At 42.7% G+C, this 136,335-nt stretch overlaps 2 protein-coding genes across 3 annotated transcripts; one reads left to right on the top strand and one right to left on the bottom strand.

Moving 5' to 3' along the window:
- Window positions 1–16,019: 16,019 nt before the first annotated feature.
- On the bottom strand, window positions 16,020–94,484 carry cln3 (CLN3 lysosomal/endosomal transmembrane protein, battenin). Of its 2 annotated transcripts, XM_080043490.1 has the most exons (16): window positions 94,260–94,484; window positions 94,110–94,146; window positions 93,452–93,548; window positions 93,241–93,324; window positions 91,010–91,089; window positions 90,306–90,391; window positions 88,891–88,963; window positions 86,312–86,455; window positions 85,853–85,992; window positions 65,103–65,155; window positions 64,941–65,009; window positions 48,609–48,664; window positions 48,425–48,518; window positions 34,673–34,813; window positions 34,095–34,248; window positions 16,020–16,153 (listed from the first exon to the last, which is right to left on the bottom strand). In XM_080043490.1, the coding sequence occupies exons 1-15, from the start codon at window positions 94,321–94,323 to the stop codon at window positions 34,132–34,134; spliced, it is 1,335 nt and encodes a 444-aa protein (XP_079899616.1). In that variant the 5' UTR covers window positions 94,324–94,484; the 3' UTR covers window positions 16,020–16,153; window positions 34,095–34,131. The 2 variants fall into 2 exon arrangements, with proteins under 2 accessions (XP_079899616.1, XP_079899615.1); XM_080043489.1 differs by lacking the exon at window positions 16,020–16,153 and having other exon boundaries at window positions 31,829–34,248.
- A 21,362-nt stretch (window positions 94,485–115,846) lies between these two features.
- Window positions 115,847–118,947, top strand: LOC307262460 (tryptase-2-like). The gene is made up of 5 exons (XM_080043346.1): window positions 115,847–115,899; window positions 116,268–116,445; window positions 117,286–117,557; window positions 117,986–118,119; window positions 118,625–118,947. The coding sequence occupies exons 1-5, from the start codon at window positions 115,848–115,850 to the stop codon at window positions 118,802–118,804; spliced, it is 816 nt and encodes a 271-aa protein (XP_079899472.1). The 5' UTR covers window position 115,847; the 3' UTR covers window positions 118,805–118,947.
- The last annotated feature ends 17,388 nt before the right edge of the window (window positions 118,948–136,335 follow it).

Below are 136,335 nucleotides of genomic sequence, written 5' to 3'. Positions count from 1 at the left end.
GTCTTAGTCTAGTCTAGTCTACTAAATATAAGCAGATTTTAGTTGACTAAATATACAGCGGACTTCGTCGACTAAGTGTTTTTCTTCATTGAATGGTATTAAGGTTTGAATATGCAATACAGACACAGATTTAATGGTTGTAATACAAAACATGTATTCTATTTCATTAGTAATAATCTCACATAAAATCAGACCCGAAACGTCCAGTGAATCCAGGAACGTCACTGAAGATGTGTCCAGACTAGGCATCAGTAGATGTATGTACACAGCGAATACCCTGAGAGATCAGTGACAGCCAGGAAAGACTGGATGACAACCATGAAGAGGGTGGTGACTACTGGAGAGTCAGTGACAGCCCGGAGAGACGGCAACCGGGGCAGAACGGGTCAGCAACCCAATCTGCATCCTCTGAGAGGAGGAACCCAACCAAGCTACGATGAACTTAATGGAAAAATACCCCCAGGGGTGCCCGAGAGGGGGGGAGGATGAGCACCCCAGTCGGACGGACACAACGGTTACAGACCCAGGCAACGGACAATCGACTTTGAGTAAGACGTGTACATGCGGCAAAGTCTGCAAGAACATCCATGGCTTGAAGATCCACCGAGCGAGGATGAAGTGCCCGTTGGGAGCAGAAACAACACAACGCACAGGTGTTACACCTGGTGAGACGCAGGAGGTGCCAGGCCCGGAGTCACCCCACAGTGCCCAGAACCTCCATGTGTTGCAAACTAATCCCTCGAGCATCAAGCCTGAAAGGAGGCGGATCAAATGGCCTGCAGCTAGCATGACCTCTCTCTGGAAGCAATTCAACGACGATGTCGACCAAATTCTGGAGGCAACGGTGAAGGGACACGCCGACGGGAAGCTACAAGCTATGACAGCAGTCATTGTCAGCTTCGCAGCAGAAAGGTTTGGCGAGGAGGAGAAGAAAAGCTCTGGAACAACTTACGCAAAGAATCAAAGAGCTGTAAGGATCCACAACATCAGGCAGGAGATGAAAACGCTGAAGTCCCAGTACAAGGCGGCAGGACAAGAGGAACGCACTGGCCTGGCCCAGCTAATGTGCATCCTTCGGAATAAGATCAGAGTTCTCCGCCGTGCAGAGTGGCACCGGAGGCGGCGACGCGAGAGGGCATGCAAGCGTGCTGCTTTCATCGCTAACCCCTTCAAGTTCACGAAGGATTTGCTGGGGCAGAAGCGGAGTGGCAATCTGGTCTCCTCGCAGGAAATCATAGACCAACAACTGAAGCAGACGTACAGCGACCCCGCAAGAGAGCAGGAGCTGGGAGAGTCCAACATCCTCATAGACCCCCCTGAACCTGAAGAGCAGTTCGACATGTCGGAGCTGCAGCTAAAGGAAGTCAGGGAGGTTGTCCGCAGAGCAAGGGCGAGCTCTGCTCCAGGACCGAGTGGCACTTCATACAAAGTGTACAAGAACTGTCCCAAACTCCTGCTGCGTCTGTGGACAATCCTGAGAGTCTTCTGGAGAAGGGGAAGGATCCCTGAACAATGGAGAGTGGCCGAAGGGGTATGGATACCGAAGGAGGAAAACTCCACTCAGCTAGACCAGTTCCGCATCATCTCCCTGCTGTGTGTTGAGGCAAAGGTTTTCTTCAGTGCTGTTTCCAAGCGGCTGTGTACCTACCTGGCAAAGAACTCCTACATCGATACATCTGTCCAGAAAGGTGGCATTTCAGGAATTTCAGGATGTATGGAACATACCGGTGTGGTCACACAGCTTATTCGGGAGGCCAGAGAGAACAAGGGTAACCTATCAGTGCTGTGGCTTGACCTGGCAAATGCATTCGGCTCCATTCCACACAAGCTCGTCCAGCTCACTCTGATGAAACATCATGTACCCAGCAGATGCAGAGATCTCATCGCTGATTATTACAGCAATTTCAGGATGAGGGTCTCTTCAGGAGCAATAACATCCAGTTGGCACAAGGTGGAGATCGGCATCATCACAGGGTGTACTATCTCTGTGACACTGTTCTCGCTAGCCATGAACATGCTCACAAAATCTGCTGAGCCGGAGTGCAGAGGGCCCCGCACGAACTCCGGACAACGGCAACCACCCATCAGGGCATTCATGGATGACCTCACAGTCACGACAGAATCAGTCCCAGGATGCCGTTGGATTCTGAAGGGACTTGAAAAGCTGGTGGCGTGGGCCCGGATGCGTTTTAAACCCGCCAAATCAAGATCTATGGTGCTGAGGAAAGGGAAGGTGGAAGACAAGTTCCGGTTCACCATCTCAGGCACAGCCATTCCATCGATCTCAGAGAAGCCGGTCAAGAGCTTAGGGAAGGTTTTCGACTGCTCTCTGAGAGACACAAAATCCATCCAGTCAACATGCACGGAGTTGGATGGCTGGCTGAAATCCGTGGACAAGTCGGGCCTACCGGGGAAGTTTAAAGCCTGGGTTTACCAGCACGGCATTCTTCCCAGGATCCTGTGGCCCCTCCTGGTCTACTCCATCCCCATCTCGACAGTTGAGACCTTAGAGAGGAAAGTCAGCAGCCACCTCCGGAGATGGCTAGGACTGCCAAAGTGCCTGAGCAGCATCGCTCTCTACGGTAACAGCAACAAACTGCAACTGCCCTTCAAATCCTTGGAGGAGGAATTTAAGGTCACCAGAGCCAGAGAAGTGGTTCAATACAGGGACTCAAGAGATCCGAAGGTGGCTAAGGCAGGGATCCAAGTGAGGACTGGCAGGAAATGGAGGGCTGAGGAAGCGGTGGAAGAGGCAGATGCAAGGCTCCGGCACAGGTGTCTGGTTGGAGTGGTCACACGAGGCCGAGCTGGGCTAGGATCGTTTCCATCTCCCCAGCTGAACGCCAAGGGGAAGGAGGGGCGACGTCTTGTCCAGGACGAGGTGAGGGCAGCAGTGGAGGATGCGAGAACCTGCAAGGCTGTGGGAATGAAGCAACAGGGTGCTTGGACAAGATGGGAGAATGCAGTGGAGAGGAAAGTGACCTGGGCAGAGCTTTGGAAAGCAGAGCCTCAACGCATCAAATTCCTCATCCAGGCAGTTTATGATGTGCTCCCAAGCCCGTTAAATCTGCACACATGGGGCATAGCAGAGACACCGGCATGCCCACTGTGCTCCAAGCGAGGAACCCTGGAACACATCCTCAGTGGCTGCACAAGGGCACTTGGAGATGGTCGGTACAGGTGGAGGCATGATCAAGTCCTTAAGACTATCGCGGAAGCCATTACCGCAGGACTGGCATGGGCTAAACAGTTCCGCCCCTCCAATAAAACCATCGCCTTTGTCAGAGCTGGGGACAAGCCTTCCACGGCCAGTAGAACATCATCTGCAGGCATCCTGACGTCTGCAAGAGACTGGCAGTTGTTGGTGGATCTTGAAAAACAGCTGAAGTTCCCCAGCCATACTGCAGTTACCACCCTGCGACCTGACATTGTCCTCGTGTCTGTGTCCACCAAACAAGCAGTGCTACTGGAGCTGACAGTCCCGTGGGAAGATCGCTTGGAAGAAGCCTTTGAGAGGAAGCTCTCCAAGTATGCAGGACTGGTCAGCGACTGCCAGCTGGCTGGTTGGAGAGCAAGGTGTTTCCCTGTGGAGGTTGGTTGCAGAGGATTTGCAGCCCGTTCCTTGGCCAGAGCCTACAGTAGTTTAGGCATCAATGGAGAGAGGAGAAGGAGAGCCATCCGCAGTACCACTGAAGCGGCAGAAAGAGCCTCAAGGTGGCTGTGGCTCAAAAGAGGAGATCCATGGAGTCATGGTAGCTAGCTAGCCGTCTGGACACAAGCCGGGACTTGATCAACCCCGGCTGGGTCACCTGGAGGAGGGCGTCTGATAGTTGAAAGACCCGAAACGTCCAGTGAATCCAGGAACGTCACTGAAGATGTGTCCAGACTAGGCATCAGTAGATGTATGTACACAGTGTACCTGACTGGATAGGGGGGAGGGGGGGCTTTAAGAGCCTGTGCCCGGGGGTCCATTATCTCATGATCTGTCTATGAACCAATTGGATTCCACAATCTTTTTTCTTTTTGCGGGGAGCATGCACAAGCATTATTTATAAAAAAATAAAAAATAAAGAAAATATTTTAAAAAAGTGGGGGGCCCCACACTAGGTCTTGAAACGGGCCCCGAGATCGTTAAGGCCGCCCCTGGGCAGCAGCAGCACGCAGTTGAGGTGCTGATAAATTTGAGCAACTGCGCCTTCCTTTAAGCAACACTGCTGCCGCTGTGTGTGTTCGGACTTCTTTTGCATCAAAGCCTTTTAGATAATACAATTAGAGGTTTTAATTGTACGCTGTCCATGCGTCGGAGTTGATTGTAACGTAAAAACAGAAACTAACGGACGGAGGCGGTGTAGACATAGACATTATAAAGGATAGACGCCGCATTGGACGTTGAGCGCGAGAAATGCGGGCGCCATCTTGGACCGGTCACACGTTCCACTCGGGGTAGTCTGTTTGGCAGGTGGAATGAACTGTCAGCGCATGTAATTAATCATATCTCATTAAATACCAAACTGATTTTCACGCGGTTTTCTTTGCTGCAAAGATCATACATGTAGCTAAGATACAGGGCACAAGTTTTGACGTGTTTTAATATTCATAGTGGGCTTAACAGTCATAGAAGATTCTGATATGATATAAGTAACCAGACGTCCGAGTCACACACTTCGTCCGGGAGGAGATTGAAACGGAGGATGTGTTTCTGCTTGGGGAACATATTGAGGAGACACAGTTTGGCATCGACAACCACCATTCCGACTTGTTGTCATTGGTTGTGTCTGTCTTTCACAAATTAAGGCTGCACCACATTGCCAAACTCGCCTCGCTTGAATTTCTCTTCGGAGTAAAATGCGATTGTAAGGATGGTTAACTTTATTTTATGCATTTGAGTATTATTGTTTGCTGTTGTTGTTTGATTTTCCCTTAATTTAATACTTTTGATTGCTGTGGTTTTGTATTGAATGTGTTTTTAAATGTACCGTGCTGCAAGGCACGCATTGATTTCCTGTCTGTGTCTGAGGAACCAACTCGAGACTAGACTGAACTTGGTATTCCCCCCCTAGTATAGCACATTGGACAACCAAGAAGACTTTGATTTTAAATAATCCCGTCCTCTTTTAAGAGGCAATTGCCTAACAAGCTTGTGTTTTAAATTAGAGAAATAAAACATATTTTTACATGAACACTCATGTTGTCCTTCTCTTTTAATGAGATATTATATACACTGGTTTTTATTTATAGGCTATTTAATGCCTTCATGGGAAACATCCACCCTTCATATGTACCATGCTCGACTACTCCTCCTAAATTGCCCCGAGCTAACTCCAGTTTAGGAATAACTGCCTTTTCATGTAGTGCCCCTAATTCATGGAATGCTCTGCAGAGCAATTTAAAAATGACTGCTCTTCCTACTCTTGGTTTATTTGAATCTATGATTTCTGAATTTTACACATCTGACTGTAACTGTTTTAGCTGAATTCATTGTTCATTTAGTATTTTATTTTTGCTCTTGTTTTGTATTTTGTATAGGCCTACTTTATTTAAATTAATATATTTTATCCTATTTTATTTCTGTTCTCTGTTTATGTTATCCCTGTGATTGTCTTTATTGTGTATGCTCGTCACTGTAAATGAATAAATATATTTATATATAGCCTAATCATATATTGTTAACTTATTAAAATAGCTGACTTTACTGCCCCTATCTGTTTCTGCTTCCCTTTTCGGGGGATGTTCCTCGTTTTGATCTCGGACGTCTGGTTACTTATATCATATCAGAATCTTCTATGACTGTTAAGCCCACTATGAATATTAAAACACGTCGAAACTTGTGCCCTGTATCTTAGCTACATGTATGATCTTTGCAGCAAAGAAAACCGCGTGAAAATCAGTTTGGTATTTAATGAGATATGATTAATTACATGCGCTGACAGTTCATTGCACCTGCCAAACAGACTACACTGAGTGGAACGTGTGACCGGTTCAAGATGGCGGCCGCATTTCTCGTCAGCGCCAATAGGCAGTAGCGGCCAACGCGGCGTCTATCCTTTATAATGTCTATGGGTGTAGGTACCAGATCGACTCGGGCTGCAAGATCGACTCGGGGTCCTGCGCCTACCGATGACGTATCGACTCTTGACGTTGTCACCATAGATACCGCTACGCTACGGCAACGCAATGTGGACATACACAACTCGTATATACAGTGTGAACCCAGTACAGTTGTATATACTATCGGTGTGAAACTTAAACAACATTTAAAAGCTTGATAGCATTAAAACAACATTTAAAAAGATCGCGATAGCTTAGCGAGTAAGCTAACTATAGATAGTTTATATACTATCTGTGTGAAACTCAAACAACATGTAAAAGATCGCGCTAGCTGATAGCTTAGCCAGTAGGCTCAATAGATAGATCGATTTATTTCTCGTTCTGCAAGGTTTAAAATGAGTTGTTACGTTAGGCTTATAGTAGTCATCTCTCATTAATCATTATGTAAGGTTAAATTAAATTTTATTTTATACGAATTTATAGTTTAGCAAGGTTTATCCCCCGGTTTTAACCCTGTTTGAGTGCTAAATTAAATATGTATTTAATAATACTTTATACATTAAATGAGTATTTTAGTTTAATGTACTCTAGCATGTATTTTAAGAAATAATATTTTATTAAAAGAACAACTATCCCTTGGCTTCACTGTTATTTTACATCACACTGAAAAACAATTGTTACGGTTGGGTCTGGAGGACACAGGCGCAGAGACAGTGTAAGTAAAAGAAGATTTATTTCAGGAGAAAACCAGCAGGGTGTTAGGACCGTGATCCGGGGAGGGAAACTGGCTGGCATGGGGGTCCAGGGAGAGAGCAACGGGGCAAGTCCAGGGGGCTGAGTGGAAGCAGGCTAGAGCGGGCAGGCAGGAGGGGTCCGAGGAGTAGTGCTGGAGAGCTAGGGCTGGAGCTGGTGGCTGGAGTCAGGCCGGGAGAACTGTGGCAGAGAAACAAGGGTTAACCAGGAAAACGTGCAACAGAGCATGGCTGAAAACAGGTGAGCGAGAGAGTGAACTGACTGTGTGAGAACAGAAGCTACAATCTGGCAGTGTCTGGAAGGTAGGCCCGGGTATAAGTAGAGCAGTTGATGAGGATTGAAGGCAGCTGTGAATGTTGTTGATTGACTCCAGCACACCTGGCTCCACCCCTGCAATTAGCTCAGCACACAGAAAACAGGTGAAAAGGGAAAACACATATAAGGCCAAGGAGCCCAATCGGGATCATGACAGTACCCCCCCCCTCAATGAGAGCCTCCAGGCGAGCCACCGGGCTTCCCTGGGTTGTCCCGGTGGAACTCCTTAATAAGGGAGGGATCGAGGATGAGCTGGCGAGATATCCAGCTCCTCTCCTCAGGACCATAACCCTCCCAGTCCACCAAGTACTGAAAGCCCCGACCACGGCGGCGAATATCCAGGATCCGCCGGACTGTGTAGGCGGGGTGATCATCAATCATGCGGGGAGGTGGAGGGGGTGTAGCTGGAGGGCACAGAGGGCTGGTGGAGACAGGCTTAAGCTGGGAAACGTGGAATGTGGGGTGAATCTTCATAGATAATGGCAGTTTTAATTTGACAGCGGATGGGTTGATAACAGTTTCGATTTCAAAAGGACCAATGTAACGTGGGGACAGCTTCTTAGACTCAGTGTTGAGTGGGATGTTTTTAGAAGAGAGCCAAACCTTCTGACCTGGTGTGAACTGTGGTGCTGGAACCCGGTGTCTGTCTGCCATGCGCCGATTGCGCTCGGTGGAACGGAGCAGGGCGAGCGTCCCTCCAGACCTTACGACAGCGTCGAAGGTGGGCCCGGACAGATGGCACCGCGATGTCGCCCTCCTGTGCTGGGAACAGAGGGGGTTGATATCCAAGGGAACATTCGAATGGGGACATACCAGTAGCTGCACTTGTCAGGGAGTTGTGGGCGTATTCAACCCATGGCAGGTGAGTGCTCCAGGAAGACTGGTTCCGAGTAGTGACACAGCGCAGCGCAGCTTCGAGGTCCTGATTGGCCCGCTCCGTCTGCCCGTTAGTCTGAGGGTGGTAGCCTGAGGAGAGACTGACAGAGGATCCTAACTCACGACAGAAAGCTCTCCATACCTGGGACACGAATTGTGGACCCCGATCGGAGACCACGTCAGCTGGGATCCCGTGGAGGCGGACCACATGCTGAACCAGGAGATCAGCAGTCTCAGACGCTGTAGGAAGCTTGGGCAGAGGCACAAAATGGACAGCCTTGGAAAATCTATCAACAATGGTGAGTATGGTAGAATTACCTTCGGACAGCGGGAGACCAGTGACGAAGTCGAGACCAATGTGACTCCAGGGACGCCCAGGCACCGGGAGGGGACGGAGCAACCCTGAGGAGGGTTGATGCGAGGACTTACTGCGTGCGCAGACAGTGCAGGCGAGCACGAAGGCACGGGTGTCAGCCTCGATGGTGGGCCACCAGAAGTGTCGCTTGGCCAGGGACAGGCTGCGGTTAACACCCGGGTGGCAGGAGAAACGTGAATTATGCACCCACTGGAGGACCTTGGAGCGGACAGCACTTGGCACGAACAGCCGACCCTGCGGCCCGGTTCCCGGATCCGGTTCCTCCCTCAGCGCCTCTCGGATCCGTGCTTCAATCTGCCACCTGACTGCCCCCACCACACAGCCAGGGGAGATGATGGTATCGGGACTGGAGAGACCGTGGTCAACGGCAAACTGTCGGGACAGGGCATCCGGCTTCCCATTCTTGGACCCTGGTCGAAAGGTGAGCTGGAAGTTAAATCGACCAAAGAATAATGCCCAGCGGGCTTGGCGGGAGTTAAGGCGCTTGGCGGACTGGATATAGGACAGGTTCTTGTGATCAGTCCAAACAATAAAAGGGATCTCCACCCCCTCCAACCAGTGCCTCCACTCCTCAAGCGCTAGCTTAACCGCTAGCAGTTCCCTGTTGCCGACGTCGTAGTTGTGCTCTGCGGGAGACAGGCGCCTGGAGAAGAAGGCACAGGGATGAAGCTTCTGGTCCTCCGGGGAGCGTTGAGAGAGGACCGCCCCTACCCCGGAGTCCGAAGCGTCGACCTCGACCACGAACTGTAGAGCCGGGTTGGGATGAATGAGAATGGGAGCTGAAGTGAACCGCCTCTTCAGTTCCACGAACGCCGCCTCAGCCTCAGGGTTCCAAGAGAAGGGGATAGCTGGGGAGGTAAGTCCAGTGAGGGGAGCCGCTACTCGACTATAATCCCTGACAAACCGTCGGTAGAAGTTGGCAAAGCCCAAAAAGCGCTGGAGCTGCTTTCGGGTCACGGGTTGAGGCCACTGTGCCACCGCCTGTACCTTCTCGGGGTCGGCCCTCACCTGCCCTCGCTCTATGATGTACCCCAGGAAGTCCACGGAGTCCACATGGAACTTGCACTTCTCTGCCTTGACATACAGCTTGTTTTCCAGGAGTCGCTGTAACACCTGCTTCACGTGTTGGACATGTTCCTCCTGTGAGCGAGAGAAAATCAGTATGTCGTCCAAGTACACAAACACAGTGCGACTTAAGAGGTCACGAAGCACATCATTAACCAAGGCTTGGAAGACAGCGGGGGCATTAGTGAGTCCAAAAGGCATTACCAAATATTCAAAATGTCCGAGGGGGGTCTTAAATGCAGTCTTCCATTCGTCTCCCTTCCGAATGCGGACAAGGTGATAAGCATTACGGAGATCAAGCTTGCTGAAAACTGTGGCACCGTGGAGGGATTCAAAAGCAGAGTTAATTAAAGGCAGAGGATACTTGTTCTTGATAGTGATATTGTTAAGACCCCTATAGTCTATGCAGGGACGCAGGGAACGATCCTTCTTGGCCACAAAGAAAAACCCAGCCCCGACAGGAGATGACGAAGGTCGGATAATACCTGAAGCAAGGGACTCCTTGATGTATGTCTCCATTGTCTCTCGTTCAGGCCGGGACAGGTTATACAGACGACTGGATGGTAAAGGAGCACCTGGAAGAAGATCAATAGCACAGTCATAGGGCCGGTGAGGGGGCATAGAGAGGGCACGTTGCTTAAAAACCTCTCCCATACTGTGATATGCGGCAGGAACTTCAGACAGGTCAGGGGGCTCAAGCTTTAAAGGCACAGTGGCTCCCTCTGCTGGGGAAAGGGCGGACCGCAGGCAAGACGAGAGGCAATAATCACTCCAACTTAGTACACGATTAGTCGCCCAGTTGATGTGGGGATTGTGTAACCTTAACCAAGGCTGACCCAAAACTAAGGGAGTGTGAGGGGAAGAGATAATGTGAAACTGTATTACCTCATGGTGGTTGCCTGACAGGACAAGGCGAAGAGGCTCTGTGCGATGGGTAACCCGTGCCAGCAGCTTCCCATTAAGTCCCTGGGCATTGAGGGGAGTAGCGAGCGGTCGAGTGGCAATACCTGCTCTAGCAACGAAGTCAGCATCCAGAAAGCTCTCGTCAGCTCCAGAGTCCACCAGAGCGAACAGTGAATGGGTTTGTTGGTTCCAGGAGAGCGTAGCCTGCAGTTGCATGCGAGTTTGGGGGAAAGGTTCCGAAGTGATCTTGCTCACCAGTATTCCCACCGTTACTGGGGAGCACTCCCTTTTGGCCGCTGGGGACAGGAGCTCAGGAAGTGACCGGGTTGAGCGCAGTAGATGCAGAGCCCTTCATTTATCCTCGCGCTCAGCATTGGAAAGTTTGGCTCGGCCCAGCTGCATGGGCTCCTCTGCCGAGGAGGAGGGAAGGACAAAGGAATCAGGGGACTGACTGGAGCAACGACCTGGGGAGTGTCTTACAGGAACTGAGGGAGAACGGGAGGAGAACGGGTCATGGGACCGCCCGGCTCTTTCCCTACGACGCTCTCTAAGGCGATTATCAAGTCTGATAGCTAGGGCCACTAACTCGTCCAAGCTAGCTGATTCGTCCCGAACTGCTAACTCATCCTTAACTGGATCGGCTAGTCCGTTGAGAAATGCCCCCTGCAGAGCCTCATCATTCCACCCCGTCTCTGCCGCTAGCGCTCTGAAGTCTACTGAATACTCAGCTACGCTGTGGGTACCTTGTCGAAGTGTGAGGAGTCGCTTGGTGGCATCCCTGCCGCGCACCGGGTGATCGAACACCTTCTTCATCTCAGCCAAAAATAAAGCAAAAGAAAAACAAACGGCTGACTGACCCTCCCATACTGCTGATGCCCAGGTTAATGCTTTACCCGTGAGTAAACTGATTATATAGGAGATCTTGGCTCTGTCTGTGACATAGGTAGATGGCTGTTGCTCAAACACTAAGGTGCACTGAATCAGAAAAGGCCTACATGCCCCAAAGTCACCTGAATAGCGCTGCGGCGCCGGGACACGGGGTTCACGGGCTTGGGGAAGCGGCGGAGCCGAGGCAGGACCTTGTTGAAGACGACCGGGGTCGGCAGGAGATGGGGGAGTGAGGTGTGCCGAGACAATGTTGAGTTGCTGCCCCATAGCAGTAACACAGGTGGAGAGCCCACTTAACGTGGAGAGAACATCTCGGAGAGCCTGCTCGTGTTTCCCTACGAGCGCTCCCTGCGCTGCCAATGCCTGGTGGAGGGAGTCCGTCTCTGCTGTGTCCATGTTTAGGGCCAGATTGTACTGTTACGGTTGGGTCTGGAGGACACAGGCGCAGAGACAGTGTAAGTAAAAGAAGATTTATTTCAGGAGAAAACCAGCAGGGTGTTAGGACCGTGATCCGGGGAGGGAAACTGGCTGGCATGGGGGTCCAGGGAGAGAGCAACGGGGCAAGTCCAGGGGGCTGAGTGGAAGCAGGCTAGAGCGGGCAGGCAGGAGGGGTCCGAGGAGTAGTGCTGGAGAGCTAGGGCTGGAGCTGGTGGCTGGAGTCAGGCCGGGAGAACTGTGGCAGAGAAACAAGGGTTAACCAGGAAAACGTGCAACAGAGCATGGCTGAAAACAGGTGAGCGAGAGAGTGAACTGACTGTGTGAGAACAGAAGCTACAATCTGGCAGTGTCTGGAAGGTAGGCCCGGGTATAAGTAGAGCAGTTGATGAGGATTGAAGGCAGCTGTGAATGTTGTTGATTGACTCCAGCACACCTGGCTCCACCCCTGCAATTAGCTCAGCACACAGAAAACAGGTGAAAAGGGAAAACACATATAAGGCCAAGGAGCCCAAACGGGATCATGACAGCAATGTGTATAATGAGTTTCACAATGATATTTATCAGTTAAAAAATTTAAAGGTGTGGCTCTGATGTACAATTTCCAGCCCCTGGAGCATTTGTAGTGTCTTGCATCACTGATAAATAGATTCATTCATTCAACCTTCATTAAATAAAATAAAAAAGTACATCAGATTTTGTTTAATCTGATTTGTATTTTTCTTATCCAACCACATATACCACCTTTTGTAGTGTCTTGCAGCACTGCCATCGACTGTCTAAACAGCAAACTAGCCTACTATTTACACTGAGTCTCTGCAGAACATTTCTCAATGGGAATAGTTCACTTAATGTGTGACACAGCAGGTGAATAGGGTACACTTATGGAATAATAGATATCATGAAGCTCTGCTAGTTGATTACATTAAAACAATACATTTTTGTACAACAACTTTTGTTTGAAACATCTAGATGTTGAATAAAGCCAGTGTTGAATCTTAATTTTCATTAATGATTTTTATTATTTATTTTCATGATTTGATGATCGAGATGGGGTCCAGGATGGGCTGCACGATGGGGTCCTGATAACAGACAGGAAACAAGTATTAAAAAGATGTTCACGTTCCAATCCCCATACATCCCTAACATATAGGCCAGTAGAAAAACATTGAGTTTGTCCCCATTATGAATATGCACCATTTTAAAGTAAAATATGTAAATATACTGTCCTGTTAGTGCTGCTATAACATTCAGCAAATAGTAACATTTCTTTTTTCAAAGTCTAAGGTTCTGGACTAATAGGCCAGGCAAAGTAACCAATTTTTGGGCCAAAAAACCGACAAATTGTAAAATAATTTTTTTCAGCTCAGATAATTTCTGAGGTCTCCACTTTTCCTAACCGACGTCATTGCGCGACGGCGAGTATTGCTGACGTGAGTCACTTGCGTGAAACTACACTATTTTCTGAAAATTGACTAGAACAAGCGCTCGTTTGATCCATGCGTTCTTTTCATATTGATTTTAATCAGGTTGTCGCCAACAGAGTGAGAATCACTCCCATATATCCCAATTCCAACCCGGTATCACGCCGAGGCGTCAGATAGAGACGCATGGACCGGCGTGTCTTTTACACGCCTTGCCTGACCAGGGCGTGTGAGTTACACGCGCACCTCCCGCCCGTCTAAATGAACGGAGGAACAGGGGCCGACATGTTCTCCCAGCATTTCAATACTATCCAACTGCAGCCCCGCAGACAAACACCCTGGCGTGACAGGCGATTAGGTTCAGGCATCACAGCTGGGTGGTTAGGGTTAGGGCAAGGGGACAGGGAGAGGTTAGAATATAGATAGAACATTGACGGAACACCGCGGCGGCCATCTTGACTACGGGAGGTGTGGACGGAACACCGCGGCGGCCATCTTGACTACGGGAGGTGCGCGTGTAACTCACACGCCCTGGTCAGGCAAGGCGTGTAAAAGACACGCCGGTCCATGCGTGTGTATCTCACGCCTCGGCGTGAGATCGGGTTGCCCAATTCACATGTGGAATAAAAAGAGGCTACACTTATGTTGATGTTGAAATGAACTGCCCCCAGTAACTTCATTAAATGTGAAGTTGGTATTTTATTTTCTTATGGTGTAAATTATGTGCTACGAAAATAACTATTATGATGTTGGTCTTTTATGAGTTCTTTATTATCTTAATGGGGGAGGGGAGGGGGGTATTTTGTTTTAGCCGAGTTAAATCTTCCTCTCTTCTCTTCTCCTCTCCTCTCTTCTGTTTTACCTCTCGTTCGTATTCGTGTAGAGTCGGTAAACTCCGGCGGTGGCCTGTTGCTTTAAATCTTGCCGCCGTATAGGATTATGGGATACCACTATCTCCTTTCCTTTCGCATAGGTTGGTCCGGAGTAACCTATGCTAAAGGAGGGTTAAAGGATGAATCGAGGCTCCTTTCCTATGCCTTTCCTAAGCATTTTGAGAATTCGGATCACCTATCCGCCGAGCACTTCCGGTTCATCTCGATAGGAAAGGAAATTTCCTATGCAAAAAAGACTATTCGGATTGGCCCGAGATGTAGAATCACAGCCTGAAATGGCATGGAGAAAGAGGAGATTGTCACACACCTTGGGACCAAGTAACTCCTTTGTCTACTTTATGCACCATATCCGTCTTATTTTTGTTGTTTTCTTTGGTTCTTGTGCCATAAACAGCTCGTGTGCATTCAGATCAGCATGATGCAACAAGAGTTCTATCAAGTCTGTGTCATCACCTACTGAGACTGTGTCTTTTGTTCTGGCAGAGGCAATTTGGACAATGAGCACATCTGCATCGTGCTTTGCATGGTTTGTGATATACCATTTTTATCTTACAAGTTTCTTTGAAAATTTATTTTAATATGCAAATTAGCTATACACTAATCAAATATAGGCTACCCAAAATATATCCGCATAGACTTCATTTTTTCCTTTAATGATCCAAGTGACTGCTGCAGATATTGCTGCAGTTGGTCGCATACACATTCAGTACTTTATGAGTCCTCCTATACGTGAACCTATTGTGCATCAGCCACTGGCTCTGTTGCCAGCAGATAACAAAACATCACAGCTGGATGTTTTCTGGAAGACATCCCTACTCCTTCACTCTCAAAGGCCATTATGGTCTGGTATGATGCAGATCCTGCATCTTCTAGATGAACACCCTGGGAGAGCTTCAGTGACATTCCTTCCAATGATTGATCTTGATCCCAGTGATGAATCCTATATACTCAACATTGAGGTTTGTGGCAACTCAAGCTCTGCAGTATGATGTGACCCCTGTTCTGATGTTCGACCAACCCCTTCTGGAAAGCCTTGACCATTATAATATAACTTCTAATACAAATGTCTTACTTTTCATTTAGTTTTAATGTGGTAGGAGTAAAGGTTCAAATGAAGCCTACGCGGACATATTTTGGGTAGCCTATATTTGATAAGTGTATAGCTCATTTGCATATTAAAATTCATTTTCAAAGAAACTTGTAAGACAAAAAATTGTGTATCACAAACCATGCAAAGCACGATGCAGATGTGCTCATTGTCCAAACTGCCATTGCCTCTGCCAGAACAAAAGACACAGTCTCAGTAGGTGATGACACAGACTTGTTAGTACTCTTGTTGCAAGTCTGATCTATGGCAAGTCTGATCTGTATGGGTTCACTTTGGTGGGCTTGAGGTAATGCTTAACCTCAGTATAAAACGCTTCCATTTCTGTGTAATAAACAAAGAGTTTTCGGAATTAAGGCCAGAATAAAATGAATTCCCTGGTATAAGGGATAGAGAATGGTTTTCTGAAGTGATCCAAAGCCCATTTCGTGATATCCTTTATAAAATCGTGTCATTTTTTAATGCAGGGCCACATGAGGTCATGGGCATTACATTTTAATTTTGGTACTCTTCCCCCCTCATGTGCAGATATTTCTCTGGATACCCTAAATCTTTTTATCATATCATAGATCGCAAAATCCTTAAATTATTTGCAGGAATTTTGTTTTTACTGTTGGAATTTGTTTTCCTCAGCGGTTCTTTCCAAAGTGGTGAGCCTCAACCCATTATTGATTGTGCAAACTGAATCTTTACGGGATGCCCCTTTATAACCATTCATGATAATGTCACCAGTTAACATGTTTATGTGAGTGATGTTCCAAACTGTTTTTTTTTAACATTCTACAGCTTCAAATCCTTTAATGCCCCTGTCCCAACTTTTTTTGAAATGTGTTGCTGGCATCAAATTTAGAATAAGCATATATTTACAAAACACAATGAAATAGATAGAGTAAAACATAAAATATATCACCTTTGTATTGTTTTCAACTTGGTTGAATGTGACACAAGATTACAAAATGATCACGTTCTGTTTTATAGGGGAGAGTGGGGTGAGGGAAGTTGTGCCACCCCTTGTTTCTAGAAAACCATAGAAGAAATTGGAAATGTGACCATTTAAGAAGAAGAACTCATCCTGTAAAGAAGGGAGAAACATGGCATAAGATAAAAGCACATTTAAGCTCAAAAAACTGTTTTTTGCCTTTCAAAGTAAAATTTCCATGATCAAGGTTTTTTGATTATTGTGTCTGAACAATTATAGACACGTTTGAAAACATTTGACACATGTTTTAGTGCTTTAGTATGCTACACTTTGAGTCTATATAGTTAGCACGATGTCAGCCCTAAACTGCTGCATCATGCTGATTATCCCAAATTTTGGGGTTGGGGTGATTTGTGCCAGAGGGCATGGGGTGAGTTATAAGTATGTAAGTAAGTAAAATGTATTTATAAAAGCACATTTTGCACTGTCCAAAGTGCTGAAAATAGTGCATTCAGTAGCAGTGCATTCAAAAAATTTAAGTAAAATAACAATAACAAAAATAAAAATAAAAGACATAAAGCCCAGACACCCACCTATAAACAAAGATAGTAGTGCAGAGGTAAGAAAGTTAATGCGGAAGAAAAACCAGGGTGTACAGATGGGTTTTGAGTAGTGCTGTCAAACGATTAAAATATTTAATAACGATTAATCGCATTAATGTCATAGTTAACTCGCGATTAATCGCGATTAATCGCATTTTTATTTATTCTAGCCTGAATGTCCCTTGATTTCTTTTTGTCCCATTATTGTTTCTCATTTTAATGCTCTTATCACACCCATTCTAATTATGATATTAAAGAAGAAATACACTGAATTACAATGATGTCTACACCATTGTAATTCAGTGTATTTCTTCTAAAATATCATAATTTGCAATTCAGTGCAAATAACAATAGGTTATAAGCCTATTAAAAGGCGAAAATTAAAGTGAAAATGAATGACTGGCGGCTGCCACCAACATTCATGGAGGTTTTGGTGTGCGCGCAGGGTTATAAGTAGGACTTTTGCAAATGACAGGCTTTCTTTACTGTTCTTTTCAGCGAGGTCCCAAAGTCAAACACGGAAGACTAGTGAAGGTCGCGTAGCTGAGCTAGGAAGTGCTAGGTTCCGGTTTCTGCTTCAAAATAAAAGTCAGAATTGACTTGACGTTTCGCCGTTTTGCCAGTTAAATTATTTTATTGTGAAATTACGCTGTAGGACATGTTCCGTTTGAATTGACAGTAACTTAATTGCGAGCCATATGTGTAGTTTGTGGTGTTTCAGTTGTTCTGACACTACTAGTTGATACAACAGCATGTGAAACAACGACCACAACATTTCCTAGGCCATGACGAGCGTTAATTGCGCGATAAAAAAATTGACGCCGTTAAAATGGGTTTGCGTTAACGCCGTTAATAACGCGATAAACTGACAGCACTAGTTTTGAGCCTTGATTTAAAGGCAGAAATGGAGGGGGAATCGCATATGCCAGGTGGCAGTTGGTTCTACAAGGGCGGAGCAGCTAGTGCAAAGTAAACTTCTGAGAGTTGTGCCATTGGCATGGCTGTATACTGTACACTAGTGGTCACCAAAATAAACTGATTGTCTACAGTAGCTCAGAAGAGACTGACATCTCCATTCCACTTAACGACACCACTGATGAGAGTTCAGATTGCCAGAAAGATGATGATGGTGACTTTGTCATTGGGAGCTTTGCAGGTAAAACCATTAGATCTGCTAGGCCTTGTTTAAGAAAATGGTCCTTCAATCTTTGTAAAATATTTACTTTAAATCAGGGGTGTCCAAACTACGGCCCGCGTGGCTGGCCCGCGGCCGATTTTAAAAATATAATGTAATATAGCCCTTTTAATTTTTAAATAATTTAAATGCACTCATTATATTACAGAGAAATATGTCCCATAAAACAAAAAGAGCACCAAGCCCATCCCAGAGGACCCTGCATAATATTTTATTTTAAATTAATATTATTATGGAAAATCCATGTGTCCTTCTCCAATAGCTTCTAATTCATCTGGCACAGTGTCTCCATTTTTTTTCAAACAAAATTCTTCAGCTTTAGCCTCTTAATTTCCCTCTCAAAGTGCACCAGATTCATGCATTTCACTTTAAAAACTTTAAAAAATCTCCCGGGGGGGCACACCCCCGGACCCCCCTTGGAGGGGCGGGATCTCGGCTGGCTACTATTTTCACCCAGCTGGACATTGGACACAAAAGCAGAAAACACTGGGTGTATCAATGGCATTTAACAAGAGGGGGAATGTATCTGTTTAATGTGCAAGTAAAGTGTTGCCGTGAAGAAGGATTACAATTTACGAAGACACTATGAAACTAAACATCAGAGCAGCTACATGTCCTGATAAATGTATTATTTTTGCAAAGTGGCCGGCCCTTCGTAGATTTTTCTGTATGTGGCCCTCAGTGAAAAAAGTTTGGACACCCCTGCTTTAAATAAACCTTAAATAAGTGATTGTCTAATGGATTTGTCTTGCATTACAGTTTTTTTTTTGTGATGGGTATACATTGATAAATACACTTATCACATAATGTTCATGTAACCCTTCCTTGCACCAACATTACATAGGCCATGCAGGCACATATACAACACACAATCAAAAAACAACAAAAGCAAGAAAAACAATCCTATACTAATAATAATGATAAGACGGAAAAAAAATATATAATAATAATAATAATAATAATAATAATAATAATAATAATAAAAATAGTAAAAAATAAAAAATAACAAAAAAAAATATATATATTTAGAAATCATAACATAATTTCCTTATCATTGTTGACAACCTACTATAGAAAATTCCTCTAAGCAACTGATTAATGGAATCCAAAATTTGTGAAAGATATGGCCGCGATCGCATTTTTCCAGGGTTAATTTCTCTAACGGTAAAAAAGTGGACATTTGTTCCAAAAACAACTTAAAAGTTGGTGGGGACTCATTTTTCCAAAAAAATAGAATAGGGGAAGGTGGGGTGATTTGTGCATTTTGGAAGTTGCAAAACCCCTTGTTTCTAGAAAACCGTGGAAGAAATTGGAAATGTGACCACATATTTAAGAAGAGCCATCCATTTGACTCATCCTGTAAAGAAGGGAGACACAAGGAATAAGATATAAGCACATTTAAGCTCAAAAAACTGTGTTTTGCCTTTCAAAGTAAAATTTCCATGATCAAGGTTTTTTGATTATTGTGTCTGAACAATTATAGACACGTTTGAAAACATTTGACACATGTTTTAGTGCTTTGGTATGCTACACTTTGAGTCTATATAGTTAGCACAATGTCAACCCTAAATTGCTGCATCATGCCTATTATCCAAAATTCTGGGGATGGGGTGATTTGTGCGCAAGGGCCTGGGTGAGTTATAAGTAAGTAAGTAAGTAAGTAAAATGTATTTATAAAAGCACATTTATGACAGTTTGCACTGTCCAAAGTGCTGTACATAGTGCATTCAGTAGGTAAACAATGAAGGTAAAATAACAATAACCAAAATAAAAGACGTAAAGCCCATACATCCACATAAACACAGATAGTAGTGCAGAGGTAAGTAAGTAGTGCAGAGGTTAATGGGGAGGAAACACCAGGGTGTACATATGGGTTTTGAGCCTTGATTTAAAGGCAGTAATGTAGGGGGAATCACATTTGTCAGGTGGCAGTTGGTTCCACAAGCACGGAGCAACTAGTGCAAAGTACATTTCTCAGAGTTGTGCCAGTGGCATGGCTGTATACGGTGGTCACCAAAAGAAAGTGATTGTCTACAGTAGCTCAGAAGAGAGTGACATCTCAATTCCACTTAACGACACCACTGATGAGAGTTCAGATGGCCAGAAAGATGATGATGGTGACTTTGTCATTGTGATACAATGACGCACAAATCACCCCACAAGACAACTTTTTTTCCGAAAGCTATATTTCTTAAACAGTTTATTCCAGATCCAAAGTTTTTATTGCCAGGGATGCACAACATCCTGAAATATATGTACATATTTGAGTTGGAGACTTAACTGTCAAGGCCTCACTTTAAAATCACTTTGAGTAAAAAGTTGCACAAATCACCCCACCTTCCCCTACATTTCTTTGCATAATATGTTATAAGTATCAGTATTCTGGATTTTTTTCTATCTAAGTGAAAGTCTAGGGACTCATTTAATAAATAAAAACAGGGGTTTAAATTAAATTCCAATTTCAAAACAGATTTCGTAAAATTATGAATACAATTCCAAAAGTAATTCAAAAAATGACATTCCCAAAACATGTGCAAAAAAGTTCCCTCTTCCTTTTTACATCTAGGACATTTTGATGAATTATCATTTGAGATTTTATGCATTTTTATTGGTGTGAGATAGAATTTATGAATGAACTTCCAATTAGCTTCTTAGATTTTGTTACTTGTATATGGGAAATGTATTCTTTCACAAATGTTTGACCAAATATTTCCATTTAAAACCAACCCTAGGTCCTTTTCCCAGATCTTTAATAAAGTTTGAAAACATGAATGACCCGTTATTGATAGGACACCATACACTTCACTAATTTTTCCTTGAATTGTAATTGAGGAAATTAATATATCCTCCATTTCCGATAATCCAAAACGGAACTTTTTTTCTTTGATTAGTGATCCAACAACATTCCGAATCTGTAAGTATTTAAAAAAATCTGTGTTCGGGATGCCATATTCACTTTTTAAGTCAATAAATGATTTTGGTTGTAAGTTTTTATGGAATAAATCTCTAAATTGTTTTATACCCAAACTTGTCCATTTACCTATATTAATTGGTTTTAAATGTTTTTTCAAATCAGGATTTTGATGGATAGGAGAATACATCGAAGTACAATTAGGGAAGCCAAGTGTCCTAATACAGTCCGTCCATGCTAAAAGCGTATTGTAGACAGTGAAACACTGATCCATGTTTTTTATCAAATTAAATTGTTTTATAAATATGAGGGAATCCAACGGCAAGGGATCCAAAAATTTGGCCTCCATCTGGACCCACAATGAGTCTTGTCTCCCCAGTGACCATGATATTAAATTACGTAATTGCGCTGACCAAAAGTAGTACTGGAGATTGGGGAGACCATGTTTTCTGGTTTCATGAGGTTTGTCAGACTTATTCTTGGTTTTTTATTGCACCAGATAAATTTAGAAATGTCTCTGTTTAAAGGTTTAAAAAATGCTGCAGATAAATAACATGGTAGCATTTGGAAAAGAAAGTTCAATCTTGGTAAAATATTCATTTTTATAACATTTATTCGTCCTAACAGGGATAATGGTAAAGTTGACCACTTCCACAAATCTGCTTTAATCTTATCAATGAGAGGAGTGTAGTTTTCTTTGAACAAGTCGTCTAATTTTGGAGTAATACTTATTCCAAGGTATTTAAAGCTACCAGGCGTCCATTGGAAAGGATATGATCTACACATGCTTTCTGTTGGAGTCATATGCAAGAGGCAAGCATTAGATTTGTTAAAATTGATTTTATATCCGGAATATTTTCCAAATTGTTTTATTGTACTATATAAATGTGCTGTTGAGTTTTCTGGGTCTGTTATATATACAATTATATCATCTGCATATAACGATATATTATGTTCGTTATCATCAATCTTTAATCCTTTAATGTTAATATTGTCTCGTACACATGATGCTAATGGTTCAACCACCAGTGCAAAAAGCAAGGGTGACAATAGGCATCCCTGTCTTGTCCCTCTGGTCAAAGAAAAGTACTCAGAGGAGGCACCATTAGTGATGACAGCTGCTTTAGGGTTTTTATAAATTGATTTGATCCATTCGATGAAATTATGGCCCACATTAAAACTATGAAGAGCAGTGAAAAGGAAATTCCATTCAACCCTGTCGAAAGCCTTCTCCGCATCTAAGGATAGAAGCAGAGAAGGCTCCCGGCAGGTGTCCAATTTATTTATTGTATTCAGCAGTCTCCTTATATTATCTGCAGCATATCTCCCTTTTATAAAACCTGATTGGTCCGGATTTATTAATTTAGGTAGATTAGATTCAAGTCTTTTTGCTAGTAGTTTTGTAATAATCTTATAATCATGGTCAAGAAGACTAATAGGTCTATATGAGGAGCAATTTAAGGGATCCTTGCCACTTTTATGTAACACACTTATATGTGCATAATTCATTGAATTGGGGAGTATTTTTTTAAGACAGAAGTGATTGATCATTGGCATAAAAATTGGCTGAAGATCAGTCCAAAATTCTTTATAAAATTCGGCTGAAAAACCATCTGGACCTGGGCTTTTATTTGTCGGCATTGAATTAACTGTAGCCCAGACTTCTGCTTCTGTGAATGGAGAGTTAAGGTGTTGTTGATCTAATTCAGATAATTTAGGTAAATTTATGCTTTTGAGATAATTTTCCAATTCTTCTTTGAATTCTTCTAAACATTACAGTTTATGAGATATATACCAATGGCACAATTTACCCCATGGTATTCTCTCTTGTGGCACAACTTACACCACACGTTGTGCCACAAGACAACTTTTTTTCGGAAAGCTATATTTCTTAAACAGTTTATTTCAGATCCAAAGTTATTGTTGCCGGGGAAGCACAACACCCTGAAATATACATATTTGAGTTGGAGACCTTACTGTCAAGGCCTCACTTTAAAGTCACTTTGAGTAAAAAGTGGCACATCTCACCCCACTCTCCCCTATACGTTTTACATAACGTCCCAACTTTTTCGGAATTGGGATTGTAGATAAAATAGGCTCATTTTAAGGAAATAAAAGAAAATAATAATTTTATTTTCATATTATTATAAACCAATTAAAACATACTTTTGACTATTAAAGTCTGTTCTTAAAATTTTTGGAAGGATTACACTGTTCCCCATTGAGAAATATGAAAAGTGCACTGCATTTGTATGCCTAGGTAGTATGATGTAGCTCAAACTCAAAGTACTTTGGTGATGATTAAATTCAATTTACACAAGTTGCTTTTTAACCCTGTAACGCCGTACGTATTATATTTGATGCATGATTTTTGAGACCTCTTCATCATCAGCGTGGTAATTTTTTTCCCTGAAAAACCTGATGTATACAATCAAATACATGCAATGCACGGATAATCCAGAGCCATTCATTCATGCACCAGAGAGCCTTCAATTCAGACATCCAAGATCACTGACTTCATGCAGTGATCCAAAAGTAAATTAATTAATATTTCATAACTTATTTTGTAGTAAAACCGTGTGGAAAATGTGTGTATCAAAATGGATACAGCAGGTATACAACACAAGGAATCTCCAACTTTGTGAATTTTTCATTTCATACATTATTATCAAGGAGGACCTGACCTGGGGCTTCAACACCACTGGGCTAGTGAAGAAGGCTCAGCAGAGACTATACTTCCTGAGAGTTCTCAGGAGGAGAATCCCAAAACTGCTGGTGTCCTTCTACCGCTGCTCAATAGAACATAATGACCTACTGTCAAAGTTGCCAAACTAACTGAAATCCTCTTCCAACATACTGGTTCCATTTGTTGGTTTTTTATTGCTGCGTGATAGCTTCATAATAGCGGATACATATCCTGTATTCCGTATGTATAATTTTGTCATACTCCATCAAAACTGGTATTTTCCAAGTATTAAATACTCAAAAAGGTTTTTAAAGGTAACTCGTAGTTGAATAGGTTGACAATTATGTGTTTAATATGTTGTTTGTTTTTTAAATAAAAAAACTGAGCAATAAATTACCGAAAATGCCGGATGTATCACAAATGATGAAAATGAAAACCCATATATGCAAATTGCTATTTAATTTTTTGTTATTTAGTTAGAAGGTCCAATAAGAACTCCAGTTTAATTTTTTTTAAATGTTCTGTCATTTATTTCATGGTTCAGGGTTTATAGGGTTAAAGTTTGACCATGGGAGCGTTTATCCAAAAAAAAAAACGCTCCATGCCCTGTGGTCTGTGTGCGTTGGAAGTGCAAAGCACTCTGTAGTAAGTGTGATAAAACATGAAAAAACCCATCAAAACAGACATTGGGAAGGATTTTCACCTGCTCCGCCATTGTAGGCGCATAAACATTATTTGCCGATTACATGCAGAGCGGGTGACTGAGAGACCTGTGTTATGAAGCGTGCACACTATATAAGTGATCACTGTATGAATATAGAGCCATTTAACACGTATATTTACATAAAATATATCGCTTACTTCACCTTTAACGCTGACAGACCTAGTATTTATGTGACTATGTAAGATGAATACCCTTATCACAATATGACGATGGTGAAGCAAAGTCAACTAGGAACATGGAACACTTTACTGTGAATATTTTATATAAATAAAAAATGGTGAGTAAAATGTTTTTATCTCGCAGTCAAATCTTGTCTAGTCTGGTCTTTAGTCAGTTCAGACTCAACAATGTAATTTTAAAGGTCACATATTATGCTAAATGCACTTTTTAAATGTGTTCCAACATATCCATGGGTCCACGGTGTGCCTAGAGACTGCCAAAATATCCCAAAAAATAACAATCTCTCCCTTTCTCACTCTCCCCCTTTCTGAAACCCCCACCCCTCCCCCCCAATATACTCTGTTCAGAATTCTCGCGGTTTATGACGTCATAAACTGCACAGCCACATCCCCATATTTTCTTTATATGTCCATGCTTCCCCCCCACATTAGCAGTAGTCTATGATAACCCCACCCCCCCATTTCTTATTGGTCCACGGCCCCGAGATCCTCTGGAAAAGTTTCTGAGCGACAGCCATGTTGCTTTCCCCGCTAAGCGACAAGATGCCCATAGTACAGCCTGAATGTTACATACACCAACACAGAATGCTTTTGCTCATACTCCACTAATTTATCTTAACCACAGCAGTCTATTAATGCCTCGTTTTTAATAACACAACGGATAGGAAGCTACCTGTGCTTTTTTTTAAACGGTGAAACTAAAATAATAGTTTTTATTGGTAGTTTTGCCTGACTGGTGTAGCTATTAGCTTTGGGACAAGCAACCAGCTTTTGCTCATAACACGCTGTTTATATTCCCCATAGTTTTTAACATGACAAAGGATGAGAAGATATTCCTGTAGAAATCACACTTTGAAGCTACTGTTTTCATTGGTTTAAATCGTCTGAGTCCAGGGCTGTACGCTTATTTTTTTAGGTGGTAGCACTGGTGCTAGCAAGCAAAAAAATTCAGTAGCACAAAAATAAATTTGGTAGCACACAAAGTATGATCGAAAACTTGCATAACCTTAACCCTTGCATTTCGCTCTAATTACCTTTGAGCATGTTATCTTGGTCTCATTTGAGATTCTCAATTAATATTATATCCTAGTGTGTGCAGTAATAATTATGGAAAAATTAATAGGGTTGCACTGATTGCAATTTAGACAAAAGAATCTAACCTGCCAATTGCAATTTTTTGCTGATTCAGAATTATAATTATTATAATGTCCTTCTGTTAATTAAAACCAAACTTTAAAACATATAGCCTATTAAATAAATAAGTATACATATTGGTACAATTTAGGATAAATTAAATAGGTTGTTGTGAATGTGTTGGGAGTAGCTTTTCAGTGGCTTATTTAAAACTTTGTTTAAATAGACTAGGCTACTGTTGACCAGTGTTAATTTTGGCAGCAAATTCTGATTTAGTCTTAGTCTTTTGAATATCACACCATTTAGTCTTAGTCCTATTTTAGTCATCTAAAATATTTTAGTCTTAGTCTAGTCTAGTCTAGTCTACTAAATATAAGCAGATTTTAGTTTGACTAAATCTACAGCGGACTTCGTCGACTAAGTGTTTTTCTTCATTGAATGGTATTAAGGTTTGAATATGCAATACAGACACAGATTTAATGGTTGTAATACAAAACATGTATTCTATTTCATTAGTAATAATCTCACATAAAATCAGTGTACCTGACTGGATAGGGAGGAGGGGGGGCTTTAAGAGCCTGTGCCCAGGGGTCCATTATCTCATGATCTGTCTATGAACCAACTGGATTCCACAATCTTTTTTCTTTTTGCGGGGAGCATGCACAAGCATTATTTATAAAATAAAGAAAATATTTTTAAAAAGTGGGGGGCCCCACACTAGGTCTTGAAACGGGCCCCGAGATCGTTAAGGCCGCCCCTGGGCAGCAGCAGCAGCACGCAGTTGAGGTGCTGATAAATTTGAGCAACTGCGCCTTCCTTTAAGCAACACTGCTGCCGCTGTGTGTGTTCGGACTTCTTTTGCATCAAAGCCTTTTAGATAATACAATTAGAGGTTTTAATTGAACGCTGTCCATGCGTCGGAGTTGATTGTAACTTAAAAACAGAAACTAACGGACGGAGGCGGCAGTTTCACATGGCTCTGTGTATTCAAACTCGAGACAGAGCCTACTACAAACAGATCGCGGAACTTAGCCGTTCCCCTAGACATCGTTAACGGGCAGGATATCCCTGACTATCATTTTTGTCCATCATACCGCAGAGTTTTTCAGCACAGCGGCTCACTCCACCCGCTCACACCTGCGCGGTCTCCCGTACCGACACAGGGTTGCATTCGCTGCTTTGCACTGATTGGATTTCTTCCCAACTTGTCCCACAAAAAGAGTAGTTCTGATTGGATCTCTTCTCCATTCGTCCCGCCCTAACAGTTTCGTCTAGTTCCTATTCGAAGACTATAGTGTCAGTTAAATTAGTCTCAGTCTTCGTCATCACATCTGCCTTTTTATTTAGTTTTCATTTAGTTTACGTCCGTGAAAAAGGTTCGTAGACGAATATTTTTCGTCATAGTCTTAGTCTACGAAATTAACACTGCTGTTGACTGCTCGCTGCAGCTGAAGGAGTTGCCTTTCAAGCTAGAAAAAAGCGCTAACTTCCTGTTCTTACCGGCTTCATTAATAAAAGTCAACTCACGTTTGGCTAGTAACAGGCTTTTAATGTGAAGGCGCACAGGAAATGTTCTGTTTGTACACGCGCTAACTTAACTGCGGTAATGTGCCGTCTCCTTCAGGTTATTACCGTTGGTGAAGTTTTTATACCTAGAATCGCTGCACGAGCACAGATCCCGAGCACATATCTTTCACCAGCCAAAGTGGAGGGTGGACTCAATAACTTACTTGCCTAAGTCTACATTTACCCCCATTTGGAGTGTTAATGTAGAGCCCTCTAAGCAGTGTTGTGCAGCACTCCTCTGTGTTTCAAAGACAGCCTCTCATTAGCAGCCTGTCGCACCAGTGCGAATGGATTTGTATTCATCATCGCACGTGATCAATTTCAGTAGCAAATGTGATCAAAGCTGTCGCACTGTACAGCGCTGGAGTCTTATTTTTAGCGTTAGCGCCTATGTAGCTTCGGTTGTAGCACCAAATTTAGCTCCTAATACACTAACTTAGCTTTCCCCTTGCAGTCTAATAATGCCTCGTTTTTAATAACACAACGGATAGGAAGCTACCTGTGCTTTTTTTTAAACGGTGAATTTAAAATAATAGTTTTTATTGGTAGTTTTGCCTGACTGGTGTATAGCTATTAGCTTTGGGACAAGCAACCAGCTTTTGCTCATAACACGCTGTTTATATTCCCCACAGCAGTCTGAAAATGACTCGTTTTTAACATGACAAAGGATGGGAAGATATTCCTGTAGAAATCACACTTTGAAGCTACTGTTTTCACTGGTTTAAATCGTCTGAGTCTTATTTTTAGCGTTAACGCCCATGTAGCTTCGGTTGTAGCACCAAGTTTTGCTCCTAATACACTAACTTAGCTTTCCCCTTGCAGTCTAATAATGACTCGTTTTTAACATGACAAAGGATGGGAAGATATTCATGTAGAAATCAAACTTTGAAGCTACTGTTTTCACTGGTTTTAATCATGTCAGGTCATGTCAAATTGTTAAAAGTATGGCTTAGCTCCGGGTAAACACTCCCTGCATTCCAATAGTAGTTGCACTTCCCCTTGTTCATTTACCCTCAGCCCTTGGCATGACGTAACAGCATACGTTGCACGGAGGGAACTTGGAGAGCGGAGGGAGACTGGGCGGGGGAGGAGCGGAGGATTTAAATGGAACCCACTTGCCCACTTGCCCTTGTAGTCGCAATGGACCGTCAGTTACATAGGTAAATCTGAATGCAAATAATACAGAATTATAACATTCTGCTAAGGTAGCCTATGTTGCAGAAAGCCATTTCCATAGCATAACAAACATTGAATTTCGACACGGGAACTCAGATTATCAAGATATTGTTACTTACACATGTAAATAGTTTGCTCCGACATATTTTCTTATTTATACTTTCAAACAAAAACATTTGTTTTAAATAGTCCTCTAATTGGCAGCCATCGGTGTTATAGCAGCAATGTGTAAACTGCAATACATTCACTGGATTGTTCGTATGGAAATAGGATAGCCTAATTGAGGCGTTTTGGAATATATTTATAGCCTATATATATATTTGTCCTGCGGGTGGCCGCGATGTCCCTAAAAGCATACAGTCTACCGGAAAATAAAAGGAGAAGAAGAAGAAGACGAACTGCAATGCACTGTGGGTGATATCCACCTCGGAGTGACCATCCATGTTGACTTGATCACTCAGCCCTCCGAGGGTCTATCTCACGAAGTTCACTTCAGTTTCCAGACTATTGGAACGACACTTAAGATGGCAGCGGGGATTCCCCCGAGGGCAAGTGCCTTGGGAAAGTGAACAAGGGCCTGTTGAACGGGTATTGGAACTTACCCACTGTGTTCGCAGTCGCGCAGTGTCTCTCTAGTATCGCGAGAGCACGGCAGAGATGGTGGGAGAGCCCCATGGACATATAAAGAAAGCCCGGCAGAGAGGTGGGAGGGGCCAGTCAGATCGCAGAAATATAGGTCATCCTGAGACCAGAGGACAATCAGGGTATAGAGGCTTGCTACAATAAATGATCTGAACGGGTTTTTCAGCAAACATCTAAAAAAATAAGTATTAGGGACTACTTAGACCATATAAAATTGACAGCAAGGTGCATAATATGTGAGCTTTAATAAATGTGTCTGATTATGGTATATGCTCTATACCTTACGTAACCTGACGATTTCCCGTCCTGCTTTGGCTGCTTCACATCAAAAGCTTTTTACTATTGATCTACAGTAAAGCTTCTTTTGTTACACAGCTACAGGAAATAAAGAGTGCACAACAACAATCTAACAGACTAATACTTTTATGACAGCATAGTCAGTTTTTCTCAGCAGGCAACAGACTTCTTCAATTTATAAACCCCCAAAATCACCATCATAAGGTTAACTCAACTTTTACTATCCTTCCTGTTGAAAAACACTTGTGTCATTGGAGCACAGCCTGACTCAGCATGTTTGTCCCAAAGAGCAACATTTGTTGATCAGTTGAATGTGGCAAAAAGGATGAGTTGCAGTGTTTCCCCCAGGAAATGTGTTAGTTAAGGTGATGTTCTGTTGTGGAGGGGAGGTGTTGTGCGATTATTGTGGACATTAGGCCTATTGTGATGCGATATGCTATAATTCATTAATGGTTATTATAGACTAGACATAAAAGAAGGTATAGCTGAGCCAGACTGGAATAATGCTTGTTTAAAGGCACAACAACAAACCACAAATACTCGATTTAAGCTACTTCAATACAGTATAAGTGGCTGATGAGAACATACATAACTCCTGTCAAGCTCCATCATATGTCTGCTAATATTCCAGATGTGTGTTCTAAATGTGTAGATGAGAAAGGAACTCTATTCCATTGTTTATGGGAATGTTCAAGGATCTAGGTTATAAAAGTTATAACATCTTTGTCAGAAATGTTTAAAATCAGTGTGCCTTTAGATCCCAAACTTTGTGTGCTTGGAGTCTACCCAAAATACTTTCACATGCGTAAAAAAAGGCTACTTGCTTGATTTCTTTTAAATACAGAGGTTATTGTTCGTTTTGGAACACGTATTTCCCAATTTAAAACATAAAAATAAAGCAGCATTGAAAATTCAGAAAATAAATCATGTAGGCCTACTTCACCAGCGGGAAAATGAAGGTGTATTGAACTCTGAGATCCTATGTAGTATAAATGTGCAACATTTTTAGAAATCGGTTCATCCTAGCCTGAGAAAAGGCAGAAAGAGTGTTTATGGTCTCACTCTCTAACCCTAAACAGTAGGGTAAAACACTCTGTCTTTTCTCAGGCTAGGATGAACCGATTTCTAAAATGTTTGCACATTTATACTACATAGGATCTCAGAGTTCAATCCACATTCATATTCCCACTGGTGAAGTAGGCCTTTAATAGAAGAAATAATAAATACAATGTGTTTTCCCCTTGAAAATAAATAAATGCATTTCTCCAAAGGTCAAAGAAAGTAAACGTGTGTCACTTCTGTAAACTTACTGAAACTTGCCTGGCCCATCACTCTCATGCATTCATCAGACTTTTCTCTGTGCTGTGTTGCCACGTGATGTGGAGTCTTAAACTTTCCTAGCTTTGCACATTTTCTTTCTGTTCAGTGGCCCTCATTTATCAAACTTGCGTGGAAACTGGTGCAGATTCTGGCGCAAATACCTCCCTACGCCAGGTATCGCGTGGGATTTATCAAACAGTCGTATCTCGCCAATCTCAGCGTACGCCAGGCCATTATTGATAAATGCGGCGGCTGAAAACAATCGTATCACACCCCTATATTTTCTCAGTTTAGAGGCCTCGCCCAGAGGTTTTACGACATGGATATGCGCATTACTAGCCTGGCATTCCCAGACCTGCCACTAGGCGCTGGCAAATTAAATTTGCTGCGCGTGTTGGTCTGGACACGCTCCGTTGAAGCTTTATCAAGAAAGCCAGAAATCTGGCGGGCGCGCCAGAGCCCCTTATATGGTACTCTGGGGAGGACGTAACCGGATGACGACAGTGACGTGCATGCGACGTCGAAGCCGTGTTAGTAAACATCAGAGATGGCCGCGGATATGTTGTGTGAGTTTGAGACTGCTTTGGCCTCGACCCTTAACGATTTGGAAGACGGTGCTCATATCTTTCATTAGCAAGTAAGTGGAATGTTCTATTTTGCCGACCGACAACGGCAAACGTTTAATTTAAGTTTAACAGCTGTTCGCTAAACGAAAGGGGCTTACGTCGCCTTGTGCATCGCTCTGATTGGTTGTAGTGCTATCCAACTGCGTGCAGTGGCATTTGAAATGCACGAGTAGGAGCCGCCCCTTGAGTTGGAAATTACTATTGATCGTCGCCAGACCCTCTATCGTTCAAGATATCAGGGTCTGGATTTCCAGGCTAGCGCATTACGGCACAGAAGAGGAACTTCTCTGAAGTAGAAATTGACAGAATAACAGCGAAAGTAGAAAAAAAAAGAGTTTAATTTCGGAGCATTACAAGCGGCATCAAAGAACGACAGAAGGCAGCAGTTAGGAAGGAAATAACTGCTGCGGTCAACAGCGTTGGTGTTGACAACAAACGATGTCCAGCTGAGGATTTTGCATTTTAGGTTTACATCAGTACTATCGCTCAAACGCTATAAAACAGCATACAATTATAGGTCGCCATTTCTTTACATAGATGAAGAAAAGTGGTCTCACTCAAAAATCGCCACTAAAAAAAGCGTGTTGCTGCTCTGAAATGCAACACCGACTGGAGGTGCGGGCATAATATAGCCGTAGAGGAGAAAAAGACGCACCAACTGTCTGATAATGGTCCCCATAAAATAAATACACGTCTGCAGAGATTTGAATGATTAGAATGTATTGGCCCTTTTACGTAGATAGTGTAGTAGCCGATTGTTTCCCCATGGCGACCAAGACAAGGGCGAGGCTGGACTCTTTAAATCAATGTTCCAAGTTTATTTCAGAGGTTCCAACAGACAATACAGAGGACTTGGTGATAGCATGAGCATGGGGGGCTGTCCCCCAAAGGCTAGCTGTATACGCCTGTGAGCCGTCTTATATCAAAAACTTGGCGTGCTGGTTCTCCTAAAATAGGCATATCACAGGTCCCAGCATCGGATGACGTTTATCTATTAAAAGGTTGTCTTCGTCTCTCACAGTGACCTCTTAAAATTTAAAGGCCTTTGCTCAGCAACTCTGGTATTAACCATTCAAATCTACCACATATTCCTCCATTTAGATGATACTTCATCTACAAAAAACAAGATGTAACCAAACATATTTGAATTGCCCAACAGAAACCTCCAACAAAACACAGAAACACTCTTTATGAGTAATGTAGAATACAATGCATAGATGTACACATTACTGCAGTAAACTACAAACAATGAAAACGCTCAAACACTGAACGATGAGAAAATGAGATTAGGGTGCGAGAGCCCTCTGCAGCTGGGTCTCAAGTTCAGACAATTCGAGACGTGATCAGCCCCCTCATGGGGGATGTAGTCCATCCAACTTTGGCACAGAGGATGGTCCTCCATTTCATACCTGGCAGACTCCGCCAGACGTGGAATTCCGTGGCCAGCAGCCCAGGAAAGTCCAAGTTGGTATGCGGCTGGTATGCGCGTGGCCTCCTCCTCTTTCAGCATGACCACAGCATTGCACTTGCGATAGCGCGGGAGCAGTAACCCGAGCAGTCAGAATTCTCGATGACATAGACGTTGGTCTCCAAACGTTGCACTTTTTCTACAAGTCTTTTTCCCTTTTTCCAGAGCGTACATAAAGCACAGAGCGACGTAACAAGCTTGATTCCAGTCCAGCCTTTTTTTCCAAAGTCTTAGTCAATAAAACTGCACACGGTTCTTTGTTATAACAGGAACTTCGTGGATACCTGGCCTAACGGAGCCTCTGAGTAGTCCCCAGACCGGACAATCATGCCGTGACCTTGACCTTGACACAGAGCACTTCCTGCCGTTCACACCTTATCTCCCGTTGCAGTTCTCTCAGTTATTTTTAGATACTGGGACAGACATGAAACTTTCAACTACGGCGTCCATCTGAATTTCTCTTTGAAATCAGATGGGTCCCGCCGCGTACAGGTAGATCATGTTTCCTTGTTATTTTATCCGTCATCGTGACGCCAATTGTAGTAGCCGATTGTTTCCCCATGGCGACCAAGACAAGGGCGAGGCTGGACTCTTTAAATCAATGTTCCAAGTTTATTTCAGAGGTTCCAACAGACAATACAGAGGACTTGGTGATAGCATGAGCATGGGGGGCTGTCCCCCAAAGGCTAGCTGTATACGCCTGTGAGCCGTCTTATATCAAAAACTTGGCCTGCTGGTTCTCCTAAAATAGGCATATCACAGGTCCCAGCATCGGATGACGTTTATCTATTAAAAGGTTGTCTTCGTCTCTCACAGTGACCTCTTAACATTTAAAGGCCTTAGCTCAGCAACTCTGGTATTAACCATTCAAATCTACCACAATAGCACTACTCAAAAGGATTTTAAAAACTAACGTATCCTACGCTCACGTCCATTTTGACAAATGCCGAGGTTTGCGTGGAAATGTGCTTACACCCACTTTTCTGGTCTACGCACGGTTGATAAATGAGGGCCAATGTCCCTGTACCTGAATCCTAAATATCCCCATAGAGCAGCGCTGCGTTTATTTTCGCCACTAGTTCAGCGTCGGCTTACTCCTGCTCGTTTACTTTCCCGCCTGCATGCTGTAGTCATGCGCGTCGCGGTCACAAACACAGAGCCTCAGACACACACACAGAGCAGCTGATAGTCTGATCCGAGAGAAACGCTTGGAGACACGTGTGCATCTATTTACCGCAAATTGCGGCCTTTAGTGCAGTTATGACAATGCACAAGCATACAGCGTGCTTGCTAGGATATTAATTGTGCAGTACTAAAAAATAAATAAAAAACGTGGTCGGTTGTCGGTAGTCAAGGCGGGGAGCCGGCGTTGTCAAGGCGGCCACCTTAGCCATTAAGCGCTGGGGGAAACACTGAGTTAGTAATTCAGTCATTACTGGATGGCTCACTGATGTTGATTAGGAATCCCCATTGAACACAGTATGTGGAGTCAATATTTGAATATCTCTCTCTAACATTTCAGATTAAAAAAAATTATAAAATAAAAAAATCCCCAAAATGGAATGCACCGTTGCTTTCCTGCTGCTGGTGGGTGTGTCTGCTGGGTCAAATGGAACAGAAGTATCTGTGGACCAGGAAAGCAGTTAGTGCAGCCAGAGCTATGCCCAGACTGTCTCCTACACTGGCAGCAGCCATCGCAAACTCCCGAGGTCTGTCCCCTGTCTGGGGGAGAAAAGACAGAAATCAGGATGAGCACACACACACTCACATGTGCATGCACGCACGCACCTCACGCACATGAATAATAATTGACCTTACCAAGCCTATAGATTTTCAGTGGCACTGTCCGAATGAAGCACCTTGGACCAAACATCTCCTTTTAAATATAATGCCCACAAGTACAATAAACATTTCACCTGAAGACAGAATTAAACTGTACAGACAGCAGATGACTAAATAATTGCAAGATAACATACAATAAATACAAGGTCATCCAGGAATAAATGCTGGGTGACATTATTTTACCATTTTTTTTTACCCTGTCATGGCAGGTTCATATTGAGGAAGTGATGCCTTTGCAATAAGAGGGAGGAGTTGTTAAGTGAAATGTGGATACCCTGGATAACTGATAGAAAGTGAATCTGACCTTTTTGCTGATCAAGTAGAAGGTGTTGACATACGCAGCTCCACCCAGCAGACCCTCATAGGTGACAATAGTAAAGAGCAGCCAGGCACTGGGCAGGAACTGGTAACGCACTGCAAACAGGAGCAGTACTGCATTCACCACCTGTGGACATGGACACATGCATTTATCCCTTTGATACAAGACAAAAGCAAACTGCATAGAAAGTGTGTTAATACTGCTCTTCATGGGTTAGAAGTAACTGTATCGCTTACTGCTATAGGAGTAAGAGATCACTATTCTGTGTTAAGCTGGTGCAAAGCTGACATTCTCCACTGTGTGTTTGTCAGTACACAACACTCTTCTGACTTTCTAATTTACAGTTGGTGTATACACTTAGTGATTAGGATAGGTGTGTTTTCTGTAGTAACAACATTTAAAATGTTTAATATTAAATGAAAATCAGTTAATATCAGAAAATATCGTATTTCCTCTTGCAATGATTATAAGCCCAAATAATAGTATTTAATTAAAAGACATGGTGATAGCAAAAATGTAAGTGGAAACATATTTAAATGAATATTTACACTACAACTGGCAGCAATTAGAAAATGTTAGTAGGGGCGAATGAATTTAAGTCATAGACGAAATAACAACACGAAATATACCCTACAAGAAACAAAAATAAACAATCAATATGAAAAAAATAACTAAACAAAAAAAAAACATAAAGAAATAAAATTAAATCAAATAAAAGAGGGGCGGAGAAAGCTACTCTCCTATAGTTATTGTTGGTTTTTAAAAATAATTTAGGAAGGGGCGCCAAATTCTGTAAAAAAATTTCTCGGATCCCTGGGTAATGTAACGTATTTTCTCTAAATTCATACATGCCATAATGTCTCGAATCCAATGTGAGTGGGAAGGAGGAGCAGGATCTTTCCACTTGAGTAGGATAGCCCTGCGAGCAAGTAATGAGGTGAAGGCCAGTACTCTCAGCTTCACTTTAGGTAAGCCCGAATTTGGTGCAATGCCAAAAATTGCAGTGAAAGGGTTCGGCTTAATTTGATGCTGAAGTACTTCAGAAATTGTTTGAAAAACTGATGTCCAGAACTCAGTCAAGATGGGACATAACCAGTACATGTGAAAGAGTGATGCCGGTGCGCTCTTACAGCTATCACAGGTCGGGTCTACATCGGGGAACATACGAGCTAATTTAGTTTTAGATATGTGGATACGATGTACTACTTTAAATTGCACAAGAGCATGTCGGGCGCACATGGAGGTAGAGTGTATCCGATCCAGGACTGAATCCCACATGTGATCTGTGAAGGCAGAACCTAGGTCCTGCTCCCACAGGGTTCTTATAGCTGCTAAAGAGGGGCTATGCAACTTTGAAATAAGGTTGAAAAACACAGAAATTGAGCCTTTTAATGTGGGGTTTACAGAAAGAAACAAATCGACATGATTGGCTGGCGGTTTATAAGGGAATTGGGGAATTAATTTCTGCGTAAAATGCCTGATTTGCAGAAATCGGAAAAAATTTGTCTTTTCGATACCAAAATGTTTTGTCAATTGAGAAAAACTAGCAAATAGATCATTAATAAATAAATCACCGATGCATTTTAAGCCTTTTTTATGCCAGATCTTGAATGTTCCATCCACCGTCGAGGGAGTAAACAAATGATTAGCTGCAATTGGGCTGAAAAGTGAACAATTCTGCATTCCAAAATTCTTCCTAAATTGGGTCCAAATTCGAAGGGAGTGCTTAATCACGGGACTACTGTTGGGAATAGCCGAAGAGAGTGGAAGTGCGGCGCTTAAGAGGGCAGATAGAGACAATGGGCTAATAGCGCTGGACTCCATTGTTACCCAGACTGGGGCTGAGTCGTCCAGGTGAAAATGCACCCAATACACTAAAGAACGGATATTAGCAGCCCAGTAATAGTATTGGAAATTAAGGAGGGCCATTCCACCTGTTTGTTTGGGTCTTTGAAGAAAAGCTTTCCGTAACCATTCCAAATATAATTTATCATTAAAGAGTCAAGGGCCTGAAAAAAGGATTTGGGGAGAAAGATGGGGAGACATTGGAATAGATATAGGAACTTTGGGAGTAGTGTCATTTTAATTGAATTTATTCTACCTATGAGAGAGAAAGCCAGAGGAGACCACTTCGATAATATTTGCTTTGCCTGATCCAATAATTTGAGGAAGTTCGATTTAAATAGGTTTTTAAAATTTCTGGTAAAGCATACCCCAAGGTAACTCAGCTGATATGTCACCACTTTGAGTGGGAGAGCTGTATAATCAAGTTTAAGAGCTTCTTTATTAATCGGAAAGAGTTCGCTTTTACTCAGGTTACGTTTATAGCCAGAAAACTGACTAAAGACCTCCAACACAGAAAGTGCCTCCGGTAAAGAGGTGGCTGGCTTGGCGACAAACAAAAGTAAATCATCGGCGTATAATGATGTTCAATTCCTCCTCTCCATATCCCCTGTTACCGCGAATGGCAATCGCAAGTGGTTCGATTGCAATAGCAAAAAGGAGCGGGCTCAAAGGACAACCCTGCCGGGTCCCACGGTGCAGATCAAAACTACTTGAGTAACGGCTGTTTGTTAATACTGAGGCAGAAGGGCATGCATATAATAATTTAACCCAAGAAGTGAAAACAGGACCCAAACCAAATTTTTCAAGGGTGAAAAACAAATAATTCCATTCTACTCTATCAAATGCTTTTTCAGGATCCATAGAAGCGAGGCATTCTGATTCAATATTTCTGGGGGAATATAAAATGTTCATTAGCCGGCGGATATTATAAAATGATTGGCGTCCCTTTATAAACCCAGTTTGGTCGGGGGATATGATAGAGGGGAGAACATCCTCCAATCTGTGGGCGAGAATTTTAGCAAGTATCTTCACATCTGTATTTAATAGTGAAATTGGTCGGTATGATGCACAATCTAGAGGATCTTTATCCTTTTTTAACAACAGGGAAATACAGGCCTGATAGAACGAAGGCGGGAGTTTACCTGAGTCAAATGAGTCTGAGAATACAGAACATAAAAAAGGCGACAATTTGTCTGAAAATTTCTTAAAAAAGTCAGATGGAAGTCCGTCTGGACCAGGAGATTTGCCTGATTGCATAGATGTTATTGCTGCAATAATTTCCTTCTGAGTAATAGGTGCCTCAAGGCTATGTCTCAGGTCTTGAGAAAGGGAAGGCATGTTTAGGTTATTGAAAAAGGTTTCCTTCACCGTTACATCTACTGTACAATCAGAACTATACAAATTTGAATAGAATGTTTTGAACTTTTCGTTTATCAATTTCTGATCTGATGTTGTACACCCACTGTCTGTCCGTATTCCAGGGATGAGTTGCTTCGCTCTAAATCCGCGCAGTTGATTGGCCAGGAGTTTACCAATCTTGTCACCATGCTCGTAAAAAGTACTTCTGCTCCTAAGCAACTGGTCTGCAACCTGACGAGAGGAAAGAAGGTTGAATTCTGTCTGAAGTTTTAAACGTTCTTTGTAAAGTTCAGATGAAGGTGAATTAGCATATTGTCTGTCTATGTTCAGAATCTGATCAGCAATTTCAGTTTGTTTATGTTTTGTACACTTATTTTTGTATGCTGCAAATGATATAATTTCACCTCTCAAATAAGCTTTCAGGGCTTCCCAAATTGTTGCATTGGACACATCTGGTGTTTTATATATACTCAAAAAAGTTTTAATATGTGTAGAGATGTGTGAAAGAAAACTCTCATCTGTGAGCAACAATGGATCCAGTCTCCACTGCCTTCTTGTATACTCAACGTCAGGGAAAGCCAGTTGAAGGAGCAGAGGAGCGTGATCTGAGATCACAATACTTTCATAACTGCATGACTTTAGGTCTGACATCAATGAATTATCAACAAAAAAATAATCAATTCGGGTGTAAGTGTGGTGGACATGTGAAAAGAATGAATATTCTCTTCCTGTGGGGTATAAAAACCTGTATGGATCAGAGAGGCTATAATCAGCAAGAAATGATTTGATATAACCTGCAGATCTGCTAAGAGTGGCAGGTTTGGGGGAAGAGCGATCTAAGACTGGATCTAGATAACAATTAAAATCCCCACCAAGAATAAGAGAATGGGAATTGAGATCGGGGAGTTGAGAAAAAAATCTCTTAAAGAATTCTACATCATCGACGTTAGGCCCGTAGACGTCGGCCAAGATGACTGACTTATTGTAAAGTTTGCCTGAAACAATAATAAACCGTCCATTTTTATCTGATATAATATTTGAGGACTCAAAAGGAATATTACTATCAATAAGGATAGCTGTGCCCCTAGCCAGCATTTAATTAATCGCCCATGGTCAGAGTCATGTAAGTGGGTTTCTTGAAGGAAAACTATTCCAGCCCTGAGCCGTTTTAGGTGGGTTAAGACCTTACCCCTTTTCACTTGGTGATTTAGCCCCTTGACATTCCAACTAATTAAATTAAGATTGCCCTTCATCTAGCTCAGTTATAGTGAGAATAAAAAGAGTTGCTCCGATAAGAAAAAGAGTAGGAAAATACAGAGGAAAAGAAAAACACACAAAAAAAACACAAATAACTGAAAACACAGCAGGTGATAACTTATCAGCTAAACCCCCAGTTAACACCACCCCATCCCACCCAGAACCCACCCCATATATTGCTCTAAACAGCAAACCCCAAAAGACCCTTACTAGTCTCACAACAAACATTCCAAGCCTTAACCTGTGCTAGCTTCCCACATAAGTCTTGTACAATTCACCCCATAACAGCTAGTAACACTATGAACAATCCAGCAAACTGTCAAAATGACAACACACTAAACAAACATACCGTGCTCACCCAACAAATTCGAAATACAAAAAAAAGAACAAGGCGTGAGTTAGACAAGCTGTCCAAATGGCAAAAAAATAAAAAATAAATAAAATAAAGAACAGACACGCTTATCTAGCCGTTTTAAAATAGAGATACAAATAAAAAAAGCGAGTGAGCTAGACAATACGTCAAAATGACAAGCAACAAAAATGTCACGTTCACCCAGCTAATTTACTCCTTTTAAAAAAGGGAGAAAAAATGCGTGTAGTACCATCAGTCTGAGAGTTTGGCTGGGGATATGAAAAGAGCATTTGTCCAAATTGTATACTCACAGTAGGCAATCGTATTTACTACGGACTCACTCACACCCAATGTAGATATGTAGTTAGATGCTTCAGAGACAGACCGCAACCACTTTCTCTCGCCGCTCTGGAGAGTAAGGCGAAGCCTCGCAGGGTGGAGAAGAGAGGGACGGAGACCGCGCTGATAAAGCTCAGCCAAGACCCCCCTGTATTCAGCCCGCTGCTTCACGACCTCCACGCTGTAGTCCTCGTAGAACCGGAGCTTGTGGCCGTGGTATTCCAGCTCGCCCTGTTTACGTGCCTCTCTCATGATCAGGTCTTTAGTCTGGTATCGGTGAAAGCGGATGACGACGGGTCGCGGCCTCTCACGCGGGCCCGGTTTGGGTGCCAAAGTGCGGTGAGCTCTGTCCAGCTCCGGGGGAGAAGGGAGAACTTGATCACCAAAAACCTCGACCAGGAGCTCGGAGAAAAAGGCGGTGGGGCGTGCACCCTCAAGTGACTCTGGTAAGCCCACAATACGAACGTTCTGTCTCCTGCTTCTCCCTTCCAAAACCGACAGTTTAGCTTTCAGCAACTTGCTATCTTCCTGCAGTAAGGAGCACGTAGCCTCAAGTTGCTCCAGGCGTCCGCAAACAGTCTCTGCATTCTCCTCGAGATCGGTTATACGTTTCCCCTGGCCTGAGACCACGGCCTGGATGTTGTCCAGCTTAGTGTCCATGCTGGCGAACGATGATTTAAGCTCAGCGGCTATGGCTGCTCTATGCTGTTCAAGCAGATCCGGAATGGAAGCCATTGAGCTAGCACCAACGTCCATGCTAACCACGCTGTCTGAGGACATATCTGACTCTGCCGAATCTCTTTTTGCGTTTTTCTTGCTTCTAGGCATTTCTCCAAAACAGTATCAGTGTTACCGGCAACACAAGCACAAAAAAAATCGATGAAAATAGGGTTTAATCAGTTAGGTCTGAAATAGTTAGTGGGAGCTATAGAGCGATCGCACCTACCCCATGCTCTGTAACCCGGAAGTCTTCCATATTTGGCGTTTCTACCGCAATTTCATGGTACCTACCTGGTCCCTGCTCGAGGCTGTTTTTTTGGTATCGCCTCGCTCTAGGTTCTAAGCGAGCTGAGCCGATGCTAAAAGGTGACGTCGGCAGACTGCCGGCCACTGATTGGACAGAGACTACCGGCTCATTCTGTTGTATTTACTCCAAGCCCCAACCACAGCTCATGCTCCCAGCATCCAATGCGGAAGTGACTAACATTGCAGTACCTCCCGGTGGCCACTAGGGGCTGTATGCAGAAGAGAGCCATTTTTCATTGACTCCAATGTTAAACATGCCGTTTTCACAGCCTTATCAAACCTATTTCAGGCCTGGATCAAAAAAACATTCTAGTCTGTATGTCATGACAACTCTGAGGGGGGTGAATTTTTTTCTACCAGGCTAGTTTTTATTCTATTGGAGGTTAAAATTTATGAATATTAGGGGCGCGGCCTTTTGAGTGACAGCTAGCCATTGTCCCTCACTTAGGTTGCGTTCCGAATCGCATACTTTCTACTATATAGTATGTAGAAAAAAGATTTAGGATGTCCCGATTCTTGTGCCAGATTTAGGATGGTTAGAAGTACCCGGATGTCCTACTTCATGCGGCCAAGATTGTTAGTGTTGAAAAGTGCATCCTATTTGGCCGATTCTGACCCACAATCCAGTGCGCACGTGAAGTGACGTCACATCGACGAAGCTTCCATATGAAAACAAACGGGGATGCAACGGATATAAAAGCAAGAGGCAAGATCAAGGCGCAATGTTACGATGAAATAAGAGAGTAAAGTATGTCCCAATAGTATGCGTACTGCATCCTAACTAGATTCTTTTTATCGTCGGATGTAGTATGTAGAATAGAAAAAAGAAAGAGTATGCGATTCGGAATGCAACCTTAGCCTCAAAGGCTAGTTGTCAGGCTTAGCATTCTAACGGTGCATGCACGACCATGTAGATCTGACCAGTCAGAGCAGACTAGGATTTTTGCGATAGAGAGCAGAAGAGGCTGTAAAAGGCGATGAAGAAATGGGAAATGGTAGAAAACGAATGGGTTTTTTGAACAATAAACCACTAAAACCTTTTCTAGTAGACCTCGGAGATATACATTTAATCCTGAGTTTTTGCATAATATGTTCCCTTTAACAGTTTGGTATTTGTACTTTTACTTCAGTTAGGGAGGTGAATATTTCCTTCTCTGCTGTTTAATTTTTACCTGGGTCATCTTTGAGTCTTCCTTATACCAGCAAAATAATTTTCATACGAAAGTACTTTTAATATAACATAATATTCTACTTTTACTCAAGTGATACTTTAATTGGTGACTTTTAAAATAGTAAATTCTCTGATATGATGATGATGATGATATAAGTGCATGCCCTCTTATGCTAATAGCCAGGGGCTCGATGGCCAACGCAAAGAGGAGGGCCGAGAGGGGACAACCCTGGCGCGTGCCCCTCTGAAAGGCAAAGGGTGTGGATCTTTCCTGGTTTGTTAGAATGGAGGCGGTGGGATGGGCATATATTAAGTGCACCCATGAAATAAAAGGGGCCCCTAGACCGAACTCCTCCAGCACCTTGATCAAGTACCCCCACTCAACCTGGTCGAAAGCCTTTTCCGCGTCCAGACACAAAACAGCTTGTTTGGAAGAGCTGTCGAATTTGTTATACATAATATTTAGGACTCTCCTAACATTAAAAAATACAAACCTATTGGGGTCTGATCTGTGTGAATAATGGATTCTATAAATTTGTTTATTCTATTTGCCAGAATTTTTGTGAAGATTTTGAAGTCCAAGTTAAGCATAGAAATTGGTCGATATGAGGACGGGTTAGTTTCATCCCTGTCTTGTTTTAACAAGAGAGAAATGTTTGCGTCATACAGTGTTGGTGGGAGTCTGTTCGCTTCGGTTGAGTGGGAGAACATTCTATGCAAGATCGGGGTTACTTGGTCAGCAAACTTCTAATAAAATTCAACTACAAAACCATCTTTCCCAGGGCTCTTGCCGTTATGCAGTGATTTGATAGCGTCCGTGATTTCTGCAGGGGACAGTTCAGAGTTTAAGGCCTAGCGGGAGGCGCTGTCTAGCTTTGGTATGTCTAGCTTTTTTAAGGAGTATCACCAGGAGCTTTATAAATCCAAAGCTAAGGGTGATATCGACGCATGGTTAAACCATTTATCTATCTGTTTCGGGTCAGTTAAAGCCACACCTCTGCTAGATTTTATTGTATGTATGGATCTGCTGGCTGTTGCCCTCTGAGCTGGCGGGCCAGCAAGGTATGTGGTTTATCCCCTAATTCAAAATAATGTTGCTTAAGTCTGAGAAGCTGATCACTCACTTGCCTCGTTAAAATAGTGTTATACTCGTATTTAAGGCTAAGAATATTTTGCAGAGTTTGGGGGTTATTTGTGTTTCTGTACAATGTCTCCAGCGAGGTTAGCTCTAAGTCAATATCCTTTAAACGTCTTTCTCTAGATTTCTTTAAAGACCCTTCATATGAAATGATATAACCTCTCATGACCACTTTAAAAGTTTCCCACAAGGTGGAGTCAGAGACATCCGAGTTATCGTTGGTCTCTAAATATTCAGTGATTTTTCCCAACATGTATTTACAAAAATTTCTGTCGTTGAGCAGTGAAGGGCGTAGCCGCCAATTAGCTCGTTGTTTGAATCTCCCAAAGTCAAGAATAATGGCCGCTGGGGTATGATCCGAGATCAGGATGTTGTGATATTTGGTGTCTATTACATTGGGTATAAGTCTAATAAAAAATAATCAATACGAGAATACAAATTTTGCATTTTGGAAAAAAAGGAGTCGTCTCTGTCTGTGGGGTGCTGTATTCTCCAGATGTCAACTAAATTAGTAGTTGAAATCAAGTTTTTCAGAACTGTAGATGAGTTAGAAGGGTAGCTTGTTTTCTTTGATGACCTGTCCATATGCCAATCAAGGATTACATTGTGGTCCCCTGCAGCAATCACATTTGTGCCCGAAAGGTCAGGTAACATATCAAAGGTTTTACGGAAAAAGGCAGCGTCATCAATATTTGGGCCATAAATGTTAATAACTGTTACATGAACAGAGCAAAGGTACCCAGTTACTATAAGGAAACGACCATTCGGGTCACTTACTGTAGAGATATGTTTGAAATCTATGTTTTTCTTAATAATAATTGCCACACCGCGGGCTTTGCTTGAAAATGTGGATTGAAATATCTGTTCTGCCCATCTGCAGCGCCCGTTTAGTTGGATGGCCCATGCCTCGCACGTTCCAGCTCAACATGGTAATCCCCCTGTTTGTATCATCACCCCCGAGTATCATACAGAGTTATACGCCATAATACACACGCAATGACACAGTAGTTTGCCCCAAACAAAAAAACAATTAGACCACTAATAAAAAAACACATACAACCCTCGAACATGCCCTCCCACCCTCCCCACTTTCCAAAACAAAGCGAGGGGAAATACCCTAACATACTGTAATCGGGGGCTACTCCAGCCATCTAGCCTATTCAGCTGAAAAACCACTAGCTAACTAAAAGCTTAGCTGCCCCCCCTCCGATATACAAATAAGAATGTCGAACATAATAACGTTTCCCTTTGAAAAGTGAACAAGAACATATCTCGTGTAAACAACCTGCTCCCGGAATATATCAAGGCACATTTATAACCAAACAACAAAAAAATAAGACGTATAGCCCAGTGCCAAACCTGTAAGCAGATATGTGTCCGTGGCTCAGCTTTAGCCGTGCATGGCCTGGCCCACGTTAGCCAAAGCCCGCCGACGCATGAAAAAAGTCTGTGCAGCTGGGCAAAAAATACTGTCCTCTATCTTAAAGCTTACCCCATAATAAAGTGACCATGGCTCCAAGTCGAAGTTGGTTGTGAGGGTTGGTCAGAAGACCCATTAGCCAAAGTTAGCCCGCTAGCCGATATAGCCAGCTAGCGGTCCTTAGCTCACTGGTGACACCGGGATGCTCGGTATGTTGTCGGCAAATCTAGTGGCCTCCTCCGGGGTGGCGAGCATCGATGTGTCGGAGCCCTGGGTGACTCGCAGCCGAGCGGGATAGATGAATCCGGTACGAAAGCCAGCATCTCCCAGCCTTCTCCTCGCGTCCTTGAAGAGCCGGCGACGCCTCATTATCTCCGCCGGGAGGTCTGGGAAGATATGGATCCTTTTCCCATTGTAGCTCAGCGGATATTTTTGTTGTGACAGCCGCATTATCTGTTCTTTCAGCCGGTAGCTGTGGATCTTAGCTATCATGACTCTGGGACGTGCTGGGTCGTTAGCTGGATGTGATCCAAGCCTGTGAGCTCGGTCCACCTCTATTGGCTCCGGGAAGTTTTCTGAGCCCAGTAGATCCTTAAATTCCGTGGGGCGACCACATTCAACTTTTTCTGGTAGCCCGACCACTTTTATGTTTTGGCGTCTAGAGCGCGCCTCGAGGTCGATAACTTTGTCCTGGAGAAGCTTGTTAGCATTCTCTAGCCTTAGCCCCTGTTGTTCTAGGAGGGTTAGCCGGGTGTCGTGGTCACTGCTAGCTTCTTCCACTGTAGCCATCCGCTGACCGTGTTCAGACAGAGTAGCCTGCGTGATTTGAAGAGACACCTCCAGGGCTTGAAATCTATCGTCCATCTTCTTGCTCAAGTCGCCTATAGCTTTGAGAATGACGGCCAAGCTAGGGGCAACATCCGCCATTGTTAGCTCTGATGCCTCGCCATTAGCCTCCTCCTCAGCCAGCGGGGGTGATGGGCTTTTCGTCTTTTTACGAGGCATTTTGTTTCGTTGCCGGTAGTAACGTACAAAGCAGCACTCAAAGTGGGAATTGTGCAATAAATTGTCTTTTTTTATGTAATACTACACTACATCGGAGAGGAGCGCAAGTGAAACACGTCTATTCCATCGGAGACGCTGCGTCCTTCCCTCTCGTCAAATTCATTTTAAACAATGCTGTCTTTTCCTACGTTCGAAAGGAAGCACCTTTTCATCTGTCCTTGGGCCGATGACGTTTAGGGTTAAGGTTTAGTAAAGGAGGCATAAAGGTTAGGAGATTTGACTATTCGTAGAGGCCCCAGGTGTCTGACCAGACCAAAGGAATTAATAAAAACTATATAAAAACAGCTTTCTTTGCACTGATGGTATTGTTTGCTGTTAAAGGTAATTTATGATGGTCAGAGGGAAAATTAGAGTGTCCCAATAATACTTAAAATTCCTCGTTGGGACTTTAATACGCAGGCAAAAGGTCATATAGTATCAGCTCAACTCGACTCGACTCAGCTCGCATTTTTGGCGTTTCCACCGCGAAAACATGGTACCTGGTAGGGGAAAACGGGGTAATATGTCACACGGGTTGGTTTGTAACAATCGTTATATCTCGGAACCAGAAGGCGCTGTCTGTGAAATTTTGGTATGTAAATATCCAGAATTGGGATCAGAGGTCACCTACCTGAATTTGAGGTGAGAGGACTGTTTGTGTTTTTCATGTCAAATTGAAAATATTTAGCTCCTCAGTATTTTTCTTCTTTTACACAATGGGTTTATAACAAAACACTTGTTACCCATAACAAATGTGAAGGGTAAACTATAGTTTAGATTGTGGTTAGCAAGCTAATTAGTTGTCAGATGGTTGTTGGCCTTGATTCTAGCAAGAAATTCAAGTTGGGGTTGGTCGTCAAATTTTTTGGGGGGTTGGTTGTCACGTTATCCAAAGGCTGCAGCCAGAAAAGGAACCCAATAACGAAATTAATTGTCAAGCTGTATCCTCACTGACACCCCAGAGAAGGAGAGAATAGAGCAGGAAAAGGCAGCTAGCATGCAAATGGAAAAAGGGCAACAAAATCAAAACAACCCAGTGCATCCCAAACTAGACCAGCTGCCAAAGCTACAGTAAGTTATGTAGGCCTATTTATCAACTTGCAATGCAATTCACCTTTCAAATTTAGTTCTGCTTTCTTGCCTTCTTTTTAAGATTATTCCCATTAAGATAACATTGTGACAAACAACCCCATAGCGTGTGACAACTGACTCCTTGATGGGGATAGAAAAAGTGAGGGGTACACATTTCAAGCCAACACCTTATAGTGGACCTATTATACTTTTTCGACTTTTATGACCTATAAATTGTTATAATGATTTATAGTCATATTTAACCATACTAAAGTATCAAATAATGACTTGCATGCATTTAGACATATTCCCTGCTACACTTTTGAGTGTATTTACACCGCGTGCAGCCTTCTCTGAACTTGTACTTGTACCTGTGCAAATGGCAATAAATATATTCTTCTTCTTCTCTGGCTCTCTTTCATTTGATTTGCATCACAGATCCGAATTTTTTTCCCCATATATTCGCTAAGCTCACCCAGTTGTGTTGGTTGTTGGGGAAGTTACTTTAAACATACGAGAGGAGACATGTAGGGCAGTTAGCAGCTATAGGCTAAATAGCCTATATAGCCAGCTGGGACAGACATGATAGCGAGCGATTACATTACAAGCCTCGGACTGAACTGATTACCTCAATAAAATGTTCAGGCTGAGACACGGCTTGCATTTATCCTGAAACAAGCACTAAACAGTCAACTTTATGATGCCTGTGTTTACGTGCATAGGGATGTACATGACACATCCCTACAGCTGACCGTGTGGCAGAGTTACACATCGGGACACCAACCCTCCCTTTTAATGGCCCGTCACAATATTCTTCTACTTCTTTTAGTAAACAGATACAAGGGGGGTATTTCTTAAACATTTTTCATCCGTGTTTTTGGCGGTTGGTTCAGTTAATAGTGCAACAACTGCTCGTAATTTCTGCTTTGCTACTTTGCTCCGGAGTTGGCTTTCTGCCCCTTTGTATGACGACCCCGCCCACGTTCAGGAGGTACTATTTGCAGTGGAAAACGACCCGTGCTGCTACCAAACCAAGTTGAACTGAGTCGAGTTGAGTCGAGTCGAGCTACATGTGCGGTGGAAAAGCGCCATAACACATGGTGCAAATAGTATTCACCACAAAAACTAATTGTAATATACCATAGCATACATTTGTGATAACATTTACCCAAATTAGTACATAATATGCAACATTTAAGTGACTCAAAACACATAAAGTCTCAAAAACCCAAAGTTTCAAGGCATGTTGGGAAAACTCCACCCACAGGTACTTTGTGCAAAGGTGAATCAATGTGATCCACGTTCAACTTGTGGGCTGCCGAAGAGTAGTGTGCACATGCAATTATCTAAATTAGCCCTGCGTTCCAATACCTATACTCTCTGCTATTTAGTTTGGTAGAAAAAAAGATTTAGGATGTCCCAATTCTTGTGGTCAGATTTAGTATGCTTAAAAGTACCCAGATGTCTGCTACATCTGGCCAAATTTTTTAGCGCGGAAATCAGAATGCTATTTGGGCGATTCTGACACAATCCAGTCCGCACCGTAAGTGACGTCACATCGACGGAGCCACCGCATGAAAACAACCAGGGATGCGACAGATATAGCAAGAGGCAAGATCAAGGCACGATGTTATTTTAGTTCAAATCGCCTACCCCTATTTCATCCTAAACATATAGGTTTTATGCTGATTGGTAGCCTACTCATTGTTTCTCACCTGTAGCAAAGAGAGAGCCCACAGTTTCCTGATCTTCACACAGCACAGGGAGGATCGGGACACCAATACACCAACTTGGTACAGCGTCTGGTACCTGATCACAATTAATAAGCAAGTTATGGCCTATGGCGTAACACAATTTAAATAAAGTAATTTCTTCTGAGTAATATTGTAATGAACTGACCAGCGGTACTGCTCTGCATGGGACAGGAAAAAGTTTGGAAAGTACAAGAGTTCCATCTGAAAAAGGAAACAGACATTAAACCTGGCTCAATGGTATCACAACACTTTATTTCAATGTTTAAATGGCTTGCAAAGAAATGAACATGACATCTCATACATACAGTATCTCACAAAAGTGAGTACAACCCTAACATTTCTTCAAATATTTCATTATATCTTTCCATGGGACAACACTGATTAAATGACACATTGATACAATGTTAAGTAGTCAGTGTACAGCTTGTATAACAGTGTAAATTTACTGTCCCCTCAAAATAACTCAACAAACAGCCATTAATGTCTAAACTGCAGGCAACAAAAGTGAGTACACCCCTAAGAAAAAATGTCCAAATTGGGCCCAAAGTGTCAATATTTTCTGTGGCCACCATTATTTTCCAGCACTGCCTTAACCCTCTTGGGCATGGAGTTCAACAGAGCTTCACAGGATGCAACTGGAACCCTCTTCAACCCATTCATGACGACATCAAGGAGCTGTTTAGACCGTCTTTCCACCTGGGATTAACATCTGATTTTTTGAATCTGGTTACAAGTGGACAGCTCTCAGTCCGTGTGTTCACACTTGTATTTTCAAGTGTGACTTCTTTGTCTACTTGTGATCCGATTCCATTTACCCACGCTGTATTTAAATCAACACGTACATAATTTCCGTTTACATTGTTGTTTTCAACCGGTGGGGTTCAAACAAGTAAACATACAGTGCCACAGTTTTAATCGCATTTGCTATTAAAATGCATTACATGCGAAGATAATTACCAGTCTAGATTGACGAGATAGGCTACTGTCTCATTTAGACAAGGAGGAGCGATGCACAACACTGCTTAGAGGGCTCTACATTAACACTCGCCAAATGCGGGTAAATATCATAGATAGTATATAAAAGTAAAAACTCTTAGGCGAGTAAGTTATTACGCCACTTTGGCTGGTGAAAGATTTTTGCTCGCCAGGCGGCTTTTCTAACGTCTGCCTCTACACTCTTGTCACCACCACCAGTAGCCTACACGGCTTTCTATATGCAGTTAAGTTACTGCATCATGTGCGAACAGAATATTTCCTGTACGCCTTCACATTAATAATAATAATAATAATAATAATAATAATAATAATAATAATAATAATAATAATAATAATAATACATTTTATTTACAATCATATGAAAAAGTTTGGGAACCCCTCTCAGCCGGCATTATAATTGACTCTGCTTTCACAAAAAAAATATAAAAGTGGTATGTCTTTAATTTACCAGGAACAGCTAAGTACTGGGATGTTTTCCAAACAAAGATTTTTTGAAAAGCAGTATTTGGTTGTATGAAATAAAATAAAATGTGAAAAACTGGCTGTGCAAAAATATGGGTACTCTTGTGGTTTTGTTGATTTTAATGCCTGTAACAGCATGTAAAACTGATGAATTTAAACACAAAGTTGGTTGGATTATGTTGTTAAGCCTTGAACCTCATAGAAATGTCTGTTTAATCATGAGAAAATGTATTTTAGGTGCCTAAATGCAAGTTGCACTTCTCTTTGACTCTCTGCTGAAGTGAGACAGAATGGGATCATCAAAACTGCTCCCAAAAGATCTTAAAAACAAAGATTATTCATTATCATGGTTTAGGGGAAGGCTACAAGAAGCTTTACCAAAGGTTTCAATTGTCAATTTCTACTGTAAGGAACGTTGTCAGGGAATGGAAGGACACAGGCACAGTTGCAGATAAACCCAGGTCTAGCAGACCAAGAAAAGTACAAGAGCGGCATATGCGGCGGATTGTGAGAATGGTTGCACACAACCCAAAGATCACCTCCAAAGACCTGCAAGAACATCTGGCTGCAGATTGTGTATCTGTACACAGAGGCAGCTGAGAAGGCCTCTAGATGGCTGTGGATCAAAAGGGGTGATCCGTGGGTACATGCTACTTAGACACAACTGGGACTTGATCAATCCCGGCTGGGTCGCCTGGGTGAGGGTGTATGATGTTGCGAGACCCGAAACACCCAATGACCCCAGGTTCCATCACTGATGATGTGTCTAAGTGCATCAATAGATGTATATTAAACTATTTTACCCTGGCCTGGCCAGTGACGTTCAGGAACAGACTGGATGACAACCATGAATAGTGTGGCGACAACTGGAGAGACAGTGGACAGCTCGGAGAGACGGCAACCGGGGTAGGAAGGGCCAGCAACCCAACCTGCAACTTCTGTGAGGAAGTACCCAAATCAGCTACGGAAAGCCTTAATGAAATATACCCCCAGGGGTGCCCGAGAGGGGGGGAGAATGAGCACCCCAATAGGACGGACCTACAGTTATCGACCAACGCAAACGGATTATCGACAACGATTGCAGAATGTGTCTGCGGCAAAGTATGCAAAAACCCGCGTGGCCTGAAGATCCACCTGACCAAGATGAAATGCTTGTTGAAGGAGCAACTGATACAGCGCACAGGGATAACCCCTGGTGAGACGCAGGAGGAGCCAAGCCCGGAGTCACCCCACAGTGCTCGGAGCCTCCACGTACCAGTAGCCCCAGACCCAGGCAGAGTAACCGAACATCGTCGGGTCAAGTGGCCTCCGGCCAGTAAGGAGGAACAGTGGCTCCAGTTCGATGATGATGTGGATACGATCCTAGAATCAGCAGCCAAGGGCGACGCAGACAGGAAGCTCAAAACCATGGCAACCATCATCATCAGCCTTGCTGTCGAGAGGTTTGGTACAGTGGAGAAGTTGGGTACCAAGACCCCCTACATGAACAACCGTAGGGCAGAGAAGATCAGCCAGTTAAGGCAGGAGCTGCGGGTCCTGAAGCGGCAGTACAAGGTAGCGCGAGAAGAGGAAAGGGATGCCTTATCAGAACTTTGCGGCATCCTCAGGAAGAAGCTCACCACTCTTCGAAAGGCAGAATGGCACAGACGGCGGGGGAAAGAGAGGGCCAAGAGGCGGTCTGCCTTCATCGCAAACCCCTTTGGAGTCACCAAGCAGTTACTTGGGCAAAAACGAAGCGGCAACCTCGTTTGTCCCAAAGAGGAGATCGACAACCATCTCTGCAACACATACAGTGATGCTGCTTGGGAGGAAGACCTAGGTCCCTACAGATCTTTGATAGACCCCCCTGGACCCACCACAGACTTCAACAGCAAGGAGCCCAGTTGGAAGGAGGTTCAGGAGGTTGTCAAGGCAGCCAGAGCCAGCTCAGCCCCTGGACCAAGCGGAGTGCCATACAAGCTATATAAGAGGTGTCCCAGACTCCTTCACCGGCTGTGGAAGATCCTGACGGTTATCTGGAGGAGGGGAAAGGTAGCCCAACAATGGAGATTTGCTGAAGGTGTCTGGATTCCCAAGGAGGAGAATGCTAAGAACATCGAGCAGTTCCGAACCATCTCGCTGCTCAGCGTTGAGGGGAAGATATTCTTCGCCATCCTATCCCGTCGGTTGACGGAGTTCCTCCTGAAGAACGAATACATCGACACCTCTGTGCAGAAGGGTGGAATCCCAAAGGTGCCAGGATGCCTCGAACATACAGGTGAAGGCAAAGGAGACCTAGCAGTGCTGTGGCTCGATCTCACCAATGCTTATGGATCCATTCCCCATAAGCTGGTGGAAACAGCACTGGACCGGCACCATGTCCCAGGTAAAATCAGGGACCTTATCTTGGACTATTACAAGAGTTTCAAGCTGAGAGTCACCTCTGGGACAGTTACATCTGAGTGGCATCGGCTGGAGAAAGGGATCATCACTGGATGCACCATTTCAGTGATCCTCTTTGCCTTGGCCATGAACATGCTGCTCAAGTCGGCCAAAGTCGAGTGCAGAGGTCCGCTCACCAAATCTGGAGTCCGCCAGCCCCCCATCAGAGCCTTTATGGACGACCTGACAGTAACAACAACGTCAGTGCCGGGGTGCCGATGGATCCTTCAGGGCTTGGAGAAGATCATCACCTGGGCTCGGATGTGTTTCAAGCCTGCAAAATCTAGGTCCCTGGTGCTGAAGAGAGGGAAAGTGACTGACAAGTTCCGCTTCTCTCTGGACGGCACCCAGATTCCATCGGTGACTGAGAAACCCATCAAGAGCCTCGGAAAGACCTTTGATTGCACCCTGAAAGACGCTGCATCCATCAAGGCCACAAATCGGGAGCTGGAAGCGTGGCTGACAGCAGTGGACAAGTCAGGTCTGCCTGGTAAATTCAAGGCCTGGATTTACCAGCACGGTGTTCTTCCCAGGATTCTGTGGCCCCTGCTGGTGTACGAGTTCCCTATAACAACGGTACAGGGCTTCGAGAGGAGGATCAGCTGTTATCTCCGTAGATGGCTGGGCCTGCCACGAAGCCTGAGTAGCATCGCTCTGTACGGGCACAACAACAAACTGAAGCTCCCCATTAGCAGCCTGAATGAGGAGTTTATGGTTACCCGTGCAAGAGAGGTGCTGCAGTACAGGGAATCCAGTGATCCGAAGGTCTCCAAGGCTGGCATCGTAGTCAGGACTGGGAGGAAGTGGAGGGCGCAGGAAGCAGTCGAGCGGGCGGAGTCACGCTTGCGTCACAGCGTGCTGGTCGGCCCAGTGGCATCTGGACGAGCAGGGCTTGGCAGCGTTGCAACCACGCGCTACGACAAAGTCCTGGGCAAAGACAGACGCCGATTGGTCCAAGAGGAAGTGAGAGCTGGCGTGGAGGAACTGCGTGCTAGCCAGATGGTGGGGATGAAACAGCAAGGCGCATGGACGAGATGGGAACAGGCAGTGGACCGCAAGATCTCCTGGTCTGAGCTTTGGCAAGCTGAGCCTTACCGGATCAAGTTCCTGATTGCGTCTGTCTATAGGCCAGGACACACCAGCCCGATAATCGCCGTCGTCAAAAAAAAAGACGAATCTGTTTGGTGTGTGCCGTGACGTCGGCCGACGTAGAGGTCGTCGGGCTTGTTTTGAGCCTGTCGGCCGGCGGCCGACCGTCTTTCATTTGGAGCAATTTGATTGGTGGAGGGCTAGCGAATCAGTGAAGCCCGGAAGTGAGGCGGGTAGCACAAACAGCTAGCCATCGTTTTAATGTGTTTGTTCATTTCGTTTTGCGAGTACTCACATGTGTAGGGGGTCAAACCTATGGACAGCTCTGTGCCGCCACCGTGCGGCCAAAACACTGCAGTACACCCTTACCTCTCAGTTGGGTGTGTCCAAACGCTAGCCGGAAACTCCACCCCGGTGGAAAGCCGGGACCTTTAAAAGGATGCCCCGCGGCTTCCTCTTTCTTTCTCGTGACCAGCCGTTGGCTGACCCACATATAGAAACCACAAGTCTGTACAGACCTACCGGGCCTTCCTCTTCAAGCCCACAACCAACCACCACGTGTTTTACGAAAACTATCTCCTGCGGCCACAGGCGATACCTGAAACAACAGTGTGAGTTGCCATTGTTCCGTTGGAACGACCAGAAGAACTAGGAAGACAGGCGAGTTTACCGATAAACTCAGCCTTTGGACTAAGGACGTGAGCCGGTCGAAGTTGTCCCCGACCGCAACCACGTCTCCACACGAGAAGCCGGCGAGTTTACCTAGAAACAGCCTCTCGTACCGCGGACTGGAGCCAATCGGTCTGATCTACGATTGAAGAATTCCCCGCACCAAATCAGCGAGCCCTTTTGCCTCTCTCCTGCGATCAGAAGACCGCAGAGACCAGCTCCCCGACTGCCACAGGCTCGGACCCTGGAGTTGATCGCCGTCTAGTGAGCCCCGTCTTGGAAAGGATTGGCTGCCTGCCATAACGACGACGAGCAACGGAAACTAAGTTTCCAACAAGTGAGATTTTGGCATAATAATTACCTGGGCAGATGTTTAGTTATTATTTACTTTTTTAAGTGTGAACAATACTGTTTATTTTCGAAGTTGTGTTTGCTATTTTTGAAACAAGCTGTGTGATCAATCCCCGTTTGTCCTCTTCCCCCACGGAGAGCCAGAACGGATCAAGTTCGATCCTTTCATTCAACGCTGCAGCGTGATTTCAAGTCTGCTGTATGTTTTAAAACCTCACACCCTTTCTTTTTCCTCCTCTTCCTCTCCTGCACGCACGTACACACACGTTAGATAGCACGTTAGATGGTAGCCTTGATCAGATAGAATTGGTGCTAAGATCTTTGGTAGAATCCCTTTTTAAAGAGCTAGTGTTTGTTCGAAATTCCCCGCCTCAAATATCATTCGTCAGGTCCTTTGTTCCAAAGGTAGACGCCCTTTTGAGCACCCGTGGTAATCACTTCCCCCATCGGGGAAAGTAGGATAGCCTAGCTTAGCCATCCAGGGACGCCATTTTGTGTCATTAATAACCTAGCCTATTTGGGCCGCCATTTTGTGCCTCTCGTGTCCCAAGTCACGTGGGAGCTTCCCCGTCCCTTTTGTTCTTGCTCCGCTACACACACACACTCACTCACACACTCACACACACACACACACACACACACACACACACACACACACACACACTCACTCACTCACTCACTCACTCACTCACTCCCACACATTGGTACATGGCTGTATAAACAACAGTGTTCTAGACGTTTTTCTTTGATTAAGTGTATTGGCTTTATGTGTGTATAAAACGGATGTTACCTTAAGTTTCATTGTGGTTAAAATAAATGTTCTTATATTGTAACCAGAAGTGTTTGGGATTTATTTGTGTGGATATTATTGGAGTGTCAACAATCAACAAGTGAAAGACTCTGTAGCCTTCAGTGTTGAGATCATATTACCAAATTTATAATAGTAACTACTTGAGTACATTATTTTATGGAAATGATCTTTGAGACTAGGATTTGCTAATGTTGATTTGTTTAACTGAGTGTTAAGCTAATCAACGTTTCTAAATAAATCCTTTGATTAAACGAGACAATTTGCTATTACTTTTCCATTCTTCAATGAACGGTGGTGCCCCTTTTGAACTTTAAGAAATTATTAAAGTATTATTAATCATCAGATTAATTTCTAATAGCGGAATTAATCTGAACTACCTGTACCCGCTACACATGCATCAACCCTTGTTGACTGCTCGACACCATGCTCGACACTCTGCTAAAAATTGTGCTCTTATGGTCCATAAATATAAATACGTATTTCTATCTATGTTTATGCTCTACAGAGCTGTCCCATCATTTCCGGCTTTCGTATTTTTTCGGGCCACAATACAGATTAGCGCCGCCTGCTGTTGTGGAGACATTACAAGCGCGGGACGTACGGAAAATAAGCAGTCGTCTCGGTGTGTTTTTGGGCCGTGACGGAAAGACTGGAGCTTCCTGAAACGGCGACTCCAGTTTTTGGGTAGTCGGAACGTGTCGGATTGGTGTGTCCTGGCCTTATGATGTCTTACCCAGCCCATCCAACCTCTTCTGCTGGGGCAAGGTTGACGCACCATCATGTCCTTTGTGCCTCAGGAGAGGAACCCTAGAGCATATCCTTAGCTGTTGCCCAAAAGCCCTGGGAGAAGGACGCTACACTTGGCGACATGACCAGGTGCTGAAGGCGATAGCAGAAACCATCTTCACCAGCATCACTCAGAACAAGCCTCTCCGACCAGCAAGACAGGCGATTGCTTTCATTCGAGCAGGGGGGGCAGCAGGACTCCTTGGAACCGCACCGGACTGGCAGATGAAGGCCGACCTGGGAAAGCAGCTCAGATTCCCAGAGCACATCGTGGACACCACCCTGAGACCAGACCTAGTTCTGTTCTCAGATTCAACAAAACAGGTGGTCCTTCTGGAGCTGACAGTTCCCTGGGAAGAGCGCATAGAAGAGGCCAATGAGAGGAAGCGTGCCAAGTACGCCAACTTAGTGGAAGAGTGCCGCAGTCGGGGGTGGCGTGCCCGGTGTGTGCCAATAGAGGTGGGCTGTAGAGGCTTTGCAGCGCGATCTCTCTGCAAAGCATACAGCATGTTTGGAATCGCAGGTGCACGCCAGAGAAAGGCCATCAAGACCACCACAGAGGCAGCTGAGAAGGCCTCTAGATGGCTGTGGATCAAAAGGGGTGATCCGTGGGTACATGCTACTTAGACACAAGTTGGGACTTGATCAATCCCGGCTGGGTTGCCTGGGTGAGGGTGTATGATGTTGCGAGACCCGAAACACCCAATGACCCCAGGTTCCATCACTGATGATGTGTCTAAGTGCATCAATAGATGTATATTAAACTAACTGTACATGGTTCAACAAATCAGTGCAATTTGCACCAAATTTGCTGAGGGTGGATTTGGAGCCAATTAGGAGGAGTTCAGTTTTGTTGCTGTTGAGTTTGAGGAAGTTATTTTTCATCCAGAGTGTAAGGGAAGACAGGCAGGATTCAATGTGGGAGATGAGGGGGTTGTGGGGGGATTTGGTACTGAGGTAAATTTGGGTGTCATCAGCATAGCAGTGGAAGTCCATTGAGAAATGGCGAAGTAACTGACCAAGGGGGAGGAGGTAAATGATGAAGAGGAGGGGGCCGAGTACAGAACCTTGGGGAACACCTTGTGTGACGGTGACTGTGGCAGATGTGTGGTTGTGGAGGGAGATGAAGTTAGATCTGTCAGAAAGATATGAATGAAGCCAGCTGAGTGCAGTACCTTCGATACCGAGGTTGCTGAGTCTGGTGAGCAGGATGGTGTGGTTAACAGTATCGAAGGCTGCACTCAGGTCAAGGAGGATGAGGAAGTTGAGGGAACCAGCATCAGCAGAGGTGAGGAGGTCATTGAAGACTTTAAGGAGAGCGGTTTCTGTGCTGTGGAGGGGGCGGAAGCCAGATTGGAGGGATTCAAAGAGGTTATTGGCGTGGAGATGGGATTGGAGTTGTTTGGTGACTTACCCTGTGTTCCAATACCCGTTCAACATGCCCTCGTTCACTTTCCCTAGGCACTTGCCCTCGGGGGAATCCCCGCCGCCATCTTAAGTGTCGTTCCAATTGTCTGGAAACTGAAGTGAACTTCGTGATTTAGACCCTCGGAGGGCTGAGTGATCAAGTGAACATCCATGGTCACTCCGAGGTGGATATCACCCACAGTGCATTGCAATTCGTCTTCTTCTTCTCCTTTTATTTTCCGGTAGACTGTATGCTTTTAGGGACATCGCGGCCACCCGCAGGACAAATATATATATATATAAATATATTCCAAAACGCCTCAATTAGGATATCCTATTTCCATACGAACAATCCAGTGAATGTATTGCAGTTTACACATTGCTGCTATAACACAGATGGCTGCCAATTAGAGGGCTATTTAAAACAAATGTTTTTGGTTGAAACTAACATAAATAAGAAAATATGTCGGAGCAAACAATTTACATGTGTAAGTAACAATATCTTGATAATCTGAGTTACCGTGTCGAAATTCAATGTTTGTTATGCTATGGAAATGGCTTTCTGCAACATAGGCTACCTTATCAGAATGTTATAATTCTGTATTATTTGCATTCAGATTTACCTATGTAACTGACGGTCTATTGCGACTACAAGGGCAAGTGGGCAAGTGGGTTCCATTTAAATCCTCCGCTCCTCCCCCGCCCAGTCTCCCTCCGCTCTCCAAGTTCCCTCCGTGCAACGTATGCCGTTACGTCATACCAAGGGCTGAGGGTAAATGAACGAGGGGAAGTGCAACTACTATTGGAATGCAGCTTATGCGTTCAAGGGTTTTGGAGAGGAAGGGGAGGTTGGAGATTGGGCGGTAGTTACAGAGGGAGGCGGGGTCGAGACCAGGTTTCTTGAGGGTGGGGGTGACAGCAGCAGATTTGAAAGCAGAGGGGACAATTCCATGGGACAGTGAGGAGTTAAAGAGGTTAGTGAGGTAGGGGCAGAGAACAGGGAGGCAGGACTTGAGCAGGGGAGTGGGGAGTGGGGAGTGGGGAGGGGGTCAAGGGAGCAGGTAGTAGGTTTGGAGGAGCTTATAAGCTTGGAGAGTGCAAGAGGGGTAACCAGGTCAAAGTGGGAGAGACGGCAATGAGGAGGAGGGGTTGGGAGGTCCAGCGAAATGGGTAGGGGAGGGGCCATTGAATGTGCAGGGGGTTCATGTACAGGGAAAAGTGAATGGTTGATGGTGGTGATTTTGTCAGCGAAAAACTGGAGGGATGAGTTGCAGAGATCTGGGGAGGAGGTGGAGAGGGTGCTGGTCCGGGGTTTGAGGAGGTTGCTCACTGTGGAGAGGAGGGTTCTGGGGTTTTGGCAGGGGTCAGAGAAGATGGCAGAGAGGTAGGCAGACTTGGCAGCGGTGAGGGCGTCTTTGTAGGCAGTGAGGTGGAGTTTGTAGGCTTGGTGGTGGACTGTGAGTGAAGTTTTTTTGGAGAGTCGTTCGAGTTGGCGGCCAGTCTGTTTCAATTTGCGGAGTGCAGGTGTGAACCAGGGGGAAGAAGTATTAAAGGAGACAGTTTTGGTTTTTAGGGGGGCCAGGGTGTTGAGGGAGGAAGACAGGATATAATTAAGGTGGTTTGTAAGCTCATCAGGTGAGCTGAGGGTTGAGTCCAGGGGGAGGGTGGAGGAGAGCAGGTCACAGAGATGGTGGGGATCAATGGATTTGAGGTTACGGAAGGTGATTTCTCTGAGGGGGCGGGGGCAGGGGGTGGGGGAGAGGATGGTGAACAGTATACGTTTGTGATCAGAGAGGGGAAAGGGGCATGGGTGAAGGCTGAGTATAGGGAGATTGATGGAGCAGACAAGGTCGAGGATGTGTCCTTTGTCATGGGTTGGGAAGGTGACATGTTGGGTGAGATCGAAATTGTCCAGTAAAATGGTGAGTTCAGATGAGAGCTTTGTAGGTGGGGGAGTCCATGTGGATATTAATGTCACCAAGTAACAGCAAGCGTGGAGAGAGGGTTAATGCTAATGTGATGAGTTCGGTGAAGTCAGAAAGGAAGGAGGGATTAGGTTTGGGTGGCCTGTAGATGAGGATAACTGTCGTGGAGGAGGGGGCTTTAAAAGCAATGAATTCAAATGATGATACTGAGGGGAGGGTGAGTTCTCTGATCAAATAATTATGTTTGTGGATGACGGCGAGGACACCGCCACGGCGGCAGGGGCGGGGTTTGGCGATGTAGCTGAAACCAGGGGGAGATGCTTGGTTGAGGGAGAAAAAGTCATTGGGTTGTTGCCAGGTTTCAGTAAGTAATAGGAGGTCCAGATTATTGTCGAGGATGAGTTCATGTATGACGGGGGCTTTATTGTTGAGTGAGCGGGTGTTGAGGAGGGCAAAGTTGGCACAGTCAGAGGGTGATGGGATAGGGGCAGGTTGGAGAGGTCTGAGGTTAGCCAGGTTAGCTGTGCAGGGGGGCGGAGGGGAGGGGGGGAAACTGGGTGGAGGGGTGGTGGTGGTTGAGTATATAAATGATTGGCCATTTGGTGAAGTGATGTGTGGGTGAGGGGAAAGGACAGCAGTGAAATCCAGTCCATGTTTTCTGTCCTGCCTGGTGAGCTGCTGCCTGACAGAAGCGGTGAATGGTCCAATAGCGGGTGAGTCCTGATGACGTGGCAGAGGTGCGACGGAGCTTGCAGGTAACTGGACGAATGGGATGGAGTTTCCGTGCTGGGTCAAAACAAACCCGCGGCGGGAGCCTCTGTGGATGTAGCGGCGGCGGCGTAGGAGTCCAAGTTGTTTAATGACTGAGATGGACGATGGGATGAGGTAGTTGAAAAGTCCAAACAGCTGTGCAGGTGAATAAGTAATCATGATGAACCAGGGGAAGAGTCTGACTGAGGGGAGACCATGCGGAGTGAGGAGGATGGATGCGACCAGATGTAGCCGACGGAGCAGCGATCGTTAGCCGCCACTCGGTAGCTGAGCGAGGGCGACCTGCTAGCAGTACACAACACAGTGCGATCAGAGAGACCAGGAGGCGGCTGAAGCGGGTGGGACCAACGATGATAGTCAGCAGGCACCCGGAGATTATCCGACTGGCCAGTGTTGGAGGACAGCGGCAGCAGGTGTGGTGGCGTGTGTGGCTATATGAGCAGTGGCGAGAAGCAGCGAACAATCAGCAGCAGCGGCCTCTGCCTACGGTTGGTACGTCCCTTCGGTTGCCAACACACGAATGGTGTTATGAGATAAAGTCCCTGTTCAATCTTGAAGTAAGCTAGCATCCAATGAATCGTTGTTCCCACACAAGTAGTAATGCCAGCGGATTGAAAAAATATTCCAAGTGAAGCCAATCACACTGTCCGATTAGTTAATGGAAAATAAAATAAATAAAATTAAGTTATTGAAAGTTAAAAAGTTCAAAAGTTACCGGCGAGCAGCGGTAGCAAGTTGCCAGCGTTCACTCGTTGCCATGGTGAATGAATTAAAAGCCTGTTACTAGCCAAACCCGAGTTGACTTTTATTTTTAAGGAGATAAGAACAGGAAGTCGTTGCCTTGCAGCTCTCCAGTCAATAGCAGCGATTTCCGTGTTTTCAGATTTACGCAGTGAAATGAAAACAGAGGACAGAAAGCTTGTCATTTGCAATACTGGCGGATGCAACTAACGTTCATGAGGCTTCTATAAAAGCTGCATGAACGCCAGTGATGCATTTTCAACGTATTTCCGCTCAGGCAGGGGGCAGCAGTTGAGTAGGAGGTCCCTAATGTGGACAAACGTCACATTGGTGTTCCCACTACAAAATGAATGCGGACACATCGGACACAAGAGAAGTAAACCACCTCCGAATGTGGTTTTTGTGATCCACTTGTTAAAGACAAGTGGAAACGGGGTCCCGTTTCCACTTGTCTTTAACATCTGATTGTTGTCATCTGATCACATGAAGACAGCTCTAACTACAAGTGGAAACACTCTCAAGACGCATTGAGATCGGATCACAAAAACCACATTCGGGGGTGGTTTACGTCTCTTGTGTCTGATGTGTCCGCATTCAAATGGTAGTGGAAACAGCTATGCGACTTTTGTCCACATTAGGGACCCCCTGCTCAACTGCCGCCCCTGCCTGAGCGGAATACATAGAAAATGCATCACTGGCAGCACCATGGCTGCAATTAAATGTTTTAGTGTGAGCACAGTTAAAAGTATTGCAAATGACAAGCTTTCTGTCCCCTGTTTTCATTTCACCGCGTATATCTGATAACACGGAAGTCACTGCTTTTGAATGGTGCCCTGCAGGCCTGCAGCTAACTTCCTGTTCTTATCTGCTTCAAAATAAAGGTCAACTCGCGTTTGGCTAGTAACAGGCTTTTAATGTGAAGGCGTACAGGATATGTTCTGTTTGCAAAAGCAATAACGTCACTGCGTTAATTTAGAAAGCCACATGCCGGTGGTTGTGACGAAAGTTTGTTTATCAGAGGCAGACGTAAGAATAGCATCCCGGCGAGCACACATCTTTCACCAGCCAAAGTGGCGTAATAATTTACTCCCCTAAGACTAAAAACAGCAATGCAAAGGGTTGATTTACATACAGAGCGGGTAAATGGAATCGGATCACAGCTAGACAAAGAAGTCACATGTGGAAAGACAGGTGTGAACACACGGACTGAGAGCTGGCCACTTGTGATCAGACTACCAAAATCACATCATAATCCCATCTCCCGTTTGAGGATGCCCCAAAGATGCTCAATAGGGTTTAGCTCTGGAGACATGCTTGGCCAGTCCATAACCTCTACCCCCAGCTTCTTTAGCAAGCCAGTGGTCGTTCGGAGGTGTGTTTGGGGTCATTATCATGTTGCAGTACTGCCCTGCGGCCCAGTTTATGAAGGGAGGGGATCATGCTCTGCTTCAGCAGTATGTCACAGTACATGTTAGAATTCAGTGAACTGTAGATCCCCAGTGCTGGCAGCACTCATTTAGCCCCAGACCATGACACTCCAACCACCATGCTTGACTATAAGCAAGAAACACTTGTCTTTGTACTCCTCACCTGGTTGCCGCCCCACACTCTTAACACCATCTGAACCAAATAAATGTATCCTGGTCTCTTCAGACCACAGGACATGGTTGCAGTAATCCATGTCCGCAAGGGAGTAGGTTTGATTTGGAAATTGGTGGGGTCCGTGGGATATGAAAGTGGTTCCTAAAGTTGATAGGTTTTTTTTGTATTCGCAATGATAATTGAAAAGAAAATCAATAAATCGGCTTAATTAACATGTTTATAATGCATATCTGAATATCAAAAGAGAATATGCATTCTGTAATGTTATAGGTTAAAGCAACTAATGAAAGAAAATGAGTCAACTTAGAAGAGTTTTCAACTTTACTCTGGTGCAACTGAATCTCATGACTAACATATTAATCATTATTGAACCTCACCTGTGAATTTCCAGCCTCTCTTCCATCTCCTCCAGCCTCTCCTTCTCTAGCCTCTCCTTCATCTTCTACAGCATCTCCTCCTCTGTCTCCTTCTCTATCCTCTCCTCCTCTAGTCTCTCCTCCTCTATCTCCTCCAGTCTCTCCCCCTCTAGTCTCTCCTCCTCTATCTCCTCCAGTCTCTCCTCCTCTATCTCCTCCAGTCTCTCCTCCTCCAGTCTCTCCTCCTCTATCTCCTCTAGTCTGTCATCCTCTATCTCCTCCAGTCTCTCCACTGTCTGTCACCTGACAGAAGTATGTTGATGCATGACATATGAACAGATATATTAGGGTACATACATGGGTAGACAAAATGTTCACACAATTATTATGTTTTATTCCCCCAAAATATATATGTATAAAATCACATGAGCATCTGCAATGTGCTTGTTGTTACTGTAAATGAGAGGGAAACCTTGAAGGAAAATAAAGGTTATTAAATGTAATTAATGTTTATTTATCCCAAAAAACATTTTTAAACCATTGCTCCCTTTCCACACAAATAAAACATGAAAATAATGGTAGGCCTATACCTTAAAATGCGGATCTCTTTGGCATTATAGCCTATGCTGACTAATAATCAATATCAGTATTGTTATGGCTCTAAAATATATAACCTTTTAATTAACTTACACGTTCACTTCTAAAGAAGTCTCTTATGTCCAGTTTTCGTTTCTTCGACATCCTACACATACACACACACGCACGCACGCACAAGCATAAAACACAGACAAATATAAGTGTTACTGCAAATGGCATCACTGATATTAAAATCCGTCTCGCTGACGTGACCGAAGGCAGAACTTACACTCGCAGATGCAGATATTAGCTATGCACTGAGGCGTCCTGTTGCTCCTCCTGTCTGGGACTAGCAAATTGCCGGTAGCTTTTTTTTTTTAACAAGCAGATGGAGTGACAGCGGGGACGGCCAATCAGGTTGAATATAGGTTTGCGGGAAACCGCTACAGCCAATCAAAGCGCGATAGTTGTTTAGAGGCGGAACTTCTAGCAGAGACTGATTTTTAACCCTTTGTGTACTATAATTATTGCCTAAACAATACGGACAGCGGGTGTATTATTGGTAGGGACTACACAGTAGAGGCTGGATTTTGGTAGGGTCGGGACCCTACCGTCCCTATATAATCCTACGCCCTTGCATGTCCGTAGTCTGCTTGTCTTCAGCAAACTTTTTGTGGGGTTTCTTGTGCATCATCTTTAGAATAGGCTTTCTTCTGGGACAACAGCCATGGTCTGAGCACTGACAGGTTGACCCCCTCCCACCCCTTAAAGCCCTTCAGCAATGCTGGCAGCACTCATACGTCTATTTTCCAAAGCCAACCTCTGTTTATGGCGCTGACCACGTGCACTCAACCTTCATAAACTGGGCTGCAGGGCAGAATTGCAACATGATAACGACCCCAAAAACACCTCCAAGACGACCAGTGGCTTGCTAAAAAAGCTGAGGATAAAGGTTATGGTCTGGCCAAGCATGTCTCCAGACCTAAACCCTATTGAGCATCTTTGGGGCATCCTCAAACGGAAGGTGGAGGAGCGCAAGGTCTCTAATATCTACCAGCTCTGTGATGCTGTCATGAATGACTGGAAGAGGATTCCAGTGGCAACCTGTGAAGCTCTGGGGAACTCCATGTCCAAGAGGGTTAAGGCAGTGCTGGAAAATAATGGTGGCCACAGAAAATATTGACACTTTGGGCCCAATTTGGAAAAAAATTCTTAGGGGTGTACTCACTTTTGTTGCCAGCAGTTTAGACATTAATGGCTGTGTGTCAAGTTATTTTGAGGGGACAGTAAATTTACACTGTTATACAAGCTGAACACTGACTACTTTACATTGTATCAAAGTGTCATTTATTCAGTGTTGTCCCATGGAAAGATATAATGAAATATTTGAAGAAATGTGAGGGGTGTACTTACTTTTGTGAGATACTGTACCTCAGCCTGCCCTAAACCAGTAGGAAGATTGGCCTAACATGCAGTAACGTCAATGTTATGACAGAGGGCGCCAGAAAACTTACCAAGCCCTGGTTGATGAAGTACTCTGCAAAGTAGACCAGTCCAAGAGGAAACACAAACCTCAGCAAACCCTGCTCACAGGAATCCAGAGGAATACAATAAATAGCCTGACTATATAAATACTTAAATACTCAAGTCTGAAGTCAAATGAACTTTACACTGACCTTGATGACATGCCGTTTCTCTGTGAAGGTAAGGGGTCCAGTGGTCTGGTTTTCTGTTACATTCAGAGGGAAGAGAACATGAAATGTGTAGTTATTCAATAACAATCAGCTGTACATTAAAATCACACCTCACCGGCATCAACAGTGGGGTGCAGCGAGAGAAGGAATCAGCAGCCTGTTTAAATGTCTCTGTGTATAAAAAGACAAAATGGGGTCCTAGCATCATGATGTCAGATGCAGCATGCTTAAAAATACCCAGATGCCTAATACATCCGGCTGGGATTTTAAGTGTGGAAGTCACCATGCTATTTGGGAGTTTCTGACCCACAATCGAGTGCGCACCGCGGTTTGGATGCGTGTGCTGATGTAGCTGCCTGCCTCCTGTGGTGAGTCGAATATTTTAGTGACACCTCTGTGTGTGAATCAGCTGGGAAGGAAACAAAAACCTGTGGAGAATACCAGCCTCTCTCACTCTCTGCCTGACGCCGTCAAACTGTCTGCGGTCTTGGATCACGTCTGCTGTGAGGTCCGTGAAGATTGCTGATGCGCTGTCCCTCGTAGTTTAATGGGCTCTTGTTGCAGGCTATTTGCATTATCTTTTCCTTCACGGATAATGCAAATAGCCTGTTGTTGCGTGGCGGACCAATTCCGTGAGCCCGGTCCACTTTGATCCCTTGGGGAAAGTTGTCATCTCCCAAAAGTTTAGGTAGCAAGTCCGACACAAACGCCGTAGCCGAGCCCTTCTCAATCTTCTCGGGAAGACCCACAATTGTTATGTTTTGTCTTTGTGACTCCCTTTAGAGGTCACACACTTTGGCTTTCAAGAGTATGTTCTGTTTAGCCAGCTGGGTGCATTTTTTTCCAGCTTGGCGAGGCGCATCTCGTGCTGGACTTGAGTCTCCTCTAAGTTGGTAATGCGGGAAGAGTTTGCGGCCAGGTGAGTTTTCACCTCAGTGCGGGACAACTCTATGTTGTCATGCCTTATGTTGATAGTTTTCCATTCGTCTAATGGCCTGTATGATAGCAGACGGAGAGTCTTCCTCCATCGGTGTTGCCGAGAGGTCTTCACTGGCGCTAGCCGAGCCTGGTGAGTTGCTAGATAGCTTGTTCGACAAAAAGTCTCCTTCAGTCCCCGAAAGTTTGCCCAGCGTCTTTGGGTTATTTTTCTTGGTCCTGCCCATCCTTAAGAGCTTTATGCCTTATTTGCCACCGTCGAAAGGCTTAACAATTTGGAAAGGCACTTCTTATTTTTACGTAACTAACTAACTGCCAGATTTATCATCAAAACGTCAAGAATATCAAAAGAATGAACAGTAATAATACAAATACAAGTTTATTAAATACAAAAATATATATTTATATATATATATATACACAGCTCCGGAAAACACAAATATTTCCCTTGGTTTTGGAATTTTAGGCCAACAGACCTTGTTTATATACAGTATCTCACAAAAGTGAGTACACCCCTCACATTTCTTCAAATATTTCATTATATCTTTCCATGGGACAACACTGAATAAATGACACTTTGATACAAATTCAAAGTAGTCAGTGTACAGCTTGTATAACAGTGTAAATTTACTGTCCCCTCAAAATAACTTGACACACAGCCATTAATGTTTAAACTGCTGGCAACAATAGTGAGTACACCCCTAAGTGAAAATGTCCAAATTGGGCCCAAAATGTCAATATTTTGTGTTGCCACCATTATTTTCCAGCACTGCCTTAACCCTCTTGGGCATGGAGTTCACCAGAGCTTCACAGGTTGCCACTGGAATCCTCTTAGCATGACAGCATCACAGAGCTGGTGGATATTAGAGACCTTGCACTCCTCCACCTTCCGTTTGAGGATGCCCAACAGATGCTCAATAGGGTTCAGGTCTGGAGACATGCTTGGCCAGTCCATAAACTTTACCCTCAGCTTCTTTAGCAAGGCAGTGGTCGTCCTGGAGGTGTGTTTGGGGTCGTTATCATGTTGCAATAATGCCCTGCAGCCCAGTTTACGAAGGTTGAGTGCACATGCTCAGCGTCATATCCAGAGATTGGCTCTGGAAAATTGACGTATGAGTGCTGCCAGCATTGCTGAAGGGCTTAAAGGGGTGGGGGGTCAGCCTGTCAGTGCTCAGACCATACGCCACACACTACATCATACTGGTCTGCATGGCTGTTGTCCCAGAAGGAAGCCTATTCTAAAGATGATGCACAAGAAACCCCACAAAAAGTGTGCTGAAGACAAGCAGACTACGGACATGGATGACTGTAACCATGTCCTGTGGTCTGATGAGACCAAGATAAACTTATTTGGTTCAGATGGTGTTAAGTGTATGGGGCGGCAACCAGGTGAGGAGTACAAAGAAAAGTGTGTCTTGCCTATAGTCAAGCATGGTGGTTGGAGTGTCATGGTCTGGGGCTAAATGAGTGCTGCCAGCACTGGGGACCTATAGTTCATTGAATAATAACATGTACAGTGACATACTGAAGCAGAGCATGATCCCCTCTTTTCGGGAACTGGGCCGCAGGGCAGTACTGCAACATGATAACGACCCCAAACACACCTCCAAGACGACCACTGCCTTGCTACAGAAGCTGAGGGTAAAGGTGATGGACTGGCCAAACATGTCTCCAAACCCAAACCCTATTGAGCATCTTTGGGGCTTCTTAAAACGGGAGATGGAGGAGCGCAAGGTCTCCAATATCCAACAGCTCCGTGATGTCGTCATGAATGACTGGAAGAGGATTCCAGTGGCAACCTGTGAAGCTCTGGTGATCTCCATGCCCAAGAGGTTTAAAGGTGAGAACACACCGGGCGCGTTGGGTGTGGTGGCGGCGTTGAAAAATCCTATTTTTGCATAGGGAACCATTGGTTTAGGCGCGAGGATCCGTTGGCCACGGCAAAGCGGCGCTTTGGAAGCGTTACCAAAGCGTCAACGCGCCAGCAAAGCGTCAACGTGCCATGAAAAAAGATGGAAAAATTGAACTTTCAACGCTCCGTTGCGTGACGTTTAGCCGCGTTGGCCAATCAGCGGTGAGCTTGACCCGACACAGACATCGGCTCGGTGGGAGGACAACACAGAGGCTGAGAAACACCACCGAGTAGGAAATGTATTTGCGGCTGGCTGGTGATATGAAGCCGCTCGGGGTAGAAGACGTGGGGAAAGTGAGCCAGGAGAATGGGCTTCCTGGTTAATTCAGTGAATATGTGTGGCTGTGCTTAAGCCGATAAACCAAGTTAGCACCGGTCGGATAGCGTTAGCTAACTCACCCGGCTGTGTGCAGCCACCACCTCCATATAATGAACCCAAACATAAGTCCGGGGAACTTTCACAACGAGTACAGCGAAGCACCGGTGTTTATGCCTATATCTACGCCAGCCACGGTCCCGTCACAGCCAGGTAATGTAGGCTACTTGCCTTTATTTTCTACTGCCCTGCGCACAATGCTGCTGTAAATGTGTTTGGCATGGTGCTGCCTTGCTGTTTGTGTTCATTTCCGAGTGGCGTGAATCTTCAATGCTGTTTTAAGGCTATTTGTTCCGTTCACTTGCTGTTTATTCGTCTTTTGGCACAATTGTTGGCCGTGTTGTTGTTGTTTTTGTGCGGACATGAACGCTGTGGTGTCGGGTCGGGTCTGATCGCAGCCATGGTTGATTAGGGGAATAAATATATCGGGGGGGAGACTAGCTGCGTAGGGTTGGACGCGTTGAACCATTTTTGACACAAAATGACCAAGCGCCAGATCGGGCGCGTTGGTCGCTTTGGCCCAAAGCGCCAACGCTGTGTTCTCACCTTAAGGCAGTGCTGGAAAATAACGGTGGCAACACAAAATATCGACACTTTGGGCCCAATTCGGACATTTTCGCTTAGGGGTGTACTCACTTTTGTTGCCAGCACTTTAGACATTAATGGCTGTGTGTCGAGTTATTTTGAGGGTACAGTACATTTACACTGTTATATAAACTGTACACTGACTACTTTACATTGTATCAAAGTGTCATTTCTTCAGTGTTGTCCCATGGAAAGATATAATGAAATATTTGAAGAAATGTGAGGGGTGTACTCACTTTTGTGAGATACTGTAAAAGTATGCATTTTTTGATTTAGACAAAAAGCATAAATAATCACTAACCTCAGTTTTTCAGCTTTTTACTCAACTTTATCCTCACTCTTTACCTGACATAATTAACATAACAACACAACATTACAACACGTAAAACCTTTCAAAAATGAACTTTTTAGAAGTGAGTCACCCTCGATTTGTCCATTGTTGCATGCGAGGCAGGTAGTTATGGAGTGATCTTTGCTGATTCACTTCATTGCATTTTGTTGAACTTGGTTCAAAATGAGCTCACAAGCCTCTGAGGTAAAGCCTGCTGCCCACTGATCATGCTGCCTGTCTCAGACTAAGATTTGAAATGGTGCAGAGTCTGCGAGAAACGATCTGTTTATGTGTTTTGTTTTCTAAACCATTGCTTGACCCCACACATCAAAGCCACAGGTGTTGGGTCTGTCTGTGTGTCTGTGTGTGTTTTTTTTGGGGGGGGAGTGCTCATGTGTGCGTGTGTGTGTGTGTGAGTGTGTGTGTGTGTGTGTGTGTGTGCGTGTGTGACATTTGGGTTTGACACCAAAAGATGAATATGAGACAATAGATCAACATTTCATCTTTAATTTCCAGGTATTCACATCTGGATCTGATACACAACTGAGAAGATAGCATTTTTTGAAAAGGAACACCACATTTTTAGGCAAGCAAAAGTATTGGAACAGATAGACTTTAAATAAATTAAAGTGAATAAACCGTAAAATTTTGTCGCAAATACTTTGCTTGCAATAACTGCATCAAGCCTGTGACCCATTGACGTCACAAAACGTTTGCATTCTTCTTTTGTGATGCTTTTCCAGGCTTTCACCGCAGCCTCATTCAGTTGCTGTTTGTTTTGGGGGGTTACTCCCTTCGGTCTCCTCTTTAGCAGGTAAAATGCATGCTCTATAGGGTTTAAGTCTGGAGATTGACTTGGCCAGTCTAAAACCTTCCATTTCTTGCCCCTGATGAACTCCTTTGTTGTTTTTGCAGTTTGTTTTGGATCATTATCTTGCTGCATGATGGAGCATCTTCCAATCAGTTTGGTTGCATCTTTCTTTAAATTGGCAGACCGAATGTTTCTGTAGACTTCTAAGTTCATTTTGCTGTTGCCATCATGTGTTACTGTGTTGTTGTCAAGATGAACCTTTACCAAAGTGATGGAAAGGCTAAAGTTTGGAGAAAGAAAGGATCTACTCATGATCCCAAACATACAGGCTCATCTGTGAAACACGGTGGAGGCAATGTCATGGCTTGGGCTTGCATGGCTTCTTCTGGGACAGGCTCATTATTCTTCATTGATGATGTAACACATGATGGCAACAGCAAAATTAACTCAGAAACATTTTGTCTGACAATTTAAGGAAAAATGCAACCAAACTGATTGGAAGATCCTCCATCAAGCAGCAAGATATTGACCCAAAACACAACAAAGGAGTTAATCAGGGGCAAGAAGTGGAAGGTTTTAGACTGGTTAAGTCAATCTCCAGACTTAAACGCTATAGAGCAAGCATTTTACCTGCTAAAGAGGAGATTTAAGAGAGTAACCCCCTAATCTCCCAGATTAATCACAAACAGCAACTGAATGAGGCTGCGGTGAAAGCCTGGAAAAGCATCACAAAAGAAGAATGCAAAATTTTGGTGATGTCAATGGGTCACAGGCTTGATGTGGTTATTGCAAGCAAAGGATTTGCGACAAAATATTACGTTGTATTCACTTTAATTTATTTAAAGTCTATCTGTTCCAATACTTCTGCTCGCCTACAAATGTGGTGTTCCTTTACAAATAATGATATCTTCTCAGTTGTGTATCGGATCCAGATGTGAATACCTGGAAATGAAAGCTGAAATATTGAGCTATTGTCTCATACTCATCTTTTGGTGTCAAACCCAAATTTTTCCAGTCTACAGCAAAAATAAAGGAATTGGCCTCACTGTTCCGATACTTATGGAGTGGACTGTATATATACAGTTGTAGTGAATATGTACATGGGTTCATTCATTCATTAAGACTTTGGACTCTAAAGTGAATTACTTGGTTTCTGACTACAGCAAAATGTTGGTGTCAAAACCCCCAACATTCCTCTGCTGGAGTCAAGGCTTTTATCTGTGTTTTCACACCTATCAGTTCCTCTGTCCTAGCCAGCCCAAGCCAGGATGTCCCCCCCCCTGTCTCTTCTGCCATTGGTCAAGAAGTCTTATGCTGTATGATAACAGCTAGTGAGCTAGTACAGCTCAGTCTCTTTGTCTCTGCATCTCCGAACGGAGTGGTGCAGCCCGCTCTTCTTCAGGCACCATCCGAGGTGCTCGGTGCTCTCTCCTGCCTTGCTAACCACCCAGACCGGGGGTAGCTCAACCTTCTGGACCCAGACAAGCTCTGGTCTCCCTGATCCAGGCTCTACAGCATGGCCTGTCCAAACAGCCGTGAAGCCCCTCTCAACCAAAGAGGAACAAGGATCCACCCTGTTGCTCCAAGCAACAGGGAACGAACCAAGCGCCCACCAAGGCCAGACCCTTAAGACGAAGAAGCTAAGAATCAAGCTAAGAGCTACAACCGTAGCCCAGAGGCAACCACGCCAGTTAGCATGCTGCTACTGAAGATCCAGAAAACACCAGTTCATCCGAACTGCATCAAGACCGACCCGCGAAGCAAAACCCCTGTTTCATGCCAAAGGATCCAGAACCTCTCACACTGCAACAAACGCTGTGTAAACATCTGGTATCGTATGAACTTCTAGGCAGTTAGCTTAGCTTAGAAAGAACACATGGCTTGAAAGACTGTTAACTTTGAAATGTATGTGTACTGATTTGAACTATTCATTGTTGTTTTGTTACATACTTTGAGACCTTAACCTTAGGGGAACACAACACACAGGCTAACCAAGCCTCAAGCTCTCCCCCATAGACAAAGGTTTTTCACACCCCCACACTCAATTTGCATCCACAGACCTGCACGCACACACACACACACACACACACACACACACACACACACACACACACACACACACACACACACACACACACACACACACACACACACACACACACACACACACACACACACACACACACACACACACACACACACACACACACACACACACACACACACACACACACACACACACACGTAGCCTTCAGTGTTAAGATCATATTACCAAATTTATAATAGTAATTATTTGATTACATTATTTTATGGAAATGATCATTGAAACTAGGATTTATTAATATTGATTTATTTAACTGAACATTAATCTAATCAACATTTGAGAATAAATCATTGATTAAACGAGACAATTTGCTATTATTTTTCCATTTCTTAAATGAATGGTGGTGCCCCTTTGAACTTTAATAAATTATTAAGGTATTATTAATCTTCAGATTAATTTCTAATAGCAGGATTAATCTGGACCACCTGTAACCGCTACACAGTCAAAACCGAAATGATTCAAACCCCTGGCAAATTTTGACTTAAAGTTACTTTTATGAAACCAGCAATCTTTTTCTTGATTGAAAATGACACAGGCTTCTCCCAAAAGATAATAAGAGCCATCATTGTGAAGAAAAAAAATATTTTATTTTTATTATGAACATTTGAACAAAAATTGGCATGTCCAAAATTATTCATACCCTTCTCAATAGTCAATAGAAAAGCCTTTATTGGCTATTACAGCAAAGGCTTCCTATAATTTCTGGCCAGCTTTTTGCATCTCTCTACTGGTATTTTTGCCCATTCATCTTTGGCAATGAGCTCCAACTCTTTCAGGTAGGAGGGTCTTCTTGCCATCACCCTGATCTTTAGCTCCCTCCACAGATTCTCAATTGGATTCAAGTCAGGACTCTGGCTTGGCCACTGTAAAACGTTAATGTGTTCGTCTGCTAACCATTTTTTCACCATTTTTGCTGTGTGTTTTGGGTCGTTGTCCTGCTGAAAACTTGGCCTTGGGCACCAAGTCTCTGCAGACTGCATGATGATGTTGTTGTTGAGATTCTTGATGTATTGCTCTTTTTTCATGGTGCCATTTACTTTGATTAGGTTCCCTGGTCCATTGGCTGAAAAACAACCCCAAAGCATTAGGGGTGGGGATGACAGTGGGGATGGTGTTTTTAGGGTTAAAGGCTTCTCCTTTTTTATGCCAAATGAAGGATACATCATTGTGGCCAAACAATTACATTTTTGATTCATCTGACCATTAAACAGAAGTCCAGAAGTCTTCTTCTTTATCCAGATGAGCATTTGGGAAGTCCAAGCGGGCTTTGGTGTGCCTTATCTGGAGAAGTGGCGTCTTCCTTGGTCTGCGTCCGTGGAATCCAGCAGTGTGCAGTGTCCGTTGGATTGTCTGCCTTGAGACGTTGCCTCCAGCAGAGCCAAGATGAACTAGGATGACCTTGGTGGTGATCCTGGGATTCTTTTTCACCTCTCTCACTATCCTCCTGGCAAGTACAGGTGTCACTTTTGGCTTCCGACCACGTCCTCTGAGATTTTCCACAGTGTGGAACGTCTTAGCCTTTGTCTTAGCCATGAGTGTCCACCAACCAACTGCAGCAGAGAGCTGCTGTTTTTCACCTGTTGAGTTGATTAAAACAGCTTTTCCTAATGAATCATGGTTATTAGGATGCTTTAGAACAGCTTGGACTATTTGGAATGGTATAGAACTTTGGATTTTCCCATAGACAGTGACAGTTTGCAAAGGGTATGAATAATTTTGGACATGCCACTTTTTGTTCAAATGTAAATAAAAGCTGAAAAAAAAATGTTTTCCACAATGATGCCTCTTATGTCTTATTATCTTTTGGGAGAAGCCTGTGTCATTTCCAAACAAGAAAAAGCTTGCTGGTTTCATAAAAGTAACTTTAAGTCAAAATTTGCCAGGGGTACTGTATGAATAATTTAGGTTTTGACTGTATATATATATATATTTTTTTTTCCCCCTGGATCTGTCAGAGTATGCACTGCCTACCCTGACGGCACGTCACTGCATCACACAGCATAAGTTTACCAGGCAAACATTAGGCAACAATTCAATATCAAACTAAAGCATGCCAATAATATACAAAAAATATTGAAAATTACAGACTAATAACCTGAGCACAATGTCAATGTCACTTTCATTACAATGTTGTAACAAATAATACAGGCCAGCAGACAGACTTGTTTTGGAATACTTTTGCAGAAGTGTTTAGACTACCAGTTTAGTAATGGAACAGGCCAAATACAAGGCCACTTGACACTTTATACACTTGGCATTGTCACAGAAAAACTGAACTGTGCTGAACTGATTTTAAAAGCTGAAGCAATTAGATTAAAATTGACTGTGTATTGGACTGCAGATTCTTATGTAGTATGTATATATATATATATATATATATATATATATGTGTATATATATATACATACATATATAGCTATATATATATAAAAAATAATGTTTTTTGTTTGTTTTATTTTTATTTTGTAACAGTAATCTGTGTATCTGAATCCGAATTTAATGAAAATGGGGGCGGGACCTGATAAGCCTTTGGCTTCTTCCGTCTCCCTTCGGACAACACATAGTATGATGTATGAATATTTGCAAAAGAAAATTGTGTATTGTGTGGAATTGTCCGAAAGAATAATAAATAAATAAATAAATAAAAATATAAAATAATTTAATGCATGTGCAGCAAGCCCAAATAAGTGACTGCAACCAAGGGGTAGGTTGTCACACACTATGGGGTTGTCTTTCCACAATGTTATCTTAATGGGAATACTCATAAAAAGAAGGCAAGAAAGCAGAACTAAATTTGAAAGTTTAATTGCATTGTCAAGTTGATGGATAGGCCTACATAACTTACTGTTTCTTCTTCTCCAGCTGGGGTGGAGTGCACTGGGGTGCAGTAGCCTTGGCAGCTGGTCTAGTTTGGGATGCACTAGGTTGTTTTGATTTTGTTGCCCTTTTTTCTTTTGCATGCTATCTGCCTTTTCCTGCTCTATTTTTTCCTCCTTTAGGGTGTCAGTGAGGATACAGCTTGACAATTTCTTTCATTATTGGGTTCCTTTTCTGGCTGCAGCCTTTGGATAACATGTGACATCCAACCCCCCAAAAAATGTGACGACCAACCCCAACTTGACTTTCTTGCTAGCATCAAGGCTTACAACCATCCAACAATCTAAACCAGGCCCGGTTCTAGACAGTTAGATTAGGGTGGGCCTGTAGAAATTTTAGGTGGGCACACTGGGCAGAGAGACCGAAGATGCGAGCGCATGCAAATATGCAAATAAACTTTGAGTGTTGCTGTGTGGGAGATTTGATTCTTGCATGTTTTTTTTCCAAAATGTTTATGAATAACATATAATATACATTATATACAACATAATGTATCTTTTTTTTTTAATCGCAGTATTAGCTGTAGGCAGCCTGAGCTGATTGAAGAGAAAGCTTTGGGACTGGGCAACCTGGATGGTGGTAGTCCAGAGCTATATACTATACACACTATATAGATATATACAGTGTAGTGTGAAAGTTTGTGAACCCCTTGAACCTTTTGGAATTTTATTTATTTTTACCATTATTAATTCATTTTTATCAATACTAGTATTTTTTATGTGAAATAACAGATGTTTGTTTATCAATTCAACATTTTTCTTTTCCAGAAATTAATTGTTAAAAGACATAAAACAAATGATTTGCCAACTGTTGTATGTGCAAAAGTTTGTGAACCCTGAGCTGCATTGCTTAAATCGAGCAGGTTAACACAATCAGTTGGGCCAAATTGATTGATGAAATAAACCAATGTAATGAGAGATCTTTAGGGAAGAAATTGGGCGGCACTAGATAAAACAGAGATAAAACCAGGCCAGTTTAGGCTCACCAAAGTGAACCCATACAGGTCAGACATGCTAAAAGGGAAAAAATCTCAGAGGATCTCAGAAATAGGGTTTTGATGTTGCACATTTGTCTGGGGACAGCTATAAATTCATATAAAAAAATTTGAGCTCCATCGGTCCACCGTGAGGCAAATCATCTACAAATGGAGAGCTTTAAGAGTGACTTAACATCTGCCTAGAAGTGGACTTCCTTCAAAAATATCCTCAAGCATCACAAGAAAAGTGACTTTTCAGGTAAAAGCCAACCCAAACATTACATCTGGAGATTTGCAGACAACTTGACACCACCATTCTTCACTTGGGAGAAGGTTCTCTTGGTGGTAGGCAGAGTTGCGTTTTTGCCCAAACATGGCGGTTTTGGTTATGACCAAACAGTTCAATTTTGGACTAATCTGTCCACAGAATAAGATTTCAGGTATCTCCAGGTGCTCTCTGGCAAAGTTGTGACAAGCAGTTTTGTTCTTTTTTGAGAGCAGAGGCTTCTTTAGCAGCCCTCCCATGAAAGCCATTTTGACTGAGTTTTCTTCTTATTGTGGAACCATGCACATCTGTCCCAGATGCTGCAAGAGAGGTCTGCAAATCACTAGATGTAATGTTTGGGTTGGCTTTTAACTGAAAAATCACTTTTCTTGTGCGCTTATGGATATTGTTGAAGGAAGTCTACTTCTAGGCAGATGTTCAGTCAATCTTAAATCTCTCCATTTAGATGATTTGCCTCATGGTGGACCGATGGAGCTCAAACTTTTTTTTAAATAATTTATAGCTGTACCCAGACAAATGTGCAGCATCAAAACTCTATTTCTGAGATCCTCAGAGATTTGCTTCCCTTTTAGCATGTCTGACCTGTATGGGTTCACTTTGGTGAGCCTAAACTGACATGGTTTTATCTCTGTTTTATCTAGTGCCGTCCAATTTCTTCCCTAAAGATCTCTCACTACATTGGTCCATTTCATGACTCAATTTGGCCCATCTGATTGTGTTTACTTGCTCGATTTAAGCAATGCAGCTCAGGGTTCACAAACTTTTGCACATACAACAATTGTCAAATAATTTGTTTTATCTGTTTTAACAATTGATTTCTGGAAAAGAAAAAATGTTAATTGATAAAGAAACATCTGTTATTTCATATAAAAAATACTGGTATTGATAAAAATGAATTAATAATGGTAAAAATTCATAAAATTCCAAAAGGTTCAAGGGGTTCACAAACTTTCACACAGCACTGTAGTCTTTCCACTATTGCCTCCAATGTCCAGCTGGGTGAAAATAGTAGCCAGCCGAGGTCACGACCCTGCTAGGGGGATCTGGGGGTATGCCCCCCCCGGGAGATTTTTTTTAACCTTTATAACGTGAAATGCATGAATCTGGTGCACTTTGAGAGGAAAATTAAGAGGCTAAATCTGAGGAATTTTGTGTGAACAAATAATTTGGAGACACTGGGTCGGATGAATTAGAAGCTATTGAAGAAAGACACATGGATTTTCCATAGAAATATAAATTTGAAATAAAATATTATGCAGGGTCCTCTGGGATGGGCTTGGTGCTCTTTTTCTTTTACGGGACATATTTTTCTGTAATATAATGAATTCATTTAAATGCAGTGAGAGGAACGAAGCAGAAGAACTCTGTTGTCCAGTTATCTTTTTTTCCACAGACGAGGCTGAAATAGGCCATAGACTATACACAGTGCATGGGCAACTGAGGGCAGTCCCATTTTCAAATATTTTTAAATAAACTCAATACACACTGTGGATGCCATGGACTTGAACTTGACGTGATCAGTTAACCTCGGATTACCTCCCAGATGAACTGATTCAATTAGTAAACTATTAACTATCTACCAAAACATTGTATTCCTTTTATTGTATGATAATTTACATTTACTGTATATAATATGATGTTGATATCAAACACACAAACTAAGGGGGGGGCCCCCCTGGCAGTCGGGACCCTAAGCAACCGCTCATTTCGCTTATGCCTCGGGCCGGCTCTGCTGACCAGTGACCACTATAAGCGGGTGGGTAACAATTAGAAGCAATGCATGGTAATGGTATATTCTTTAGTATTAATTAATTGTCTGAATTTTATTTGACATTTTCTTGGACAGCGAATGAACAGGTCCGTCCGATAGTGGGTCTGGACTTCAACCTAAAAAATTAAAATAAATCATTTTTTATTTATTTTTTGATTGGGTGGGCACAGCCCACATTTGGGTGGGCACGGCCCACCCTGGCCCCTGGCTACCGCCGGCCCTGATCTAAACTAAACTATAGTTTACCCTTCACACTTTTTATGGGTAACAAGTGTTTTGTTATAAACCCATTGTGTAAAAGCCTAGAAGAAAAATACTGTGGAGCTAAATATTTTCAATTTGACATGAAAAACATAAACAGTCCTCTCACCTCAAATTCAGCAGTCTAACTCCAAGGAAGACTATAGCCCCTTTTACACAGAGATTGCGGCATATTGACGGAACAACATCACTCCAAAATGCCGGCTTTGCTTGCTTCTGTGTTATTTACACAGAACCAAGCAACGCCGGCCTGCTGGCGCATCAGTAGCTCCTTTTACACAGCGTTCCGGAATGAAAGAGGTGCTTGTAAACAGCGTCAGGTGTGACGTAAACATATAGCGCCGCGCCGGTCAGCTGCTTTACAACAACAACACTGGCCGGTGAATTGAGAGCAGAAGTGCTGGAGCTTGCAGTAAGAGGGCCGTATTTTACTGTCCCCACGATGTGCCAGTTGATCTCGCTACGCGCTGAGTCCAACATCACTGGGACTGTTAACCAAACTGACAAAATCAATCCGCTTCACCTGTGTGTGTGTGTGTGTGTGTGTGTTTGTGTGACAGGTTGGTTGTGAGCGAGTCTCTTTGTGAGGGCAGAGATCTGCCAATCAGACATAAACATACACATACACACTGTGTGAAGTCACGTTACTGTAGGCAAAAATAAAGTGTGGATATACGCTCAGACTTAGGATAATAATAGCGGCGGCGGAATCCAGTCAAGACGATGTGAGTACGTTTGGCCGCATATTGACAGTTAGACAGTAACTTCAGGCTGCAGCCCGCAATGTAAATGTTCCGCAGTAATTTTCTCCGTGAATTGTGTTATTTATGTTGGGGGATAATGCTTTGTTAGCTAGATGGAGCTCTTGTTAAACATATTGGCCGATTAGAATTATTATTTGTAGAGTGTGCGAGTCTTGAGCATGGTCTTGAGTTGTGTTAGCAAAACAGTAGCTCTGTGGCTAACAGCTGAGCCGGAGCCTTCAGTCAGCTGAAGCAGACAGTCTAGCGGGGCGAGCAGACTTTTCCCCGTTACTAGGTCGTATCCTTGGTCGTTCCTATTTACTGGCGTACTGAACTACGTTTTAGTTACATAAGAACCTAGTGGGTTTGCAATGACTATTCCAGTTATTAGACAAGGTCTGAGGGTTGCTGGGGAAACAAGTTGTTTTTTGTTAAACTCTTCTAGGTTGGCCGCAGCTTGACATAGTAACCGTTGCTACTGAGTGAGTTCCGACCGTGTAGCGGACTGTTTTTGGCTGTTAAAACATGTTGCTTCAATTAATTGCTTTATTTTTTGAAGTAGCCATGTAATAAGCGAGATAAAGTATAGCGAACGGGTCACTTGCTAGAAATAAAGACCTTCAAGCTGAACAAGAGCCCTCAGCTGCGCGTCGGGCTCCTGCTTCAGCTTGTCGGTCTTTATTTCTAGCAAGTGACCCGTTCGCTATACTTTATCCCTTACTTAGCATAGCCTAGCCAGAAATAGACTCATACACTCTGCAAAATGAAGCGCGGGGGTTTGGATTGAGCAACGGACCTTATGATCAGCTATACGCCGTTCCTTTTATTTGGTGATTTTTACGGGACATCAGGCCACCGTGATTAATGTTAAACACACGTCCTTCAACTGCTAACATGGTCGCATGTTTAGAACGTAGGCTAAGGAACGTCAAACGCCCCCCTGTTCCGCAACAACAAGCTGGAGCATTTAAACAGAGAGGCGGAACTGATTGTGTCGGGAATCTTACTACCCCCCGAGGTAGTAAAATTCCCGGAACAATCTCTCGCACCTTTCTTCCCTCGTTCCGCAACGGTCGCATTTAAACAGCAGGGCGGAGGGCCGAAATTCCGGCATATTCCCGGCTTTCACTGGCTGTGTAAAAGGGGCTTATGTAGGTGACCTCTGATCCCAATTCTGGATATTTAATGTACATACCAACATTTCACAGACAGCGTCTTCTGGTTCCGAGATATAACGATTGTGACAACCGACCCGTCAGACATATAACCCCGTTCTTCCCTACCATTCGGAAGGGAACCCTATCTTTTGTCAAGATCTAATTTATTTTATTATTTTTCTTCCTAACTAGCTGTCTAATTTCTGATCATTTGTGCCTTTGTAATTTAATTGTTTTAATTCCGCTCCTTAATTCCACTTTCTGCCGTACTATCTTTAGGTGAGCACTGTATCCAATTTTTTTTTGCCTCGAAGCACAGCTTAAAGCTGCGAACACACCGCACTGGCCGCGCGGCGAGATTACATACAAAGTCAATGTACTAGCGCGTGGCCGTGCTTCCACCCAAGAATCCGCGCCTCATCGATTCTTGGGTGGAATCGAAGGCGCTACCATTTGCGGCGCGGCCAACATATGCGGCGAACACAGAAGATGAACATTTTTATCTTTTTGGCGTCGCCGCGATAGCCAGTCAGCGTTGAGATTGCCCGGTGGTCTGCAGGATGAGGTGGGCGTGTGGAGTGAGAACATTGGGCTTTCAATACATTCTGCAAATATGTGTATTTTGCATCTGTTTAGCTGTTGGTTGTACTTTAGCCAAGGTAGCGCCGGTTAGCATAGTGAAACTCACCCAGCTGTGTGCTGTTCCGGAGGATAATATGAACCCAAACTTGACGGCAGTGTCCGTGTGGAATTCCAATATAGTACAGCGAAGCACCGGTGTTGTCCTCCGCCAGACCCGGCACACTTTCACTTTCAGGTAGGCTGATGTCTGCCTTTATTTTTGCCGCTGAGCACACACTGCTGGTGTTAATGTGTTTAGTATGTTACTGAATTGCTGTTAATGTGTGTGTATTTGCGATCGGGGTGCGTCTTCATGCTGTTTTAATGTTATTTGTGACATGACTGCCGCTGGTTACACAGTGTAGGCCTACCTACATCTGTATTTTTTTGCACAGCTGGACCATGTTATTGTTGTTGTTGCACCGTAAGTGTGACGGGTCTGATCTCGGCGTCGGCGTCAGGAATATATGGCCCAATATGGCGAGCCTCTTGCGTTCACGCGGTTAACCGCCGCCTTCAAAGAGGTGGTCGGCGGCCGCGGCAGCCGCTTCGGTGAATATGGCCCCATATGACCAAGCGGCGAGCCTCCTGCGTTCACCCGGCCAACCGCCGCAGGGGGCCAGTGCGGTGTGTTCCCAGCTTTACATGTATCCCATAATATTGGAGTGGACACTTGCACCATCTGTTCCAAGTATTCAGCATTATCCTTCTTAATTTGTTCCTTCATCTGATTCTATACAAAAGTATTTAGCCTCCATAAGGTGTCTCTCCGATATTGTTCAAGATTTAATTTGAAATAATTAGGGTTATGGTCTGAAAGGTCCATGCTCCCCCCATCACAGCCAAATACCCTTTATAGATCTTTAGTAAAAGTAAGAAAATAATCAATCCTTGAATCAGACACTTGTTTTCACCAGAAAGATCTCTCATACTGCGCTCCATCCTTCAGCAGCAACCACATAGAAGTTTGCGGACGACACAACCGTGGTCGGTCTCATCTCCAACAGTTCCAGCATTGTGTGACCCCAGACCCACCATCTGGGAGAAGGTACCGGAACCTCTGAGACAATTCTAGCAGAATGGCAAACAGCGTTATCCAATGCCCAGTCCAAGAAATATTAATTAACTACATACTCTATATAAATAACAAATATTAGAACATGAACTTGTATGTCATGTTCAGTTCTTAGTTGTAGACACAGGAATAAAAAACCTGGATATCAGTTTGAACTGCTTTGCAGAGCTGATAAAATCCACCTAAACCCAAACCATCATCCTAAACACTGGTCTTCGTCAGGGCTGCGTGCTGAGTCCCTTCCTCTACTCACTCTTCATACATGACTGCAGTCCTGTGCATGGTTCAAACACCATTGTCAAGGTTGCAGACGACAACAGTGGTAGGGCTCATCAGCAACAATGACGTGGCGGCACACAGGGAAGAGGTCCAGCACCTGGCAGAGTGGTGCACTAACAACAATCACCTGGCACTCAAACACACAAGACCAAAGGGATTATTGTAGCCTGGTCCAACCAGACCATTAGGGATGAGCCCGAATCCGAATATGTATTCGGATAAGCACGGATAATGAGTTAGATACGGATACGGATAATTTCCGAATAGTCCCGTTATTATTCGGGGATTTTTTTTTTATATATTATGCGCCTAATTGACGCAGCGCGTTCCGCCTCAATGACACAACAGGTAGAATTACACTAACAGCTGTTCTGCGGTGGACATGAGAGGACCGGGCGCGTCCCGTGACCCGCGGTCTCTCTCTTTTTATCCACTGATAAACGCAGCGCGTTCGCCCTTTCCCTTGAATAGAGGGTTCTACCTGTCGCATTCGCTGCCGTTTTTATGTGAGTTTCCTCCGCTGCCGTGGGGGAGAAGAGACGAACCGATGGAATATGCTGCACCCCGAGTCACCGTCAGCCCTTCCCCGATGTATTTACATTCACTAGGCCTACTGCTTAAACTCTTTCAAACACCACAACGTTTCCATCAAACTGATGCTTAGGACCTGTTCTTTTTCAGCTGTCAATCAATGCATATACGGCTAGGCCTACTTCAGGACCTATACAATAAAATCGGAAACTGCAAACTTGACACATTAAAATCACATGTGGCTTTGTGGAAAGGCGAACATATTATTTAGGGTTTATGAGATTGGTACGTTGATACATATTGTTCCTAAATCTTAGTTTAGTAAAACAAAAGTAAAAAAAGAGGGAGGGGAGAGATAGAGATAAAAAATAATCATGAAATACAGCTGTATTTCCCCCAGTTAAAGGGATACCTTAATTAAGTTAAAAGTAAAACACTGGCCCTCATTTACTAACAGTGAGTAGCCTATGCACAGATTTGGGCTGTTATTTATCAATATTTTCGTTCCCTGAATTTCTTCGTATTCTGAGAACAAAGAAGAGAGAGAGAGAGAGATGATAAGGTAGAAATATATCTGACTTGTTGACTTATATGTCAATATTACATAAATGTGATGCTTTGAAGGGACAACAATTGCATTGACAATGAATATTAGTTTAGAAAATCAATTTAGGTGTGACTTCCTTTAATGTAGGCTAATGTAAAAGAAACTTCCGGTATACGCCACGCCCACTTCTTGTTGTGTATCCGGATACAGATACAGATACAGATACAGATAATTTTGTTGGTTGAACAGATACAGATACAGATACAGATAATGACGTCTCCGCACACCCCTACAGACCATCGTACTTCATTTCATTTGTACAGAAGGTCTGGAAGTGCTGTAATTGGCAAACGTTCACTCACTTGGAGGCGGGTGTCTGTCGAAGTTTAAAACTATTGGATCTGCCCAGTGCCACTCTGGATTAGCCAACCAATCGCATCACGTTTGGTCGTCACGTGTGTCATGAGCCGGCTTTTGAGGTGCGTTCCAGTTGGACAGGGAACTCGGAAATTTCCGACTTCACTACATATTGTAGTCTATGAATCTACCGGTACCTGGCAACGGTAACTTGCTAGAGCCTAACGTTTAGTTATTTGGATGAGAAGGGTTGTAGGTGTCCATACTTTTGCGAGCAGATGCACTGGAACACAGACAGGTCGGAACTCGGAACTACCAAGTCGGAAATCTCCTTCTTCCGAGTATAAAGGAACGCAGCATTCAACTGAAACTGGAGCGCGACTTCGACGTCATCGTTCTCAGCCACTCGCTCTGTTCGCTGATTGGACGACTATAGATTCTCCGGCTAAAACTGGGAAATGCACTGTACACCCAGACTGACTACTGAAGGGAAAATGAAATTTGTCCGGAAGTAGGCGGGCGGGCGGAGCCAGGCTAGGATTATTGTGGACTTCAGTAGGAACCAAAAAGACACACAACCCCCTATCCATATTAATGGGTAGGAGGTTGAGCGTGTCACCAGCTTTAAGATCCTGGGAATTTAAATCTCTGAGGACCTCTCCTGGACCCCCAACATCACAACCCTTATCAAGAAGGCCCACAAATGCATGTTCTTCCTCAGATAAACTGACTAAACTCCATCTATCCTCCAAAGTGCTGTTGCACTTTTAACGCTGTACCACTGGGAGTATCTTCACCATACCCCCGGACCCCCCAACAAGGACCAGGGTCCCTCCCACAGTATCCCTAAATCCTGTGGGAAACACTGACTTCATTAATATGTTTTTACCATTAATTGTATCTATCCGGAAAAGTCAGTATACCTGAGTGGATAGGTAGGAGTGGGGGGGGGGGGGGGGGGGGGCTTTAAGAGTCTGCACCCAGTGGCCCATCATCTCATAAACCGTCTACGAACCAACTGGATTCTACAATCTATTTTCTTTTTGCGGGCAGCATGAACAAGAAATATTTATAAAAAAAAAATGTGTTGGTTTTTCTGAGCGAATATTCGGATATTCGTTCCAGAAAAACACACCATCAAACCAACATTAATAATGCCAATGTACTCACTGAAACCGAATGTGTGAGCCGAGACAGCAAGCTGCGTAGTTTGTTGATGCTTTAATAACTTTCGAACGGTAGTAAAGTCGGAGTTTCTTACTTTTCCCCCGTGGAGGCAAACAGCTGTTTTTCCGTTCCAAATCAGCTGTCCTCCGCGCCATCGTAACCCGTACAGGAGCTTATCAATTCATCCAGGAACGTGCATCTTTTCGGCGATTTATAAATCCATACAAAGATCCAATATTGATAGTCTTTTGTGTCCATATTATATCCATTATTGACTGCCTATTCCCATGATGCAAGCAAGTCAATACTTGGATATTCGAATAATTTGGGCCAGCCCTAAGGCCTACCGATATTTTTTTTTAAAGAAATTTTAAAAAAGCGGGGGGCCCACACTAGGTCTTGAAACGGCACCGAGATCGTTAAGGCCGCCACTGTCCCTACTGTAAGAGCCATTTTTGGGTATCTATATCTTGTCATGTCATGTGTTGTCCACCAGGTGTCACTACCCTATTGCCTGGGGCACAGGTATAAAAGGTGTATCACTTGATTGTTTGTTTGTTGTTTGACCCCGGAAGGGCATACGGTTTTTGACCGCTAAAAGCTCAATGGTTACATGTTGTTGTTATCACTGAGGAACTATACGAACGAATTCCGTATTTACATGTACAGTAGGCCTAATTGGTGTCATGGTGAGCAAATAAACAGGCTGCAAACCGGAGACGATCGCTTGTTTCATTCATCGCTTCACGCAGCGACATGGTACAAACATTGGGACATAACAACACAGCGCGTCAACCAGGTCACCCGGGAGTCAAACCTCACGAAGCATACTTACAGACTGGAAGTGGCTTCTATACCTACCATAAACATAAGATATGAGAAGAGGAACCTACGACATGCAGGCAACATCATCAAGGACACCTCTCACTCAAACCATGGACTATTCATTCTCCCTCCGTTTGTAATTATGTTAATGTATTATGTTTTATTAGTTTGTAGTGTACATAACATTCCCTGTGTGACATTGACCTGGGGTTGATTTCTCCTGCTCCTCTTCTTCTGATCCATCCATCAGCCCTTGTCTTTCAGAGGAGTCCACTGCTGCATAGCTGCTCTCCCTGCTGCTCCACTGAGGGAAAGCAGGTGGAACAACCAGTAGGAAGAAATAGCTGGTGCCAAACAATAAGAGCAAAGAACAATCATTTTATTGGTATTGTGAGTAAAAAAATAAATAAAGGTACGTGAATGGCACACATAAGGACTGAAATGGAACATGACTAATTCATTGCAGAATCCAAAATTGTAGTCATCTTGTGAAACAATAACAAGAGTTTATAAAGAGGAGCCCCCGTCTTCGGTCTTATACATATCGTGTTTTGTATAAACAGTATACACATGAAATGCAACGGACATTTAGGACAGAACATCTGAAATACACAATGGTAAAAAAGGGATATTTCTTTTTTATCTTAATTATTCCACCTTTACCTAATCAACATAGCAAATGGGACGACCAGCATGAGGAGCAGTGTGATCTGAGGCGACAGGCCGAGCTGGGTGAGGCCTGAGTAGAGGAAGGCTCCAGCAACACCAGCTCCACCAGTACCTGAGCCCCATCCTCCCAGGACAGACCTGAGACAGTGGGACAACTAATGGTTAAAATAAAAAACCAACAATCTGACCTAGGCACATCAGAATGTTTTTTTTTTCTGGATAATTTTTGGGCATTTTTCAGTTTATTAGATAGATTTGGAAAGACAGGGTTGAAATGGGGCAAAGACATGCAGAGAAGAGAACTGACCCCAGGTCGGCTGCGAGGCCTGGGCCTCTAGGGGGACGCTCTAACCACTACACCACCATTGTCAGGTGTTGGAACTTTTTACATCTCATGATTATGTTAATGATGCACATGTTTTTTGACTTCATTAAAAAGTTGATAATTTTATTTCTGTATATATATATATATATATATATATATATATATATATATATATATATATATATATATATATATATATATATATATATATATATATATATATATATTTGTTTTTGAATTCGTAAACATTCTATATATTTAAAAATCAAAATCTCATTTTGTTTGTTTAAAAATGTATTATTATTATTATTTATTTTAAAAAACACTTATTTTGAGAGCCTCTACCCCATTTTCGTCACACTTTGTGCAATGACAATAAAGAGATTCTGATTCTGATTGTCTCCTAATAATTGTGTTACATTATAGAGTTAGTCAATGATTTATGGATTAAAGGGCTATTTGCTTCAATGTAGAGTGTTGTATCAATAAAACCATTCCTTCAATAGTTTTAAAGGTGGAGTCAGCGATTCTGGAGAACACTTGTTGTCAATGTCAAAACCAGTGAATATAACCAGTGAACGGGCTTGTAAACAAAGGGGGCCACTTTAGCTAGCAACATGCCCGTTTACAGAGCCTAGACTGTGTATTAACACTGGATTCTTGACATTTGAGCTGAAATGGAACAAAGGTAAAGTCAAAGTCAAAATTATTTCTATAGCATATTTAAAAACAACATCAGTTGACAAAAGTGCTGTACATGATACAATACAAAATAACATATAAGATACATGAAAAAAAAGTTAGGAGTGTCAAAGTCTCAACTTGTGTTAACCCATTGATGACGGCTGCTGCGCGACGCCACATTGTATCTCCTGCCTGATGCTGCGTAGCGCAGCATTGTTACTTTATCTAATTATCATGGTGTGCGCAGCATAGAATGCACCGTCATTGGTTCAAATACACATGAGGTGGATTTTGTTGATTTTTTAAGACCACGTGACCACCCAAAAGTTGTGTGGTTTGCCGAAAATCAAGTCAATAAAAAAATAAAATAAAAGTAATAAAAAAAATACGCCGGCTGTGTCCGCCATAGTGTGTGGCGAGGACACGAATCTGTTTGGTGTGTGCCGTGAAATTGGTCGTCGTAGATGTCGTCGGGCTTCTTTTGAGACGATTGAACATGTTCAATCGGCAGAGATGGTATCCATTGAACATGTTCAATCGGCGGCGGGCAGTCTTTCAGTTGGAGCAATTTGATTGGTGGAGGGCTAGCGAATCAGTGAAGCCCGGAAGTGAGGCGGGTAGCACAAACAGCTAACAACAGCTAGCCATTATTTTAATGTGTTTGTTTGTTTCGTTTAGCGAGTACTCACATGCATCAACCCTTGTTGACTGCTCGACACCATGCTCGACACTCTCTGCTAAAAATGGTGCTCTTTATTTATTTATTTATCCATAAATATAAATACGTATTTCTATCTATGTTTATGGTCTAGAGAGCTTTCCCATCATTTCCGGCTTCCGTATTTTTTTGGGCCGCAATACAGATTAGCGCCGCCTGCTGTTATGGAGACATTAGGTCCCGCGCAAGCGCAGAGCGTACGGAAAGTCAGCAGTCGGCTCGGTGTGTTCTTGGCACTTTTTTTGGCCGCGACGGGAAGACTGGAGCTGCCTGAATCGGCAGTCTCCATTTTCGGGTAGTCGGACCGGTGTGTCCTGGCCTTTAAAAGGTAAGACGTAAACTCACCAGAGGTTAAAGAAAAAGTTTTGATTAACAAAAAATGTCAGAGTTACATTAAAGCAATTTAAATAATGCCTTTTATTGATACTACGCTCTACATTGAAGCAATTAGCCCTTTAATCCATAAATTATTGATTCACTCTATAATAAAATGATTACACTTTTAAGAGAAACATCTTTACTAGCTCCATAATGTAATAACTGACCCACAAAGTAAAACGTTATCTTTGTCTAGGTGGCAGGTCATCAAAGCAAAACACTTTGGAAATGGTTATAAGTAACTTCACAATTTGTTGTAAAACTTAAAAATACCTGTTTTCAGTTTTCAAATGTTCTTATAAAACAGCTTAAATTATTTGTTATTGTGTAATGTCCTATTGATTGGGCCCTTTTCACAAGCAGACTGTCTTACACTTAGGTATAGTTATGGCTTCCTATCCCAATGCGGATTAGAGAGATTAGATTATGCAAGGTGAAAAAAAAGGGAAAGATGGATGGAGTGTCTACCTGCTGAAGAAGACAGTGAGTGAGAGGAAGGAGAGTTCTCCCAGTCCAGCGCTGAAACTAGCAAAGATCACTCCTACAAACACAGGAATTACAGAAAATGAAATTGGAGACTTCATTTGTCTGACAAGGAAGCAGAACCACATTTAAATTAAACTCTAGACTTTCTTGAGTGTTTGAAACTGTAATTAATAAAGTAATAAAACAACTCAGAATATCTTAATATGTTTTAAAAGCATTAGCTCTTTCAGTAGATATACAGATAAACTTTACCCCGCAACACCTACATTCACGCAGAATCAGTTGTTTCCCCTTGTTCACTCATTCATTCATTTGTGCCTGAATTGTCACAGTAACAGTTTGCGGTATACCACATAAGTAAATTGAGAGTTTGGGCACTTGTCAATCATCATCATTTTCCATCATCACTAAAAAGTACATTTTGTACACACTGAGTGCAGAGAGTGTGGGAGCAACAGGGTTGTGATAGGGTCCATAGCTTATGAGTGCCCCAGCCTACAGGGTTAACCTGACCTGATGTTAGGAGGTTGTCCTTTAGGCTTGGAATGTGTTGACAAAGAGAAATCGAACCTTGGTATCAATCTACACCATTTGATGTCTCATAAAATGCCAACAGTGTGTTTCACACATGCAGCCTTTTACAGTAATGTCCCAGCACTTTGCTAGTAAGGGGTCATGTGTGAACGCCCGAATCCATATCTGCTCTGGAAATTTCCCGGGTCAAGACCTAATATTGCCAGGAATGTGTTGGGAAGGCTATAGTAAAAAAGCAGGAACTTCGCCGGTAAGGGCACGTACTCACGTACTAATGTCCGTGTGACGAAAGCAGAGTCCATGAGCTATTAAATCCGCCACTTGTTTACAACAGCAGTATAGCCTTGAAAACTTGTCCATGAAAACCAACGTTGTTTGTTTATTAAGATCCATTCTTCAATAATGGCTAGAAATTGGACAAACGCTGAAGAGAGCTTCTATCTGTGTGCACAGAGGACCAGATTGACCATCATCTATGGTGTATTGAAATAAACTGGGAACTACGTGTGAAAGGGGCCTTAGATTCACTTCTCTCAAATTCCATTGATACAGACTTTAGAAAAGGGTTTATCAAACACAAGTCTACATAAATAAATTAACTCAAACTTAAAAATCAGTTAGCATGGTGGTAAATAGTATTAGCAGCAGGTCATCATGATAAAACTAAAATGGTATCATATTTCTGTGGAATATCTGCATCGAGATAAGGCGACAGGAAATGAAACCGATCCAAAGATTATAACTGTATCAAATCCATCATTAGAATTCATGACCACAGTCAGTTCCACCACCAATAAATATAAAGGCTATGAATAAAATGTAGGTATATATTTTTTTAAGTGATAAAAAAAATTAATCTTTACCTAAAATGCTCATCCACACAGCTGAAGAGAAGGACACAAGGAGAAAACTTATCGCTGCCATGACAGCACAGAAGACCACTCGGAATCTAGAAAAACAGGGATTGGCTTCACAATGCAGTACAATACTCTTGTAGTGCAAAAAGCATTATGTTATGTGTACAATATTGATTTGGCTCCATGTCCAAATACTCCCAGACTGAAATTTACACAAGCCACATTAAGTGACAGTCTGTGTGCATTGTGCACACCAGGAGAAGGAAACATTGTTGCCGCTGAAAGACAGAAGAACTGTTGGGTTTGCATTAACTGAGGAATAGACTTCTGTTACTAATATTAGAATGTGGCTAATATCTGAACATTTGCAGATACAAAAATGTAGAACAGACACTAACGTAACCACTACATTTAAAACATCTGGTGCCAAGATGTTTCTGAATAGCACTGAATGCTGGATATTTGTTGGACTGCTGGATATTTTTCATGTGTTTGTCTGTGTGGCTAGGTACACCAACAAAAAGTGTGAACATTTTATTGTTGGCAGTGCATTGAAATCACCTGTTCCCATTTAGATAAGTGTATTTTGTAAATAATAAGATATAAAAAGGTGCAGCTTAGAGAAAAACAGACATAAAGTGTTTCCTAATTTACCAAAAGCCTTGATTCTTTTCCATGAAAAGGTTGACAGGTGATAACTATGGTCTTACCCATAAGGCAGTTTGTGGATGACAAAGGGAGCTGACAGCTTGATGAGGAGTGTTGGGAGGATGTCAGCTAACAGCACAGCCTGAAGAGAATAAGATTGGGAACATTTCCATTTCCTATTTTAAATCATGAACGTTTATATTTCATGACGTGCTGCTGTAAAGTAGGACAGTTCTGTTGAATATTTGTTATTGTTGCCTAAAGCAGTGGTCCCCAATGTGGGTGCTGTGAAAATATATGTTTCAATCCTTTATATTTGCAGATTTTATGTATTTATCTGTTACATTTTCACTTTGCTACTTAGCCTCATAAAGATTCTGCATCTCTGCTACTTTCACATCTCCAGGGACCTTAAATGGGCCAACAATACAGCCAGCCCCACCAACGCCTTGAGCCTCATACAAGTGTAAAGGCTACTGGCCTCAGCCTCCCAGTCCTGACATCTTTATACTGGTGTGGTGGAGAGCGGGGTCACTTCCTGAATTAGGGCTTGGTATGAGAACTGATGTGCTGCTGACAGGAAGTCACTGCAGAAGAGCTGCTCAGACAGTCTTTTAATTCTGTCACTGAGAGGCATTTAACACAGTAACGAAAACGGCACAAACACAAAGGTATTTTTATGTTTGCGGCCTATCATTTAGGGGAGAACGGGGTAAGTAGGCACACTTTTTACTCTACTGAGAATTGCTCATCACCTAAACATCTTTCGATAGTCATTCCTACATTACATTGAAGCTTAAAGTATTGGCTTGAAATGTGTACCCCTCACTTTTTCTATCTTATTGTAATAAAGAAGAAATTAATCATCAAAGACACCCTAACACATTGTGACAATCAACCCCATCAAGGGGTCGGTTGTCATACACTATGGGGTTGTTTGTCACAATGTTATCTTAATGGGAATAATCTTGAAAAGAAGGAAAGAAAGTAGAACTAAATTTGAAAATGCAATTGCATTGTCAAGTTGACAAATAGGCCTATATAACTTACTGTAGCCTTGGCAGCTTGTCTAGTTTGGGATGCACTGGGTTGTTTTGATTTTGTTGCCCTTTTTTCCTTTGCATGCTAGCTGCCTTTTCCTGCTCTATTCTTTCCTTCTCTGGGGTGTCAGTGAGGATACAGCTTGACAATTTATTTCGTTATTGGGTTCCTTTTCTGGCTGTAGCCTTTGGATAACTTGTGACAACCAACCCCCCCAAAAATGTGACGACCAACCCCAACTTGAATTTTTTGCTAGCATCAATGCCAACAACCATCTGACAACTAATTAGCTTGCTAACCACAATCTAAACTATAGTTTACCCTTCACACTTTTTATGGGTAACAAGTGTTTTGTTATAAACCCATTCTGTAAAAGCCTAGAAGAAAAATACTGAGGAGCTAAATATTTTCAATTTGACATGAAAAACACAAACAGTCCTCTCACCTCAAATTCAGCAGTCTAACTCCAAGGAAGACTATGTAGGTGACCTCTTATCCCAATTCTGGATATTTACATACCAAAATTTCACAGACAGCGCCTTCTGGTTCCGAGATATAACGATTGTGACAACCAACCCGTGTGACAAATTACCCCGTTCTCCCCTACATGATAAAAGCATTTGCAGCCTTGAAAACGAAACGCATCTCCAGCGTCACCATGTGAATAGCAATGCTGTTCCCTGTGATAACGATGACATCACAGCTCCACTCCACACATGCGTAGGTCTGTTACATTTGCTGTCAAAATAGACACACGCGAGTTGTAAATTGAGAAAACATGCACACAGTGTCTCCGCTGCACCATCACTTTGATCAGCAGAGAGTCTTGTGCAAGGCTCAAATATAACACTCTCCAAATCCGGGTAAATTTAGTCTAAGCAGGTAGTAAGTTTTTGAGAACACCTGCCACTTTGGTTGGTAAAAGATGCGTGCTATGCCGGCTTTTCTAGCTAAATAAACTTGTGTCACCACCGGTAATGACCGGGACACGGCTTTCTACATTAAAAAACACTATGCAACTGTTAATACAAACAAAGCATTAAGGCTGCAGCTTCACATTAAAAGCATTTCACTGGACAAACGTGAGTTTAAGCTCAAACCAAAAGCTTATTATTATTATTATTATTTTGCGTGGCTTTTTTTAAAGAGTCAGACGCTAAATGAAGATTAAGGACATCTTAAGAAAGTCCATCCCATGTCATCAGTTTAGAAGCTGTGTAGGTGTAGGCGGATTCAGTAAACCTCCATTTACCGCAGTAGAGACAGGGTTGCAGTCATAGCTACTACTGTTGCTACTGTTCCCACCTTGGAATTCCAAGGCCAATGTGGCTGAAGCCTAGAAAAAAAGAAAAGGGTATAAGGGCAACAATTTAACTTATAGTTTTATATTCACACAGACTTCAGCACATCATGCCCCTACCAATAACCACACAAAATGCTTCATTAGAAATGTGCTTTCTTACAGATGCTGTGGCATTCTCCGACTCTTGTTTCTTGAGGATGTCGTGGGCGGCGCTCAGCATTACCACATAAGCAAAGTTGTTGCACAGTCCAAGCAGCCTGGGGAGGCAGACAGAGGAGGGGGTTAATACAGGAGGTAGTTAATACACTCACATGCATCATTAATTGGCAACTGAGAAACTGGCTTAGAGGCTTCACTTGAGAGAAAACACCAAAATAACTGCAGATCTAAATCTAGCAGGCCAAACTTCTTAATGCATCTGTGTTTTGTGTTCTCTTTTTAATTCAAATGTTTTCAAACACTGTTTCTTGGTGTAACAAACCATGACACCCTGGTCAAAGACATTGTAAGAAAGCACACTAAGCCACTTTTAAGTTTCTGTTCCTTCCATTGGTCTGACATAGAAGGCACACGTGTTTCCATTATAGTACATGGGGAAGCTATGGACTTCAGGTTTTGACTTAATTTAACAACGGAATATTTTAATTTTCTATCAAGTAGCCTACTGGCTTACTGCTATCATTTGCTCTTGTCACGTTACCTTACAGAACACGTTACGTTTAGTTTTGAAAATGGGTAGGATTAACTTTAACGGAAGTGCAAGTCAGTGGTTTTGAAAGCTATAGACTCTCAGCTAATGGAAAACACTGGACACTCACCAAAATCCAGCCCAGTTGCGCCATAGTGTGGAACGACCTACAAAAAGACAGAGAAACAAGATGGCCCGGTGCCTCAAACCGCTTCAATGTGTTTGTAAATGATAATTTATTAGTCAAGTCAAACGCACTACTGAAGGTTGACAGACCCACCATTAATTTCAGAGCGTTGGTCAGGATGGTCAGGATCTGCGTTGACGCTGTCTGTCTGCTCCATGTCAGAGGAATACTAGCAAAAAAGAAGAAGCGGGCTAACTCTCACTGCTGTTACACATAATACTAAGACATCGTAGACTGGAAGCTAAAGTAATAACCTACAACGATATTCCATGAGCGCAAACAGCAAACGCTTGCCAAGCAGTTGTTTATCATCTTTGCCTGTTTATTTGTAAACGTAGCGGCCGACGTCACATGAGGCGCGTTGTCTCACACAAATACATTCCTGCGGAAACAAAACCAACCCTTGATGTTCCCGTCAAGCTATAGGCCTTCTACGGTGCTATTCAGGATAAACTTTATCTCGGAGCTTTGGCGTTATAATTCTTGTGCAAATTGCATATTTTTGTGTAGGCCTAATATCAAGAAAACAATCCGTTTCAAATATGTTTTAGTTGTTTATTTTTTGTGGCGTGGCGTGTCATGGCACTGTTTTAATCTTTGTAATTTTCACCAATAGCCTAGTCTAAAGTCCATATTTTTGGAAGAAATGTAAGGTTTACTTGATTAGTCTCTCAATAGGCCCCTTTCTTTAAAGATTTGTGTTTATTCTACATCCCCTATTATTTTAGCTTAGCTCATTATTTAATACCACAAAAATGTAGGCTACACGTTCAAGCCAAACTAACCAAAAATACGAGCTTGTTAAAGAATTTGATTAATAGTGTGGATGCATTATTCGGCAGGGGTATTTATAAAGGTGCATGCAATTCTCGGCAAATAGGCCAAACGTTGCACAATAGCCTACCTTTAGCCTACTATGGATAGGCACAGGGGCATTTAAAAAAAATAAAATTAATGCTTGTGCATGCTCCCAGCAAAAATAAAAAAGATTGTGGTTCATAGACTGATTATGAGATATAATGGTCCCCTGGGCCCAGACTCTTAAAGCAGTACTCAGCTGCAAAAACTCAGTACTCTTCTGCAAAAACAGTACAGTAGATTGGTCTGCAGACCCATCTTATATGATGAGAGACCTAATAAATGTTTTTTTAGAACACTAAAAATGCATTCTAAAGTGTTTACAACTGTTGTGAATCATCCTTAACTGGTGTATGAAATCTTAACACAACCTAAGGATTGCTTAACGTGTAAAAATACAGATATACACTCACCGGCCACTTTATTAGGTACAGTCATATGAAAAAGTTTGGGAACCCCTCTCAGCCGGCATTATAATTGACTCTGCTTTCACAAAAAAAAAGATAAAAGTGGTATGTCTTTAATTTACCAGGAACAGCTAAGTACTGGGATGTTTTCCAAACAAAGATTTTTTGAAAAGCAGTATTTGGTTGTATGAAATAAAATAAAATGTGAAAAACTGGCTGTGCAAAAATATGGGTACCCTTGTGGTTTTGTTGATTTTAATGCCTGTAACAGCATGTAAAACTGATGACTTTAAACACACGGTTGGTTGGATTATGTTGTTAAGCCTTGAACCTCATATAATTGTCTGTTTAATCATGAGAAAATGTATTTTAGGTGCCTAAATGCAAGTTGCACTTCTCTTTGACTCTCTGCTGAAGTGAAACAGAATGGGATCATCAAAACAGCTCCCAAAAGATCTGAAAAACAAAGATTGTTCATTGTCATGGTTTAGGGGAAGGCTACAAGAAGCTTTCCCAAAGGTTTCAATTGTCAATTTCTACTGTAGGGAACGTTGTCAGGAAATGGAAGGACAGGCATAGTGGCAGTTAAACCCAGGCATGGCAGACCAAGAAAAAAACAGGAGCGGCATAGGTGGAGGATTGTGAGAATGGTTGCACACAACCCACAGATCACCTCCAAAGACCTGCAAGAACATCTGGCTGCAGATTGTGTATCTGTACATCGTTCAACAATTCAGCGCAATTTGCACCAAAACATCTGCTTTTTATAAAGACCAAATAACTTAATTTTTGTCTCATCAGTCCAAAGCATTTTCTTCCAATATGAAGCTAGCTTGTCTAAATGAGCTTTTGCATACTCCATGCAACTGTATCTGTGGCGTGGGCGCAGAAAGGGCTTCCTTCTCATCACCCGGCCATACAGATGTTTTGGTGCAAATTGCACTGAATTGTAGAACCATGTACAGATACACAATCTGCAGCCAGATGTTCTTGCAGGTCTTTGGAGGTGATCTGTGGGTTGTCTGCAACCATTCTCACAATCCGCCGCATATGCCGCTCTTGTACTTTTCTTGGTCTGCTAGACCTGGGTTTAACTGCAACTGTGCCTGTGTCCTTCCATTCCCTGACAACGTTCCTTACAGTAGAAATTGACAATTGAAACCTTTGGGAAAGCTTCTTGTAGCCTTCCCCTAAACCATGACAATGAATAATCTTTGTTTTTAAGATCTTTTGGGAGCTGTTTTAATGATCCCATTCTGTCTCACTTCAGCAGAGAGTCAAAGAGAAGTGCAACTTGCATTTAGGCACCTAAAATACATTTTCTCATGATTAAACAGACAATTATATGAGATTCAAGGCTTAACAACATAATCCAACCAACTTTGCGTTTAAAGTCATCAGTTTTACATGCTGTTACAGGCATTAAAATTAACAAAACCACAAGGGTACCCATATTTTTGCACAGCCAGTTTTTCACATTTTATTTTATTTCATACAACCAAATACTGCTTTTCAAAAAATCTTTGTTTGGAAAACATCCCAGTACTTAGCTGTTCCTGGTAAATTAAAGACATACCACTTTTATCTTTTTTTTGTGAAAGCAGAGTCAATTATAATGCCGGCTGAGAGGGGTTCCCAAACTTTTTCATATGATTGTACACCAGTCCAATTTTTCTTATTAACACATATACATAATCACCCAATCACATGGCAGCAACTCAATGTATTTAGGCATGTAGACCTGGGGCCGTATTCACAAAACATTTTAAGGCTAAGAGTAGGTCCTAACGTGCTGATTTAGGAGTAACTCTCAAAAATAAGGGGCGTTTCACTCCTAATTTTAGGACTCCGATAAGTGTAATTCACAAAGCATTTTAGCGCTAAGACTAGCTCCTAAATCTATGAAAAGCTAGGAGTCCTCGTGAGGACTCCTAAGTTACTAAGAGTAAATCACAGACAAGCATTTGATGGCATTTTGGAGAGATTTAATGCTAGTGAGCTTTACAAAAGGTACCTTAATAGCTGTAAGGGTTTAATGATCTTAGTAAAGCTATGTTTAGAAAGTTTAGACACATTTATATTTATTATATTTATATAAAAACATATTTATTAAGTTCCTTTTCCTGCAGTTGCTTTGGATTTACAATGCACTGAAAGTTACTGTTGGTGTCACGTTTGGGTTTAATTTGTTACTAGAGTAGGCCTATATGTGGCGCCTCCATCTCCTCCGTTCCACAGGTCCGCTACTGTACAACGGCGGACTATTGCTGCATAGTCCGCCGTTGAGAGAAATACAGTGAGAGTGCATGGCGTGCAGCTGTTCAATATGGAGGACGATACCTGTCATATGTATAAATAAATAAATGAATAAATAAATGAATAAATACTGGAATAAATAAATAAATAATTAAATACACGAATAAATACATAAATAAATAATTAAATACATGAATAAATAAATAAAAGAAGGAATAAATAAATACATAAATAATTAAATGTCATTTATTTATTTATAGATTTATTTATTTACACATTTATTTATTTATACATGTATTCAATTATTACGCAGAGAAAGCGTGCCATGGTAGTGCGTGACAGTGGACTAGACCTAGCGCATTTGCAGCAGCGCCCTCTAGGGTCACATATCCTGACAGGTCACAACTCTCGGTGCAACAACGGCAACCATGGCGTGACTTGTCAAGCCATTCAACTTCCTCAGCTGTTGCCATCATTGAACAGTGATTCCAATGTTGACTCGCGTTTGTCCTCGAGCTGTATGTAGGCCTAACTGCTCTTTTCTTGATGCCTTTTCAGCTTCTGGCTTTCTTTTCTTTGCCTTTTGTAAACGGTGAGCAGGGGCAAGTAACGGTGGCAGTGGTAACTTCTGTCTACCGGCTAGGTCTAGTCCACTGTCACGCACTACCATGGCAACAACGCTTTCTCAGCCCTCCGTGAATGCGCTCAGGCTCGTACACAGAGGGCATAGCAGAGGGGAGAGAACGCGCAGGCTTGTGATTGGTTCTTTAGATCCGTACCCTGTGACTAATCCTGTATGAGACTGAGGCAAGTCCCTCCTACCTCATTAGCATATGGACACAGAAATGCATAAATAAATAAATGAGGAAATGTGGAAATGTAGAAATGCATAAATAAATAAATGTGTAAATAAATAAATGAATAAATAAATAATTAAATACACAAATAAATAAATAAAATAAGGAATAAATAAATAATGAATTACATGTATAAATAAATAAATGTGTAAATAAATAAATCTATAAATAAATAAATGACATTTAATTATTTATGTATTTATTTATTCCTTCTTTTATTTATTTATTTATGTATTTATTTGTGTATTTATTTATTTATTTATTCCAGTATTTATTCATGTATTTATTCATTTATTTATTTATACATATGACAGGTATCGTCCTCCATAGTTCAATGAGGATATTTTTCCGATTCAAATCATTGTAAAATTTAAAATTAATAGACCTATGTGGCGCTATTGTAGGTTAATTATGAACAAATGTGTGGGAAACCCTGCAGTATCTTGGTTTCATGTTAAATCAGTGTCACTTGTCATTAATTTTATATAAAAACTCTTTACTTTAATACAGCGACACAATATGGATATCTCCCACAGTGTTTCTATCATAAATTCACTCTAGGCAAGGCAAGTTTATTTTTAGAGCACATTTCGGACACAAGGCCATTCAAGGTGCTTTACATAAGCAATAACAAAATACATCAAGTAAGAACAAAATACATCAAGCATAGAGCACACATTCAAAAAAAGAATTTAAGCAAGAACAAAATACATCAAGTATAGAGCACACATTCAAAAAAAATAAAAAATAAATTAATTCAAAATGAGAAATTAAAATTTCAGGTTAAAACGGAAACAGAACGGTCTTCAGACCTGATTAAAAAGAGCCAAGTGTTGAAGCGGACCTCAAGTCCCCTGGAAGTTTATTCCAGAGCTTGGGTGCATTAAAACTAAAGGCTGCCTCTCCCTGTCTGGTCCTTACTCTGGGGACTTTCAATAGCCCAGTCCCAGATGACCTGAGAGCTCTGACTGGTTCATAAGGGACCAGTAGGTCAGATATGTATTTTGGCCCTAAACCATTTAGGGCTTTGTAGACCAACATCAATATTTTAAAATCAATTCTTTGGTTAACAGGAAGCCAATGTAAAGACCTCAGAACTGGGGTGATGTGATCCACTTTTTTGGTCCTAGTGAGGACTCGAGCAGCAGCGTTCTGAATTAGCTGAAGCTGTCTGATTGATTTTTTAGGAAGGCCAGCAAGGACACTGTTATAGTAGTCAAGTCTACTAAAAATAAATGCATGTGTGATGCCGACTAAAGTGTGTCCATTTGTGTATGTTACATTTTTGTATATTGCACCGTTTTATGTTGGGACACTTTGTTTTCTGCAGAGGCGATCTTGTTTTGTATGTTCAATTACACTATCCCGCCAGTAGGAGGCGCCGTGGTATTGTGGTTTGCCGGGGTCCCCGGATGCTCCTCATAACTGATAGAGATTTAAAAGAAACAAACCACGTTTCCCGTTTCAGCGTTATTTTCCTGTCTTTCAGTTATATATAATCTGTTCACCGGCGTCCCCACCTGGGACCCGTAACAGATTCTTGGGGGCTCGTCCGGGATCGGCGCCACCTTCTGGCCGGAAGCTGATCCATCCTAATGACATCTGGGACCAATGACCAACGCAGACGCTGACGTGTGTGGAGGCCTGCTGTGAACGTGAACGAGTGGAGAGCCCTGACCCGGAGCAGAGACTGTGCATTACCGAACTGTTTAACCTATCGTGAGGTAGAAGAGGAGCAGCTATGGCTGACAGAGGGAGGAAGAACCTAGTGTGGGACATTAGGAAAAGTCTACTCGCCTTGTCAGGAGAAGAGCTCTACCAACTTACCAAGACCGTGGGTCCAGTGTCGGGCAAAAAACAGTCCGAGCTTGAGGAAGGAGACCAGGAGGGATGTTTTGAATACATCAACGCGTTCATGTACAGTAAGCACTTGCTTGATTCAGAGGACAGTGGTATGGTTGAATTACTGGTTTTGAAAGATAATGTTGATGCTGTGTTGACGCACCGTGATGCAATGTTGTTGTTAAATGCAATGGGTAATGTTGAATCAAATACCATGCAGACTGACACTTATTCAGTTCACCCTGCTCACACTGTTGATATTAATGCAACCCAGTCAAACCAAATTGCCACTGATGACACTCCTATACAGATAACTCCAGCTGTTGTCAGCTCTAGTCCCGCCACAACTGTCTCATTCAGCTCTGCGTTGCCTAGCCAAAGTACTGATAGGCTCAGCGCTAGTACAGTGACTTTTGTCCCAAATTCAAGCGTATCTAGTGCTACAATGCTAAACACATCTGACACATCAAACACTGAGTTGCTAAAAATGCTAGCTAGCTATGAAGACCTTAGCAAGAAGCTAATACAGTGCATCCCAGTAAATGCTACACACACACCAGGGGACTTGCAACCATCCTCACTCTCCTTAAGCAAGCCTGAAAGTGAACCGCCAAACAGTAACCCGTCTGGTAAATCTGTCACTCAGCCAGGTCGTGAGGGGATGATCTCCATAAGAGAACTTTCCTTCCTTCAAAGAAGAGAGTTTAAAGTGCAAGGCGGACAAATTGGCGACCAATCATCAGACATCAGTTACAATAATGTCTGCAAACAGGTCGAAGAAGGAATCAAGGCACGTTTCACTGATGCAGAAATAGTCCGTGGTGTGTTAAAAATAATCAAACCTGGAATTTTCAAAGATATGCTAATAAGTAAGGATGACAGGACACTGACAGAACTTAAGGTGTTCCTCCAAACCCACCTAAGAGAAAAAAACAGCACAGAGTTATTCCAAGAGTTGATGTGCGCAAAACAGGATGAAAATGAAACACCACAACAATTCCTTTACCGTGTAATGGGCTTGAAACAGCGTATCCTATTCACATGTAAACTGTCAGACACAGGAATAAAATACTCTGCAGCTACAGTACTAGATGTTTTCTTGCATAAAGTGTACCAAGGATCTGGAAACAAACACACAGACATACGCCGAGAACTAAAACCTCTCCTCTCAAACAGCGACGTCAGTGATGAGACAATATTACGCCATGTAATGAAAATCCAAAGTGAGGAAAGCGAGAGACAGAAGAGACTCGGCTCTTCCCGTCGACAAACTGCAACAAATGTACACAGCGCACAGCTTGAACTTAACGCAGTTAAGGGGTCTAGCAATAAGCAAGAGAGTGCAGACCACAAAACAAAATCAGATCCACTTAAAGAACTTGCCGCTAAAGTAGATGCACTTACAAAAATGGTTGAGGTCATGCAACAACACACCCAACCACAAACATTCTACAATGAGCATCGGTTCAATCAAAATAAGGCCCAATCCAGGCGTGGGTAGCCCTACGGTTGTCCGAAATGTGTTGAACAAAATTGTCAAGACTGTAAACATTGTTTCATTTGTGAGGAGGAAGGACATCGGGCAGCTGGCTGTGTAAAGCGACAAAATAAACAGGGAAACTTCAACCGGCCTCTGTAGAGGGACATCCAGTGACCGGATCTGAAAGACAGTCCCAATCAAAATGTTCAACACAGGCTAATTGTGATAATCATACCAACCTTAACTCATCCGCTGCAGCAACAGTCAGCAAGCCAAATAACTGTAAACAAACAACTCAGCCTTCTCCTAAGCCACCACTTACAGCAAGAGGAGTAAGTAAGTAAGTAAAGTTTATTTATATAGCGCCTCTCGCAGACCAGGGTCACAAAGCGCTTCACATTAAAAAAACACAATAAAACGACACATATACAGAGTCTGTTACAAAGAAGAGTTTCCTAAGAACGTACAAAATATAATACTATACAATATAATAGAGTACATAGACATGGATCTAGAAAGCCTGTTTGAACAAGTGCGTCTTAAGCTGACTCTTAAAAATATCCACAGAGTCCAGAATGCGCAGGGACTGGGGCAGGTCATTCCACAGACGAGGAGCAACAGCCTTGAAAGATCTGTCTCCTCTGGTTTTAAAACGAGTGCGAGGAACCATCAGGAGATTCTGCGTGGAGGACCTCAGGCTCCTGGTGGAGGCATAAGGCTGGATCAGGCCCTTAATGTAATCAGGAGCCTGACCGTGAAGAGCCCTGAACGTCAGCACCAGGATTTTAAAGTTTACTCTGTATGCGACAGGGAGCCAATGTAAAGCTTTCAAAATAGGAGAAATATGGGCTCTCCTGTGGGTGCGGGTCAGGAGCCTCGCCGCCGAGTTTTGGACAACTTGTAAACGAGCCAAGCCTTTTTTACTAAGGCATGTTAGAAGGCTGTTACAGTAGTCCAATCGTGAGGACACAAAAGTGTGGACAATCATCTCAAGCTCGTGGCTCGAGACCATGTGTCTGAGCTTGGAGATGTTGCGCAAGTGAAAATTGCAGTTCTTGACCAGCTGATTCATATGCCGTTCTAGGGACATCCCTTCATCAAAAATTACACCAAGATTCCTCAGACTTTTTTTCACTGAGCTGCTTAAGTTGCCGAGATGCTGGGTAATAAGTGGGACAATAGTGTCCGGGGCGACAACTAGGGTTTCAGTTTTGCTGGAGTTCAGCTGGAGGCTATTCTCACTGAGCCATAGCTTTATTTTGGACAGACAGTTTGTAAGGGAAGCCAGCCTCTGGGGTTCGCAGGGCTTAAACGAGCAGTAGAGTTGAAGATCATCAGCATACAGATGGTAATAAATGTCACTGAACTGCTGGATCAGCTCACCTAAAGGGAGCAAATAAATCAAGAATAGAATCGGCCCAAGGACTGAGCCCTGGGGTACCCCACACTGCAAGTCCGCCGGTACTGACATCAGGTTATTAGAGGACACACAGAAGGTTCTACCATTCAGGTATGATCGAAACCACTCTAACACAGGGCCTGACATGCCGACCGCATCCCGTAGTCTGTTAAACAGAATATCATGGTCCACTGTGTCAAACGCAGACGACAGGTCTAGCAGGACCAGGACAGAACATTTACCGGAGTCGGCAGCCATCATAATGTCACTGGACACTTTTAACAGTGCTGTTTCAGTGGAGTGAAATTTTCTGAAACCTGACTGAAAAGTGTCGAATATGTTGTTAGCCTCCAAGAATGTTGTAAGTTGGTTACAAACAACCTTTTCCAGAACTTTGGCCAGGAACGGGATCTTAGAGATAGGCCTGAAGTTCTGTAGCTCTGCTGGGTCCAAGCGCGGCTTCTTTAGATGAGGTTCCACAACAGCATGTTTAAGGGAACATGGGAACACACCAGCTGAGAGTGACATGTTAAACATTTTGGTGATGAAAGGAGCGATCGATTCCAAAACATTAACAAAAAGTCGGGCCGGGACAACATCGAGACGACAAGGGGTCACTTTCATGGTGTTTACGGTGGATAAAATGTCCACTTGAGTGACTGCCTTAAAAGAAGACCAACTGTGAGGAGGGGGGTCAAGCTGGGCTTCACTGCAGGAAGGGGAACAAGGGAGTTTCGCCTTTATATCTCTAACTTTGTTGACAAAGAAAGTCAGAAACTCATTGCAGCTGGCCCTGCACTGCACAGCAACAGCAGAAACAGGAGGTGAGACAAGAGCCACTAAGCCACCACTTACAGCAAGAGGAGCTGTTGCCAACCTAATTGGAAGAAAAGCCTTCGTCCAATGTAATCTTAACGGGTTAGCAGTCACCTCATTGCTAGACACGGGGGCACAAGTTAGTATGATAAACCGTGCCTGGAAAGACCAATACCTGCCTGACCTTGATATTCACCCAGTGTCTGAAATAATTGAAGAAATAGAGGAACTAAAAGTCTTTGCTGTAAATGGAGATCTCGTGCCATTTGATGGATGGGTAGCCATAAAGATAAATCTACCAGGAAATGAGGACCCCAGTCTTTCCATCACTGTCCCATTCCTTGTCAGTACTTTACCCCTGGAGAGACCACTGCTTGGTTTTAATGTTTTAGAACAGCTCATCTCCAGCCAACCAGAACGGTTAGTGCCCGTCCTTGTTAATCTGCTTTGTAATGCTATCTCTGTCCCCAGTGAGAAAGCTGAAGCTATTGTGAGCTTTATTCAGACAGCAAGGCCAATCATGCAACAGGGACGCCTGAGGACAGGTGCCCAGGATATTGTCATCCCAGCTGGTAGCGTGTCATGGATAAAATGCCGGCTTCCACCAAACATGGATGCTCATGACAGTATGGTTTTGTTTGAAGCAGAAGAAAATAGTGTACCGCTAGAGCAGTTGGACGTGGGGCCAGGGTTGTTTGACATTAAAAACATTGTAAAACCGTATGTCACCATACCAGTTGGTAATAATACCAATCATGACATTACCTTACCCCGAAAGACAGCTTTAGGGACCCTGCAAAATGTTGAAAAAGTTGTGGAGGGTGACGTCCCCGCCAAAATACAGTCAGCAGCGACAGTCAGTGAGGTCACCACCACTCAAACCAGTGACCCAGCTCCACCCTTGTGGCACCCAGCTGTAAGTCTCGACCACTTGGATGAGGAACAACAGGAAGCTGTTAAAAAGATGTTGCATGAGGAGTCCCGTGCTTTCGCAAGAGATGGAAATGACATTGGCTGCATTCCAAACCTGCAAATGGTGATAAACTTGAAAGACGATATCCCTGTACAAAGGTCATACACCTCCATCCCAAAACCACTCTTCAAAGAGGTAAAAGAATATATTCAAGACCTCATACTAAAGGGATGGATTGTGAAGTCTAAGTCTCCTTATTCTGCCCCCGTCGTATGTGTGCGGAAGAAGGATGGCACACTGCGCCTTTGCATAGACTATCGTCTGTTAAATCAAAAGACAGTCCCTGACAGGCATCCACTGCCTCGGATTCAGGACTTGACAGACACTTTGGGAGGGTACTCATGGTTCAGCATCCTCGACCAAGGCAAAGCGTACCATCAAGGTTTTGTGGCAGAGGGTTCACGACATCTCACGGCCTTCATCACCCCCTGGGGATTATATGAATGGGTGAGAATCCCATTTGGACTATCAAATGCACCTGCTGCTTTCCAGAGAAGCATGGAGGAGATGTTGAGTTCCCTGAGGGATGAATGTTGCATTCCCTACCTGGATGACATACTGTGTTATGCAAAGTCCTTCAGTGATCACGTGGAGGTGTGTCGTAAGGTTCTCCAAGCTCTGCAGCACCATGGGGTGAAGCTTCGACCGGAGAAATGTGAGGTATTCAAGCGAGAAGTTCGATATGTTGGGCGCATGGTGTCAGCCGAGGGTGTTCGAGTTGACCCTAAAGACTTTGAGGCTGTGCTGGCTTTGAAAACCAAAACACCACAAACAGTCGGCGACATCAGACAGGTGCTTGGCTTCCTTAGCTACTACCGATCCTACATACAGGACTTCGCCAAGATAGCCAAACCACTATATGAGCTGCTCCAAGGGAAGTCCCCCACGCCACAAACCCCCCACCGCCACAGTAAGTCCAATGGTCCTCAATTACCCTCCAGGACTCCTATAGAATGGACTGCAGATCACCAAAGTACACTAGAAGAGCTAATCAACATGCTAACGCATCCCCCAGTTCTAGCATATCCAAACTTCGAGGAGCCATTCGTTCTGCATACTGATGCGTCAGAGAAAGGGCTCGGCGCAATCCTCTACCAGCAGCAAGATGGGAAACTGCGAGTCATTGGATATGGGTCTAGAACATTGACACCTGCGGAGAGAAACTACAACCTCCACAGCGGAAAACTTGAGTTCCTTGCTCTAAAGTGGGCAGTGTGTGAGAAATTTAGAGACTATCTCTTCTATGCTCCACACTTTACCATCTACACCAGGGGTCGGCAACCCAAAATGTTGAAAGAGCCATATTGGACCAAAAAAACAAAAAACAAATATGTCTGGAGCCGCAAAAAATTAAAAGCCTTACATAAGCCTTATAATGAAGGCAACACATGCTGTATGTATCTATATTAGCTATATTAGCCTACTATCAAAATGACTAAGTTGGCTACAAATACATTATGAGCCTTCACAATTAAATGTTTTTTTCCCCGCAGCGCATCCTAGAGAATGACGCAACACGTGACTACTCTGTTGTACGATGCCGCCTCAAGTTTAACTTCATTACAATATTAATGAATTATGTTTCATTGCTTTGATGAAATTAAAGAAATGCAATAAAGAAATCAGATTTTTTATGTCGTTTTTATTTTGAGGATTCGAAAACAACAACAACAAAATGGAACGTGCATAACGTGCCCCTTATCTGGGCAACAAACGGAGTGTAATAAAACGCAGCCTGCATTTATAAAAATAAAACAGCAGCCTTTTGAAAAGGTAAAGTATATAAAATCAAATTAAGACAGTTTAGTTTGATTTATGTGCAAATGCCAAGCAAGTCAGTGCAAGGGTAAAACGCAGCAGCATCCTCTTCACTTTTGACACGCAGCTATATCCTCGGACCTGAGCAACAAAACACAATAATGTCCCTAAGTATCATTCCAAATATACACTGACAAAAATCAGAAATCACTTTATAAAAAAAGCGACTTTGTTACTAAATATGTGCCTATGACAGGATTGTGTTCTTACCCGTTTAATGTGACTTCTGTTTTCGGACATCACCCGTCAGCTTCTCAACATCGGGCATGTAAGATGTAACTTTAATCTTGACGCAGGACTGCAAGCTGTCATCTGTGAGGCGGGTGCGATATTTCGATTTGATGTAGTTCATGTTTGAGAAGATCTGCTCGCACAGGTATGTTGATCCAAAGATGGATAATACTCCAAATGCATATAACTTCATGTTCCTGTAACTGTCAGGAAGAGCATTCCATGTGTCATAGACAAGTTTCTCGGGTGTTGGGAGGCTTTCCATTTCGCTCCATTTGTGGCTTTGGGCAAGCTGGGCTTTCTGGCGAGTGACGTCTTCAAGCTCGGCTGTCAGATGTTTGAATTTGGACACCCATAAATCTTTGTCGGCTATATCAGCCATTTCCATTTCAAGGTCAGCCTGATTTACTCCTGGGAATGTGCTCAACAAGGATGGGTCAATCTCCAGGGGTGTGACAGGGAAAGACAGTGTAATTTTTTCCTTTCGGAACTCGCAAAATCTGCTCCCAAATGCAGTCTGCATATCAACGATCGCACCTTGTAAATAATCACCGTTGAGTGTGATCGTGATGGGCTTCTTTGAATTCTCTCAGGGAGGGGAAGTGGGAGAGCGTGCCTCGCTGTACATCCCTGGCAAAGACAGTCAGCTTGCGCTCGAATGACAGAACAGCTTCCAGCATTTGCAGTGCAGTGTTTCCCCGCCCCTGGAGACTTTTATTCAGCTTGTTTAGGTGGCTTGTCATATCCACCATAAAGTGCAGTTTTTCGAGCCACTCGGTATCTTCCAGTTGCGGGTAGTTCAGGTCTTTGCTTTTCAGGAATGTTTTCACGTGTTCTAAACAAGCAACAAAGCGACGCAAAACCTCACCCCTGGACAGCCATCGGACTTTGTTGTGTAGCAGGAGATCGGAATATTCGCTGTCAACTTCATCAAGCAATGCACGGAACTGACGGTGGTTCAGTGCTTTTGCAATTATCTTGTTCACCATCTCGATGACAAGGTTCATCACCGCCATACACTCCGATGGGAATGTTTGTGCACACAGTGCCTCTTGATGCAAGATGCAGTGGAATGCAAGCAGATTTCGATCCAATGCTTTCTGTAGCAAAGTCACAAACCCCCTTTTTGATCCTCTCATGCTGGGAGCCCCATCTGTAGCCACTGAAATCAGGTGGTTGGTGTTTATTCCATTGTCATTTAAACACTTCAGCACAGCCTCACATATGTCCTCCCCCCGTGTTTGGCCTTTCAGTGGTATTAATTGGATCATTTCTTCTTGCGGCCCATCGGAGTTCACATACCTGCATAAAAGCGCAGTCTGTTCAATATCGATCACATCACAGGACTCATCACAGGCAATTGAGTATGCTGGCGCTGAATTAATGTCCTTGATTTGCTGATCGGTGATGTTGCCTGCCATTTTAATGGCCCTTTCCTTCACTGTCTTAGCGGAGAGAGGCATGTCTTTGATTTTCTGTATTATCTCGGTTTTGTTTTTGAAATCTGCAAATAGGTGTTCTGATATGTTGATGAACGACTCCTTCATGTAGTCACCATCTGTGAACGGTTTTCCACGCTTTATTATCTCCCGGGTTGCAACAAAACTTGCAGCAGTAGTGGAGTTTGGAGATGCAATCCACTTCTTAAATCTATTTTTGCGCTCCTCTAATTTCTCCAGAAGTAATGCAATCGCACTTTTTCTCTCACTCCCAACTGGGTACTCGGCTGCAAATGTAGCATGCCTTCCCTGGAAATGTCTTTCCACATTACTCTTTTTGTTATTTGACAACTTCTCGCTACAGAGCAAACATTCAGGCAATCCTTCCGCATTAGCAATGAATGCAAATGATTCGGTCCAAGAAACGTTGAAACCTCTGTTCTCCTCTGTTATTCTTCTCTTTTTCCCTTTGGGATCCATGGCCCATCACACAGCCGCCGATTTGTTTACGACAGCCACCTGCCTGGCATCCCGCCCTGCTGATATAAACGTGTGTCGCAGGCTATGACGCAAATCTCGGGTGACAGAAATGTTGATATTTAATATTTATTCTACACATTTTTACAGCATTGGAAAACGTTAAGAATGTTTGTGTCATGTTTGTCCTCCTACAGAAACCATATTAAAACAAAAATTATATTTCCCTCCCCCATCTTTTTCCATTTTCAAACATTTTTGAAAAAGCTCCAGGGAGCCACCAGGGCAGCGCCAAAGAGCCGCATGTGGCTCCAGAGCCGCGGGTTGCCGACCCCTGATCTACACTGATAACAACCCACTGACCTACGTAATGAGCACTGCAAAACTCAACGCAGTTGGACATTGCTGGGTTGGAGAATTATCCGATTTCCGCTTTAACATCAAATACAGGCCTGGGAAAATCAATATTGACGCTGACACACTCTCCCGCATCCCGCTGGATATGAACAGTTATGTGGAGACATGTACTGAGGAGCTGTCACAGGAAGTGTTACATGCAACCTGGGAAGGTAGTCAAGCAGCAAAGAGAAAAGAAGTGGCCTGGATAGCTGCTCTCTATGCCTCATCTCTCGATGTAATCCCACAGCCTCGTATGACCCTACCTGAAATCAGTCACGATGAGCTCGCAAAAGCGCAAAGAGAAGACCCGGCAATAGGCGAAGTAATACGGCTAAAAGAGACGAATGCTGTTCTTACTGATGCAACACGGAAGTCTGTGAGTGGGCTCACTCGAAAGATCCTTCATGAGTGGAATCAACTACACCTTGAAGATGAAATCCTATACCGACGGACAACTGAAAGAAAACAGTTAGTTCTTCCTGTCAAGTACCAAACTGTTGCTCTGAAACACCTCCATGATAACATGGGACATGTGGGGACAGAACGAGTGCTTCAACTCGCCAGAGAAAGGTTTTACTGGCCTTATATGAAAAGGTGCATAGAGGACTATGTGACAAAGAAATGCAGTTGTATAAAACAGAAGAAGCCCACAACGCATGTGCGTGCACCAATGGGTGGCATAACATCTAACTCGCCCCTTGACCTTGTCTGCATAGATTATCTGCATCTAGAGAAGAGCAAAGGAGGCTACGAGTATATTTTGGTTGTCATCGACCATTTTACTCGGTTCGCTCAAGCCTACCCAACCAAAAATAAATCTGGACAAACCGCAGCAGAGCGAATCTATAATGATTATGTACCTCGTTTTAGATACCCAAATAAACTCCACCACGACCAAGGACGTGAGTTCGAAAATGTACTCTTCAGAACACTTGGACGGCTGTCAGGTGTCGGTCATTCTCGAACATCCCCGTATCACCCCCAATGTAACCCAGCGGAGCGGTTCAACCGAACGCTGCTGCAAATGTTAAGAACTCTGGAAGTAAAGGATAAATGGAAGGAACATCTTCCACAGATTGTACATGCGTATAACTGTACGCGCCACGAGTCAACTGGGCACTCACCCCATTACTTACTCTATGGACAGCACCCTCGCCTCCCTGTGGATCTCTTGTTTGGATTACTGGGGGAGACAGACCCGGTAACACACAAAGGATATGCGGAGAAATGGTCAAAGAGGATGAAAGAGGCATACAAAATTGCAACCAAAAACAGCCTAGCCTCTAGTGCTAAGGGCAAGTCCTATTATGATCAAAAGGTGAGAGGAGTAGTCCTAAAACCAGGAGACAGAGTGCTAGTTCGGAACTTAAGCGAGCGAGGAGGGCCCGGAAAACTGCGCTCGTACTGGGAGAAGAGGATATATGTGGTAAAAGAGCAGGTCTCAGACAATCCAGTGTATGTCATCCAACCAGAAGGAGACTACAAAGGAAAAACCAGAACCTTACACAGAAATCTGCTACTGCTAGTCAATGACTTACCGGTTGAATCTCCACCACAGTCAGCCAACGCAGTTACAAAACCACCCCAAAGGCAAAGAAAGTCTCAGCTGAGAGCAAGCGCTGCTACAGACCTGGCTCAAAGTGAGGAGACATCAGACTCTGATGATGAATGGACAGGAGGTTACTGGTTGAGGACGCCTGTAAACGGGATGGGACAAAGCCAAGAACCATCCTCATCTGCAAAGGTCACAGTTCAGACTCCTAGTAAACCTGCCATAGTCCACAGAGAACATGCAAATACATTACCTGAAAGAGGGGATGTACAACACTTACATGAAGGAGAGGATGAGCAATACATACCTGAAACAGAAGACTTACAAAACATTCCTGAAAGAGAGGACAGTCAAGACGATCCTGAAAGAGAGGACGATCAAAACGATCCTGAAAGAGATGTGATATTGATGGGAGATAAAACCCAGACAAATGAACTATCGGAAGCTGAAGACATGCCAGAGCATGAGGAAGACGAACAAGATGGATACCCTCAACAAAGACAGGATGAGAGACTTATTCCCCCCCTTGTGGTGTCTAGTCCTGCGAGAGATGAATACACAGAAGTCAGACAGTCAGTGAGAGAGAGAAGACCAAGACAGTTATTTACATATGATAAATTGGCCAGCCCTCTCTACATGCTTATATAGACACAGTCTCCACTTGCTCTACACTATCCCACATACCTGCTCTTAGTATGCCACACTACATCCGACCATTGTTCTCATCTGTGCCCTACACATCACCCATGTACATGCCATACACATACTACATGCCATACACCACACCTGTTTACTAATGGTGAAATAGAAGATTTTGAGGTATTTGAAATGTCAGGAGCCATTTTAATTTTGTCGGGGAGTGTGTGATGCCGACTAAAGTGTGTCCATTTGTGTATGTTACATTTTTGTATATTGCACCGTTTTATGTTGGGACACTTTGTTTTCTGCAGAGGCGATCTTGTTTTGTATGTTCAATTACACTATCCCGCCAGTAGGAGGCGCCGTGGTATTGTGGTTTGCCGGGGTCCCCGGATGCTCCTCATAACTGATGGAGATTTAAAAGAAACAAACCACGTTTCCCGTTTCAGCGTTATTTTCCTGTCTTTCAGTTATATATAATCTGTTCACGGGCGTCCCCACCTGGGACCCGTAACACATGGACAAGTTTTTCTAAGTCCTGCTGAGACATTAGCCCTTTAATTCTCGATATATTTGTAAGGTGGTAGTAGGCTGACTTAGTAATTGATTTAATGTGTTTTTTGAAATTTAAGTCGGAATCTATCACTACTCCAAGATTTCTAGCTTGGTGTGTGCTTTCTAACATAACAGATTTAAGCTGTGCGCTGACTTTTGATTGTTCATCCCTGGCGCTCTAGGGACTCATTCCCTCTCAGCCAATCACTGTGGGCATAGAAGGTATGAACATGACGTCATCCATAGCAACAGGGTCAACCCCGCCCTCTAGTCTTAGCTCAGGAGTCCCTCCCATTCCTTAGTAAAAGTTGGTCTTATCAGCTTTGTGAATAGGTTTTAAGAAATTACTCCTTACTAAGAACTTTTAGTGCTCCTTAAGAGTACTCTTAGCGCTAAGATAAAATGTTTTGTGAATACGGCCCCTTGACTGGAAAACTTGTTGAAGTTCAAACCGAGCAACAGAATGGGGAAGAAAGGGGGTTAAAGTGACTTTGAACGTGGCAATGTTGATGGTGCCAGACGGGCTGGTCTGAGTATTTCAGAAACTGCTGATCTACTTGGATTTTCACTCACAACCATCTCTAGGGTTTACAGAGAATGGTCCGAGGGTACAATTCACACAGGCTCACCAAAATTGGACAATAGAAGATTGAAAAATCTTGGCTGGTCTGATGAGTCTCGATTTCAGTTGTAAAGTTCAGATGGTAGGGTCAGAATTTGGTGTAATTCAACATGAAAGCATGGACTCATCCTGCCGTGCGTCATCAACCATGCCTCGTTCAAAGTCACTTAAATCCCCTTTCTTCGCATTCTGATGCTCGATTTGAACTTCAGCCCATTGTCTTGACCACGTCTACATGCCTAAATGCATTAAGTTGCTGCCATTTCATTGGCTGATTAGTTATTTGTTTTTACAAGCAATTGAACTGGTGTACCTAATAAAGTGGCCGGTGAGTGTATTTTACTAGGCTATGTAATCAATTTTTATTGAACAATCTATAAGAAGAGTAAATTGTTGCTTAATCTTCTAATATACACAAAAAAAATTATGTGACAAAAATGTCATGTTTGCTTGCATCTATAGTAGTTCATAAACACTGTATTTATATATTTTATACATATATGTATATACAGTAGGCTAATTATTTTGTTAACTAGCCTATATGTATACTGTGTATACATATAGGCCATCATTGTAAAATTGTGGAGGTTAAAATAAAGTGTTACACCACATATGTGATTTAAAAAAAGTAATAATAATATCATGCAGCAACAGGTAGAGGATAAATTAATTAAATACAGTTATAATTAGAAATAATAACAACATCAGGTGGCAAATGCTATATTGTTATAATTCATACTTCTGAGATGCATTTTTTTCTTTTTAAATACTTTATTTATTTTTATTTATTTTTAAGGAACACAAACACACAACTGAAAAAGTGAACACAAACAAAAGACAAATAAAATAAACAATTAACATGGTAAACTTTATTTAACAGGTTTCTAAGACATTGTTTAAACTAAAGGTAAATGTTAAGCAAAGAATAATAAGTCAAAAAGGTGTCATGAAGGTCACTTCATTGCTGCTTTATAGTCTTAGTCGTAGTTTCCCTGATATCTCATAACGTATTTCCTCCATATGTACTAGAGAACCCCATGAGCCACATATCGTATTATTATATTAATATCATATTATTCCAAACCTTAAGAATATTTTTTTTAGCGATAACCATCCAATGCTTGATAGACAAAGCTTTCGTACGACCTAAAGTCTCTAGAGGTTGTGACGAGCCTAGAATGGTTGTTTCTGGGTTGGGATGGAGGATGTGGCCGTAGACATCTGGGGCCGTATTCACAAAACATTTTATCTTAGCACTAAGAGTACTCCTAAGGAGCACTAAAAGTTCTTAGTAAGGAGTAATTTCTTAAAACCTATTCACAAAGCTGATAAGACCAACTTTTACTAAGGAATGGGAGGGACTCCTAAACTAAGACTAGAGGGCGGTGTTGACCCTGTTGCTATGGATGATGTCATGTTCATACCTTCTATGCCTACAGTGATTGGCTGAGAGGGAATGAGAGCTAAGAGTTAATTTATAATAGAAACACTGTGGGAGATATCGTTTCGCTGTATTAAAGTAAAGAGTTTTTATATACAATTAATGACAAGTGACACTGATTTAACATGAAACCAAGATACTGCAGGGTTTCCCACACATTATTTCACAATTAGCCTACAATAGCGCCACATAGGTCTATTCATTTTAAATTTTACAATTATTTGAATCGGAAAAAATATCCTCATTGAAGAGCTGCACGCCATGCACTCTCACTGTATTTCTCTCAACGGCGGACTATGCAGCAATAACCAGACAACGACAAACCGGGAAATTCACCATTTAGAAACAACAGCCGGCGAAATCGTAAAGTGCATGCGGAAGGAAAAAGGCGAGACGCGCAACTATACAGTAGCGGACCTGTGGAACGGAGGAGATGCTGCGAAGCGCCACATATAGGCCTCTAGTAGGAAATTAAACCCAAACGTGACACCAACAGTAACTTTCAGTGCATCGTAAACCCAAAGCAACTGCAGGAAAAGGAACTTAATAAATATTTTATTATATACATTTAATAAATATAAATGTGTCTATACTTTCTAAATATAGCTTTACTAAGATCATTGAACCCTTACAGCTATTAAAGGTACCTTTTATAAAGCTCACTAGCATTAAATCTCTCCAAAACACCATCAAATGGTTGTCTGTGATTTACTCTTAGTGACTTAGGAGTCCTCTTGAGGTGAATTACACTTATTTAAAAAAGTTAGGAGTCCTAAAATTAGGAGTGAAACGCCCCTTATTTTTTAGAGTTACTCCTAAATCAGCACGTTAGGACCTACTCTTAGCCTTAAAATGTTTTGTGAATACTGCCCCTGAATAACAACGAAACACGCTTGACCAGAAATTGTGGAGCCTGGGACCAAACCAAAACATATGAGCCAGGGTTCCATCAGAGTGTTTTCACATAATGCAAAGGGGGGAGGAGGAGGGATAGAATGAATATCATTTGACATTTGAATAGTGGAGCCGATGTACAACCTTATATTGAATTAATTGGTGCGTTGAGTTGATCAAACAAGAGCGTATGCTGCGAAGACACTTATCCAAAGCATCTTCTGAAATTTATACTCCTATTTCGTTCTCCCGGGGCAGTGTGATCCGCAAACAAGTTTACAAACCTAGAGACTAGTTTTTTGGTATCAGGTTTAGTTATCAGTAAGGACTGGAGTTCAACAGGGGGATTATAAATTGCAAAATTATAAATGTTACCTCTGAGCTCTGACACAGTTCCTTATTTGCAGATATCTGAAAAAATGGGATGGCTGCAGTGTGGATCTATCCCTCAAATGAAGAGAATACATTATCAGTGTAAAAGTCCTTCATAGTAACAAGTTGAGATGCATTTTTAGTTAAACTTTAATATTTCTCTTACTATGTTGTGGAGTAACTATATGAATCTTTAAGTGAAAATACTTAAGTAGGAAAGTACTATCTGTACTTGACAGTGCTAGAGTAAATGTACTTTTCCACATGCGGTTTGAATGAAAGAGGAAGGCTGATGGTGCTGATAAGAAGCTGTGGATATAAAGCAGCAGCTACCGCTGCTTGACTGTGTCAGCCATGGCTTTGTGCAAACTCCTCACTGCGCTGGTGCTCATCCACAACACTGGAGGTGAGAAAGGCTATCCAAGAACACTATTCAGTGCCGCTAGTATGTGTTTAACTTGTAGATGACTAATACAAACACTTTTACAAATCAAAAGATGCAGAATAAAAACCATGGTTTTTTGTATGGAAAATATTATTATTGATTTCTATAATATTTATAATTCTTTGACAAATGGTGTTGACTGGGCATGTAGTTTTTTTTAAATGCCTAATTAGTGCCTGTACTATTTGTACTGTAGATGTAGAGAAAAAATGTCACTTAAGATGAGATCAGATTATCCCCAGATACAATTTGAATTTGCAACCTGTCCAACAGAAACTTAACAGCTAACCCTTGACATAGTTTCTGAAGGATGATTGTTTCTCTGTTAGGTTTGCTTGGAGCTGAGGTGAGGAGCTCTATCGTCGGGGGGGAGGATGCTAAAAATGGCAGTTGGCCATGGATGGTCCACCTGGTCATCATCGCCAATGATCGTGGCACAAGGTGGCGCTGCGGTGGCTCCATCCTGAATGAAGAGTGGGTTCTGACTACTGCAAGCTGCTGGGATAGGTCAGTGCAATCCTGTTCCATGTCCATTGCCTGTGGGTGTCTATGTATAAAGATGTATATATGTATGAAGTGTGAAAACTGAAATTGGGGATCCATTCCCAAGGATAGGTGGGTTCAGCAAGGAACCATCCTGGATGAAAAATTTAAACTTTTTTATGAAATGCACTTCTGGACACACTACCAATGATAACAGTAACACACTCACAATAATCATGTTTTAATGAAATGGTACAAACATACTTTTTTGCCCTGAATTACGCCACTGTCTTAGCATTATAGACAAAATTAAAATACAAAAATTAAACTTATAAAGACAAAAACTACCTTTTTCACAATACACATAGCCATATGATTCATCAAAATAGTGATTAGTGCTTAGAGCTTTAAACAAACACAGTGTTGAATGGCACTAAGATTGATATACGTAGCTTTAAGAGAGCCATCCAAACTTGAAATAAATAAATTGTTTGATCCACTGCTGTTATGAAAATAGTGACATTAGCCATGTGATTTTAAATATAGCCCATATATTCCCTGACCACATGCCGATAACTCAAATTTGACCACGCTCACAAGGAGGATTTCACCCAAGCTAAAGTGACTTTTGTATCAAGTAGCACTGGCATGATTTCAAAATGATAAAATCACCGTTGGTTCTATCCAGTTGAATGGCAAAGCAAGGCACTGATTAGGGCTATGTGTCCCACTTCAACTGACGTCTCACTTCTGCTGAAGCTACGTACATGTTAGAACGTGTGTACTCTGTGCAAGTATTCTAACAGTTAATGTTGGGTTCTCCAGTAATGCATGACAACAATATGTGTGTTTTTCCATTTCCAGACAACCTAGACCTGAATTGAAACGATCAATGGCTTGGTTGGGCGCGTACCAGCTGAAAGAGGGAGCTGATCGTTACTTGGGCATACGTGAGGTGAACAGTCACCCTCACTTCCGAGCTGTGGGCTCAGGCTATGTCAATGACATCGCCCTTGTAAAGCTTAAGCAGAAGCTGACATTCTCAAAGAGGGTTTCTCCAGTGGCTCTGAACAGCGTGCGCGACTTTAATTCATCTGATTGTTGGATCACTGGCTGGGGGGATGTTAAGAATGATGGTAAGTTCTGCACATTAAGTAGCCTATAGGTGCACACACTATGTTAAGAAAATTGAATAAACACCACCAGCATTCATATTGTTCATTTTCATGAACCAAATAACTAAGGCTGACCCTGCATATGAGTGTAACACTGTAAATGGTCATGTAACCAGGATTTTAGAAACACTGACAGTCACTCAAAACTGAGGTCATGAGTCGCTGCACCATGAATTGTCATATTGTATTTGTTGAATTAGGAGTTTTAAATACATTTTTGATTATTTGAGAAAAAAGATTTTCATACTCGATGTATTCATGATCGATGTTAAACTGCCGTCAGCAACCATTTTTCCCACATTAAAAGCCTGCTGTTAAAGGGAGGGCTGCAAGACATTACAATACAACATGTCTCCTCCTCTGAACTTGATTTGTGTGTGTCTATGCAGTTCCACTGGGGGATCCAGAAACCCTTCAGCAGCTGAATGTTCCCATGGTTGCTCAGAGTGTTTGTAAGGCCCTGCGCCCTGAGCTGACTGCTGACATGATATGTGCTGGGGGCATGAAGGAAGACGCCTGCAAAGTAAGTTTAACTCTTAGAAATTCAGTTCTCTTTGAGGAGGGAATGACCACTAGGTTGGGAAGAACTACACTGCCTAAATGTATACTGTTTTGATTATTATAAATTCCTAACAGCAAACTCAGTAAATTACTACTTCAGAATTACCAATTTAAAAATATTGTATTGCAAAAAATATAATTTAAATATAGAATACTTTTACTTTTGAAGTACATTTTGCTATGAATATAACTTAATTCACAGACGGCATATTTTGAATGCATGACTTTCACATTTCATACTTTAAAATAGTTTTTATTAGTATTTTTACTGCAATATCACAGTACTTCTTCCATTGCTGAAAATGACTTCCTCTTTAAAACAAACCCAGACTAATGACATAGTCTTCCAATCTGACCAGATTTATCTGCACTGCCTCAACCAAACTAGTGAACATGATGTAATAAAATGCTAAGTGGAGAGACTCACACAATAAGTCTGTATGTGCTTGTTTTTTCTGCCTCAAAAGGGGGATTATGGTGGCCCTCTGGTGTGTGGTTCAGCCAAAGGCGCTGTGCAGGTGGGCATCATGAGTTACAGCAGCTGTGGTCTCCCTCAACAGCCTGGAGTCTACACTCAAGTGTCAAAGTATCTGAGCTTCATCAAAAAATATGTCCACAGCGGAGAGGAAGCTTCTGCTGAGGTCTGAAGCTGTCCAGCCTGCTTCCCTGAAAACCTGCTCTACCCTCCATAGCTTCTCTACACTGTTTAACCATCAACTAATTTCTGCTGGTTGACTCTGTGCTCTGTGTTTATTAAATTCAAATCTTTGCATTAAAGCTTAAAAGCATACATTTTTGTGCCATGTTTTTTTTAACCTATGTTGATGTCCAACTAAACACACAGCATTTAAGTGCAGCGGATCAGTGAAAAAAATCGTTCAAATTGTGATACAAGCACCACACTTTGCATGCGCATCTCTCTTGGGCCAAGGTTTGTGGAAAAAACGCGAGCCACATGAAAATCTAAAATGGCCGTAATTTTTTCAAGATGCCCGCCATTTGCGCCATAAAAATACCATTTTCACCATAACATTTCACAGAAAGCTCAGAAACTATTGGTTTTGCTATCAAATCTGACATTTTCAACCATACAGAAGCTGAATTTAAAACTCTTACCCTTCTCAGAAACTCCTTTCTACCAACTCGAGTAACATTCAAGATGCAGATATACTTTTTTAAACCCATTTGTGTTCATCCCTGTATGTCGGTACAAAATAAATGCTCAAACCCAGTGCTTTTAAGATGTATTTAACTTTATCTGCATAGGCTATCAGACAACTAAAGTTGGGTTCACCTAAGTTGTTCTTTCTTAAACCACTATTTGCATTTTGACAGCATTGAAGGGAGTCAGCAACTTTGAGCTTTGGTGTCCCATTATGATTGTTGCATAGGACATGAAGTGTTGTTATTCATCATGTCCATACAGGTTTAGTCCTTGCATCCGAGCTGAACAGTGCTTTGCAGGAAAAGTAAAAAAACAAAAAAAAACTGTTAGTATATCCCACAACATTCAGTCTTGTATTAATTCTTGGTCAGCTGCTGCCAACTTTCTGCAACGGTTGCAAGTGTCGTCTGGTAGAGCTACCACCCGGCTGCATCTAGCCCATGTCAGAAGGACTTTGTGTTTCAGGCTGACACACAGTTGACTGACTTCATATGAAAACTTTCTAGTAGGCATCTAGCCTGGTGTGATGAAGGAGAGCTGCTTGAGAAAACTTTCTAGTAGGCATTGTTAAATTAATGTGTTCTCATACATGTTATCTCAGTTTAAAATGATATGCCCCTATATTATGTGGATTACGACTGACTTTTGTATCCAACTTTATTGTACACCAATGTGATTGGTTGTTTTATTTTGTTTTCTGTATTGAAGTGCATTCTGGGTCATTGACCGTTAATTGTGACTGCGCACATGCCATGGCTGCTGATGACATACCGGAGCTGTGAAGAAAGAAATAAAGAGATAAATGAAACATATACGAGACGTGATTATTTATCAACATGACTGAAGAAAATGAAACCTCAACAGGTTATGGGCCCAGGCGTGATACTACAAGAGGAGGAAGATGGCAAAGGTTAGTCTTCAACGGAGATGAAAATAACTTTGAACTTTGGGAAGTGAAGTTTCTCGGCCACATGCGAATGCTCGGCTTGAAGGACACAATACTCTCAACGGATGATGATCCGGATCCAGAAAAGAACGAAGAATGCTACGCAGAACTCATTCAATTCCTCGACGACAAAAGCCTATCGTTGGTGATGAGAGAGGCGGCCGATGACGGCAGTAAAGCCCTGCAAATATTAAGGAGCCATTACGCCAGTCAGGGTAAGCCCAGAATCATTGCCCTATACACAGAGCTAACTTCATTAAAGAAGGAGTCAGAAGAAACGGTGACAGACTATATCATCCGAGCTGAAAAGACAGTCACCTCCCTAAGAAATGCTAAAGAAGTGATAAGTGACGGGCTGATAATAGCCATGATTCTGAAGGGTCTCCCAGAATCATATAAGCCGTTCGCCATTCATACGACGCAGAGCAGCGAGGAATTAACGTTTATCCAGTTTAAAAGTAAACTACGAAGCTATGAAGAAACTGAAAAGTTCGACACTAAAACAAAATCGGACAATGTAATGAAAGCAGACATGTCATCCATCGTCTGCTATGGATGTGGAAATCGAGGCCACATGGCAAAAGAGTGCCGCCAAAGAGGTGTGCCAAAATGGTGCAACTACCACAGAAGCACAACACACAGTGACGAGGCATGCAGGAGAAAAACCAACCACAAAGATGGTGCCAAACAAACCGCGGATGGACAGAAAGACCAAAAGCAAGAACAAACATTTGTATTCAAAGTCAGTCAAAAATTCCTTCCAAACAACATTAAAAGTAATGGACTAATGGTAGATTGTGGAGCAACATCACACATCATCACGGAAGAAGACGCATTCACAAAATTTGACGAGACTTTTAACCGAAATGCACACTACATGGAGCTAGCTGATGGAACCAGGATGAACAACGTGGCATTACAACGAGGGGACGCAGAGGTGTGTTTGCAGGACAGTGAAGGCAGATGCAGCAAGGTCACACTGAGGAAGGCCTTATTCATCCCATCATATCCACAGAGCATATTCTCTGTCAAAGCAGCCACAGCTAATGGAGCCACAGTGGCATTCCAAGAGGGACAGAATGAACTGATTCACAAAGATGGGACTGTTTTTCGCATTGAGGTGCACGAGAGACTCTACTACTTGAAAACGGTAAATAACAAACAATGTGTCAAAAATACAGTGAATGATATGATGTCCACTGACAAAGTGAGTTTATCTTGTGATGTCAAAACATGGCATGAGATTTTGGGACACTGCAATATAAATGATGTGTTAAAATTACCAAATGTGGTAGAGGGTATGAAGATCACAGGTAACACAAAGATAGACTGCAGTGTGTGCACTGAGGGTAAATTCAACAATAGCAAAAATAAGAAAGCTGATGCAAAAGATAGTGCGCCCCTGGAGCTGGTACATACAGACTTAGCTGGCCCCATTGAGCCAACTTCCCGAGATGGATATAAGTATGCTATTTCATTCACAGATGATTTTTCAGGGGCTGTGTCTGTTTACTTCCTTAAAACCAAAAGTGACACAACCCTAGCTACAAAGAAATTCCTTGCAGACAGTGCGCCTTATGGCCGGGTCAAGTGTATAAGATCAGATAATGGCACTGAATACACAAGCGATGTTTTTCAGTCACTCCTAAGGGAAAAGGGTATAAGACATGAAACGTCATGCCCATACTCTCCCCACCAAAATGGGACAGCCGAGAGACAGTGGAGAACCTTTTTTGAGATGGGAAGATGTCTCTTATTAGAGAAAGGGTTACCAAAAGTATTGTGGCCTTATGCTGTACAACATGCTTCTCATGTTCGAAATAGATGTTACAATGACAGGACTGAAAACACCCCATATTTCATGTTAACAGGGAGGAAACCAAATCTGTCAAAAATGTGGGTGTTTGGATCCGACTGTTATACCTACAAACATGACCATAAGAAACTTGACCCGAGAGGTGAAAGAGGGATATTTGTTGGACACTGTAAAAACAGCCCGGCATACCTGATTTACAACCCAGACACAGAGAAAGTGTCAAAACACAGACTGGTGAAATTTGTTAAAATAAACAGTATTGAACAACAAACACAGACTGAATACGATTCAGAGTTCCCGAGATACGAAGTCAAAAACCCCGGTACTGAGAGTAATACTGATATGACAGAGAGTGATAATGAGGAGAGTCTGAGCACAGATTATACAGATGAGTCACAAAGTGATGAAACAACAGAGAATGTAGTCCTAGATGACAGTGCAGACCCCGAACCTTGTCATAGTCAAAATACTCACCAAAAGAGAGAAAGAAAACCACCAAAATATTTAGAGGACTACATTACAGATGTTGAAAATACAGATGTATCCCATCTAAGTGTTGATTATTGTTACAGGGCAGTACATGGAATCCCCCAGAGCTACTGTGACGCCCTGAGGTCACCCGAGGGGCCAGGATGGGAACGGGCTATGAAGGAAGAGCTCGACTCACTTAAAGAAAATGACACTTTTGAACTGACCTCTCTACCAAAGGGTAAAAATACAGTAGGGGGAAAATGGGTCTATGCCATTAAAGAAAATGTTGAAAAGGGAAAAATACTTAAGGCGAGATACGTAGCAAAGGGGTACAGCCAAACAGAGGGTATAGACTACCATGAGACATTTGCTCCAACAGCAAATCTTACTTCAGTGAGAGCCTTAATGCAAGTAGCAGTTCAAAACAACTTAATAGTCCATCAGATGGATGTAAAAACTGCATACTTGCATACTCCAATAGATGAAGAGATTTTCTTAGAACAACCACAGGGTTTTGAAAATACATCTGAGACAGGAGAAAAATTAGTTTACAAACTAAAGAAATCCATTTATGGACTAAAACAGTCTGGAAGAAACTGGTACAAACTTCTAAATGATCATTTAGAAGAAAACAACTTTGTGAGAAATGAATCTGACCACTGTGTGTACAGAAAGCAAACAGATAGTGAAACTATCATTGTTTTAATCTGGGTGGATGATTTTATCATTGCAGCTAGCTCAACAGGTTCAAAGACACAATGAAATCCACATTCAAAATTAAGGATTTGGGGAAAATAACATGCTTCTTGGGCATCGAGTTTGAACAAGAGGAAAATAAAATAAAAATGAGTCAGAAAAAGTACATCCTTAAAATGTTGGAAAAGTTTGGAATGTCAGAGTGTAAAGCTAGATCTACTCCATGTGAGCTAAAAGTGGAGAGTGACAACAAGGAGGAGGGCAGCTGCAATGAGATGGCAAATCCAAAAGAATACAGGGAAATAGTAGGCAGTCTGATTTATGCCATGACCTGTACGAGACCAGACATAAGCTGGATAGTAAGCAAACTGTCACAAACACTGGCAAAGCCAAAAGCAGAGAACTTAGTGGCTGCCAAACATGTTTTGAGATACCTTAAAGGTACTTATGACTACGAACTATGTTTCACTAAAACCGATGACGACTTAAAACTAATAGCCTTCAGTGATTCAGACTGGGCATCTTCTGTGGAAGATAGACGTAGCACTACAGGCTACTGTTTTAGCTTAACCAAACAAGGTCCTGCCATCTCGTGGAAATCAAAGAAACAACCCACAGTGGCATTATCAACGTGTGAAGCCGAATACATCGGCATGGCAAACACTACTCAGGAAAGCATGTATCTAACCCAACTGTTAAGTGGTATGGATAATAAAGTCTACAGTTGCACAAAGATCCATGGAGACAATCAGGGTGCCATTGCACTGAGTAAGAATCCAGTGCACAGACAGAGGTCTAAACACATAGATGTAAAATATCACTTCATTTGTGATGCACAAAAGGAAGGCAAAATAGTAATTGTTTACTGCCCATCAGAAGACATGGTTGCAGACATATTGACTAAACCTGTATCAAAGATTACAATGGTTAAATTCAAAAGGTTCTACTTTGGATGTTAAACATGTAATGTATGGCTTTGTAAAATGAGAACAAGTGGGGATGTTAAATTAATGTGTTCTCATACATGTTATCTCAGTTTAAAATGATATGCCCCTATATTATGTGGATTACGACTGACTTTTGTATCCAACTTTATTGTACACCAATGTGATTGGTTGTTTTATTTTGTTTTCTGTATTGAAGTGCATTCTGGGTCATTGACCGTTAATTGTGACTGCGCACATGCCATGGCTGCTGATGACATACCGGAGCTGTGAAGAAAGAAATAAAGAGATAAATGAAACATATACGAGACGTGATTATTTATCAACATGACTGAAGAAAATGAAACCTCAACAGGCATCTTTTTTTTTTTTTTTAACCTTTATTTATACAGGTAAATCCCATTGAGACCGAAGACTCTTTTGCAAGGGAGACCTGTTTTCCTTTCCCACGTTACCATTCACACACACATTCATACACCGATAGCAGGCTAACTATCGACATTCACACGAGGCAAGGTGGGTGAAGTGTCTTGCCCAAGGACACAACAACTATGACACAGGTGGCAGGGCGGGGATCGAACCTCCAAACCTTTAAAATCTGACACCATCTAGCCTGGTGTGATGAAGGAGAGCTGCTTGAGAAAACTTTCAAGTAGGCATCTAGCCTGGGGTTATGAAGGAGAGCTGCTCGAGAATGCATTCTACGAAATCGTGCCATTTTGTGTCTCTGACACAAAATCTACCCCAATAAACAGTATTAACAACACAATTAAAAAAAATTGATATTGGTATGATATGGTAAACAAACAATCTTCATTTTAAATCTTAATTAAATATTCATACATTGATATTTGTTTACATTTTAGAGATTTTTAAATTGTATATCTGTTAAATATGGTAAAAAAGGCTTGTCCCTCTGTTAAATTTTTCTATTACAAGCAGCTTTTAGAGAGGATAAAATCCAATTATCTGAAAACAACTTTAATTTATGAAAAGCCTTAATTGTTAGTTAACAGATAATGCTTTTATTTTATTCTTGACGTTTTTGGAATATTGAAAAAAATAACATTTAAATAATGTCCCTGTGTTACGTCAAATGCGTTACTTTGGATAAACACGCCCCCAGGGACAATGCACTATCCCATAAGTGACAACATTTTCAGGAAGTGTCATCATCTGCCTTTTATCAGGATGCTGCCAAAGAGACAAGAAAGTGCTCCTCTATTTTAATGAATTTTCATTGAGTTGTTTTTAATTTGACTGAAGGGGACGGTCATAGTGTGTCAAACTGCGTTACCATTATATCATGTATTAAAAAGTTAAACATTTTAAATTAAAATGTACATATAAACACACATTTTAGCATCTTAAGGGCCCGTGTCCACCTACCGCCTTTTTCCCACCGCAAGCGCCTTTTTTCAATTGATTCCCAATGAGAAGCGGCCGCCTCGGGAAAAGGCGGCCGCTCGGAGAAAAGGCGGCGCTTTTTTCGAGCGTTTTTGCCTTTTTGTGCGGCCGCTTCGAGATTTGCAAGTTGAAAAAAGTTAAACTTTTCAGAAAGGCGGTTCAAAGGGCCAATCAGATAGTAGATCGTCGGGACTCGTCGCCTTGGCAACACAGAAGACGGAAGAGAAACTGCTTTTTCCGTCTCTGTTTACCCGAAACTGTACGAAAATAGTGACTTAAAATGACCAGAACAGAGGGATGAGAGCCCGTTTGTGGGAGCAGATTAGGTGAACACTTGATTCGCTGTATCTTTTATCTCCTACGGATTGTTTCATGCGCACACGTCAGCCTACAACTTGCTCCGTGTGTGTTTGCAGGAAACGCGATAACTCCTCATCCAAACAGAGGATGGTGGAAAGTATTCTCTGTTTCATAAGACTACTCATATTAAAATGTAACGATTTAAATTAGGGCTGTCAAGCGATTAAAAAAATAATCTAATTAATTACAGGCTCTGTGATTAATTAATCTAAATTAATCGCATACTTATATGACACTTGTATGCCTGTTTATAAACAGCTGTATAGCCAACAGTTTGTTTTGCTCTCTCTCTCTCTCTCTCTCTCTCTCTCTCTCGTAACTTCTGTCTCCTCCCCTCAGCCAGGTTATAGCCAAAAATATTGACAGACACACACACAAACACACACACACACAAACACACACAAAAGAGGAAAAAAGGCAGGCTGCTATATGCTAGGAAGAGTCACGTCCGTTTATGCGTTAAGCTAGCAAACAAAAGTGAGACGGAAGATACTGAGAGTGTTGAACCTACATTGTTAATTAGGCACCCACTAAATCAATAATGCACAGACACTGCGGAGAATAACATAAGATAACTTCCTACCTTCATGCTTATTTGCCCGAAGCTTCCCATAAAACGTCCATAGAGCCCTCTCTATGCTTCTTTGCACGGGACTACAGGTGCAGCTGCGCTATCGTCTCACCCCTTTTGCACCGGGTCAAAGGGCACTATAGAAGTGCAATTAATCTGCTTTAATTTTTTTAATCGCGTTAATTTTTCTGTGATTAATTAATCGAAATTAACGCGTTAATTTGACAGCCCTAATTTAAATAGAAAACAGCAAGCCTAAACAGTTAAACCAGTGTTGATCATAGGTCTGACTGACAGGTGACAATCAGCATTTTTTCTCCCCCGATCACAGCACTCTCTCTCCCAGCTCATAAAACGCTTGAAAAAAGCGGTCAAAAAAAACGCTCAGTAGACACACTCCCGAGCGCACAGCCAGCGTTTAACGCTGGAAAAAGGCATTAGGTGGACACGGGCCCTTAGAATGCACACGATGTGGTGTCGTGGTGTCAACCACATGGCTAGTAATGGCTGCCAAAAGGATATTTTGTCAAACCTGTTACTGTCAAACCTGTTACTATTAACCCTTTCCCCGCCATGACCCCATGTTTATTGTGTGTCCAAACCAGAATAATTTATACAATACATAATTATAAATGTTATTTATATTAAGAATAGCATGTTTGTCCCTAAATATAGTGTCACTTCAAATACTTATTTAATACAAGTTGGTGTTGGTAACGCGATTGACAAAGCACATGTCCATGTCGATTATTTTAGGGAAATAAAAAATAAATAAAAATAGCCTGAGATGGCACCACATATTTTTCTTACAGGTAAGGGTCTACTTAAACCAAATTAGTCCTTAAACACAATAAAAATAATATTTTGAAAATCTGATTTTCAGAAAGGGTAATGGCACGTTTTCGTAGAATGACCCATATGCATGGCCCCTGCTTTCGAGCAAATAGGTCCAATCGTGCATGATCCACACTCACATTTGTACTGGATATGTCATATCTTCTTGCTATGGCTCCTTTTTTCATAAAATATGTGTATATTTTCCATTCCTGTTTCTGTCTTCTCGCAGATACCAAACACCTGGCACACCTTCACAAAAAGAAAAACCTCTACACCGTCTTCTCTCATCGCCTTGACCCTCCCAGTCCCCATCCTCCTTCCTCCCTTCTACCAAGCCACGTTGTCAGATCTTTCTCACCAATCTTATTAACACCTCCTTGTCAACTTGCTGTATCCCCAACTCTCTTAATGAGACAAAAGTGACTCCTCGCCTCATGAAAACAACCTTCAAGATTCCAACCTGACTGGTTTCAAGGCAAGCCACTGAACTGAAACTGCCCTCCATCACACTGCTAGAGCAGCCTATCTCTCTCTCTCAGCTCTGTGGTCATCTTTCCAGATGTTGACAGTTATACTGTTAACAGCAGCAGAAAGGTCCAGGGGCCATATTCACAAAACATTTTATCTTAGCGCTAAGAGTACTCATAAGGAGCACTAAAAGTTCTTAGGAGTAATTTCTTAAAACCTATTCACAAAGCTGCTAAGACCAACTTTTACTAAGGAATGGGAGGGACTCCTAAGCTAAGACTAGAGGGCGGGGTTGACCCTGTTGCTATGGATGATGTCATGTTCATACCTTCTATGCCCACAGTGATTGGCTGAGAGGGAATGAGTCTCTAAAGCTGGGAACACACCGCACTGGCCGTGCGGCGAGATTACATACAAAGTCAATGTACTAGCGCGTGGCCGCGCGTCCACCCAATAATCGGCGTCCAGCGGCGGGGGCTTGCGCGGCGCGTAGCCGCGCCTCATGAGAGGCGCGTGAATCGGGAGCGCGGCCATTAGCGGCGCATAGAAATTGTGTCATCGAAGGAGCGTGAATCGAAGGCTTGTGCGGCGAACACGGCGCCGCAGAAAAAGATGAACATTTTCATCTTTTTCTGCAGCGCCGCCGGGCGCCGCGCCTCCACAGCCAATCAGCGTTGAGATTGCCCGGTGGCGGTGGTCTGCAAGACGAGGTGGGCGTGTGGAGTGAGGACATTTGGCTTCCAATACATTCTGCAAATATGTGTATTTTGCATCTGTTTAGCTGTTGGTTGTACTTTAGCCAAGGTAGCGCCGGTTAGCATAGTGAAACTCACCCAGCTGTGTGCTGCTCCTGAGGATAATATGAACCCAAAGTTGACGGCAGTGTCCGTGTGGAATTCCATATAGTACAGCGAAGCACCGGTGTTGTCCTCCGTCAGCCGGCACACTTTCACTTTCAGGTAGGCTGATGTCTGCCTTTATTTGTGCTGCTGAGCACACACTGCTGTTGTTAATGTGTTTAGTATGTTGCTGAATTGCTGTTAATGTGTGTGTATTTGCGATCGGGGTGCGTGTTCAGGCTGTTTTAATGATATTTGTGACAAGACTGCCGCTGGTTACACAGTGAACCTACATCTGTATTTTTTGGCACAGCTGGACCATGTTATTGTTGTTGTTGCACCGTAAGTGTGACAGGTCTGATCTCGGCGTCGGCGTCAGGAATATATGGCCCAATATGATTAAGCGGCGAGCCTCCTGCGGTCACGCGGCCAACCGCCGCCTGCGATGAGGCGGCGGTTGGCCGTTGCGGCGACTGCGGTGAACATGGCCCAATATGACCAAGCGGCGAGCCTCCTGCGTTCACGCGGCCAACCGCCGCAGGCGGCCAATGCGGTGTGTTCCCGGCTTAAGGCTGTGTTCGGAAAGCCATACTAACGTCCTACATACTCAACATCTAGGTATATACTACATACTGTCTACTCAAAGATCGATTGTGTATGCGAGGTGCGTCGAAACATTCACACTGAAGTATACTCAAGCAATAAATAATTTCTTCTTCTTCTTATAAGATTCCGGCCGTTTAGACGCTGTTTAGCGTATTGCCGCCCTCCACAGGTTAGATATAGAACTAGATTTTTACATACAGTCCTGTGTTGTGCAGGAAATGCAGAATTGTAAATAAAGAATTGAAAAAAACACTTCCTTGTCGTTTGAAAAGACGCAATTTGAGATTTCTTTATTTAGAAGGGACAGCGCACATTGATAAACATGAGCACCAAAGTTCAACATGTAAATGTGCCAGATTTAGCCATGGAGGCTAATTTTCACCTGTAGTCCCTGTAGGTAGATAGCGTAAAAGAAACATTAAGAAAAGAAAAATACAAAAATACAACACATAAACACAAAAACAAAATGACACAAGCACAGATAAGTAAAATGATACAATCATTTTTCCAACACATAACAGGTTGGTGATGTGTGAAAAATATGAAACAAGTAGCATACATACAGATAAAAGTGCATGAACATATAGCACAATTAAAACAAATAAGCATTTAAAGAAAGACAAAAAGCACAGACAAGGAGCATACAAGTGGCATGAATGCAGACAAAAACACATAAGCACAAACAAGTGCATACAAACAAGGAGCATAAACTCAGACACAAACACAATTAGTAAACACAAAGACAAACACACTATCCCAGATTATTATGGACGCATATTTGATTTGTCAGTAGCCAGTTTTTTACATATTTTGAGAAGGATTTGAGTGATGTAATGTTCCTTAGTTCTGTGGGTATGATATTCCAAGTTGTAGTAGTATGTTGATATGTCTGAAATAAATCAAATCAAATCAAATCAAATCAAATCAAATCAAATCAAATCAAATCAAATCAAATCAAATCAAATCAAGTATGTGCTGCTCGATAGGAAAAGGCTGACTGCCCAAAATAACTTTTTCTATATGGTATTTTACAATCCCCTCTTGTGGATGCTCTGGTGGAAGAGTTTATATTTTGTTTTACAAATTCCTTTAGCGGAGGGGGAGACATACCATGAAAGATTTGATATACAAGTAGAATGTCTGCAAACTTAATCATGTTTTCCCAGTTTAACAAATCATATTTTATCAAGATTTTACAATGGTGATATGAATTAGATTTTTTATCTAGCATTTTCAAGGCCTGTTTGAGGCCTGTTTCAGTTGTTTTGTTTCAACTGAGCGTAATGTGGTCCGTCCTGCCTGTGACCAGCTGGTAAGACAGTAATTAATATGTGAGAAGATCATAGCATGAAGGTACAACCTTGAGGCCTCTGTAGTTAAATTATTCCTGAAATTTGATGAGTTGAATTTGATTTTGTTTAGGACTTTTTTAACTTGTGTTTTGAAAGTGAGCTTAGAATCTATCATTATTCCAAGGTACTTGATTTCTTGGACCACTGAGAGTCCTCTCCCTTCTACTGTCACGTCTGGATCTGGATCGCTGTTTGCAGATTTTGAAAGGAACATACATACAGTTTTTTCAACATTCAGATGCAGACAGGAGTTTGACTGAATCATCAGCGTACATCTGACAGGTGACAGTAGGTGGATAGACTTCAGGTAGGTCATTAATAAATAGACTGAATAACAAGGGACCCAAAATGGAACCTTGGGGTACACCCACACAAACTTCAGCTATTTGTGAAATGTTATGACCCACTCAAACACATTGTTTCCTCTCTGTAAGGTATGATTTTAGGTGAAACATTAAACTTTGATAACTTCGTAATTAAGACCTCATGATTAACTAAATCAAAAGCTTTCTTTAAATCAAGAAAAACAGCTCCCACTACTCCACCCTTATCCAATTTAGCCCTAATATTTTCCAAAAGAAAACAATTTGCTGTTTCTGTAGAATGATGTTTTCTAAACCCAAATTGCACAGGATGTAATGGGAAGGAACCTGTATTTAAATGCACTGTGATCTGTTCAGAAATCCATTTTTCTGCAATTTTTGATACGGCTGGAAGAATGCTTATGGGTCTGTAGTTGCTAATGACAGTGACCCCTGATTTGAATACTGGTGTAATTATAGCAGTCTTCCAGGAGCTGGGAAATACTCATTTATAGAACAATTTACAATATTTGAGATGGAAGGGATGAGTGCCTCCTTATGAGCTTTAATAAATACTGTGTCCATCCCATATACATCCTTTGCCCTTGATCCATTAAGAGAGGATATAATCATATTAACTTTGGAGTTGGTAACTACTCTAAAACTCAGAATGGGAGCATCTGCATCTAGAGGGGTGACAGAGTAATTTGATCCAGAAAAATTCTGAGACAGAGTTGTAAATGGACTGGACTTATATAGCGCTTTTTAGCCGATTTTCTCAGCCCCAAAGCGCTTTACATTTCTGACCACATTCACCCATTCATACACACACTCATACACCGATGGCAGTAGCTGCCATGCAAGGCGCTCTCTGAACCATCAGGAGCAATGTGGGGTTCAGTGTCTTGCCCAGGGACACTTCGACATGTTGCGGGTAGACGGGGGATCGAACCTCCGACCCTGCACTCCAGAGGCGACCTCCCTGCCGACTTCGCCACTGCCGCAGTTGTTGTTGAGTTTATGAAATAAGAATTAAATGCTGCTGCCACTTGACTTGAATCCTTTGTTACATTTCCCCCTATGTTTAGTTTTATTGGTTTACTGATGGCATTTGATGTCCCTGTTAATTTTTTTAAATTCTGCCAGATTTCTTTGGTATTCCCCCTAGCTTCACGAATAGCATTAATGAAAAATGTTGCCTTTGCCTGAGTTATTTTAAAACCGTGTTTCTTAGTGCGGTATAAGACCGCCTTTCATGAGCCAGTTTATTTTTGAGAGCCACCTTAAGGGCATGATCCCTCTGTTTCATAAGTGACCGTATACACTTTGTTCCAAATTATTATGCAAATTGGAATTAAGTGTGATAAACATTACATTTTTTGTATTTAATTTAAACTCATGGATGGTATTGTGTCTCAGGGCGCTTTGGATCATTGAAATCAATCTCAGACACCTGTAATCAGTTTGCTAAGTAAGCCCTATCAAAGGAAATCTACTTAACAAGGACGTTCCACATTATAAAGCAGGCCACAGGTTTCAAGCAATATGGGAAAGAAAAAGGATCTCTCTGCTGCCTAAAAGCGTCAAATAGTGCAATACCTTGGACAAGGTATGAAAACATTAGATATTTCACAAAAACTTAAGTGTGATCATCATACTGTGAAGATTTGTGGCTGATTCAGAGCACAGACGGGTTCATTCGGATAAAGGTAATATGAGGAAGGTTTCTGCTAGACAAAGTCATTGGAATAGGAGAGCAGCTGCTAAAATGCCATCACAAAGCATCAGACAGGTATTTGAAGCTTCTGGTGCCTCTGGAGTCCCGCAAATCTCAAGGTGTAGGATCCAGAAGCTTGCAGTTGTGCATAAACCTATTATTTGGCCACCCCTAAACAATGATCACAAGCTGAAACAGTTGCAGTGGGCTCAGGAATACATGAAGACTCATCTTCAAACAGTCTTGTTTACTGATGAGTGCCGTGTAACCCTGGATGGTCCAGATGGATGGAGTAGTGGATGGTTGGTGAATGGCCACAATGTCCCAACAAGACTGTGACGTCAGACAGGAGGTGGCAGAGTCATGTTTTGGGCCGGAATCATGGAGAGAGAGCTGGTAGACCCCTTTAGGGTCCCTGACGGTGTGAAAATGACCTCTGCAAAGTATGTTGAGTTTCTGACTGACCACTTTCTTCCGTGGTACAAAAAGAAGGAAAGTGCCTTCCGTAGTAAAATCACCTTCATGAATGACAATGCACCATCTCATGCAGCAAAGAATACCTCTGTGTCATTGGCTGCTATGGGCATAAAAGGAGAGAACCTCATGGTGTGGCCCCCATCTTCCCCTGACCTCAACCCTATTGAGAACCTTTGGAGCATCCTCAGGCAAAACATCTATTAGGTTGGGAGGCAGTTTACATCAAAACAGCAGCTATGGGAGGCTATTTGGCGATTGTTGTACTTCAGCAGCTGTGAGGCGAAGTACGTCAACATCGAACCAGCCAGAGTGATGTTAGCCTGTTAGCAGCTAGGTACGGACCCGAAGCAGCTGGAGAAGAGCTGGGAGGCAGTGCAGAAAAATCCACGAGACAGTAGAGACAGCTTTGCATTTTGGGGTGGTTGAGTAGGAAAAGTATACAATCTATCCATACCCAAAATCTTCCCAGAAGTTAGTACTCATTCGGGAATTTCTCACATACCCAAACTCGCATCCCAACCGTCACATACTCAAATTGAAGTCAAAATGAGTATGAGTAGGACGTTAGTATGGCTTTCCGAACACAGCCTAAGAGTGATTTTATGATAGAAACACTGTGGGAGATATCCCTATTGTGTCGCTGTATTAAAGTAAAGAGTTTTTAAATACAATTAATGCAGTGTTTCCCCCAGCATTTTTTTCAGCAGCGGTGGCGTGGTCCCTGAACCTCCTGGGGGTCCGGGGGCATGATTTTTTTTGTACCCTTTACATTTGAATGCATGGATCTAGTGCACTTTGAGAGGAGAATATGCACTTATTACTATTTAGATAGATGGGATTATTGGTGTTGTAACTTTGCCTTTTGTGTCTTTATTTACAGATTTTGACATTTTTGTATAGAAATTAATATTTAAACACAAAATGCCACAACGCAGAAAATGATTTGCACAATTTACTTACAGTTTTTGCTTAATGCTTAAACCAGACCTCCAAACTCATAAGAGGTGAAAAAGGTGACAAACACCCGACCCCTTAGGTCCCTCCGGGACCTAAGACTTTAATTTAAAATAATGTGATTAAAATGACAAAGTATCCTTATACAAAGGCCTATAGATACAAATAAAACAAAACAATTCATGAATATCAAGGGTGTAGGTTGTGATTAAACCTTGGTTTGGGACGCATTTTAATTAATAATTTAATGTGCCCCCCCCCCCAGAAATTTTTGAGCATTCAACACTTCATTTCCTGCATTCTGGTGAATTTGTATGCACCAAATGTATGTAAAGTAGGCTAATTGACAACATTTAGGTTCCTGCTGACAAAAATAGAATAGAATACAATGCAGTAATATCATGCATCCTGTATTGCTTTCAAATATTTATTCTCCTGTATCGTTCAAAAATTTGAATTAAACTGTAAAAAAAAAGAATGTAATTATTCATGTCTATCATTGAGAATGTAATGGTATTTTACTGGCCTGCAATCTTCAAATATTAAAAAATAATAAAGTGCTAAACTAGTAGTGACTAGTGTGCAGTGGAGAGAGAAATATATGCAGACAGATAGAGGGAGGAAGAGATAGCTTTATTTTATAATTTAGCTTTTTGATTTGTGAGAGTGATCATCGCTGACTTTAGACTGAGTTGGGCTGCTCCGTGAGGCTCGAGCCCATCAGCTGAGCAGCTGTCCGACACGGAGATGAAAAACGTGTCCGTGTATAAAGTGTTATTTTGTATTAAGGGCTGAGTCCAAAGTGACAGAAAGGAATATACCGCTCGTAATTTCGTTTTACCGTTTTCCAGCTGGAATGCAGAAACGAAAATTCCATCCGAATTTTCCTTTCTTGTTTATTGGTACAAAACAAAAAACGAATATGACAGAACAAGGAAATGGGTGAACGGAGGGTTTTGTTACTTTGTATTAAGGGCTGAGTCCAAAGTGACAGAAAGGAAACGGGTCCGTGTATAAAGTGTTATTTTGTATTAAGGGCTGAGTCCAAAGTGACAGAAAGGAATATACCGCTCGTAATTTCGTTTTACCGTTTTCCAGCTGGAATGCAGAAACGAAAATTCCATCCGAATTTTCCTTTCTTGTTTATTGGTACAAAACGAAAAACGAATATGACAGAACAATGAAATGGGTGAACGGAGGGTTTTGTTACTTTGTATTAAGAGCTTAGTACCAATTTAAGGAGCTATTTTCTGTCCGATTTCCCTTTGTTGGATTCAGACATGAAAACAAATAAACGAGTCTCATTGGCTGTGCCACTGAGAGCTTCCTGCTTCTGTATTTCCAGCGTAAAAGTAGCCTTTATAATAGGATCATAGCATACACTGACCCATAGCCTATGCCCTATTGAGCACAATCTGTGAAATGTATAGCCTACATGTTCGAATAAATAATAGGCCACATTTTATTTTTTATTTGAATGTAAAACAGGTTCTCATTCCCAACCACTCAACATTTCTCCCCAACTCGTCCTCATTGACGAATGGTCAGTGTCCCTTTGAGTCACTTTTCGACGTGCGATAGCCTAATATAGCCAGTACTTTGGCAAGGCATGTGCCAAGTGTGTCACCGCACAGGCAAGGACGGATTAACATGTCCACGGGCCCTGGACACAAACCAGCCATGGACCCGCAATCACACACATTATAATGCAGCGCGCAGCCGAGAGAGAGAGAGAGAGAGAGAGAGAAAGAGAAAGAGACACTCTCGCGTACAGCGCGTACCCCGGTGAAACGCTGTGTTGGTGTCGTTCACTGTGAGACCTCGCGAGCCGCTGTGCAGTAAAACCATGTGATTTAAGACTAAATTATCACCGGGGATTCCTGCACGTTAACGTTGTAGAGGAGACAGGCTTCGTGATCCGATTGCATGTCCCAAGCCCTGGATATACGGATACATGTCCCCAATCTCACTGCCGACTAACTGTAAAGTGAACAACCGCCTCGCTCAGTTAGTTTCAGTCTACATCCGACACAGTTAATATAAACACCACCTAAGCATGGCCATCGTTAAAAAAGCGATCTCATTCTTATTATCATTAGGGCTTTGATGCAATCTATAAAATCTGAACATTACGGAGGCAGTGGTGGTGCGTAAAAGGACGGTGCAGTTGGCAAGCTCTCCTCATACGCCTGCCACAGCAGAAAAGCTACTGTAAGTCGATCGCTTTGTCGATTCATGCCTCTAACTCGT

The sequence above is a fragment of the Ammodytes marinus genome (assembly GCF_949987685.1).
Source record: "Ammodytes marinus genome assembly, chromosome: 16".
NCBI lineage: Eukaryota > Metazoa > Chordata > Actinopteri > Uranoscopiformes > Ammodytidae > Ammodytes > Ammodytes marinus.
The sequence above is the reverse complement of the archived record's forward strand: the minus strand, read 5'-3'. Positions and strand labels throughout refer to the sequence as shown.

Coding starts and splice junctions, on each gene's coding strand:
- cln3 (XM_080043490.1), bottom strand. CDS start 94,323: ATGGAGCAGACAGACAGCGTCAACGCAGATCCTGACCATCCTGACCAA. Junction 34,814..48,424: donor GGGCTCTCTCTTTGCTACAG/GTGAGAAACAAT, acceptor CCATGTCCACAG/GTGGTGAATGCAGTACTGCT. Junction 34,249..34,672: donor TCTACTTGATCAGCAAAAAG/GTCAGATTCACT, acceptor TTTCTCCCCCAG/ACAGGGGACAGACCTCGGGA.
- LOC307262460 (XM_080043346.1), top strand. CDS start 115,848: ATGGCTTTGTGCAAACTCCTCACTGCGCTGGTGCTCATCCACAACACT. Junction 117,558..117,985: donor GGGGGATGTTAAGAATGATG/GTAAGTTCTGCA, acceptor GTGTCTATGCAG/TTCCACTGGGGGATCCAGAA. Junction 118,120..118,624: donor TGAAGGAAGACGCCTGCAAA/GTAAGTTTAACT, acceptor CTGCCTCAAAAG/GGGGATTATGGTGGCCCTCT.